At 49.2% G+C, this 144,179-nt stretch overlaps 2 protein-coding genes and 1 pseudogene across 5 annotated transcripts; 1 reads left to right on the forward strand and 2 right to left on the reverse strand.

Moving 5' to 3' along the window:
• Positions 1-866: 866 nt before the first annotated feature.
• LOC133358847 (galactosylgalactosylxylosylprotein 3-beta-glucuronosyltransferase 1-like) lies at positions 867-53,026 on the reverse strand. 4 transcript variants are annotated; one of them, XM_061577297.1, is made up of 8 exons: positions 52,917-53,026; positions 28,094-28,337; positions 26,372-26,564; positions 23,409-23,667; positions 12,449-12,646; positions 6,504-6,692; positions 4,799-4,903; positions 867-1,942 (listed from the first exon to the last, which is right to left on the reverse strand). In XM_061577297.1, the coding sequence occupies exons 2-8, from the start codon at positions 28,296-28,298 to the stop codon at positions 1,856-1,858; spliced, it is 1,236 nt and encodes a 411-aa protein (XP_061433281.1). In that variant the 5' UTR covers positions 28,299-28,337; positions 52,917-53,026; the 3' UTR covers positions 867-1,855. The 4 variants fall into 4 exon arrangements, with proteins under 4 accessions (XP_061433281.1, XP_061433282.1, XP_061433284.1 ...); XM_061577298.1 differs by lacking the exon at positions 52,917-53,026 and adding an exon at positions 44,000-44,107; XM_061577300.1 differs by lacking the exon at positions 26,372-26,564.
• A 49,171-nt stretch (positions 53,027-102,197) lies between these two features.
• Positions 102,198-112,759, forward strand: KCNJ1 (potassium inwardly rectifying channel subfamily J member 1). The gene is made up of 3 exons (XM_061577296.1): positions 102,198-104,018; positions 104,180-104,695; positions 106,815-112,759. The coding sequence occupies exons 1-3, from the start codon at positions 103,650-103,652 to the stop codon at positions 107,067-107,069; spliced, it is 1,140 nt and encodes a 379-aa protein (XP_061433280.1). The 5' UTR covers positions 102,198-103,649; the 3' UTR covers positions 107,070-112,759.
• Positions 112,760-122,711: 9,952 nt separating this feature from the next.
• LOC133358846 (aerolysin-like protein) lies at positions 122,712-125,849 on the reverse strand (annotated as a pseudogene).
• Between the last annotated feature and the right edge of the window lie 18,330 nt (positions 125,850-144,179).

The following is a 144,179-nucleotide window of genomic DNA, read 5'->3' on the forward strand; positions in this document are numbered from 1 at the left end:
ATTTATTGGCAATCGATTACATTGGCCAGCTATACTCGGGATCGAGTAGTCGTGTCACCCCATTCCCTTTATTTGATTGGATATTAGCCCTGAGGCACAATGACATGATTAACCCTCAAATTATGATTAGGTATTTTTGTTTCCTTAAAATATGATTATGTCCGTTTTCATTTTAAACGTCATTCAATGAAGTATGTAAAAATCGCATGTCAATACATGCACCGTTGTTTTGTCTGATCTGTGAACCGCAGAAAGTAATTTAAGATTTAAAAAAACTGCCATTTCAAAAAGGGCTGCCCGATCAACTTTCAGCTGGGTGCCAGATGGAATGAGCCGAATCGATACCAATGAAACCTCGATTCACGATGACTATACATAGGCAAGAACACGCCCCCCTTCGGCTGATGCCCCGCCCACTTCCATATATGGGGTCACATATTTGATCGGTGATTTCGTTGTCCTGCAATGCCACCCCGCCAAGTGCTCGAGGAGACGCGTGGTCAGGTTGCTGCTCGTTGCGCGGCGTGCTTCACACAACCCGTGCAGCCATGAGCCCCTTCTGCAACACGGTCATTAGGTTACACGATGCAGGTTGTGAAGTGACCCTCGATGCAACTTATTACGATCATTAGCGTCGTTGTGCAGAAAATGAGTGACAATAAACAGACAATATATTTCCCACATCTGGGACCCATCAACTCTCCGATAGGGTGCTTGGAGATACACATCTGCCAGTTCACCAGTATTGGTTGAAGCAAGCCGGACACGACTGATGAGCCACTGAATGGCAAAACCGGTCTAGAGTTTCCTTATTTGTAACCAATGCTGCTGAAAGATTGCACTCCCAGAAGGCCGTGAGACTGATGGGATGTGTAAACACACTTTATTGATGTGGAGGCGTACTTCATACTATGTGAACATTTGAACTTTGTATTTGGAGACTTAAAACATTCTATATGTGATCGGCAATTAGTTCACATCCCATACGCTTACACGGGAGGATACATTATGATCTCCGGCAGAGTCAATTTAGGTTCCTGTTTCTCTTCCAACGGAGACTTGTTAATTGCATTTAAATTAGGGTATCAATCATTTTAACAATTGAGTTCTACGTCATTTTAGTTTAGGAGATTTGGGCTCTGAAACCAGCACACATAAACAACGGTTGAATCGTACATTTGTGACAGTGGGGATCTGTTCTTTCATGCAAGCAGGTGCTATATATGTTTAAGTGCTCATCGCTACCATTTATGCATGTTACTGAGAATGAATATAAAAAATAACATTGCGAATCGAAACCATTAAACGGCTCAATGTAAACAACTCCCGATAGCAGTCACAGTGAGCACCGCACAGCAGGCGAGAAACACACATCGCATTATTGCATCTCGAGCAAAGGCAATTACTTTTCCCATGCAGAGTGCATATGTCATGTGCATGCGATGGAATGGACATTTGAGAAAGGGAGCTTAATAGCCCATGATAATCATCCGGGATGAAGAAAGATTTTGATTCTGAATGGAATTTATAAAAAATTTAACTAAACCACGCAATAATATGTATTAGTGCAGGGTAGGGAGAAACTCGACTGGAGAGTGAGCAACAAGGGGGCTGAGCAGCCACGTAATGAAGATGAGAATATAGCACTCTTAATAGCCTTTGTTTCAATCAGAGCACCCAAGTGTTATTGTAATAATAATTACTTGAAATGTTAAGGTGCATTTCATCTGTAGAATTCCATGTATGTGCAGGGATCATGACGCAAAGCAGTGCTCTACTTGTTTCGGCAACAGGACCATCACGTCGCAGTAAACCGTGCAAAAGCCGGCATCGTGCATGAAGCAGTCATCCGTCATTACACCTCCACATTGGGGTCAGAAAAACCTTTTCCTCGTTCACGCTGAAAGTTGGGTTTCGAGGTGCGTGTGTGCCACACCAGCACCTGAAGGACACACACACGCATGCACGTCTTTCCATTGTTGAAACTCACCACTGCTTCCATAACTCACCACTGCTTCCATAACTCACCACTGCTTCCATCACACCCCACTGAATTTTTGTTCTTCACCTGAGGACGGCTGCTTGCGTTGTGGCCGAAACGTCGTGAGAATTGTATTTTTATTATTTTATTATTTCCCTTATACGTGACTTTACCGAAAGAACCAAGAAGATGACACACCCCACTGCTTTCACAACTCACCTCTGCTTCCATCACACACCACTGATTCCACAACCCACCACTGCTTCCTGACTTACCACTGCTTCCATAACTCACCACTGCTTTCATAACCCACCACTGCTTCCTGACTTAAAACTGCTTCCATAACTCAAAAATGCTTCCATAACTCACAATTGCTTCCATAACTCACCACTGCTTCAATCATCCTCCTTTTCAAATCAGTTGCCACCATTTCCACTGACCACACCCGGGCATATATCTCAGACACCCTAGGTATATCAAAACTGTGCAGTCATATCATGTAATAACATTAAACACAATCCCAACAGAACCTGGAATGAATCAATTCCTTAAAATACGAAACACGGAGGTCCAGGCCACTCTTGCACAAGAGACAATGTTCCATTTTTTCTCAATGGGTTTATTTAATCTTCTGGTTAAATAGGAGATTGATCACGAACACAGATACCAATCTCTAGAACACCTAGCCTCTTCCCCTGGGTAGGGACAATGGGGAATAGGAGATGTGGATGTGGGTTGGGCAGTTGGGAGGAGAGTCATCTCACATCTTCTCTCGACTTGACCCAACGCTCAGGGCTCTGGGCTACTCACGCAATGGAGGATTGCTTGCATCAAACCAACTACAGTATGTGCAATATCAGTGGAACTCGACTAAACTGATGCCATACTCAAAGTCAACACCGGTCCACAGTTTCCTTGAGTTGAGTCAATGCTGCTGAAACGATTCACTGCTAGAAAGACGTGTGGCTGATGGGATGTGTAAACAAGTATAACCCGTAAAAACAAAGTTTTTCACTATAAATCCTTTATATGCGTGGCGGCTAGAGTCCTCTCGTCCTCTGGCTTGAGATGGCTGCCACCTATGGGTCAGATGAGTGCATGGCAGCATTAAGCAATTGGTAATTAAATATAATATTTTTGTCCTAAAAAGTGTAACATTTTGGAAATATTTTTTTCACGAACATTAATTGTCACGCACAACGAGTCTGTGTGGAAAATGTCAGCTCGATTGGATCACGGGAAGTGGGTTAAAAAACGACCGAAAGATTTGCACGGTCGTAAGCAAGCAAGCAAGCGCGCAAGTGAACTTAATATAAAGATTTAAAAATACTATGTTCTTTATAAAGATGAATATACAGTAAACCCTCTCTATCCGCGAGGGCTATACGTTCTTGAAAATGCTCGCGAATGCATAATTCTTGAGTGCAGAAACTGTGTTCCAATGGGAAAAAAATGGGGTTACTTTCCTGGTACGAGTGATTACTCGGACACTTGTGGACTAAGCGGGCAGCTGAGCGGTTATGCCTAATCTTAGCAGTTTCAAATGTGTAGTGGAATAGCGCTGGCTGCTGGCAGAAATGGGGATCTGCGACATACAGCAGTCCTAATGTCAGCAGGCCAGAATATACACGAGAGGGGAATTTAGGGGAAAGGTCACAGAAGGGGCCCACCAGGAACCCACTAGTAGGTTCCAGAAAGGGAGCGTGGCCTGGGCAGAGCAGGGCCACGCTGACAGTTTAAGAGGGGCCCCTGTGGGGGACCTCAGGCCTGTTGTTGGAGCGGGATCCCAGTCGTGCTGCTGAAGTCCATCGTCGCCATTCTTCTCGTCGTCATCTCCATTTCTACCATCTCGGGGAGCCACTAGCCAGGCAGTCTACCAACTGTCCTGGCTGAGGAGCGTCGCCGATAATAGATGGACTAAATATTAAGTGTGTTAATACTGATGGTGCTCATTAATATAGATGTGCTTCTAAGTCTTATTGTCTCCAAGTTAGTCACTACAAATGTAACAACATTCTGTATGCACCTCCCCGGTGTCGGTGGTCTGGCACTACGCACACTCGCAAATACTGGAGTCTGGCGGGTGTCGCGAATAGGGAATTAGTATACATTTAATTGTTCATGAATGTGAAACTCGCGAATCCAGAACTTGCGCATAGCGAGGGTTTACTGTATTCAGGAAAGAGGTGTATTTGGCTGCCAATGATGCCAATGGTTATCTGTTTTCAACACGTCTGTACAGTTTGTCAACTTTCGAGTGACAGTCTGTCTCCCCTCATTTTGTTGCTTTGTTTCCTGCTGTTGTGCTTGGTCTCTCATTGACATGCTAATTTATCTACCCCCCCCCCCTCTCTCTGCCCCCATCTCTCTCTATGTAAGGCGTTGTGTGCCTATGTGTTTGTCTCTCTCTGTGTGTCTCTGTGTCATCTCTCTCTCTGCTTATGTGTCTGTCTATGTGTCTCCGGTTCTGTGTTGTATCTCTCTCTTAAATTTAGCAATCTTTGGAAGAACGTAATCAAGCAGGTAGGGTGTTGACTGTTATGTTAGCCGACTATCTGTGTTGTATTGCATTATATTTCTAAGTTTACTAGGTTTGTTTTCTCGTTCATTTATACCTGATGATGATTGCTTGTGTTGCAATCGAAACGTATGCTATTAATTAATTAATTTATCTTTCTACGTGACTTTACCGAAAGAACCAAAGAGTAATTCCTGCAGTCACGAAAGCGCCAAATCAAGTTTAGTCAAGATTGTCTCTGTCATGCACTGCTTAAATTGACCTATCTGACCGGAATGATTGATCGGACAAGGGCTCACCTTGGTGCAGTTGTCAGCTTTTGGCTCCAGTTGGTCTCTGGTCACGAGTTGCTCGAGAAGGCTGGACTCCTGGTTCCCACTCCTCACGTGGAACTTGAAGTATGCCTGCAGATGCAATAGGCTACTTTCAGCAATAATATCGTGAAATTTCGAGAGTTTACATTTAAATGTGCAATCAGCATGTGCACAGGTAATTTTAATTAAAAGTGTTGGGAGTCTGGAACCGGCTGTCCAGACAACACGCCGTGGAACTGATTTACCAGGATTCTTCACAAAACTCCTCGATGAGATTCTAGAATGGATCTGCTACTCACAACCGATTTGAACTAGATGGAACCGAATGGCCTCCTCTCTTGTTTTAAATCTTTCTTATTTTATTATGTTTGTAGAAGGGATGTGAGTAGTCTGCTGGGGTAGAATGTGCAACGTGGATAAAACGGGTAGTGTAAACTTGTTGGAGGTAGCGATACGGTAGCCGAGGTTGAGAATGAATGGCAGAGACAACGATTGACATAGGTAGAGATCGCGCTGTCTATAGCTAAGCTATTCAGCTAAGTTATTTTTTTATTGTATCACTTAAGGCCCAGTGAGCTATGCAGCTCTTTTCAGAAGCGACCTGGCCACAAATGATAGCTCAATGAAGTTGCTAATTGTGTGGAAATTTACAGCAGTCAGATACTCAAAACACACGTCAAATCTAAATGTGTAGGGAAAAACCGGATGACCCGGAGAAAAATCTACGTGACCACGGACAGAGCACGCAAATTCCAAATACAAAGGAGGTGTCAGGGTCGGGATCGAACACACGACCTCCTGTATACCAGGCGAAGTAGGTGACATCTCGCCACCGTGGAACCCTATGGTCGTAATTATGAGGAATAATGGGACGAGACAGAATAATGAGAAACATTTATACGTTAGTTGTGGTTGGAGGGTGGTGGTATGACTGGGGTTGACTGGATAGAGTTGGTCAGTCTACAGGAATAAGGTTGGCTGGGAGCTGGGCACAAGACAGATGTGGGGCTCCCAGTATGACCTATATGGAAATTCTGACTTGTGGCATGGAGAGAGTGATAGAGAATAAAGGGTTAATACAGCGGCCGGGAAACAATCGTTAATTTGCGTGTTGAGAAACAAAACATCTAAGGAGACATCACGTTTCCTTCCCATATCTATCCCTCTCCACATACAACAAAAAATTGTATTTATTACCCTATTCCGTCACTGCCTGTGGAATGTGTGGCCAATGGGATGTTTAAAATGGACACTTTATTTCTCATTTGTAGGGACATTTGCGGACAGGAGATTAATTTTCTGCTTAGTTATTATGTTAATCATATTCTCCACAAAGGCATTGATATTTTTGCGTCACGTGTTATGACTCGCGTATAACCATGCAAAAGTTACGCTGGTTAGCACACTTTTTATGAAATACAATATTTGAGAATTTCCACAATTTGTCCATGTCAGCATTTAAACTAAAATGTAATGCTCTAAGTAGGCTACATCCCGAGACTAAAACATATTCATATCCGACACTTGTGATTGGTCGATCGCCTGAGCAGAGTTTACCTGCTCGAGAGGACCCTTGGCGCTCCGAGACTTTTTTTGGGAAAATATGTTTATTGGTGCACGCTGGGCATTCTCAAAGATCTGGCAGTAGCATCTTTACCATTAGCTCACAGCACCGGTGTTAGCCACCTACTTTAGGATTCTGCAGGAGTAGGTTCAGGTTGATGGCGAAACCGGCCATGTCGATGGCGAATGATCGCGTGGGGCCGTATGCAACCTTCCAGCCGGTGACCACGCCATTGGCCCCCACCACTACAGATTCGTAACGCAAGCCGCCCACAAACGCCACGGGCCACACGGACACATTTGTTGTGTGTCGCATCTGAAAGAGTGTGGGGGGTGTGGAGGGGGGTGTGCACAGGAGGCAGTGGGGGGAAGGGGGATATACGTTTATGTGAAGGATTACATTGCCCGTGAATCTATTTAATTAGAAACAGCGTCACCTTATGTACCTTCAGGAATTAAACATTCCACAGAATAATCGCCAACCATAGGCAGAATTTACTCTTTGGTTCTTTCGGTAAAGTCACGTAGAAAGAAAATAAATTAAATAATAACATGCAACGTTTCGATTGCAACACAAGCAATCATCAGGTACAAATGAAAGAGAAAACAAACCTATAGAGAGAGAGGGGGGCAGAGAGAGAGGGGGGATAGAGAAATGAGCATGTCAATGAGAGATTTGGAGCTTTCGTGACAGCAGGAAATAATAGAGCAACAACACGAGGACACAGAGAGAGAAACACACTTAATCAAACAAACTTAGCAACATTTACAAATGCTAAGTTCGTTTGATTAAGTGTGTTTTCTCTCTCTGTGTGTCCTCGTGTTGTATTTCCTGCAGTCACGGAAGCTCAAAATCTCACATTGACATGCTAATTTCTCTATCCCCCACCTCTCTCTGTCCTCCTCTCTATTTAAGGCCTCGACACAGAGGCATTGTTTCTCTGTGTGCCTATGTGTGTGTGTTTCTCTGTGTGTCTATGTGTTATCTCTCTCTGCTTATGTGTCTGTCTATGTGTCCGGCAAAAACAACCCCCTACCTCCTCGTGGTGCCGCACGGGCAACATTGTCGTGGACAGTGCTGTGGGGGGGAGGGCCAATTCCGATTGGCCTTTTCCCTCGGGGCGTTTGTAACCACCACAGCGGCTAAATGGGGGCTCTGGATGGGTGCGAGGGGCTGGTAACCCGTCCAGCTTCAATAAATTACCACAAAACCACGTAAAAAACATCTAATTAATAAGCGTGTGCCGGAGGCCCCGGGGGGACAGGCATCTATGACGTCTCCTGGCCAAACCCCATTTGGTGGAGCCAGGAGATTGAATCTTTCCCCTCGGAATGTTCAAACGCTCACTGCGGAGGAGTTGCTGCCACTCCTCTGTCGGGAGCTGGAACAGTACCGTCTGGATCGCTGTGGTAATCAGGAGGCCCGGTGGACCGGCTCTGGCTCCTGCAATCATGAGGGGTGGACAGTCCTCTACTCGGGGCAGGAGACTACCAAACAACAGGGAGTGGCTCTTCTTCTGAACAAAAATAATGAAGGGGGTGTGGGAGCGTGGCGGTGAGGTGTGGGAAGTTGTAAGCCCCAGGCTACTTTGGGCTCGCCTCCGTATCAACCAGAAGCGAGGAGTGGTGGTCGTGGTTACTTATGCCGCCACCTAAGACGAACATCCGTGGAGGGATGCAGGCAAGGCCGATGAGTCAGACGCCTTCTAGGACCTCCTGTCACAGGTGTTAGCTAAAGTGGCCCCTCGGGATAGAGTCATCTTGTTGGGTGACTTCAATGCCCGAGTTGGTCATGATGCTGGCACCTGGTCTGGAGTGATTGGAAGGCATGGGCCAGATCAGCTCAATAACAATAGTAGGAGGCTGCTAAATTGTTGTGCAACCCATGGGCTTGTAATTACCAACACGCTGTTCCGGCATCGGCGCATCCACACAACATCATGGATGCATGCCGGGTCCAAGCAAGAACATCTGCTGGACTACATAGTGACGGAGCAGCGGATACGCGTCCATGTCCTTGACACCAGGACCTACCGTGGAGCTGATCTGCCCTTTGACCATCGACTTGTCATCTGTATGATGCGCCTGCCATTCTTCCACTCCGGTGGTGGGTGTACACCCAGGACCCCATTCAAACCTAAGGTGGCCTGGTCTCAGCTAGCTGATGAAAGTTGCAAGCGAAAATTTCATCATCGCTTGTGGCTGGGGTTGGCATCGTCCTCCATTCCTCCAGTTGTCGAGGGTAAATGGGCGAGGTTTAGGACTGTGACTTAGGCAGCTGCAATGGCTGCTTTGGGAATGCAGTCCAGACCTCCCTTAGAGAGCCTTGAGGCGCTGCAAGGATGGGTGGTGGTCGTGGGTTGCTGAGGATATGGAGTCTGCCTCACTGGCCCGCGATTACAAATCCCTATTTAACTCCATAAAAAGTAACCTGCAGTGCCACACCTATTACCATAATTAGGGGAAAAAACGGTGATCCAATCTCTGACCCCCAGGAACAGGTTTGCAGATTTGCTGAACATTTCTGTGAAGTCCTGGGGGAGGAGAAATCACTCGACATGGAAAACATCTTTGGACAAAATGGGGATGCTGAGGCTGCGGTGCCTCAAATATTGGAGGAAGTAGTTACCCTCTATGAGTGACTGGCTGGGATGCCATCTATTGAGGAAGTACTAAAGGCGATCCAGAGTCTGAGACCAGGTAAGGCACGGGGCAGAGATGTTCTCCCAAGCGAAATGCTGAGGGAGGGTTGCGTTTGTGCACAGACTGCCCTACATGATATCATATCAACAGTTTGGAACACTGGACGGGTTCCACAGGATTGGAAGGTTTCCCTTGTGGTCCCCCTCTTTAAGAAGGGGGACCGCGCAGACTGTAACAACTACAGGAGCATCTCACTCCTCAGTGTGCAGGGAAAGGTCCTGTCTAGGATTATTCAATATCGCCTTGCCAGGCACGCTGAGGAGAGGCTTGCGGAGCACCAATGTGGTTTCAGGAATGGGCGGTCTTGCACAGACGCCATATTTTCTGTCCGTTTGCTACAGTAGAGGTGTAGGGGATTCGAAGAAGACCTACATATCTGCTTTATTGACCTGAAACTTGATTTAGCGCTTTCGTGACTGCAGGAATTACTCTTTGGTTATTTCGGTAAAGTCATGTAGAAAGAGAAAATATTAAATTAAATAATAGCATATGACGTTTCGATTGCAACACAAGCAATCATCATCAGGTACAAATGAAAGAAAAAACAAAACCTAGTAAACTTAGACATATAATGCAATACAACACAGATAGTCGGCTAACATAACAGTCAACACCCTACCTGGTTTATTACGTTTTTCCAAAGATTGGTAAATTTAAGAGAGAGATTAAACACAGAACCGGAGACACATAGACAGGCACGTAAGCAGAGAGAGATAACACAGACACACATAGAGAGACAAACACATAGGCACACAGGAAAACAATGCCTCTGTGTCGAGGCCTTAAATAGAGAGAGAGGGGGGCAGAGAGGGAGGGGGGAGTAGAGAAATTAGCATGTCAATGAGAGACCTGGCACAACATCAGGAAACAAAGCAACAAAACGAGCGGAGACAGAGAGAGAGAAACCACACTAAATTAAACAAACATTTAGAAATGTAATGCAATGCAACACAGAAAGTCGGTCAACACACAATTAACGCATGGCCTGGTAGATTACGTTCTTCCAAGGATTGCTAAATTAAAAGTTAAGTTTCTGTATCTTGTCTCTCTATCAATTTTCACACATGCTAATTTCTCTACCCCCCTCTCCCTCTCTGCCACCCTCTCTTTATTTAAGGCCTCGACACAGAGGCGTTGTTTCTCTGTGTCCCTATGTGTTTGTCTCTCTCTGTGTCTCTGTATTATCTCTCTCTGCTTACGTGTCTGTCTATGTCTCTCTGGTTCTGTATTTAATCTCTCTCTTAAATTTAGCAATCTTTGGAAGAACGTAATCAACTAGGTAGGGTGTTGACTGTTATGTTAGCCGACTATCTGTGTTGTATTGCATTATATTTCTAAGTTTACTAGATTTTGTTTTCTCTTTCATTTGTACCTGATGATTGCTTGTGTTGCAATCGAAACGTCGCATGCTATTATTTAATTTATTGACCTGGTCAAGGCCTATAATATCATCAGTAGGCCTGGGCTCTGAGTTGTTCTTCGTGCTTTCGGAGTTACTGCCCCTCTGCTCACGATCATTAAGGACCTTCATGATTTTGAGCGGGCCTGGTTAAAACTACATGGCCGGGAGTCGGAGCCATTCCCTGTTCACCTTGGGGTGCGACAGGGATGTCCTCTGGTTCCCACATTATTTAACATAATTTCATCCACGTAGTTCGTGAAGCCTTTGATGGCTGTACCAGAATAATTTCCATCTGGTACAGATACAATGGGAGGCTGACCGATGCCCGGGTGTCGTCAAGGGATGGCTCCCTATTGGTCAACCATGTTATGTATGCCAATGATTTGGTAATTGCCGCTCACTCAGAGGAGGAGTTGGAGGCGCTGCTGTTGAAACTGCGTGCCGCTAAGATTTGGGGCCTTTCCATCAGCCACACCAAAACTAAGCACCTGCCTGGGTATTTTGTACCATCAGGCACTCCACCTCCACAATTTCCAACCGGTGATGGGGCAGTTGTGGAGAGAATGGAGAGTTTCCCATACCTGGGCAGTGTGCTCATGACCGGCTCCGGTTTGAAATTAGAGGTCTCACTCAGAATCAATCGATTGGCATTGTTTTTTCATCGGTTGCATAACGCTGTGTGGAAGCTACCTGGTCTGTCATTCCGCACAAAACTTCAAGTCTTCTTGGCCACGGTCATTCCCTCCCTTCTCTATGCTTGCGGAACGTTGACCCCCCTAATGGAGCATCTTCACTGATTGGAAACATTTAGGCTGGCCTGCTTACGATCCATTCTGGGTTTAACCAGGCTGGATTTTGTGAGGAGCTCACAAATCCTTGAAAAATCTGGGTAAAGTCCCATCGGTGAGCTCCTCCGGCAGGCAAGGCTGCGTTGGCTGGGTCATGTAGCCCACATGCCCAGTCACCGCATGCCTAAACAGCTTTTGTCGGCCGGATAGAGTGGGCTAAACGGGCGCGGCATGGGCTAGAGAAGAGATGGAGTGATGTGGTACAGGAGGATGTGGAGCTGAGTGGACTTGCCGATGACTGGTACCAGCAGTGTCAAGATCGGCCTCTGTGGAGGAGGCTCGTGAAAGACGCTGCTTGGCAATTGGAGGCAGTCACCCTCCAACAACAAGGGAGGGCGGAGGAGTGACGCTCACAACAACGAGCGGAGCACCGGGTGGCTAAATCACAGCAAGTTGGCACAGTAGGGGGCACAGGTGGTGCATAAACCAGTTGTCTCAGTCGACCCGTGGCATCTGGGTCTGCCCCTTGACCTCCTGCCAGCGGGCGATCGACACTTCACGTGGCCTCAAGGTGCACATATCCTGGCACAGGCGTCGTTGTGACGTCACAGTCACTTCGTGGCGAATGGCGGTTGTTGTTGTGTTAGTGTCTTGTTTCTCTCTCAAATTTATCAATCTTTGTAAGAACGTAATCAACCAGGTAGGGTGTTGACTGTTATGTTAGCCGTCTCTATGTGTTATATTACATTATATTTCTAAGTTTGCTAGGTTTGTGTTCTCTTTCATTTGTACCTGATGGTGATTGATTTTGTTACAATCGAAACGTCGTATGCTATTATTTAATTTGTTTTCTTTCTACGTGACTTTACCGAAAGAACCAAAGAGTAATTCCTGCAGTCGCGAAAGCTCCAAATCAAGTTTGAACCATAGGCAGAGTTTGACTTCTATATTGGGGGGGGGGGGCAGGGGTTCGCTTTGTTCCTCACATTAGGAATCGTGGTGCATATGATGCATTTATTTTTTATATTAATTTTAAACTACTGAAAATGTATTAATAGGTGTCCAATTTGGAGGGGCGTTGCCACCCCCATGCCAAAACTCCGCATATGTCTTTGACCAGCAATTCATACAGTAAATGGTACAACCACCACACCTTACAGTATGCGAAACGGACCTCACCTCCTCAAATATGTCCATGCTGTAAGTGTTGTCGTCGTCTGCAAAATAGACGACCCCGTTCAGAGCCCGAGGATCCAAGCCAGACTCCCCGGTTGCATCGTGAGACCCATACCGGTTGCCATACGTCTCCCTGAGCCAGCGCAGAGCCTCGTTCCTCTGGAACGTGCCTCTTGGAAATGAGGAGCGGCTTCTGTTGGGCTGAGAGCAGGAATTTCTTTACGTTTAAAAAAATGTATTTCACCTTGATGCATGATACAGAACAGATGGTTTAGTGGCTGCGAGACTATGCAGTGGGAAGCACAGCTTTCGTTCTTTCACTCTTCTCGCCCCTCCTTCACTGGAACAAACTTCTCCACATGAAGCAGTCACCTTCGCTCAGTAGTTTCCGCTCTTCACTCACAACTCACTTATTGTTTCTTAGCTCACCCCACGACCCCCTTAATGCCCCCCTCGTAACACCATCGTTACTGTTCCCTCTTCATATTCTCATTGTATGGCCGTGATTAATTTCCCATTCATTCGATCCAATCATCATTTATTGTCATCAATTTTGCTTTCACCGAATTCACGCATCATCACAGATTCGTCCCCATTGCTTCCTCTCGTCTATTTTATTCACCTCATTTCCACCACTACATTCACACACGATATTGTACCATTCCTAATTATCGGCAAAGCGCATTGGTTAAGGCGCTATATAAATTACGCTAAGATAAGCGGTCGAGTTTTTGCTCCCCACCTTAAAATCAGACTGACCAGCGTGGGGAAGTATGGCAAGACAGCCCCTCCACGACCCGCGTGGCATAGAGGCCCTGATCTAGCAGTGTATTGACACAAAACGACGCACATGTAACCAATTAAGGCACAATACTGAGATGTACGAATATATTTTTTAGTCGTTTAACCAATCTCATTCGCGTTATTGTCGATGTTTCTGTTTGGTTTGTACAGCTTTGTTCTCTCTGTTAGTTTAAGTTTAACATGAGCACACAGTTTGCATGCGGTCTTCAGTACAGAAGAATCTTGATTATCTACGTGCGGTTTATCCAATATGCGTATTAACCGCGCACCTGAGATTTTGACATAAATTAATAACTCATGGATTTTCCCAAAGCCCAAATGAGTAATCTAAACAGTTTTACATTGTTATTTTTGGGAACGTTTATTACAAGTCACGTGCTTAAACTGGTCAAATATGTGCGAAATCCATGTGATTACCTCTACAGTACAGTAGTTGCATATCTTTACAACAGTGGGTGGAGTTTGATTGATGTTGATTGACGTGGCTCTGCTATCCACTTACTGGGTGGAATCTTCTGTGCCGTAGCAGGAAAGTGTTATCACTGAGCACGCGCATCGCTTGGTCGTTAGATCATTAGTATTCGTTCTAAATCTAAAACGTAACAAATTGAAATCGTTAGTGAGTGATTTATCCCATCATTTATTTTGTGAGTTTAAATTTACTAAACAGCATGATGGCAGATAAACGGAAACGTGCTGTTTAAACTTTGAATCAGAAACTCGATATTATACATTAATTGGAAAACATAATTTATGCCCATAATCGTGTTTTTTGGGATAGACAAATCACGATTTTTAATTATCCGCAGCCGTCGTCCCCATAGTTAGCACGGATACTCGAGAGTCTACTATAATTGAAAACGTCGCCCCCTTATGCAGAATACTTGATCCGTGTATTTGTGAGCTTGCTCAGCCCAGGGCAGTGAAACACGTGAGAGGAGTCTCTCATTAGCCTTTGCAATAATAACATATACTGACACGTATAATGCACATGCTGTCAGCTACACGAAAAATTATCACACAACTGCCATGCCGCTACTTGCTTCGATAGACATTTCACAAATTGTTATTGAGCATTTAAATAAAATATACATTAATTATATATGTACATCATGCAAATGTGCGTCTGCGGTCTGCCCGGCGAGCGTGTAACTTCCCTTTCTCTGACATCCATGGCGTGCATTAGGCAGGCAGACAGAAATTCAGGCAGGAAGCCACCCAGACCACTTTTTTGTAATATCGTATGAAGAGTATGATATACTCTTTTGATTCTTTCGGTAAAGCCCCGTAGGTAGAAAAAATTATAGATCACGATGTTTCGATCACAACACACGCAATCATCATCAGGTGAGACAAATACAGCAGGAGAACTGCTGAGGCAGGAGAAATATAGCGAAAGAGCTGCTGCAACAAGAGGTTATATCGGTTTGAGGTGGGCTCAACCCAAGGGTAAATGGGTGGAGCTAGAGATGCAATTTGCATGTAAATGTAAGATATTAACATGTCAATGTGAGACGGCTCCAGCCACAGCGGCTGTGTTATTGAGAAGATTAGCATGTCAATGTCAGAGAACCGGGCAACAAAAAAGCTATAAATCGAGGCCATCCCAAATATACAATATATAAAGTGACGGACGGGGGAAGGGGACAGAAGTACAGAACCGTAATAGGCAAAACGCAAAGGAAGAGAGAGAGAGAGAGAGAAGAGAGGATAAGGAGAGAAAAAAAACAATACGCGAAACCTCAGGACCCCCTCCAGCACAAGCATCTCCCACTCTCACCGTGTAACAACACCCGCAAGCACAATAAAGGCCAGGTTCAGCCAATGACCAATACGACATTCCGAGTCCGAAAACCAACTGATGGTGTGGGAGTGTGTGTGTATGGGGGTCGCGAAAACTGAGTAGTCTTTGATTGAGTCCTTGTGGCCGGGCCCCCAGGTGAAGTGGACGTACTCTCCCTGGGGGTCCTGGGGGGAATTTGAAAATGTCCCGTCGAACCCCGCTCCTCATGAAGAGCAGTCGGCTGGGTAGACAGGCCTTCCGTTCCCATAACTTGAGAAGACAGGTGGCGGCTTGGGGAACGTTAAACGCGCGTAACCTGAGGACAGGATCACATGACTCCCCTGAGGACCAACCTCAGTGGGTACACATCTCAGCTCGCCTGACACACCCGACACTCAGCCCCTGCATAGTGGAGATGAGATTAATTAACGTGGCACGATTAAAGGCTTGAGGCGAGAGGGACGTACAAACCAACTACGTCGACCCTAGTGAATTTGATCACGCTGGGGCCGAACGACCCGATTCGCATCAACCGGCCCCCTCCAGGGTTTAAACATTTTGGATGACATACCCAACGGTATTTGGGGACATTGCAGCCAGGCTCTGTCACCTGGAGCCCACTCATGTCCAGAAAGACGAAAACCCCTCAGCCGTTCATTCACCAATTGGTGTGAATTGGAATTTTCCCTGGAAGCCTCGCGTGCTTCCGAAAGCCTCTCAAGGATGAGGTGCTTGGCTCGGCTCATAAGTGGACATCAATGGGGGGGTCGTGTTCTCTCCCGTACATAATAAAAATGGTGGACGCGTGATGGGCCATTCTATAGGCAGCCAGGACCCCGGGAATATGCATGTCCCAGTCAGGCTAGACTCGCTGACCTGATGGCTCCGTCTGGGGGTGAAGAAAATGTTTTACCCTGATAGGGGCCCCCTTGTCAATCACATAGCTGTCGAGAAATGCCTCGGTGATGGCCGCTGCCAACTGCTTGGGAAGCGGCCAGGTAATCGGCCACCATGAAAAATATTCGACGCCCACCAGTAAATACTTATTCCCACGAGGGGTGGTAGGAAATAGACCAAGGATATCAAGACCGACCAACTCATGTATGCGGGAAACTCCGAATAGATTGCAACGGTGGATAACAGAATTTAGACAGGGGTTTCCGCCGTGCGCACTGCACACACCCTTTCAATACATTACTGACATCCTCCGCCATGCCGGGACAGAAGATGTCGAGCTTAAGTGTGGCTAGTGTCTTATGCACACCCATGTGCAGCAGTAGTTTGTGCACAATGCATGAGCAATCTTCCTCTGAGGATGGCAGAGGCTACACCCCGTCGATTCCCATCCCTGTCCGCCCCCTTGACATGACGTCGTAGCTTAAACAGGGAAGCATCCTCAACTTGGAGGCGTCCCCACTCCGCATGGTACAAGCCAATAACGGCGTAATGCACCTCTGGACCGTCGGCTTCATCAGAGGTGTCAACCTTGGCCGACGCCGCAAGGGGAGGGTGAGAGTCTTCAGCAGGCGTCTTACAGTGCCCCGAGCCCAAGAAACATGTGCACCCGTCGCTTGTTGGTAATCACGAGAGGGCATCCACGTTCGTGTGTTGGGTACCTTTGTGTTAGGAAAAATTAAAGGAATAGTCCTGCAGGACTTACAACCAACGTGAAAGTTGGCCGGATGGCTGTTCAATACGCAGCGCATACTATAGTGCTGCATGGTCAGAGCACACCTCAAAGCATCTGCCATGAAGATAGGGATGATACTGTTGCACAAACAAAAACAATAGCCAAAGTTCCTGGCGTGTGACACAGTACGTTGTTCGGCCGGAAACAGCACTCTGCTGCCATATGCTACAACACTCTCCGCACCATTAACTACTTGAGACAGAACAGTACCAATTCCGGTGTTGCTAGGATCTGTATCAAGGACAAACGGCAAGGAAAAGTCGGGGTATCGGAGGGGAGGGGCGTTCACCAAGCCATCACGGTGCAAAATAAATTAGGCCCACTCCTCTTCCCACCAATGTAACTTCTGACCCTTTGCCATTAGGGCGTGGAGAGGTTTGGCAATAGTGGCGAACCCGGCGACAAAACAGCGGTAATTGGAAGCAAAACCAATGAAACTCCGCTCCTCCCCCCACTGACGTGGGGGTCGGTCAAGAACGCACACAAGCGGTGCTGTCCTAGTCCGTCGCTATGCCTGATTTACTGACTATGTGGCCAAGGTACTGAACATATTTTTGGAGCAGGTGACACTTCTGAGGTTTAAATTTGAGGTTCGCCGCACGCATCTTAAGAAAAACAGCACTTAACTGTTCCAGATGCTATTTAAACATACCGCTAAAAACTATAAAATCGTCCAAATAAATCAGGCACGAGTCCCACTGGAGGTCAGCCAGAACCAGTTCCATCAATCGCTGGAACGTAGCCGGAGTGGAGTGAAGACCCATCGGAAGCGGATTTAATTCAAACCAGCCTTGTGGTGTACGAAAGGCTTTCTTAGGCTTAGAGAATTCATCTCGGGGCAACTGCCAAAATCCGGATAGGAGGTAAAGAGTTGAAAAATAATGGACTCCTGCTAGAGCATCCAGGGAATCGTCCATTCGAGGAAGGGGATACGCGTCAGCCACAGAGATCTTATTAAGCTTATGGAAGTCAACACAGAATCGCACGGGCTGGTAGATGGTGAGATAATATTGGCGGCTAACATTTCATCAACCACCAGCTGTACGTGTTATTTTTCCATTGGGATCAGCCAGTAGGGGTTCTGCTGGATGGGAGCAGCATCGCCCGTATCGATGTGGTGACTTAAAAGAGTAGGTCGGCCAATGTCAAATTTGCCCTTGCTATACACATTGGATAATTTGTGCAAAAGCGCTCTCAACTCCCTCCTTTGGAACTCGAACAATTCAGAATTCTCAGAACAAAGCATATCCATCCAATTTTCATCGGAAACCTGTTACGGCTTCATATTTGATGCGACCCCCACACCGCCAACGATGTTTCCCTGGCGAAGCGCGGGCGACGTTTGGGCTAGCACGGTGCCCTCCTGAATGACAGATGTGTCCAACCCTGCATTCATGACCTAAAATGAACAGTTCCTGGTCATTGAATACCAGAGTCTGGACTCTACCAACGTCAACCCTAGAATGGCTTTGTTTGAGGGTCCGAGGAGGATTCCTCCCGCAGTTGCCTCCTGGTCAAGCGGCTTCCGCAATCGTACAGGAACCAACATTTGTGTGCCTGGGGGAATCTTTACAGTCCTACTCGCAAGCACTTGTACAGTAGCGTTGGCCATGCACAATTGATGGGAGAAGGCAAAAAGGCCATGCAATGGCCTAATGGTAACTTGAGGCACCATTGGTCAATCAAAATTTTCAGGGGCATCTCCCCAAGGAAGTCAGTCCTGAGCAAGCAAGGAACAGCAAGGGACGTTGATACAAGAACCGGTCCCATCAATTTGATATCTCCAATACACACCTCCATTGTTATTTTCCCAATGATGCCCAATGTGCCGCCGTTTGCAGCAAAGCACGGAATCCCGACGGCACATAAGGTACAACATTTAGGGGGCAGAATGTGAAAAATCAACTCGGAAATTAAAGTTGCGGATGCACCAGTATCGACGAGCATTGATTTCAACCCCCTCTATCATTCCGATAACAGCGGATGAATTTGCGGCCACGGCACCCACCCTATGGGCCAACTCCAACCACTCACCCGGTCAGAGCGGCCAGTCAGCCCGAAAAAATCTGTACCCTCATGCCCTGACACACGACGGGAATGAAAACCATCCGATTGCGATGAGTGAGGTGGATTCAGGTGCCGAGTGTGTGATGTGTCGCAATTCACCTTTGGATATAGTGGAGTGGAGAATGGTCGGGCGGATTACAACGGTGGTCCAGGGAGGCGTCGTTGTGGCATGCGGCAACCCGACGAGATGTGTCCCGGCAGGCCGCAGTTGTAGCACACGACGATCCTGCTCCCAGGACGAGGAGAGGTCTTTTGCCGACAAAATTGTTAATCCCATCGCACCATGCCATCCCCCCACGAGCCTCCACTTTGGGCCGAATCACAGGCTTGGACGGGCTACACATTTTCGGGTGTATCACGCATCTCACGAGGCGGGTACATGCCGCCAACCCCTTGTGTCGTTGCAAAAGCAGGTGCGCCTGGATGCATCTTGCAACCTTGAGAGAAGACAAATCGTCTTTGTCGACAGCCGGCAGAACGATGTTGAGGTCCTTCGCCAGCATCAATAATCTTTCAAGGACCAGTGGGTCGACTCCGTCATGGTCCATCTTCAGAAAGGCAGCCTTCGCTAGCGCCAATAGTACACTGCGGAAGGCAGGGGGTGTCTCGACCTTCCCCCTCGTTCGGGCAGCGAACTTATCGTGAACATTGGACAGCGGTTTGTAGATTGCCACCATCTGCGCAAAGGCTTGTTGGAGCGTGGCCCTCTTCAACGGCGGGATGGTGCAAAATGCCGCCAAGGCGTCGTCGTCAAGCGCAGCAAGTAGCACTTTCAGCACCTCCACCTCTGTCCATCCAGCGAGGTCGCAGTTCATCTGGAACCGGCGATTGAAGGCCACAGAGTCGCCTCCCGCGGCAGAAAATTATTGAACAAAAGGTAGACGTCGCCTAAGGGATGGAATCTCAACAGGCGAACTTGACGCAGTTTCAGACTTGGCGGGCTCTTCGCCCCGATCCACAACCAAAATGGCGGCCGCGTCTGCCGGCTGCGCAACGGAGCTTTCCAGGTGGCGGGAAACAGCGATTGGATAGTCAACCCTGCGCAGCTCTGGTGCTTTCTCCTTCACCGCTGCCTCTTTGCGGTCGAGCTCCGCGACCATCGCAGCCACGGCCTAGAGGAGTTCCGCGAGGTGGGTGCGGAACGTGCGGTGCTCTTTCCTCGACGGCGGTGAGCTGTTGCTGAGGTGGTCGTCGCGATGCTCTGCCAGCGGCGCCTCACTCCCTTTCTCCAAGGTCGCCATCCCCGGGCTGTCTGAGGAATAACGCCTTCGTCGTTCTCATTGTCCGACAACGTCCTGGTAAGTAGTCTGCTTCGCATAAGCATAACCTTTTCAGCCAATCTTACTGACAAAATAACGTTTGGCCACTTGTGACACGAGTTGTAATGGGTTCAACTGAGTCGCAGACGTAGACTTGGAGGAAACACATTTATTAAGTTCCAACACACGGGGTAACTTTCCCTTAACAGAATAACAACCTGTGGTGGTGACCACCAGGCTAACTACACTAGTTACAACGTAACTGCTGCTAAGAACCGAGACCAACAGCTTCCTCCGCCCTTGGCCACGTCCACCTTCCAGAATCCTCGGGAAGGATCTGGGTCCCAATCACATGACCACCCCCAGCCCCCTCCTGGGGCCCCTTTGTAGACTTAACTGGTCACGTGTCCTCCCGGGTCAACCAGAGTGCCATGGCCTCGAGTAACCTCATCCTTCGGCTGGCACCCACACACCCTGTCCTGTAGGATCGGCGCTGCACGCAAAGCGTGGTGCCATCTAGCGCTATCATTTAGCACTCACCGGGCCCCTCTAGGGCCAGTACTACACCCACACCTTGTGGTATCCGCGATGCCACTACACCACACGCCGTGCCTCTCTAGGGCGGGCACTGCACGCAACATGTTGACATCCAGCGATGTCACTACATCTCTGGAAGAAAGTGGGCGTGGCATTGCCCATAGAGGCATGTCTTTCCGATATATAGTCTTGTGGAAAATTAATCGTGGTGTCTATTGCATCGATTCTGCTCAGAGTCTATCCGCCAGCCAAATTAGCGTATCGATTCATCATGGGTTAATCACTATATTGATTGGCGATCCACGGATCGAGTAATCCCATTGAATTGTACTATACAGATTCCCGCGGAACGTGTGTTTACGGTAGGCTGTGGTTAATCTTATGCAAGCTCCGAACGAATGCACTGCGGAGTAAATCAATTATTGTATGTTTTATGCCATTATGAAAAGTTATTATTTGTATTCATAAAATGCTGAAATAATTTATTTTGTATATGGAATCATACTGGTAGTAACCTCCTGGTTACTCCAGCCGACAGGGGATGATTTTGTCCATACCTCGTGCAGGGAGGAGCTGGGTGGGGAGGGAGGGGCTGGGTGCGGAGGGTGGGGCTTGGTGGGAAGGGGTGGGAGGGTGGGGAGGGGCTGAGTGGGGAGGGTGTGGAGGGGCTGAGTGGGGAGGGGCTGGACGGGGATGGTGGGGCTGGGTGGGGGGTGGGAGGGGTGGGGCTGGGTGGGAAAGGGCTACTCACCCCGTGGTGCCCTTAACACGTTCCTTTTTGAGTAGGCAGGTAGGAACTTGTTTGGACAGCGCGGCGTTCGGGGGGGGGGGGGGGCAGTTGGATGAGTGGGAATGTTTCCCCTTCCCCCCCACCCTCCCCGACATCGTCAACCAATCGCGGCATAGCTCGGTGTTCGGTGGGGAGGTGCATGGGTGGGCGGAATTCCGGATATGCACGACAGACAGACAAATAATCCCTGGTGGACAGTGTGGAAGCTGTTGTTCCTACCTGTATAAGTGGAGTGTATCGTGTCGTGTATAGTGTAGTCTGTAGGTTAAAATTTGAGTTTCATAAGGGCACCACGGGGTGACCAGCCCCTCCCCACCCTCCCCTCCCCACCCAGTCCCTCCACACCCAGTCCCTCCCTCCCCACCCAGCCCCTCCCCACCCTCCCCTCTCCACCAGCCCCACCCCTCCGACCCCAACTGAATCACCTTAAGGCTGGGAATGTTGAAAGAAACACGAGGGTAAAATACTGTATCTGCTTTTTTCTTTTCAAGACTTCCATTGTATGGAGCCACCCTCCCCCAGTTCCATTTTGTGAATGAAACATCACCCGTCTCCTCATTGGCCCGAGTCGCGGCGGTGCCCCCCCCCCCCACCACTAACCCACCTCTCTACCAACCCCAACCCACCGCTCCCATTGGTCGGCGCCCCTGAGCCAATGGGAGGGCTCTGGTGGGGCAGGGCCATGCACGACAGACAGACAAATAATCCCTGGTGGGCAGTGTGGAACTTGTTGTTCCTACCTGAATCAACGTTTAACCTACTCACGCCGGCTTGTGCCCGCCCTCACAGTCGGACATATTTGCAGAATACACCATGCCGCCATTGACCCTGGCCATTGACCGAGCAACCCAACGTTACTACCAGCTCCCTCCGCAGGAATGTGTTTATTAAAGCCGTTACTGATACCCTAATGAAGCCCTCATATCGCTCATAGGTAAAAGATAGCGGTCCAGAATGCATCTCCATTGGAGCGATGTAATAATGGTCTCCTACAGCGTTGTTTCATATAGCGCTCCGTTTGCGACCACCAATTAGCACGAATGGCTACGTACGGTGCGAAAGAGGTCCACACCTACCAAGAACGAAGCCTGAGGATTATAGGGGGGATGCCTGTAACTTACAATGCGCTGCGGGAATCTTCCATCATGGCTGATTTTGCACTATGTTGTGTATTACCTGATGTCTTATAATTATGTTTTTCTAAATCTTGCTCATAAGCGCAAGGCCCTTAGATAAAAAAAAACTCGAGGCTCTTGACCAAATAATGTCTGGCGCACAATAGCCACTGAACATGATCATGGTGATGAAGAAGACGTTTGTGTTGTATGATGATGATAGGTGTGTAATGACCAAAATTTTACCCCAAGCCAATGTGCAGCCTACAGACTATTCGAAGATAAACCAAGGTTTCAGATTGGTGGAAATAGGCCTCTAGAGGGATCGGGAGGCAAGCTTTTGAAGTGATTGGAGGAAAGGGTCTTAATGAGAATTGGTGGGAAACAAAGTGGAACCCCGAGGCGACGATTGATATCCATTAGAGGGGAGGGACAGGGATTGGCTAAGGGAAATACAGTGAGGGAACATTCGAGGAAGGAAAGTGGAACGATATAAAAGGGCAAAGCACAAGAGGAGGGGACGTTTGCAGGAAAGTACAGCTTCAAGATCAAGCACCAAGCCCGGACCACGATTGTGTTGCATTAAAAAATAGTCGCGCCTAGTACTTCGTCGTCCGACTCATTACAGGTGTACACTGAACAAGAAAGACACTGACTGCCCAGCCACATTGCACATAGGAAAATTACAGAGCATGACAGTTTTGCTCATGTTCATCAGTGTTCATGAGATGAAAATGTTATGTATAATAATGTTAGATAGAATAAGAATGCTGCTAAATATTGGTGTCACATGTTTGTATTTTATGTTTTGTGTCTATCACCTTGGAAGCATCTGTACAATCGTTTGACCAAGATGATGATCAAGCTGATGATGATGATCAAGCTTATAATGATTATGATCGAGCTGATGTTGGTCACCTTAAGGGGGTCCTGTTTAGGTGTTTCCATGTGCAGGTGGCTGTAGGATAGCGGCCAGGCGTTGCGGAGCACGGCGGAGACGAGAGCCGAGGGCGCGGGCGCATCCTCCACGACCAGCCAGTGCAAGTTGGGCACCAGGGCCATGGTGTGCGAGAGGCGCGTGAGATCCGCTTTCTGTGTGGCGCGAGCATACGTGGGGGTCACGGCGAAGATAACGGGAAGAGCGGGGTCCCAGCGAGAAGTGCAGAGCCTCCTCCACCTAATCACCATCACCACCACCATCAGCACAAACATAATCACCATCACCACAATCACCACCATCACAGCAATCGCCACCACATGACCACCAACCCCATCAACAACAATCACCGTTCCCCACTAAGTGGTGGTGATGTCACCACGGCGCTTTTGCCAGTCAATAAAGCGGAATTTTTTCCATATAATTTTCTCGAGTAATCATCAGAAACTATTTTTGATGGACATGTAAACGATGTGCACGGACTCACAGCCTCGTGTCTATAGTCCTGTATGCTATGTGGCTGCCATATTGCTGGGAGGAGCTGGCAGGATATTCCTCTGTCAGCTGCACCTACTGTCACATAACCAAGCCCACTTGATCACGAGCCCAGTCTACACGGAGGGGTCTTGCTTTTCCTGACGTCGGCCCGACCTACTGCTTCATAAGCCCTACCGACGTCTCTTTCAACTTGGGAAGCCCCTGGAGCTATGCACTATTAAATCGAGATGGAAAACTAATTTCTGAAAAACTGCGTTTTCTGTTTAGTTTGTTGTCCTTTCCCTGCACCTCCAAATAGCACGGTTGGTTGAGTACGGTGCAAAATAATTTCAACATACATACAGACATGCATACAACTTCACACACTTCTCGTGCAACACTACCCCTTGACCATCATCATTCAAGTTCAAGTTCATTTAATAGGTATAGCCCTATGACCCATTCGGCTCTTGAATCGGGTGCAACCGCAACAAACAAAAAGCAAAAACATGAACAAAAAAACATCTTAAAGTGAATATGTGACTGAGTGCAAACAGAAAATCCAAGAAAAGACAGCAAAATATTGCAGAAAAAACACCGTACACCAACGCTGTGTGCAAAAATACCAGTGGGATGCAAGTAAAACAACCAACAACAACCAAAAGACAACTTAGATTAAGGCCATCAGTCTAACTCTGTACTACAACAAACAAACATGGCTAAACCAATACACTTTTCGAATCACCAAAATAAAGCCATGAAAGCAATGAAACAGTGATCATAGGAACTGTGACGTTAATTTCACAATAAATGGCATAAAAACATGTACTACCAAAACCCTGCAGCCATAGCTGGCTGCATGAGTCACTCCACAACAGCAGGAGCATCAATCGGAGTATTATAATTTTTCAATGCACCTTTAAGATCAGCACACTAAATTAAAACACAGGTCATACTTTGTAGCGATCATCCGGAGCGAAACATTTTATTTTAGGCCACTGAATAGCACTGGCAGCTAGGGGTGTACAACTCCTCTAGAGCAGTTTTGAGTGAAGATCTCATAGGTAGTGACTCAAGTTTCAATTTATTGGCAACAGCATTCTAGACCTTGTGGGCATCAATAGCAAAGGCCCTTCCTCCAGTATATGTACGGCAATAGGGAATATGAAGCTGGTAAATGAGTGTAGACCTTAGGTCAAATTTGTTCTTTGAAACAGAGAGGAGATCCAGCAGATAATCTGCGGATTTTTTTGTAAGTACATCATGAATAAATAAGATCTGGTGCACAAGCCGTCGAACATTCAGATATGTTAAGTTTGACCCAATGTAGAGATCACAGTGGTGAGTCCTATATGGGCAGTTCAATGCAAATCTTAAGGCCGAGAGATACATTGAGTCAGGCTTTTTCAGTACAGTACTTGGGGCTGATTTATACACGATGTCACAGTAATCAAATAGAGGCAGTATGGTAGCTTTTATCAATTCCAAACGGAACATAGAGGGGAAGCAGTGCTTGTGTCGATATAGAAAACCAATTTTATTTTTTGTCTTTTTCCCAATATAGTCAATGTGATCTTCAAAATTCAGTTTTGAATCCAGGATGACCCCAAGATACTTAAAGATCTTGACTTGCTCTATTTGATCATTATTTAAGGAATGTAATTGGGGGACAATAACTTCCCGCTTTAGTCCTGGTGAGAAGCATAGCACCTTGGTTTTGGCAGGATTTAGGACTAGTTTAAGAGCAACTAGCTAATGTTGTAGTTTGTTGAAATCACTCTGGAGCTTAGCAATCACGTCATCCGGAGAGTGGCCAGCAGTAATCAGTACCGTGTCATCTGCAAACAGATTTACCCTGGAATAATCCAGTTCAGTGCCCAAGTCATTTACATAAAAAGAGATCATGAGTTCAGGCATGCCACCAGGTGATATTCAAAACTCGCACAAAAAATATCGGATTCTTTTTTAGATAGTTATTCTGGACACTGTGACAGCCATTCTGAAAAGGAGACTGCACTCGGCCAAAAAGCAAACTCTCTTTGCATACATTATGACAGCATGATAATTTGTCGAATGCATTGCCCCTTGACAACCCTGACCCTTCTCTTTTGACCATGCAACTAATTTAATGGTTAATATCTATGGAACCAGTGCCAGTATAAAAACTGATGAAAAAAATAGGAATAGTTTTGACCATTTTTGGCAATGAAACAGGTGTTAAGATGTTCAAACACCAAATCGATAATGCTTTGCAAAAGGTATATATTTTGGTGGTTGAACATCTTAGTACCTGAATGGTTAATGACAACCGTTTAAAAAAGAATAAGTCTAACTTTTTTTTCTGAGTACACCAAAATAAGTGAGTTTTTGCAGTGCACTAATTGGAGCCCTTTGCATCAATGACTCCCACATGTATTGACATGGGCTGTTATTTGATTCAGTGGAAACTGTGATACTGAAAATGTACCTTTTTCTGGAAGTGTCGATGCTATTCGTGTCGTCATCACCATGAAGGTCTGTGTCATTTAAACCATGTGGTGGGCTGCTTTTTATTCTCCGGGGAAACATATCCTGCCTCCCGGAAAAAACTTCATCACCAACTTCATACGTGCCGAGGTCATCGCGTAGCCGCGTATTACACTGGGGATTTTTTTCTTTACCTGTGAACGCATTTACAGAACGCGGAGCTCAACTTTCACAGCAGGTGGTTATTGTAGATTTTAGTTTTTTATCCCTCTGCTGTGTGCTCATTTTGACAAACAGGTCCCGCAGATATGTCAAGCCTCTAAAAGACAAATTGCCACGAGACTAGAGATGGCATCCAGCACCTCAGGCATGTTACAATGTGGTCATTATTTAGTCCCGGCAAGAGATCATCGTTGCAAGTCTACTACTCCACGACCTCGGTCTGTTATGATAACTTTGAAAGATATCTCGACACAAGCTAAAATTCAAAAGATACACTTTTCTGTAACATGATTTCAGGCAAACTGGCGCATTGGCGGTACACTGGTGCAGCATAACACACACCGGGCCTCATAAAACAGATCCAAAATCTAAATTTGAAACGACATTCGTGTTCCGACTGCTTCGACATCACGATAACTGATTTTGTTGACGCACCAACACCACCCCGCAAGATTTTCTGACCGGGGTTGCAAATCGCGGGAAAATAAATATAATTGCGATTATAATGGTATTTTTTTTTTAAATACCGCACACCACTGCTGTACCGCCAATACGTTCATGTGCAGTTATCCATGTTGAGTTGTTGTTCAAAAGTTGTAACAATGGAGACATTTAATTACATGTGAGTGTGCAGCACAATGTTGTCTAACATTGTGTTCATGTTCGACACTATCACGTTTTTTTAATTTCTAGACAAGGCCACAGTTTAAATCGAAATTTAAGGTCACAGTACTTGTTCATGTGCAGTGTAGTATGACGATGTGATGTCATGCATGCTGAGGCGCGATGACGTCATGTCACGGGAGCTACTATGTGACTTTACCGAAAGAACCAAGAAGATGAAAGCGGGGTCGTTGTGGGAGCCCAGGTTTTGTTTTCTCTCTCGTATTCCAATTGTGTTATTGGTTTTATGTTATGAAGAATTATTTCAGAAATCTCACGGAGTATAAATAAATTATAATTTACGTGTACTTTTCACTATCATGGAGGAGGGAAGGGAGTCTCATGATCTTTAAGATATTATGTCTGTCCCTGCTCCTTCTTTGTACTCTATGGCTGTGCAATTGCCATGTGCATTTTATATGCACCATGCCTTAACTGTGATTTAATATATGAACCGTGTTCAAACATGCCCACAAACTGAAGACGTACTTGTAGGATGACTACTTCAACATATCCTTCGTGGGGGAAAAAATGTAGAAATGGACACTTAAATCATCTAAACCTGGACAACTCGGTCAATTTCTGTAGGGAAAATAGAATTTATTCGTGGCCATCTTAAACAAATGGCTGTCAACTTGGATTTTCAAGGGGCTAACGATATCTTGTCTGAAAAGACCCGCCTTGTGGACACATCTTGCATGTTTCCTGCTTGCATCACAATATATAAACGAGTCCCGTGAAAATGTTTTACTTCTCTGCTTCCCTATAAAATATGTTAGTGAGTGAAAAAAACATGTCATTAGGCACAACAGAACTAACTCCTAAATAAGGGGCTCACATTTGCAGGTGTGATATATTGTGTAGTCTGTGTCCTTTGTCCAAAGAATAATTATCAGGAGCGTCCAGAGGATGATGAACAGCAGCGCGGCCAGGCCGATTTGAGCGTGTCTCAAGCCACACTGAGTCCACCATCGCATCAGCCTGGGTTTCTTGCTGCTTTCTGTGTCTCCCAGGAACCGTCTATGTTCACCAGAGGCCACCATTTAACGTGGTCCACTTCCAACAGTCGCCCGGGAAGAGATCTACAAGAGAGGAGCAAAAGAAGACAAATAGCAAGAGACAGGGGCTCCATAATTTTTCTTTAGTCAACATTTGCCCTTACATTATATAATTAAAGTGATGAATACATCTCAAGAAGTGTGGGAATAACCCTTCAATATTTAAAGCATTGTTTTCTCTCCCGTATTCCAATTGTGTTATTGGTTTTATGTTATGAAGAATTATTTCAGAAATCTCACGGAATATAAATAACGTAGGTGATCTTTGTATGATTTCCAGAGAAAAGGTCACAATTTATTCAGATCCATTGTTAAAACCGCAGACTTGAAATTTCAGCCAAATTAAGTAAAATTAAAATAAAACATAACAGTTTGCTCTCCTGTAATTGAGGATCAGGTTAAGTCCATGAACTGTTTGCATTTGAGGAAATGGTATCATAGGTGGTTACTTGGATTCAAACCCATGATCTCAACGATTCTGGCTGAGCACTCTGACCCCTGAGTGATGCGAGGTCTTCTAGGTCATTACTGTGCATTAAAACGTTTTAAACAGCATCTTCACAAATGTTGCTACAAGCTTAGTTATTGTTGTCGTGCAGCTTCCACACACAAGAGTTACGCAGCTGATGAAAATATCCTGCCTCTTGACTGATTCGGAGTGAAATCTCCAATGCCAAATCAGAATTAGTCAAAAAGCACATTTCCCATGTATGGAAACCTGTCCACTCTCTTGACAACAGCCCCATCACCCATGCGGAGTTGAAGTGGTGAGTTCTTTTATAAGCGATTACCAGGTGTTGTATATGTGTAATGCGGTTGTAAACGGCCCTTCTGAGGTGCCGTCAGGGGGGGAGGAGTTAGGTCACGTGGGGGGAGAGGGGTTGAGTATAGAAGGAGGGGAACCGGAAGAGCAGAGGGAGTGACGGGGAACCAGGAACAGAGGAAGGCCACGAAGGGCGAAGCGGGGTGTGGCGAGATCGCCACGAACACGGGGGGAGCGAGGATCGGCACCGTTGGCCAGCGGTGACCGACCCGAAGCAGCGAGGAGGCTGCAGTCAGCAGCGGGGCTGCACAGAGAGAGTGGGCAGCGGGTCTGCATACAGTGACAGCCAGAGGGTCTGCACATAGGGGTAGCAGCAAGTCTGCAGGGAGGAGGTTACAGTAGATGAAGCAGAGAGTCAGAGGGGTGAGGAAGCTATAATAGCAGTGAATAGCCGGGGGCTACAAATACAGGAGTTATAACAGAGTGCCGTGTGGGTAAAGACGTGAACCTGAATAAAGACACGAAGACAGAAAGAAGTGTTCGAGTCCTTTTATTACACTGGAGTCAGAAGTGAAACGGCATGGCGAAACAACTGAGGAAGAAGAATATCCCATCTCCGGCGTCGGCTTCATCATCGGACGACGACGATCTTCCTCCTGAGGTCGGCTTCACTTCGGCGGAGGGAGAGATCCGTGAGGGCCCGGGTGTGGAGGAGGTTGCCGCTGCGCCCGACCCATCTGTGTTGAAGGACGAAGATTTAAGATGGACCCGGATGGCGGAGCAACTGGCGACCCTAAAAACCGTCATCACGGAGTTGTGTGACCTTGTCACGCCAAGGGCGGCGTTGGAAGGTGATGGTGGTGATCGGCAGGAGCCCGGGTCGTCTTCGATGGCGCCGCCATCGACCACGCGGCGTGAAGACGCCATCTTGGGCGTGGCGCACCACGGAAGGCGGGAAGCCGCCATCTTGGGGCCGCCACGAAGATCGTCCGCCATCTTGGCGACACCGCGTTGCGACGCCTTGCTGAACTTGCCGCCGGAAGAGTCGGTGACGGACGGAAGCAGGCCAAGGAGCCGCAGTCGTCACCTTACAACTGTTAAGGAGTTCTCCATCGGGGGCGATTGGAGTGCGTTCGCTTGTCGATTTTTGGCGGCGGTACGAACGGCAAGGTGGACGGACGCCGAGGCGCTGGAGGTGCTTCCGACTCTCCTTGACGATGAGTCTGTTCGTTTTTTTCGCTCTATAAAAGCTGCGAAGAAGAAAACATTGCGTGGAGTGTTCGACGAAATGGCGGACGCGTACGAGCCACCGGATGACGCCCATCGCCGCTTCGTGCAGCGGCAACGCGCACCGGAGGAGTCGCCTGTAGCGTACAGGGGCGCCGTGCTGGAACTCGCGATGGCCGCTTACCCGGAGACGGAGCCTGACCTGCTGGAACCTCTCATCTTGGGGAAGATGTTGGAGTTATCCCGGGATCTGGGCATTCCTATGCCGGCTTGCGGTCACGAGAAACTCACGTCCCGGACCGCGGCTAAGTGTTTGGACGCCCAGTTCAATCTCCGCCGCTGGAAACAAGTCACGGCGTGGACGGGCGGTCCTGTCGTCGATGGGGGGGCCGTAGGGTGGGACCCTACAAAGGCCGTGTACGTGCCGGATGCGACCGGCCCAAAGGAGCTGTCGGCCGCCTCCACTCCGTGGCCGGCTCGAAGCGAGCCGGGGCCGCGGGCTCCGCCGCCGGCGCGGCCACGTCGGGACGGGGTGCCTGCTGCGCGCCGACCCGACGTCGACTGTTTCCGCTGCGGCCGTCGGGGCCACTATGCCAGGGACTGCTGGGCCCGGGTTCCGGGGCCGCCCCAGCAGGAGGCCTCGATCGCGGACGTCCCAAAGAAAGACCCTCCGGCACAGGCAAGTCGGTGCGCACCAGACACCCGGCAAGGCCTGACACCTCACTCATCGCCGTTGTTGTGCGACGCGGATGTTCTAAAATATGAGAGGCCAGTATCTGCGCCTTGTCGCTCGATAACGCAGTGGCGTAAGTTGGCTCGGCGGGTTGTCGCGGCCGCTACAGGTTCGTCCACTGTACCGGGGTCGATCCAAGGGGTGGACGTGCGTATTTTGGTGGATTCCGGGGCGTCCGCGACCATTATTTCGGATGTCATATTCCATCTTTTGAACATCCCACCGGGGGCCGTGAGGCCGGCTTACGCTTCCTGCATCGCTGCGAACGGGGGTAGTATGGGCATCGTGGGACAGGTGGACGCTAATATTTCTATCGGGGGGGTCTCGGCCTCGGGCGTTGTGTTAATTTCGAGGTCCCTGGCGGTTCCTTGCTTGTTGGGCACGGATTTTTTGGCTAAGATGCCCATTTTAATTAGAATCAATGAAAATTGCATTGAACTGCCAGGGGGCCGCAAATTGGCGTTTTTACAGTCCACCTGGGGGCGACCGGCTCCGGTTGCCCAGGTGCAGGCGTTATCGGAAGTTTCAGTTGATATTCCACCTGGCTCGCAGATGCTCATTCCCCTACGATACCGGAAGCCGGTTCCGGGTCGGCAGAGTGCTTGTGGAATTTTGCTGTCGCCGTCCGCCGCTGTTACGGGCGGATTGGCACTGGTGGGGGCGCAAACCATTGTCCGTCCGGATCAGCGCCCGTTTTTGCAGGTGTTAAATGCGACTTCTGAAAGCGTGTGTGTGCCGGCTGGTACCGTTGTGGCACACGCCACTACGGCGTTTACGGCTCAGAGTGACATTCCGGACGGGGGGCTGGTGGGTGGTGTTTCACACGACGGAGGGGTGGACGATCGTTGGATCGCCGAATTATGTGCGGAAAATTCGGCCCTTTCCGCTGAGCAGCGTTGTGCGATTCATAAATTATTAGCGAGCTATTCCGATGTGTTTAGCTCGGACGATTTGGACTTGGGACGCACCTCGCTGCTCTCTCATCACATCGAAACGGGGGACGCGGCCCCTATCCGCTTGAACTCGCGTCGGATGAGTCCGGCTGAGCGTGAGCACGTTCGAGGGGCAGTGGAAGACATGTTGAAAGCGGATATTATATCTCCGTCTAATAGCCCGTGGGGTGCGCCTGTCGTGTTGGTTAAAAAGAAAGATGGTAAATTACGATTTTGTGTGGATTTTCAGAAGTTAAATAAAGTGTCGGTGGCAGATGCGTATCCCCTGCCGCGTATGGACGATTCTCTCGACGCCTTGTCAGGGGCTAAGTTTTTTTCAACGCTAGATCTCTCTTCGGGCTTCTGGCAGCTTCCCCTTGACGAGCCCTCGCGGGAAAAGACAGCGTTCCGTACGCCGCAGGGGTTGTTCCAATTTAACTGTCTGCCGATGGGGTTGAATGCAGCCCCTGCCACCTTTCAGAGATTGATGGAGTTGGTATTGACGGGGTTGCAGTGGGAGACATGTCTCATTTATTTAGATGATATTATTGTCTTCAGCCGCACATTTGATGAGCATTTATTGCGGTTGGAGGCCGTTTTTGCCAGAATGCGTTCTGCTAATTTGAAATTCAAGCCTAAGAAATGTCATCTACTGCAACGTTCCGTTCGATACTTGGGACATATTGTTAGTGCGGACGGGGTGGCCACGGATCCAGAGAAAACTGCGTGTGTCCGGGATTGGGCAACCCCCGCCACGGTGGGTGATGTGCGTCGGTTTTTGGGGTTCGCCTCATATTACCGGAGGTTTGTTCCGAATTTCGCTACTATCGCCAGGCCTTTGCATCTCCTTACTGGGAAGGGGCACAAATTTGTGTGGGGACCGCCGGAGGAGGCGGCGTTTCGGAGCCTGCGCGACCTACTGGCTACTGCGCCGACGTTGTATTATCCGGATTTTGAACATCCCTTCATTCTGGATACTGATGCGAGTGACACCGGGATTGGGGCGGTGTTGTCCCAGTCAAAAGGTGGTGTTGAGCGTGTGGTGGCGTACGGGAGTCGGGTTTTGTCTCCCGCGGAAACTCGTTACTGCGTCACTCGCAGGGAACTTTTGGCTATTGTGTATTTTCTCCGCCAATTTCGACCGTATCTGTACGGTCGGTCGTTTATTGTCCGAACGGACCATGCGGCCTTGCAGTACGCTCTTAAGATGGACCAGCCATCCGGACAATTGGCGAGATGGCTGGACACGTTGCAAGAATTCTCCTTCCAAATTCACCATCGGAAGGGTGTGCGTCACGCTAACGCGGACGCACTGTCCAGGTTGCCGCAACAATCCCCTTGTGCGTGTGCGTCGGGGACGCATAGGTGTGGACCGGCTCAGCCCCCCCCTCAACCTGTCGCGCGGGCAGTGGATGTTCTCGAACCTCCGCTTACACCGGGACCGGTTGAAGGGGGACCGGCTGACGGGATTTTGCGTCTTCCAAGGTCTGTGTGGATTCGGGAGCAAATGTTGGACGATTCTTTGGTGTCGTTACGGAAACGAACGGAGAAGGCGGGTAAGGAAGTCGGTGCGGGTGGTAATTCGGAAACTGCTCTCCGAGATGGGTTACTGATGTGGAGGGAAGGGATACAGGAACACTGGCGTCTCGTTGTGCCTGCGTCATTGCGCTATGAGTTGATTCGATCTTTGCACTGTGACACACTTTTACACCTGGGGGTGCAGAAAACCCTATTGACGCTGCAACGAGACTATTATTGGCACGGCATGACGACGGATGTCGTCGGTCACGTTCGCGCGTGTCCCGATTGTGCCCGCCGTAAGCCGCCTAAACATCCATATGTTCCGCCGATACAATCGATTAAAGTATCTCGGGTTAATGAGTTGGTGGCGTTAGATATTTTGGGACCCTTTCCGCCATCAGCTAAAGGGAATAAGTATTTACTGGTGGGGGTGGAGTACCTCTCTCGCTGGCCGATGGCCTGGCCCTTGCCTGACCAGTCAGCGGCGTCTATCACGGACGCCTTTCTATTTGGGTATGTAATGGACAAAGGGGCTCCGGAGAGGCTCCTTACGGATCAGGGACGTAACTTTTCGTCTAAATTGTTGGGGGAGGTGTGTGCGGCTCTTGGAACTAAAAAGATACGGACGTCCCCCTACCACCCGCAAACGGATGGTATGGTGGAACGGTTGAATCGGACTCTGTCCGCCATGCTGTGCCATACAGTCGGGGAAAACCAATCTGATTGGGATTTGCATATCCCTGGGGTGCTTTCGGCGTATCGCATGACGCCGCACGCGGCTACTGGATACTCGCCGTTTTTCCTTATGTACGGCCGTGAGAACGTGCCGCCGATTCATGACCAGTTGGGAACCGGTGCGAGGGGGCCTGTTAAGCCTCTTCCTGAGTATATTAAGGACAACGTTCGGCGTGTCGCTGAGGCGAGGGAAAATGCCCGCATGGCTACTGCCAAGGCTCAGGCCAGGAATGAGCGGTGTGCCCGACGTTCAAAGGGGGAGTGTCCCTGGAAAAAGGGGGACCTGGCCTGGCTTCATTGCCCACAGGTGCGGCCAGGTACATCTCCTAAATTACATCGACCTTGGCAGGGTCCGGTCCGCCTCATTGAGGTTCCCAACCCACAGTCGGCGCGTGTTCAGGTTGGTGCACGGCGTTGGTTCGTGCACACGTCCCGGTTGAAGCCATACATTGCCCCACGGCCGGATGCGTCATCTCCCCAAGTTGCCTTGCCGGGGTCTGTTGCTGCCGACTCGCCCTTGCCTGTGTCTGCTGACCTTGCGAGAGCGCCTGTCGTACCCTTCACAGACAAGCCGGCCGTGACAGCGCAGGGAGGAGGACCTTCCGCTTGTGGGACGCCGACCGGAGCCGCAGAACCCACGGGACCTGCAGCTCTTCCTATCCCTCCGCGGACGCGAGTACGGGATGTTTCTGGACGCGAGCGGGACAGTGGCGGGCCTCCAATGGCGACGGAAGAACTTGCGCCCGTCGCCCCTAAAACCCTTCCACGTTCCCGCTCGGCGGGTGGGCCGCCGACCGTCCGGGACGGCCCGGCTACCCGTACTCGCTCGAAATCCCTCACGTTTCGTTAGATTGTGTTGTGTTGTGTTATTGTTATAATGTTCTTCAATGCTTCGTGTCTTTTTGCGTGTTGGCCCTTTACACCCGCATTGCTTTTCAGGTTGCAATTCAGCCGAGGTCGGCTGGATTTTCTTTAGGGGGGAGGGTGATGTAATGCGGTTGTAAACGGCCCTTCTGAGGTGCCGTCAGGGGGGGAGGAGTTAGGTCACGTGGGGGGAGAGGGGTTGAGTATAGAAGGAGGGGAACCGGAAGAGCAGAGGGAGTGACGGGGAACCAGGAACAGAGGAAGGCCACGAAGGGCGAAGCGGGGTGTGGCGAGATCGCCACGAACACGGGGGGAGCGAGGATCGGCACCGTTGGCCAGCGGTGACCGACCCGAAGCAGCGAGGAGGCTGCAGTCAGCAGCGGGGCTGCACAGAGAGAGTGGGCAGCGGGTCTGCATACAGTGACAGCCAGAGGGTCTGCACATAGGGGTAGCAGCAAGTCTGCAGGGAGGAGGTTACAGTAGATGAAGCAGAGAGTCAGAGGGGTGAGGAAGCTATAATAGCAGTGAATAGCCGGGGGCTACAAATACAGGAGTTATAACAGAGTGCCGTGTGGGTAAAGACGTGAACCTGAATAAAGACACGAAGACAGAAAGAAGTGTTCGAGTCCTTTTATTACATATGTAACGGGCGTATGTGACGCAGGAGAAGTTGATGGAGGCAACACGTATTTATTACAATTAAATTCAAATACAGCAGAGTAACGACTCTAACACTCGAAGAGGTATCGGCCTCTTCACCCAATCTATTAGAGGAAGTGTTCCCCAGCTAACGCTCCCCGTTAACTCCTTACTTCCCTCTATCCCAGACCTTCCCCAAATGTAGGCTAGCTAACCTGGCCCAGCTTCGGCGCAGGTTCCGACCCTCAGCCACACGAGTCTGGCCCTTACAAGGACATCAGACCTCGCTGCTCTGAGGTCGCACCACTGGCTTGCCCTGCTCGGCCCTTACAAGGACAGTGAGTCAGGGGAGTTCCAGGTCTAGCTAGCTGGCCTTCAGTCTTCACTGGTTCTTCATCTTGATCTGTACCCAACGACTGCCTCGAGCTCTCTCGCTCTCCACCTTATATACCAACATGCCCTCGAGGGGCGGGGCTATGTGGGATCCCAGCCTCCCCCCCACACAGCCCCCCAGGGTGGTAACCGTTTGTGGCCCGTTTCTCCCGGTTACGTAACACCTCTACATCACCCCCCCTGCATAGCTCGCAGCCGGCCCGGCTGCAACAACATTTTCCAATAAAGAATACAACAAAAACCAGAACCGTGTGTGCCTCATAACAACAACAATAACACAACAACGACAACAACAACCGAACGCCCCAATAAATAACCAAACCCACCAACATACTCAACACCATGAACATATATACAACATTGATGAAAAAAAACCGATATTACTCCCTCCACGTGACCCGTGCCCGCGACCCGACACGCCCGACGCGGGGAGAAGTGGGACATCTGGTGGATTCGGCCATTTGTTACGAAAAGTGGCGTGATTTAGCGCGAGTCCGCTTGGCCGGTCCATCGTACGGGACAGTGCATGGTTGTCCGATGGGCGGGGCTGGTAGCTCTTGAAGGCCCGAACCGGGTCCCTCAGTTCCGCGTGTGCCCTGGGGATCCGGCTGGCTGCTGACGTTCGGAGGCCGTCAATTCCGGGGCACCTGGAAGCGGAACAGTCAGTGGCATGTGAGGATCAGGCAGCGGCACCCCATTCCCCGAGTCAACGGACACATCACATGCTCGGCCATTTTGACATGTAGGGAAGGTATGTGGTGCAGTGAAAGGTTTCAGTCGGGAGGGGTGAACATACCAACAACGCTTCCCCCACTTAATCCGAACACATTGTGGGCGCGCAACCTGTATAACCTCGACCGGTCCTCGCCGTGGCCTCAGCAGTTTTGGGGACGTTGCCAATGGCGCCTGTGGGCTGTGCAACCAGGCCTTATCGCCCGGCTTCCACTCGTGCATGTGTATCCGATGTGCACGTAACCGCTCGTTCGCCTTCTGGCGACAGTTCGAGTTCTGTGCCGCCGCTTCCCGTGCCTCGGCCAATTTCGAAATGTTAAATTTGATGTGATCAGCCAATTTGGATTTAGCACGGGGTTTGGGAATCCCCAACTGGGCATCCACGAGCGGATCAACGTCCCGGCCATACATAAGAAAGAAGGGGAAAAAAACCCTGTTGTCGCATGGGGAGCCATTCGAGGACACCTGAATTTGTAAGTCCCAATCCACCTGAGCCTCGCACACCTGATGACACAACATAGAAGTAATTGTCCTGTGGGGCCGCTCCACTATTCCATCAGTCTGCGGGTGGTACGGGGAGGTACGCACCTTTTTAGTGCCTAAGAGGTCGCACACCTCCCGTAGCAAGGTGCTCGAGAAATTCTTCCCCTGATCGGTCAGCAACCGCTCCGGTGCACCCTTGTCCAGGACATAGCCCTGGACAATGGCCTCGGTAACGGCCGCTGCCGACTGGTTGGCAAGTGGCCAGGCCATGGGCCATCGAGTGAAATATTCCACGCCAACCAGCAGGTACTTGTTACCCCTAGGTATCGCTGGGAACGGCACCAGAATATCAAGCGTAACAAGTTCATTGATGCGCGAGACCTGAATGGATTGCAACGGCAGGTTAGCCGCATTAGAAGGCGGTTTCCATTGGGCGCACTGCACACACCCCTTGAGAATGATGGACACATCCCTTGCCATGCCCGGCCAATAGTAATCACGCTGGAGCATGGCAAGGGTTTTGTGAAACCCCAAATGTAACAGCCGTTCATGAGCGGCCAGAACAACCCTACCCCACACGGCAGACGACACAACGAGTCTATGGCGAAGGGACCTACCGTCCCAATTCATAAGGAGCCCCTGTTTCAATATTCATGAATCGACGCCAACCACGCCTTCTGCGGAACCATTGGCCTTGTGACACAGCGCGAGCAGGGACGCGTCTCCCATTTGGAGCCGGCCCCAGTCAACGAGGGACAATTGGAGCAATGAATCCCCACCCGTGGGAGAGAAGGGAATTTCGGGTTGCGGTGCATCAGCCACGGTGGTCAAGGCCGCAGGAGGGACGACAGCCTGGGGTTTGCAACGTCCCGATCCCAAAAAACATGCACATTTCGTGCCCGGTGACAACCGTGACAGGGTATCCGCGTTCGTATGGCAAACACCCTTACGGTATGTGGTTGTGAATTGGTAGTCCTGAAGGACCTCCAACACGGAGCGCATATTGAAGCGCCGCGGGGTCTGTACGGACAGTGAAGTGTCGGCCGTAGAGATACGGTCGATACTGTTGGATAAAAAAAAAGAATAGCCAGTAACTCGCGACGGGTTACGCAGTACCTCTGTTCCGCCGGCGACAAAACCCTGCTACCGTAAGCGACGACGCATTCGACACCCCCGATCACCTGTGAGAGTACTCCGCCAATACCAGTGTTACTGGCATCCGTGTCGAGCAAAAACGGCTCGGTGATATCAGGATAACACAAGGGCGGAGCACTCACCAAGGTGTCACAAAGGGAGCGAAAAGCAGCCTCGTCCTCCGGGCCCCAGCGAAATTTCACACCTTTTGCTGTCAAAGCGTGCAGGGGTTTGGCTATAGTGGCAAATTGTTCGACAAATCGCCAGTAATAGGAGGCAAATCCAAAAAAACTGCGGACCTCGCTGACCGAAGTGGGCGTAGGCCAAGAACTGACACAACGTGTCTTAGCGGGGTCAGTAGAGATACCCCAACGGCCCACGATGTGCCCCAAGTACCGCACCGATTCCCGGAGTAAATGGCACTTTTGTGGCTTAAACTTAAAATTGGCGGACCTCATCCTGAGGAACACCGCCCTCAAACGTTGGAGGTGCTCCTCGAACATTCTACTGAAGACGATGACGTCATCCAGGTAAATTAAACAGGTATCCCATTGAAGGCCGGACAAAACCAATTCCATTAGCCGCTGGAACGTTGCGGGAGCTGAGTGGAGTCCCATAGGCAACCGTTTGAACTGAAATAGGCCAACAGGTGTCCGAAACGCGGTTTTGGGTTTTGACTCCTCATCAAGGGGGAGTTGCAAAAATCCCGATAGCAGGTCTAACGTGGAAAAATACCGTGCCCCTGCTAAAGCATCCAAAGATTCGTCCATCCTGGGGAGCGGATATGCGTCAGCCACAGAGATCTTATTAAGGCGACGAAAATCAACGCAAAACCTCAGGGACCCATCGTGCTTTTTCACGAGCACGATGGGAGCCCCCCATGGACTGGTAGAGGGAGAAATTATGTCAGCAGACAACATGTCATTAACAGCCAATTTGACATGTTCTTCTCGGCTGGGCTCAGCCGGAAGGGATTTTGACGAATGGGGACAGCGTCACCCGTGTCAATATGGTGGCGTAACAGGTTAGTGCAACCAATATCATATTTGTGTTCGCTGAAAACGTCATAAAATTAGATCAACAGGGCACGTAATGCAGCAAGCTGTGAACTGGACAGGTCACTGGATTCAGAACATAGTGAATCCCAGCCACCCTTGATCACAGCCCGATTTTGGATGCGGAGGCGGACCAGCATTTACATGTGCTATCACCGGCTCCCCCACGGGTACCGGCGCTGCATGAGCGAGCACGGTACCCTGTAGAATCACAGCTGTCCGTGACCCCGCATTTAAAGACGAAGGGGTCTCTGTCCCCCCGCACCATCGTCTGAGCCACCGCCAAATCCAAACCCCTCACCGCTGCGTTAGACGGGCCCAACAGTACACCATGCTCCGTCGTACCCACACCGAGAGATTTACGCAAGAGTAGGGGCACTAACATCTGTGACCCCGGCGGTATGTGTACCGTCTGGGTAACCATCGCTTGCACCGTCGCACAGGCCGTGCGTAGATTGCTAGGGGAGGACAAAAACGCTATGCGGCGGCCCGAGGGAAGCTCGATGCAACCCTGATCAATGAGGATCGTGATCGGCATTTTAGCTAGAAAATCCGTTCCCAACAAAAATGGGACTGCAAGAGATGATGAGACCAAGACTGGTCCTGACAACTTAATATCCCCAATGCAAATACCCGCTCGGATTTGACCCACAATACCCAAAGATCCTCCGTTTGCCGCATAACATGGAACGTCTACTGGGAGTAAGGGTCGACATTGAACGGGAAGTATATTTTAAATAAGGTCGGAAATGATTATTTCCGACGCCCCCGTGTCGACCAAAACCCGAACATCGATACCCTCGATCGATCCTGTAACCACGGACGAGCCGGCCGACGCAGCCACCACCCTATAGGCCAGCTCAGACCATTGGCCTGGTCCGAGCGCCCATACAAACCCCCCTCCCCTCACTGAACCAGCACCCGAATCCCGTGGACCGTCAGTCGCGGTGACTCGTGTGAGTGGGCCGAGCATGTGTGGTGCCGCAACTTGCCGGGGACTGTTGGGATGACTTGGGACCTTGGGCGTCGTTCGGCCGAGGTCCTGTGGTGTGCTGACGCGGAGCCCGGCACCCAGAAGCAATGTGGCCCCGGAGGCCGCAGTTGTAACATGTAACGAGGGCCGTCGCTGGTTTCGGTTGCACCAGCTTGCGTGCCATGCGCTGGGGCGACCGACCTCCCGACCTCGAGTCCCCCGAACGCGCCGTGGTGAAGACCTCCTCTTGCGGTAGAGCGCCTTGGAGTTCACTGGGTGCTGAGGCTGAGGCGCAGGCAACGACGGGCCGTTTCCATTTAAGGACCTCTTGCGCATAAATGCTCGTAGCGACTCGCAAGGAGCATATATCAACCTCATCTGCCGCGTTGATGGGAACACCCAACTCCTCTTGCCAGCGCCAAAAGCTGCTCTGTGACCATTGCCTTCTTTGTCCATGCGAGGAAAAGCGGCGTCAGTGAGAGCCAGAAGTGCAGTGCGATAGGCAAAAGGAGTTTCCATCTCCCCCTTACAGCGACCGTAAAAGTGGTGTCGACTGGCAGATGGCGGTCCATAGACCCTGGCCATCAGCTGAAGCGCTGTATGCAGTGTAGAGTGGTCAGACCTCGGAGTCGCCATGAGGGTGGCCAGAGCGTCATCGTTCAGAGTTGCTGGGAGCGCGCGCAGTGCCTCGGCGTCGGTCCAACCCGACATCTCCTGGTGAGCGAGGAACCGCCATTGAAAAGCTCCCCAGTCGCCTCCTTCTGCTTGAAAGCCCATCAACACGGGCAGTCGCTGCTGGAACGTCTGCTCTGCTCCCAGCTCCCGATGTTCCCGCGCAGTGCCGCCGTACAGTGCAATGGCGGCCCCTTCTGCAGAGGCCACGGGTTGGTCGCGGCGACGTCTGTCGCGTAGAGATGACGTGGCAGGCGGTGATTGGAGACCCTCTCCTACGTGGTGCTCCTGGCCTCCACCACTCGAGGCACTGGTTGGTAAAATGGCGCCAAATTCAACCTGCATCGCGGTGCCCGTGGCGGGAGCCTGCGTTTGGCGCCAATTTCCAAGTTGCGGCGCGGTGCTGGGGGGAGCCGCCATTTGGCGCCAAATTCCTCCGCGTTCATCAGCTACCCCTCCTCCGGACTGGGTAATCTCCGCTAGTATGGAGGCAACGGTGAGCAGCAATTCAGCAAGGCGGGAGTGAGCGTCCTGGAGCCCACCCCCCAACTGCAGCGGGATGTCAGGCGGCCGCAATGGTTGTTGTAGCGTCGACATTGCCTCAGATTCCCCATCCGAGGCCTGCTGACTCGTCTCATGGTCGTCACTTTGGCCCGGGTCGTGGGCACGAACTATCTTCCTCCGGTTGTAACGGGCGTATGTGACACAGGAGAAGTTGATGGAGGCAACACGTATTTATTACAATTAAATTCAATATAGCAGAGTAACGACTCTAACACTCGAAAAAGTATCGGCCTCTTCACCCGGTCTATTAGAGGAAGTGTTCCCCAGCTAACGCTCCCCGTTAACTCCTTACTTCCCTCTATCCCAGACCTTCCCCAAATGTAGGCTAGCTAACCTGGCCCAGCTTCGGCGCAGGTCCGACCCTCAGCCACACGAGTCTGGCCCTTACAAGGACATCAGACCTCGCTGCTCTGAGGTCGCACCACTGGCTTGCCCTGCTCGGCCCTTACAAGGACGAGTCAGGGGAGTTCCAGTTCTAGCTAGCTGGCCTTCAGTCTTCACTGGTTCTTCATTTTGATCTGTACCCAACGACTGCCTCGAGCTCTCTCGCTCTCCGCCTTATATACATACATGCCCTCGAGGGGCGGGGCTGTGTGGATCCCAGCCTCCCCCCCACACTGCCCCCCAGGGTGGTAACCGTTTGCAGACGTGGATGTAGACACCCCAGTGTAACTGCCCGTTTCTCTCAGTTATGTAACACTTCTACATATATACTGTATGAGCATTTTCCAAAAATCATATCAAGAATAATTCGGCCAATTTTAAAAATAATAATAATGAAATCAAACATTTAACCCCGCTATTCCTCACAAGCACCCAGCATTCGGGGGTCGTAAAATTCCATTAAATAATAAACTCGGGGCAAAGGAAGGTTGGCGACTATCTGGAAATTTCCAGATGGACAAAGGGCATATGACCCTGACCCTCCCAAACGTTCTGGACAGTTCACCAACAAATGCAGAGCCAAAGAAAAACACACACGCACAGAGCAGAGACAAACATCATTACAACTCGCATCTTGTTTAACGATAAAAATTTGAAACTCAGCAAAAAAAAAACGTTATAGGCTGGCAGTCTATATCAGTGGTTTTATCATTGTTACTTATTTTATTTCACCCTTATTCAACTCATATATTATTTTCGTATGGTATCTCTCTATCTATGTAACTTCACCAAATGAACCAAAATACACGAGCCCCTGCCATCACGAAAACTTAAGTCCAAACTAAAGCCATTCCTCCAGCATCAAAATATAACTCAAAACAACACCAATCCCTGGAGACACAGACTTATAACAAAGCTTGGCAAAACCCTCAAAATAATTATCTAACGAGGAGCATTACGAATATTGATTAAACATGAACCGAATAATAACCACAATATATTAGACTGGGGGTAACTCATAAGAGATACAAAGAATAAATCCAACACACAAGACCAAATAATATGTATTCCATGGAACCAAAGCCTCCCCAGCCACCTTTGTCTTCCAACAATTCGACACAAACACATGGCAGCCATAAATACGTACGCAGGGTGTTTGGCCTCGAGATAACAAACACTAAGGAGGAGAGGGAGGGAATGCAAACAATCATAAACTTAACGGAAAACAGCCCGCTCGGGGTCACTAAAGGCAGAGGGGGGGGGGGCAATCCGGCGTGGCCGCGGGGAAAGAGCAGAACAGAGTAAGCATCTGTCTTTTTTTCTCCTCCTCGCAAGAGATGCAGAGAGGGGAGAGAATTCAGATATAACCAGAGACGCGGCCCATACATTTCAGAAGCTTGCCAACAGAAGAAGAATCCAGAGGAAGAAGACTCCAGCAACCAGGATGTCAAGGCTCGCCGAGTAGCGATGTGTGACCCATCACGAATTCGAGCGACGAGGTATCGCTCGAAAGCCACCCTGTCCTGAGTACCCGCTCCACCGAGCCGCTGCAGTGCGAGTGGAGCTGACGAGTATTCCAGCCATCGCCCTTGAGAAAGGGCGGGAAGCGCCAAACATCGACCGAGCCAGCATCACAGAGAACCAGCTCCATCAGACATTGGTGCCGATCACCAAAGAACGAGAGCATCGTGCATCGCCAGAGAGAGAACGGAGCAGTGAGTAGCGCCACCGAGCGCCACCGAGCAAAGAGTGTCAGCTGCCAGCGGACAAGTGGCGAGCGTCGTGTCGACCCGTCATCCAGCAAGGGAAAGAGCCTAACCGGCCGCCAGTGAGGAAGAGGAGAGCGCCATCGAATGCGCCGTGTGTTCGACCACACACCGACCTGCACCAGCTGGGAACCAAGACATCCAGCAGCGGACGAGCTGTGCGTGCGATCTGACGACTAAATCATCGCGCACCACCGACGGCGAGCATCGTGCCGATGCAGCTCATCTAGCAGCGGAGAGAGCCTGCAGCTAACAGCAAACCCGGCCGGGCGAGGGAGCAAGGGAGAGAAAGCCACTGTTTGTCTGCCCCTCCCCCACCCTCACAAGCTCACAACACAGCGCCCGGCCTCTGCTTAATACAAATAATTTATCAAGGGGACAATACACACACACACACATGAACCCATTAACTGGTCGTGATCGCATTGCTGCTCATCGAGTGATAAGAATACGGTCGTTTATAAGTACATTAGTCATTATATTATTATTTTATTTTTTATTTTAATCGTGTAATGATTGTGGTATCACTACTGTGTACACATGCACACGTGTGACGTCACTATGTCGGGAGCGTTACTACCACGTGGGTCTACACATTGTTCGGTTGCCCAGTGAAACAACGCAATCATTGATGGTTAAATGTACAGCTCAATGAGGGAAATTTCCCCGATGATTCCAAGCATGAGATTTCGCATATTAGAGTGTTACGTTTTTTTTTAGAATTAAAATTGTTTAACACAGAAGAGTCTGAGTGCTTCCTTCCTGAGTTCATGCGTAATAATCTTATTTATAACAACTGTATCCTGCGTTGAGATTTGAATTTGGAGACCTGACACAAACACACTAAGACAATCAGTAAATGTTAAAGCGTGAATAATTGCATGATCCCGATTGATAATACGACCCTAGACAACGAAGCTAAGCCTAATTATCATAACTGCCCACATTAGCAAAATCCCATACAATCGCACAAAGTAAAACGATCATCTCCACAATTAGCATAATGTATTCACATAATCACATACATTTGCATAATTTTTAATAATTACTCATTTCAAAAGTCTTCATTTAATTTTTATTATTTTTATCAATTTTTCAAAACCCGACATATACAACACAGGTCAGATCAGCAGTTTGCGTAATATGTTTGATCATATGGAGTCATCCTTTAATCTCATCCCGGGTATCGATTAGCCTCTCATTGCATCTGTACCAGATCGAAATTTCCCTGGCACAGCCATTGAAAGCTTCTAGAACTACACGGTCAAGCAATATGTTAAATTGTGTAAGGGCCAAAAGACATCCCTGTCACACCTCAAGGTGAACAGGAAATTGGTCTGACTACCTGGTACGCAGCTTAAACTGGACATGCTCACCATTATAAAGTTATTTAATGGTTGTGAACAGGGGGTATGGAACACTCTGTTTCTCTCTCTTTTCCTTATAGAATATGACCTTGCTTCATGTAAATTCAGGTTTATTCATACTAAGTACTCTATTACACTACTACATGATTCACTGACACCGGTTCGTGTTTTGATATCGATTTTGAAAATGTGCACGTGTGTTAAATTGTGATTTCTCCCCCACACTACGCTTCCTTATCACGCCTAAAATAATTAATCCATCCAGAACTCTCGGAGAGCAGTGCAACCTATAGAGTATGGTCCGCGGAAGCATAAACTACTTCTGAAAATCCCTTCAAAAGGACGTATGGTCCAAACAGTATGGGACATTACTATAGCACCCACCAGGCTACAAAGACTAACATGTTTTTTTTATCGCACAACAGCCAATCTCCAAAAAATCCATCCAGAACTCAGAGAGAGCAGCGCAACATACAGACACCATGGTTCGCAGCAGTAGTGAAATAACTACTTCTGAAAATCCCTTCAAACAACTTGTCCAAAATATTACTTTCGCTCACACCACGCTACAAAGAAGAATATTTATCGCACGACAGTCAATCCGACATTTTAGTTTTATACTCTTTGGTTCTTTCAGTAAAGTCACGTAGGTATAAAATAAAGTCAATTAAATTACGACGTTTCGGAAGCAACACAAGCGTCCGTCATCAGGTGGGAAAACCACAGCAAGAAACACTACTGCAATTTGTTTTTCGAAACGTAGTGATTTAATTTATTTTATTTTATACCTACGTGACTTTACCGAAAGAACCAAGGAGTATGGATCCCTGCAGTTATGAAAATTTCAGATCTAGATTTTAGTTTTACTTTCAGGTGCAATTTAAACAAATTAAGTGCAGAACCACGTGTTACGTGGTGGGGTTAATTGTGTAGAGTACTGTACTTGGTAAACGGACAAAAACCATCAGCACTCTACGTTTGAAAACCAACGTTAACCACAGGCAGCTGCTTTAATTCTAACCCACAATTCCAGCAGTGTCAGCTGAGGACTCTGAACTCTCGTCGTCTCCCTGAAGTGTCTTAAACATTATTGTTTTACAACAACTGAAACAGAGTGATAACGGTGAAATCACACACGGTAGACTGCAATTTGCCTTGTCTGGCCACACACAATTATTTTTCCACTTTTTTTCCGAAGCGGCACATCACGTTCTACGATCACGACACCGGCGTCACTGCTCAGTTGATTTCTCATTTTGCCCCCTTCTACCTCCCACACTCTCGAGGGTTTCTAACAAAAATATATTGCAGCGTTGTAGTTGCTCGTGGTTGTTAAGGTTATCATTTACTGGCGAAACGCCGTACTCCAACACACCGGTGTGCTATACTAGTAACTAATTGGCAAGTTTTGTTTACATGACAAACCTTACTAATTGTCTGTGTCGGGTGGTGGCAGGTTTAACAACTCATTTATATTTATGCGATCTAACCCAAAAACCTCTATTATGGAGTTGAAAGGACTTAACGGGGTATTTTTATTAATATATTGGCATACATTTTTTAACTGCTGTTAACTGCATTAATTTGTCTTTATATTACGTGTTCGCTTGGTGTTAGCCAGCACTACGTTCAAACATTTAAAGGGATACATATAATAAACGAAATATAAATGCATTCCTTTTGTATACTAATGTAGTGTCTTAAAAATTACTCACACCGACACATTGTAACAAGTCACCTGCTAAAACTTTATTCACCTATTTTTGCACGAGTTGTAAGCACTTCTCCCCACTCTTATCTACCTTTCACCTCACTTATCCTGCACTCAGCAGCTCTGCTCTCAGCTACTCCGCACACAAAGTCCTCACACACAGCTTCTCCACACACAGCGTCTTCGTACACAGGAACTCTAGATCTCCACTGCTGCCATCACCTATGCTCGCTCAGGCCCGCTCGCTCATCTGTCCTGGGCGGGGGGATCAGCCAACACCCACCCGGCGACGGCGTGAGGGTTGAGGTCCCGTTGACGGCTGGAGCGGCAGCGGCGAGATGTCTTCACTCTTCGTCCCCGGCAACAACTACCCCTCCGCTCACGCACACACCCTTATATCCCTCTGCTAATTTTCCGAGACCACTCGTACATCTCATTAAGCTCTCGCCAGGCCGGCGCCTGTTGGTCCATCACTCAACCCTTATCTCCCATCTCCTTGGCAACACGTCCGGTCTCAACATGCACAATCGGTCGACCCCGTTTGCACCTGCTTCGCCCCTTAACAACTGGCGGTTTGTCCATGCAAACCTCATGTTGCACATGCACGCCTGTTTGTCCTCAGTTGCCCTCGGTTAACTGTGCGCACCGCGTATTTCACTCCTCTCCACTAAAATGATCACCTATGCAACTTTCATAGCAAAATGTAGATGGGAATTTCTTTCACTATCATAAATACACAAAAATTTCCGAGAAAGGGGCATTTTGTCCGCACGCAGTAAATATTGGCACTGCAATATGTTCATTTAAAAAATATAATATTTTGAACACTAACAAGAAAAGTTACAAACATGATTCCAAAGAATGTGCACATGGATAGGGCAAGAAATATCATTCCTGTCACTTATACCTCACGTATGCCATCAACTCGCCATAAGCCTCACTGCTAATTACCAAAGGACACTTGAAAGTGGTGGAAAAGTCACAGGACCTCTAATACACTGTCTCTGCTAACATAATAACCTTGTGGAGAGAGGTAGGGAAGATATACATGTGACACGTTATATTGTAGGTAGAGCAGATTCCCTGAAACGTGATATTAACAATAAACCAATGCATAACACCTACCCAATTATGGGATGAACGCTTGAGAAAACTCTCTTAGAGATTGAGAAGGTGCTGGCCGTGAGGATTGATGGATGCATGGGTGGGAGAACAGTGGAGAGTCTTATAGACTAGAAATACAACTAAGCAACATGTCTCGGACCGTGTCCGTGAACATAAGACAGATTTGAAACATGGTAGGACCAATACTTCTCCCGTGGCTGATCATTATTTTAATACAGCTGGCTCACGCGAAATTGATTTCTCTAAGACGATCATTCTTTGCAAGCCTACTGGCTATCAACAAAGATTCATTCATGAAGCCATCCATATATACAGACACAGAGACACTTTCAACCGAGAGGAAGGTTATAGACTCAGCAATCATTGGAAATATGTCATCAACCACTTTGGGCCATGACTTGATTTGTGTTTTCTTGTCTACTTCCACTGTTAGCAGTATGGGTGCGTGAAGCGAGGTGCAATGCTCTGATTGGTGTAGACCTACTGCCTGTGTCGGATCTTTCTCCTACAATAACATTAGCTGCTCTACCTATCTCTAAACCTTTATAAACAGCTATTTGATTGGTGTAGACCTACTGTCGGTGTCGGAGCTTTCTCCTAAATTAATATTAGCTGCCCCGCCCATCTCTAACCTCCCTGTTCCTGATGACGACCGCTTGTGTTGTGATCGAAATGTCGTGATATTTTTATTCACTTTATTTTTATTATTTTATTATTATTTTTTCTATCTACGTGACTTTACCGAAATAACCATATAATATGAATTCCTGCAGTCACAAAAGTTTTAAGTCAAAAATAGAAATGCAAGTGTTAACCAGGACTGAACAACCTATTTTTCCTTGAAACATGCTGACGGATTACACAACCCACCCTCCCGAAAGAGGATGCATCACGCGCGGCATTCCAGCCGCGAGTGCCTTGGAAAATTTGTGTGGCGACTTCTTCCAAGTCTTCCAAGTGGTAACCCTGCAAAATAACCTCCGATGGGACGTCGGAGGCCCTGGGCCACGATATTGACACCGCTCGGGTGGAATGGACCCACTAGACCAGACGTTGGGCTTTTTATTCCGGACCGCCGAACTTGTCCAAATATTATTATTAAATTAAATTTTACCTTCCTCCTGTAATGCCCCCATTTCCTCATTAGATGGCACACTTTGACCGGGAGAGAGAGAGAATATTCGTATGAGCAATTCATGTTTCTATTGAAAGTAAGTTAACAGTAATATTTGGGTACAGTATTGTTTTTGGAAGCGTTCACTGTAATATCGTATGAACATTTACTTCACCGCATCATCGTATGAATGATGCGAGAAGAGATTAACGGGTTCTTATGTTAGCGATTTATGTACTCGGCGCTTTGGCTCTCTAAATTACGGCTTGAATGAGGGGGAGGGGTATGACTACATCACACAATTAATATCTTACTAGGAATTTTATATAACATAAGTTATATACATAACTGTTACGCTTTGTGTAATTCAACAAAACAAACAAAACTTAACTCCGAGTTATCTCCGATCACTGTTACAATTCAGTGGGCTCACATGACTTTGACTTCTCCAAGACAGAGGTTCTCTGCAAGCCATCTGGCTACCATGAGAGATTCGTTCATGAGGCGATCCACATATACAAACACAGAGACAATTTCAACCGAGAAGATGGATTCTGACTCAGCAATCATTGGAAGGACGTAATAAACCATTTCGTATCTTAACTGATTGTTGTTCACGTTTACGGTGACTTTCAGACCGCAGTACACTCACTGGCATTAACTGTGTATCTTGTATTCTCCACAGGGAATGCATTATTTGCTCCGCTGCGGGTCTCCTGCCACCGTTCTCCCATTCACATGTTTCATTGCTTCTACATACTATTAACATTCCCTCCCTTTGTTAATGCTACCCCTGCCCCTCCCTTTGGTGCTGCTGATCCTGCATAATGCATGGGCATAATATGACTTTGAAACCCCCCCGCCCACCTCCTACGCATTTACCATGAATATGCTAAATTCCTCTTGATATGCACATTCTTTTGTTAAGGCGCTCTTCTTCCACCTCCAACTCAGCTTATATATAAGCTCCTAGCTTGGCAGTGTCTCATTCTTCACCGGAAGACGGCTGCTTGCGTTGTAGCCGAAACGTCGTGAGAATTATTTTATTATGTTTTATTTTTATTATTTTATTACTTCCCTTCTACGTGACTTTACCGAAAAAACCAAGAATATGCTGCTTATTAGTTTAAATTCTGGTCAGTGCTGAGTTCATATGGAGAGATTGACTCGACGCAGTTCTGATGCCACTTGCCAATGGTATTAGCAACTCTGACCTGGAATCGAACTCATATAGATGGCTATGTAGGATTCTGTGCTAGCCGCTGCGCCACAGCTCCCTCAGTATACGCCCGTCTACACGTATACGTCCAGCAGAGCGATGTGTTGTGCTGTGCTAGATGGCTTGGATAATAATTGAAGCCTAACTCACACACACTCACACACATAAGCACACATGCGCACACAAAAAACAAGCATGTATTTTTTTACGCTGAGTTTAACATGTTTAAATGTAATTAGTATGCTTTGTTTAATTGATTGAACAATCAGTTTTTTATATATATTGTTCTTTTTAGTGTGGATTTCATATAGTCCTCTTGGGGTTTCCAACCTCACCTCATGACCTTGTTTTTTATTTGTACTTTTTGTCTTTATTCAACGGTTTTACTTAACTTGACTCCTATGTTTGTCGTGGTCAAATCTTATATACAAAAATTTAGTCTACTCCTGTTGTCCAATGAATTACAAATTTTGCACACGTACTCATATCCAGTGTAAACAGGGTTAATCGGCAAACATTGCAAAATGTAAATTTTTAACAGGCCCCATGGTGTAAAGTACATTCTCCTACAAACTTGATTTGGCGTTTTCGTGACTGCAGGAATTACTGTTTGGTTCTTTCGGTAAAGTCACGTAGAAAGATAAAGTAATAAATTAAATAATAGCATACGACGTTTCGATTGCAACACAAGCAATCATCATCAGGTACAAATGAAAGAGAAAACAAAACCTAGTAAACTTAGAATTATAATGCAATACAACACAGATAGTCGGCTAACATAACATTCAGCACCCTACCTGGTTGATTACGTTCTTCCAAAGATTGCTAAATTTAAGAAAGAGATTAAACACAGAACTGGAGACACATAGACAGACACGTAAGCAGAGAGAGATAACACAGAGACAGAGAGAGAGACAAACACATAGGTACACAGAAAAACAACACCTCTGTGTCGGGTCCTTAAATAGGGGGGGGGAGAGGGGGGTAGAGAAAGTAGCATGTCTCTCTTTCAAATTTTCCACTTAACTTCTAATTTAGCAATCTTTGAAAGAATGTAATCAACCAGTCCATGCATCAATTGTGTGTTGACCGTTGATACCTACGTGACTTTACCGAAATAACCAAATGTATGGATCCCTGCAGTCACGAAAACTTAAAATATAATATGACCTTATTGGCGGTACATCGGTGGTCCGTGGTATATAAAACATCTCGCGGGGTGGTGGTGCGTCAAAACCAGTTCAACGCATCATTCGGAAGACGAACGTTGCATGAATAAACCTTAAAATCGCGTCAAACTTGTCGACATGGTTAATTAAAGACTGATAAATGTGCTGATTCATTCATAAATGTGCTGATTCATTGATTCAGATGTGCTGATTAATTTTTTTTTTCAGACTGTTTTATGAGAACCGGTGTATCGTGCTGCACTTGTGTACCGCCAATATATCCATATATCCTTTTGAATACATCAGGTTTTTTTCACACCCTACCACTGATTGTCTGTGATGTACTAACGTACGCATTGTCTTATTGTAGAGTCCTCTCAGAATATTGCTCTTTCCTATTTTAATAATTGCTGTATTCATAGCAAACAAATCATTGATATTCATATTGATAAGTAATCGTCTTCTATTTACCACGAAATATATACCCATTGTAATGTAGATACATCCATTAAGCCCCCCTGCCCCTTCTCACGTGAAGGGCTCACAAGTGACTTCATCACATCTATCCATCCATTTAAGGAACGAAACAGGAGGATTTATCCAAAAATCGGGTTGTCCGCCTGATGGTGCTGGTTGTAATTACTAGTGAAACGTCGTACTCGGCTTGTAAAAGTTGTGGATTTGCTCTCCAACACACCGGTGTGCTGTATTCGTAACGAATTGGCATGTTCGGTTTACGTGACAAACCTTACTAATTGACTTTGTTGGGTAGTGGTGGGTTTAACGACACATTTATATTTACGTGATCGGACCGAAAAAAAACTTCTAATATAATCATCTTCTGTTCACTTGTCAGAGTTAAGATTGTTTTGTACACTCACTGCCAGGTTGTCTTTTTCCGTGTTGACATTGTTTTGTCTGTCGCAGTACTTCTAAGCGATTCTATTGCGAAAAGGCTCCGTGTGATAAAATTAATACATACATAAATCCCATCTGCCGATGCTGACGCAGTCGTGCCAAAATTACAAACAAAGCGAATATTCATCAAAACACAGACACTGCCCAACAGGAAATATATTACATTTGATTTATCATCAAGCATACTTGGTGTTAGCCTCCGACCCCTATTATTATTAGTATACACTATGTCTCTGGCCTCTGTATTCGTGATATAAAGGGGCTATTTCCCGAAAACGTGACCTTTTGAGTATATTTGTTTATTTTAAGGTCACAGCGCTATTGACAAAAGTGTTGATTTAGAATGTATGTAAAGGTTGATTCATCCCCGATATAAAACACAGACTAGTGAATGTGCGCGTTACACTTACACTCAAACGCACGTCACTTCAGCCGACTCCGCGTGCCCTGCAGTCTCAGGGGAAGTGCCACGTTCCTCCTCACCCTAATGCCCCTTTCGAACACGAACAAATATCCCCCGTGTAGCCTTAACAGACTTTTGGGGCAAGTGCTGTTAGCGAGCAGCAACTGTGGGGGCTGACGCCCACCTCCTTGCTCCCCGAGAGCGGGCGGGCGCGGCGCCCACCCCCTCCACTCCCCCCTCCTCCTCGTCGGCCGCCTCTCGCCAGGCCCCCGCCGATCGCCCCCCCCCCCCAGACCAGCGCCCTCTCTGAGGGACATGGCTCGCTGGCTGGCTCACCACCGCCCGGAGTTATCCCACACACTCCCACGTACACCATCACTCATGTGGAGGTGGCAGCGTGCATGCGCGAACACGTGCAGGCGCTCATTGCACACACACAAAGGCGAGCGATAAAAAATATTCGTATGAATATGCACACCTCCCCTCCGGTAAATCAGCCTTAATCCGCTGTGCAAACAGATGCTGATGCTACACAAACAAAGGAGATGAACTGCGGCAGGACGCTGGGTGCAGGTCTCGCCGTTAAGACTATTTTACACGCTTTTTTATTTAACTCACTCAGTCTGTTGTATCCTCAACTCTGTTGTGTCCTCAACTGTCTGTTGTCGTATCCTCAAATCTTGTAACTCAATTTCAACCCACTTCCCAATGTCGTATCGACTGCAAACTTGGTATACGTATGTCATACTGATGACAATACTATATTCTATCATTAAAAAAAACTAAATCTATATTTTTAAGCAATCTTTTTTATATCTTGTGTTTCGGCTTGGGTCTAATTGTCCACGCTTAACTCACCTTGGCTGTAAATCACCACAGTCCCTTACACTATGGCAAGCTTCGGGGCCACTTCCTGGAGTCGTGGAGTTCAGCCATTACTCGTACGGTACATTTCATTAAAGCGTGTTTAAAAAAAAGTATTTTTAAATATTACTTATTTTATCATTACACGCTTTTATTTAACTCAGTCTGTCTGTTGTTGTATTCTCAAATCTTGTAACTCAATTTTAACTCACTTCCCAATGTGCAAACTTGGTATACTTATGTCATACTGATGACAATACTATATTCTATCATAAAAAAGATGTAAAACATTATTTTTTATTTGTTATGTTTCGGCTTGGGTCTAATTGTACACGCTCAACTGTCGTTGGTTGTAAATCACAATGTCCCCTTGCATTATGGCAAGCTTCGGGGCCACTTCCTGGAGTCGTGGAGTTCTGCCATTACTAGTGTAATAAAGTACTCGGTCAGGTGATGTAGGTCTCCGTTCGTCCTTTATTTGGGTTCCTGTCTCGCACCCCGCTGGTCCTCGTCCGGACCCGCGCCGCCTCTGCCGTGCGCCCCGCGCACGCTCCTTGTGGCCCTCACCCACACCGTGGCCGCTCTGCTTCCTCCGTGTGCCCCTCCGCACACGCCGCCAGCCACACCGCTGCTCCGTGTGCCCCTGCACACTCTGCTAGCCACTCGCTAGCTACGTGTGCCCCGCACCCTCTGCTAGCCCCGGCTACCGCACGCACACCACTGGCCGACGGTGCGCGTAGGTCTCCGACCACGTGGCAAATGGTGCCACTTCTCCGCCACTGCCCAGCGTGGCTTTCTCCCTATTCTCACTCTCGTCCAACCTCTCGATCTCTTCCGGCTCACGTGATCCTGACTCCTCCTTCCCGTACTGCCCCCGTCTCCGCCCCCCGTTCACCCCGTCTCCCATTGGAGCCGAGGTGAGCAGTGGCTCCTCCCACACGCTCCGCCGACCAGGCTCCGCCCCCCAATACTCCGGGCCGTGTGAGTGGCGAGGAGGCCAGCAACCACCCTGTTCTTGCTCGCATTACATGGCGCCCCACCCCTGATGAAAAAGCCAGCCGTCCCCGGCTGCAATAGAACAACAATAATGCGAGCAACAACATGACAATCAGGAATAACAAGACAAACGGAGATTAGAACAACAACAATTAACAAAAGGGAAGGGACTTAGAACGAGTGCGGGTCGCCGGCCGGTCCCGCACGGGGGGCGGCCCCCACACGGACCGTGATCTTGACAGGGTTTTAGGAGCGGCGGGACCGGAACCACCCGCCGCTGTTGGAGGCCTGTCAATCCCAGCGTCCCGTTCCCCAGAGAGGCCCGTCGTCGGAGCCTCCTGCAACTGTGCCCGCGGCGGGGTTGGAGGGGCAGCGGGGCCAAGTGTCCCAGTCGCTGTGGTAGGCCCCTCGGAGCAGGAATCACCGTGTCCGGCAGGATCACAGCCAGTCCGTCTACAGGAGGCACGACAGGCGCGCTTGCAGGTTGAACAGGCAAAGTCAGTGGCACGTCGGTCGCGACAGACACTGGCAAGGCAACATTAGGAGATGACGCATCCATCCGCGGGGCAACGTATGGTTTCAATAGAGACGTATGAACATACCAGAGCCGCGATCCGAACCGAACACGCGCGGACTGCGGACTAGGAACCTCAATAAGCACAACCGGCCCCTGCCACGGTTTGTGCAACTTAGGGGAGGTCCCCACCGGTACCTGTGGGTAGTGCAACCAGGCCATGTCCCCCACCCGCCAGGGGGACTCACAATGCGAGCACCGTGCACAACGTTCGTTCCGGGCCTGGGTCTTGGCCGTAGCCAATCGGGCCCCCTCCCGCGCCTCTGCCACGTGATGAACGGTGTCCCTAATATAATCAGGGAGAGGCTTGACAGGACCCTTCGCCCCCGTGCTCAGTTGTACGTCCACTGGCAGCACATTTTCGCGGCCGTACATCAAAAAGAAAGGTGAGTACCCCGTCGACGCATGTGGCGTCATCCAGTATGCGGAAAGCACCCCAGGGATATGCAAATCCCAATCAGCCTGCTTTTCGCTAACCGTATGACAGAGCATGGTCGACAGGGTCCGATTGAGCCGTTCAACCATCCAATCCGTTTGCGGATGGTAGGAAGACGTCCGAACCTTCTTGGTCCCCAGTGCAGCGCATACCTCGCCCAACAGTTTGGAAGAAAAATTTCGCACTTGGTCCGTGAGCAACCTTTCCGGTGCCCCTTTGTCCATTACGTATCCGAACAGGAACGCCTCCGTGATAGACGCCGCTGACTGATCGGCTAAGGGCCAGGCCATCGGCCAGCGGGAAAGATATTCCACCCCAACCAACAAAAATGTATTCACCTGAGCGGACGGCGGAAAGGGTCCCAAAATATCCAACGCCACCAACTCATTAATCCGTGACACCTGTATAGACTGCACTGGTGGAACATATGGGTGTTTAGGCGGTTTCCGTCGGGCACAGTCGGAGCATGCCCGAATGTGCCCGACGACATCAGTCGTCATGCCATGCCAAAAATAATCCCGCTGTAACGTCAACAAGGTTTTCTGCACCCCGAGATGTAACAACTTCTCAGAGTGCAGAGTCCGAATCAACTCATATCGCAACGACGACGGTACAACAAGACGCCAGCGATCGTGCAACCCTTCCCTCCACATCAACAAGCCATCCTGGAGAGCAGCTCCTGGCATCCCATCGGACAGCGGTCCACCTCTCTCCTTCGCAGCCCGACCCCGCAAGGCCCCCAGCGACTCATCGAGCAATTGCTCGCGAACCCATACCGAACGCGGCAGATTCAAAACCCCATCAGCCGGTTCTGGACACGCGGGAGCCTCAGGCACCTCCACAGCGTACATAACAGGCCGAGGTGGCAGCGGAACCCACGTGCACCTATTCGTGCCCGAAGCGCAGGCGCAAGGGGACCCCTGCGGCAATCTGGAGAGTGCATCCGTGTTCGCGTGACGCGATCCTTTACGATACTGAATCTCAAGTGAAATTCCTGCAGGGTTTCCATCCATCATGCCAATTGGCCAGACGGTTGGTCAACCCTCAAGGAATATTGCAAAAGCCGCATGGTCCGTGCGCACAATAAACGTACGGCCGTATAGATACGGCCGATATTGGCGAAGAAAATGCACTATGGCCAAGAGTTCCCGACGAGTAACGCAGTAGCAGGTCTCCGCTGGAGACAACACGCGGCTACTGTAAGCCACCACGCGTTCGACGCCGCCCTTAGACTGGGACAGAACGGCCCCAATCCCGGTGTCACTAGCATCAGTTTCCAGAATAAAAGGGCGAGTAAAATCTGGATAGTCCAGCGTCGGCGCCAATGCCAAACGATCGCGTAGGTTCTGAAACGCCGCCTCCTCCGTCGGTCCCCAGCTGAACCTCCGGCCCTTCGCCGTTAGGAGGTGCAACGGGCTAGCGATCGTGGCAAAGTTTGGAACAAACCTGCGGTAATACGAAGCGAACCCAACGAACCGACGCACGTCCCCCACTATGGCCGGAGTCGGCCAGTTTCGGACGCATGCTGTCTTCTCCGGGTCTGTGGCCACCCCGTCCGAACTGACTATGTGGCCCAAATAGCGCACGGATCGCTGCAACAGGTGACACTTTTTGGGCTTAAATTTCAAATTGGCGGAACGCATCTTAGCAAACACCGCGTCCAATCTCCGCAGATGTTCTTCAAACGTGCGGCTGAAGATGATAACATCATCTAAATATATCAAACACGTGGCCCACTGCAGACCGGTCAACATGAGCTCCATCAGCCGTTGGAACGTCGCCGGGGCGGCGTTCAAGCCCATGGGAAGACAATTAAACTGAAACAAGCCCTGCGGCGTACGGAAAGCCGTCTTTTCCCTCGAGGACTCGTCCAGGGGAAGTTGCCAGAATCCCGACGAGAGATCTAGAGTAGAAAAAAAATTTGCCCCAGAAAAGGCATCGAGGGAATCATCCATACGCGGCAGGGGGTACGCGTCCACAACCGACACCTTATTTAACTTGAGAAAATCGACACAAAATCGCAATTTCCTATCCTTTTTCTTCACAAGGACCACCGGGGCGCTCCACGGACTGTTGGACGGGGAAATAATGTCAGCGGCCAGCATATCCTCCACCGCGCCGCGTACATGATCCCGCTCCGTCGGATTCAACCGATGCAGGTTCATCCGAATTGGAGCGGCATCCCCCGTATCAATATGGTGGGAGAGCAAGGAGGTGCGTCCCAAATCGAAATCGTCCAAACTAAAGACGTCGGAATACTTTCCCAACAGCGCGCGAAGCGCGGACCGTTGTTCCCCAGGCAAGGACGCATTTTCCCGGCACAACTCGGCAATCCAGCGATCATCCTGTGCCGTGGAGGCCGAGACCCCCCCTACGAGGCCCCGGCGGCCCCGATTGTCATGGGCCGTGAAAGCAGTCGTAGCATGAGCCAAAACCGTTCCGGCCGGCACAATAACATTATCCGCGCTCCCATTCAACACTTGTAAAAACGGAGGCTGACCCGGCCGAACAATCGTCTGTGCCCCGACCAGCGTCAAGCCACCCGTTATAGCATTGGACGGCAACATCACCACGCCTGCCGCACCCTCGATTCCCGGCACTGGTTTCCGATACCGCAGCGGAATAAGCATCTGCGAGCCAGGTGGAATATCAACCGATACCTTGGACAGCGCCTGCACCTGGCGGTCAGGAGCGGACTGGCCCCAGGGTGATGGCAAGAAAAAAATTTTGCGGCCCCCCGGTAATTTGATACAATTTTGATCCACCCTTATCTGAATGGGCATTTTCGCCAGGAAATCGGTCCCCAACAAGCAGGGCACCGCGAGGGACCTGGAAATCAACACCGTCCCTGAAGCGGAAACACCCCCAACCGATATGCTGGCGTCCACCTGACCCACAATGCCCATACTTCCCCCGTTCGCCGCTATGCAAGAGTCGTAAACCGGTCGTACCCGCCCCGGCGGAATGGACAGGAGATGGAATATCACGTCGGAGATAATGGTCGCGGACGCACCCGAGTCCACCAAAATGCGCACGTCGACCCCTTGGATCGAACCCGGCACAGTCGACGACCCAGTAGCAGCCGCAACCACCCTCCGTGCCAATTTCCGCCACTGCATCAGCGAGCGACGCGGATCTCTCAGCGCCCCCCCGTTAGTAATGTCATCCGGACCGCATAGCGATGGTGATGCATGAGATTACAGGCTTTGCCGGGTGTTTGATGCATACCGACTTGCCTGTCGTGGGTGATCTTGCCGTGTCCTTGGCAGAGGCCTCCTGCTGGAGCGGCGGCCGAGAGCGAGCCCAACACTCCCTGGTGAAGTGCCCCCGAAGGCCGCAGCGGAAGCACGACAAGTTGGCTCGTCGTCCGGCACCCCCTCTGTCTTGGCGATCCCGCAATGGTGGCCCCGAGCGCAACTCCGATCCCCCTCGAGTAGGCCACTGGGTCGATGCTGCTGCCAGCTCCTCAGGCCCCTTCTCGTCCCGTATGTAGATGGCTTTGGACGGATCCCACCCTGTGGCACCGCCTTCGATGTTGGGGCTCCCCGTCCAGGCTGTCACCTGCTTCCACCGGCGCAGGTTGAATTGCGCATCCAGGCACTTAGCCGCTATCCGGGAGGTCAGCTGTTCGTGGCCGCACACCGGCATGGGGATGCCCAAATCCCTGGACAACTCCAACATCTTGCCCAATATTAAAGGCTCCAGCAAGTCGGGCTCCGTGTCCAGATATGCGGTCATAGCCAGCTCCAACACAGCGCCCCGGAAAGCCACTGGCGATTCTTCTGGTGCCCGTTGCCGCAACACGAATCTGCGATGTGCGTCGTCCGGGGGCTCATAAGCCTCCGCCATTTCCTCGAACACTCCTTTTAGCGTTGTCTTCCTCGCGGCCTTGATGGAGCGGAAGAACCTCACAGACTCGTCATCCAGGAGCGTCGGTAGGACCTCCAAAGCTTCCGCATTCGTCCACTTGGCGGATCGGACCGCTGCTTCAAAACGGCAGGCAAATGCACTCCAATCCCCGCCGATCGAGAACTCCTTGATCGTCGTCAGACGATGGCTGCGGGTCCCCGAGTCGCCGTCTCCCGCTGAAGGTGTACCACTTGGTGGCGACAAGATGGCGTCTCCATGCGGCGGGGTCAAGATGGCGGCTTCCCGCGGTGGAGGCAACAAGATGGCGGCTTCCCGCGGTTCGTCCCCGACCACGCCCAAGATGGCGGCGTCCTGCCGCGTGTCAGAGAGGGCGGGAAGCGTCGCGCAGGCCCCAATGACGGACGGCTCGGCCCCACTCAAAGGTTCCCCGCTTGGGCGATCCGGCCTCGTCGCTGTCGTCACCAGGGTGCATAATTGCATCAAAACGGCCTGCAGCGAATCAAGTTGGGCCGTCACGTGTCGCCAGCCCTCCCCGGCGCCCGTCGATGCAGACGGCCCGGCCGCCCCGACGACATCTTGCACTCCTGGTGCGTCGCCTGTCCCCACTTCGCCTCCGCATTCCATCGTCGGGAGCGCCACCGCCGCTGGAAGATCGTCTTCGTCTTCAGAAGATGGTGCAGGTATGTTCTTTTTCTTGAGATGTTTAGACATCTCGTACCACTTCTGACACCAGTGTAATAAAGGACTCAGTCAGGTGATGTAGGTCTCCGTTCGTCCTTTATTTGGGTTCTTGTCTCGCACCCCGCTGGTCCTCGTCCGGATCCGCGCCGCCTCTGCCGTGCGCCCCGCGCACGCTCCGTGTGGCCCTCGCTCACACCGTGGCCGCTCTGCTTCCTCCGTGTGCCCGTCCGCACACGCCGCCAGCCACATAGCTGCTCCGTGTGCCCCCGCACACTCTGCTAGCCACTCGCTAGCTACGTGTGCCCCACACACTCTGCTAGCCCCGGCTACCCCACGCACACCGCTGGCCGACGGTGCGCGTAGGTCTCCGACCACGTGGCAAATGGCACCACTTCTCCGCCACTGCCCAGCGTGCCTTCCTCCTTATTCTCACTCTCTTCCAACCTCTCGATCTCTTCCGGCTCTCTCCTTATATCCTCCCCATCACGTGACCCTGACTCCTCCTTCCCGTACTGCCCCCGTCTCCGCCCCCCGTTCACCCCGTCTCCCATTGGAGCCGAGGTGAGCAGTGGCTCCTCCCACACGCTGCGCCGACCAGGCTCCGCCCCCCAATACTCCGGGCTGTGTGAGTGGCGCGGAGGCCAGAAACCACCCTGTTCTTGATCGCATTACACTAGTACAGTACATTTCATTACCGCTATGGCAAGCTTCGGGGCCACTTCCTGGAGTTGTGGAGTTCTGCAATTACTCGTACGGTACATTTCATTAAAGCATGTTTAAAAAAAAATATTTTTAAATATTACTTATTTTATTATTACACGATTTTATTTAACTCACTCTGTCTGTTGTTGTTGTATCCTCAAATCTTGGAACTCTATTTTAACCCATTGCCCAATGTGGTATCGACTGCAAACTTGGTTTACTTATGTCATACTGAAAATACAGACACCACGCCGAAGTTCACCCACACACACAGAAATCACACTACACTGATCTTCTGAACTGAAATGTATTAATGGCGCGTCTAAAGAAAATCCTGTGCAGCTCGGAGTAAATATTCTACGAGCAGCGCCTAGCATATCCTTATTCAATCCCTGGATGTACCCCCACTATACTTCTCACCTCGCAGACTCACTCACGGTGTCACACGGACGCTGTGGGAGACGAATGGACGATGATCTGAGAGGAGAACTGCTTAACGTTTTTCTGTTCCCTCCTTTAATGCCCTCGGAATCCAAAGATCCAGGGTCACGCGGTGTTATCCTGCGCGGCCAATTGGGCGCCTACCTTTCGATTTTAAACTGATGCATTGCTTCCCATTATGCCTCGATCCATTGTCGACGCCCCCGTCCTCCCCAGACTCAACCGGTTTGATTGGGGTGGCCGTCACGCAGGAATTTTCCTCCCACCTCCTCCTCTTATGCACTGCTCACAGAGTGTTTGCCCTCGAGATCCTATCTCCCTGTGCTGTGAGTGTCTCATTGCGGTTAGCCCGGTGAGCTTCGTTGTGCCCATACAATTTTAAGCCAATTCCCGGGGGCCGCAATGCAATTTGCCCTTGGGGGGTCAGCCAATCTCCTGGCACTGAGAAATCGTGGGACATCCCCGCTAGGGGCCCCTCTGGGAAAAACCCATGTTACCAGGTGACCCCCCCACGAGACCCTACGTGGGTGCGTGTGTGTGTTTAGTGGGGGTCTGCGTGCGTTCGTGTGGAGGGGTGCGAGGGGATGGCGGTGCTCGCGGAGTTGCTTCGTTGCTGTGGCACCACATAGCCCCCTGAGGTGTCCGTCCCTATCCCGGGTGGACTGGAGCACCTCACCTGGGCCGCTCCCACCAGGTAGCGCCGCGGAGTCTGGGGGAATCGCGGTGGCTCAGCTGCCCGAGGCTCCGGCGGTGGTCTCCGTCTCCATTCCAGAGGCCCCTCCTGCCCTCCCGCGTCCACTGGCTGGGGAACAAACTCAGGGTCAGAGGGGTTTAGGGGCCACCGCGCCTGTCATCTCCTTGTTGTTCCGGGGCCCACTGTGAACTGGGGCCTCGCGGGGCCCATATACATGGTCGAAGCCCTCGCGTATGAGGGGCGCGGTGATCTCGGGGTGTCAGGGTACCTGAAGGGCGGGGGTCTCTCTCGCCGGGGCCGCCCTCCATGGTTTAAATTGGCAGACGTTGACCACCATCTCTCGGCCCCTCAACCCGCCCTGGATCAGCACTGTCCAGGAGGAGATCTACCGCACCACGTCCAGGGTCCGCGTCAGTAGGTGGTCAGCTTCCCCACCTGTCCAGCCCCTACGAGCGGGGTATGCAGCCATACATTAGAGCCCGCCGAGTAGAAGGGGGGCTCCACACGGAGCCGGGCACCTTGCTCTTGCTGCTGTCATGCGGCCTCCCCCTGTTGGTAGGCCCGGCCACGGGCCCCTCGCAGGGTCTCCATCAGGTGCTCCATGGGCTGGCACCCTTCTTCCAGGTGCGGGGGGGGAACACCGAACAACCAGATCTGCTGGTAGGCGAGACTCATGACCAAACATCATTAGGAATGGGGTCTGTCCCATAGATGTGTGTACCATGGTGGTGTAGGCGAACAAGGCATAGCAGAGGTGTTCATCCCAATCCTGTTGATTGGCTTCCCGGCTAAGGTCTGGTTCATACGCTCCACCATACAATTCGGCTGGGGGTGGTATGCCGTAGTTCGGTCCTTCTGGATTCCGAACTCCCGGCACAGCGCCTGAAATAGCCCTGCCTTGAACTCACTACACTGCTCAGAAATGACTCGTTTGGGAATCCCATGTTTAAGCACGTAATGCTCCACAAATGCCCTGGTGACCACAAGGGCTGTTTTATCAGGGATGGCCACCGTCACTAGATAGCGCGTGAAATACTCCACCACCATGAGAATATACCAGTTGCATACCAGTCGCCTCGGCGGGATCGTGGGAATGGCCCCTGTATGTCGATCCCAACTAGCTGGTTCACCCGGCTGACATGGAATGGCCTCAGGGGCACCTGATACTACGCCAAATTCTGCCCACACTGTTGACAAGCGCGGCAGCCCTGTCCTCAGGTGGCTACGTCTTACGTCAGTTTGAGCCAGAGATACTGGCGATGCAGGGTCTCCCGAGTGCGCCATTCCCCATCATGGCCCCCGAGCGGGTGGTCATGCACCAGCCGTAGCAGCTGGGGCTGCACCTGGGTGAGAAGAGAGATGCAGCCCGGTTGCCCGGCTTCGGTTAGTTCACGCACCACCCCGTTCTTTACACACAACCGGGCATACAAACCACTCCAGGGTCCCTGCAGGGTGACCTTTTCCTCCCACAGGGCCGCCTCCACCGCCGCTAGGTCCGGGTCCTGCTGCTGGGCCTGTCTCAGCTGCTCGTCATCCAGGCCGGGGAACGCACAGCCGATGTCCTCTTGGATCCGACCAGGCCCCGGGGTGTGGGCCCCGTGCCCGCCGGACAGTCCACTGGGTCCCTGGCTCCTTCTGCAGGGACCTCTGTGTCACACACAGCACTTTTTCTCAGCAGTGGGGGGTGAGTCTCAGGGCGCTCCAGGGGGGCCATTGCCTGTCGGCAGCGTCCCCCCGTGAAGCATGGGCAGGCCTCCTCCGCCCTCGTCTCGGCGCACAACACAGGTCGCCTTGACAAGGCATCCGCGTTTGCGTACATCCGCCCAGCCCTGTACTCGATTTGCAGGTTATACTCCTGCAGCTGCATCAGCCATCGGGCCATCTACCCCCGCGGTTTCTTGAATGTGAGGTGGATCTGCAGAGCATAATGGTCAGTGGGCACGCAACATTTCCTGCCATACAGATACGGCCGGAACTGCTTACATGCGAAAATCACAGCATACAGTTCCTGACAAGTCAAGCAAAAATTCTACGCCAGCCGGACTTTGAGACTAGCGGTAAGTACCCGGCGTTGCTCGGATGACAAAGGCAGACACACACATGGACTTACACACTGACATTGACCCACACACATAGAAACACATTGACTTAGACGCACACACACACATATATGGTTAAACCCAGGATGGATCATTAGTAGGCCAGCCTAAATGCTTCTAACCGGCGAAGATGTTCCACGTTTTGCAAGCGTAGAGAAGGGAGGGAATTACCGTGGCCGAGAAGACCTGGAGCGTCATGCGAAGCGAGAGAGCAGGTAGCTTCCGCACAGCGTAATGCAGCTGATGAAAAGATGATGGCGCTCGACTGATTTGGAGTGAGACCTCTGATGTTAAATCGGAGCCGGTCATGAGCACACTGGCCAGGTATGGGAATCTCGGCAATCTGTCCACAACTGCCGCATCACCAATTGTGAGTTGTGGGGATGGATTGTTTGATGGTATAAAATACCCAGGCAGGTGCTTAGTTTTGGTGGGGCTGATGGTAAGGCCCCACCTCTTAGTGGCAAGCTCCAGGTTCAGCAGCAGTGAGCAGCAATCACCAGAGCATCGGCATACATAACATGGTTGAGCAATAGGGAGGCATCCCTTGACCGTACCCGGGCATCGATCAGCCTCCCATTGTATCTGTACCATATGGTAATTCCCCAGGTACAGCCATTGAAGGCTTCATGAACTACGTGGTCAAAAGATATGTTAAATAATGTGGAGCCAGAGGACATCCCTGTCACACCCAAGGTGTAGAGGGAATGGGTCTGACTGACGGCCACGTAGTTTGACGTGGGGCTGCTCACCATCATGAAGGTACTTAAGGATCGTGAGCAACGTTTGAGGGACTCCGAAAGCAGAAAGAACAACCCAGAGGCCAGGCCTACTGATGATATCATAGGCTTTGAGCAGGTCAATATAGCACATACATTCACTCACACGCACACATGGACCTACAGACACGCAAAGAAATGGACTTAAACTGACTGATATGGAGCCATGCACACAAAGCGATTAACACAGACGCCCATGGACTGACACACACATACATATCGACTCACACACACAAACACATGGACTTACACACACACATATGGACTCACGCATAGACATGCACTTTAGATACACACACATGGAGTTAGACACACATCTATCGACGTACACACATACAGCGACTCACACACATCGACTCACACACAGACATACGTGGACTCACACAAACATTGACGTAAACACACATTTACTTACACACACACATATCGACTAAGACACACACACATGGACTTACACACACATACATAGACTGACACACACATTGTCCTACACACACATAGACATATGGACTGTGACACACAGACATCTACTTAAGTTACACACACATGGATTAACACACACACATCGACTGACACACATAGACACACAAACGCACATTGACTTACACACTCAAATGGAGCCATGCATACACATCGACTCACACACACGCATTCACTTAGACACACACACATCGAGTGAAACACACACGTTTGGACTTACACACACATGTGGACTAACACACACAGCGACTGATACGCACACAAATGGACTGACACACACACACAAACACTTGTACGTACACACACACACATGGGGCGTTGTCCGTTTGAAAAAGACAGACACACACATGGACTTACACACAGACATGGACCCACACACATAGAAATCCATCGACTTACATGCACACAAACACATATGGACTCACACACAGACATCGACTTTAGGGACACACATGTAGTTTCTGCACACGAACATTATAATTGTAATATTAGGCAACTTATTAGTTTCATGATAGTAAACAATGAATCAGAGTTGTTATGTACACACAAACGTTATCATTGTAATATTTGTAAACTGATTTGTTTAATAATAGTAAACAATAAACCTCAGTTCTTAGCGAAAGATGCAATAAAATTGTACTTTACATTGGCGTGGTGACGCCTCGTCCCGTGCAGAGCCCGCGGCCTCACCTAGATTGGCAAGCCGGAGGAGGTGAGACATTTCCAGGCTGCGGGCTGGGCCGCTACCCCCCCCCCCACCATCCCCCTGCCCGAGGCAGAATAATACTATGTAAGCGCTTTAATAATATTAAATTCATATCTAAGGACTTTATAGCAGTAACTGCACGCATTGGGGTGGGGGGGGGAAGGACATCACACTGTGAAGAAAAATCGGCAGCGTGATGTGTATATTTATTCCATGTTAAACGCGTAAAATAAAATGTCCCCCGTGAGCTGGAGCAAACGCGCATCACTTGGCAGGGTCCGCCCCCCCACCCAGGCAATTGTCGTGAGTTGGTACGGTTGATGTCCCGCAATAAGTAAATAAATAAAATAAGAATGCCACTAATTCGTTAATTAAACAACTTTAAAATTTACGGACGTGAAAACAGAATAGCCTATTCCCAGCATGGGTGCTTAGGGCCTGCTGGCAAATTATTTCGGTCTTAAACCCCAACATCCGAGAGCCAAATCCCCCGCAAGCGCAAGCTTGGAGGATGGGTGAGCCTTTGAGAGCGGTTCCCATGCATTCTTGTTGGTGGGTGTGTTGTTGGTGACCGCGCCAGCGAATGTAGTCTTTGGATGGGACACCATCACACGTTGAAGATCCGAGGCGATCCAGTCAGCGTTGTGGCCCTGCTTTCCAGTGGACACTGACTCGAGAAACAACTTTGTGGACGGCGATGTGACCATGTAGTTCACAATCGGATCATTCTTGATATTTAACCACACATCAGATGTCAAGCAAATTGTCTTATTGTCCAGGACAGTGTCAACCTTCTTCTTCATGTCGATGTATGCCCTGTCGAGCAATGGTCCGGCCAGCCTCTTCCTGTTCGGCAGCACTGCATCTGGGCAAAGGACCTTCACAGCGATCACCAGGTTATCCTCCTCGACCCGCTGAAACGACGTGCCCGAGACAAGTAATGCATTGCTATGGCCTGCTAGAACTTCTCCTTCGATAATTGGTTCTTTACCCTTCTATCTGGCAACAAAACTGACACCTTTTTGCAAGGCGTCATGTTTGCATAGACCGCAATACCTGCAGTCATAATACAAACAAAAGAACATAACTCTGATAATGTGCACTGTCCTTGAAGTTGATTGGTCCACACCCGAGACAGCTTTCCTTCGAGCCTAGTCTCATATGGGTTGGACCAGATGACGCCAAAAGGCGCACTGTATTATGACTGCAGGTATTGCGGTCTATGCAAACATGACGCCTTGCAAAAAGGTGTCAGTTTTGTTGCCAGATAGAAGGGTAAAGAACCAATTATCATATTTTTACTGGCAAATGAGGTCCCCATAGTGTAAACTTCTCCTTCGTTCACTTATCGAGCTTGGGTATTAGGTGTTCTTTGATCGATCCTTGCTTCATTGACGAAGCATTCGATGTAGATGGAGTTGAGCTGCTGATTGCCTTCGATGGCTTCGCCCGCTTCTTGTTCGATGCATACCACTGGGGACAATCATCTATCTCAGTACCATTCATTGCCCTCCATAAAGTGGCGCATGCATTCAGGTGCCTCATCACCTGCTCACTTTTCTTGTGATGGTTGAATCTGGTACGACAATGTTTGCAGACGGCACTCTTCAACTTGTGCGGTTCTGGATCATTGGTGAAGTAGTGCCAAAACTGGCCCATCGATCATCCTCTGGCCTTCCCTACATTCGCCGACGCCTCGTCGGCCACTCCATCTTTCTCCGCGTCGGCCACTCCATTCTTCTCCATCACAATAACGACATCACTATCACATTCTTCAGAAATCGAGTAAATCCTCATCCAGGTCCTGATCCACGATCCTGTTCACGGTGTAAATTGGGTTCGTTTGATGACACTAGTAACTCAGGTAATACCAAGATTTATGATTTCCGGGCTCCGGCCTTCCGCAGTCCGTAACTCAGTCAGACTTCCTGCGAAAATCCAAGATGGCGTCTTTTCACAATTAACCTCAAAACCTCACCGTAATTGGCCCGTCGGGATATTGAGGTTTTTTTTATTTAAACATTATCAAACCTAATTGTTTTAAACCTCGCCTTACCACCCATGGGTAACGATAAATCTGGATGGGCGAGGGGTGGTGCCTCTCTCTGCCAGGAGCGTATGCAGCAGCTGTGAAGTCAACGTCCTCCTCAACTCCCCATGAAACGCTTTGGCTTTTACTCAGACGCGCGATGCATTGTCTTCACTACGATGGCAAACTAGTGTACAAGTCGCCTTACGGGAGCTATTTTCACAGGGTTAGCGGCGACGCCGAGCACACTGATGGCATGGCATTTAATGTCGCACAAATCAACAACCCAGGTGACAATTTGAGAGAAATTTTAACGATAATTGTAACAGTTCTGATAGCTGCAAAGCTTAGTTGCTGCTTGAAAGCGTATTATCAAGTGAGACACTTTTAACTGCATGCCTATACAGGTCACCATACCTCGAAGGTGAAAACTGAGCAGCAAATAACAGGTAAAATAAAAAAGGGAGCCTGTCCTGGCCCATCCCCCCCCCCTCAACCAGTATATATACGGGGTAGTATCTCTTGGAATCTCTCATTTACTTGATACAGCAAGCGTGCTGTGACGGTTCCACCTGAAGACGGAAGCTTGTGTTGCCTCCGAAATGTCGTGATTTTTATTTTATTTTGTTTTATGAATTTTAATTTTTTACCTACGTGACTTTACCGGACAAAACCTAAGAAAATAACGGGTATTGCGATTTTTGCAACCAAAGACGCAAAAAGTGCATACATATTCCATTGGAACCTCATTTGCCAGTAAAAATATGATAATTGGTTTTTTACCCTTCTATCTGGCAACAAAACTGACACCTTTTTACAAGGAGTCATGTTTGCATAGACCACAATACCCTGCAGTCAAAATGCAAACAAAAAACACAACTCTGATAATATGCACTGTCCAATCAACTTCAAGGACAGTGCACATTATCAGAGTTGTGTTGTTTGTTTGCATTTTTACTGGAGGTATTGTGGTCTATGCAAATGTAATAAACCTGCTTGAGACGGCTTCCGGAATCAGTCCTTTTTATTTTCAACTTCCACAGTTACACTTCACACACACTCTCCGTTGCTGACAGACAACGGAGAGAGGGCAGACTTCCCGCCAAGTCCCCACCGCGCACGTGGCACCCAGAGCCCCCGTACGCGCGTAACTCCTGCTCTTCTCGTTCCCAAGTCTGCTCTCGATTGCTCTCTCTCTCTTAATCCCTTTGTCACGTGGTACCCCCCAGCCAATCCTCCATAGACAGTGTTGACTGTTCCCGATGGTTCCCTGTCAATCCCGGGACCACGCCTCTGATCCGGCTCCCCATTAGCTGTGAAAAAAATCAGCTGTCTCGGCTGGGAAAAGGGTGATCAACCAATTCCATAAAACATCTTATTAGGGCACCAAGGTGCATTTAAAAATAAAGGGTGAAACGGCGTCCTCGCGCCGAACAACACTTAAAAACAGTCACCCGTGAAAAACCCGACATACATTAGTGCGCCCCTGCAGCGCGGTAACGACAGGGAGAACAGCTAGACGATCAAACGTTAACGAAACGGGAGAGATTTTGATCGCGTACGCGACACGGGACCCTTTCCGCTTCCAGCGCATGGTCGCTTTGCTTTCAGATCGACAGGAGGTGGTAGGCTTGAAGAAGAAGAAGGTTGTTGGTTCTTGGTCATGTCCAGGGCAGGCCCCGTTGGAGGGGGGGCAGCGGGGGCTTCCTCAGCCCTCAGAACCTGTTCATCTGTAGGAGGCACAACACAGTCCCCCTTGGGATCAACGGGCGGGCCAATCGGCGTAATCAGCCCGGCAGAACCCGGCAGGTCAGCTAGTGGGGATGAAGGATCGACACGCGCGTCAACAAAGTCGCGAGGAATGAACATACCACCGACGTTTTCAATACTGAACGCGGATACTTTGTGAGTTCCGAACATCTACCAGCGTCACGGGCCCCCGCCACGGCCTGTGCAGTTTAGGGGATGTGCCCGCCGGTACCTGGGGGCAGTGGAGCCACGCCAGGTCTCCCACTGACCAAGGCATGCGAGTACGTGATCGACGCGCATACCGTTCGTTCCTTGCCTGGGCACGGGCCGTCGCACACCTGGCAGCGTCTCGCGCCTCCGTAACTCGTTCAAGCGAGTCCCGCACGTGATCAGGCAAGGAGCGGGACGGTTGTTTACTCGGCTTACCCAGTTGCACATCGATGGGTGGAACATTCTCACGGCCATACATAAAAAAAAATGGTGAGTATCCCGTGGACGTGTGTGGAACCATGCGGTATGCCGCTAAGACGCCTGGTATGTGCAAGTCCCAATCGGTTTGCTTTTCACTGACCGTGTGGCAAAGCATAGCCGAGAGGGTACGGTTGAATCGTTCCACCATACCATCTGTTTGCGGATGGTATGGGGAAGTGCGAATTTTCTTTGTACCCAGCGCGTCACAAACCTCCTTAAGCAATTTAGAGGAGAAGTTCCGCCCTTGATCTATGAGCAGCCTCTCAGGTGCCCCCTTATCCATGACATACCCGTTCAAGAAAGCGTCGGTGATGGATGCAGCTGTTTGGTCGGGTAGAGGCCAGGCCATCGGCCATCGAGAAAAATATTCCACCCCGACCAGAAGGTATTTATTGCCCCTAGCCGACGGGGGAAACGGGCCCAGAATGTCCGGAGCAACTAATTCGTTGATGTGGGACACCTCAATGGAACGTAACGGCGGTACATAGTGGTTCCGAGGCGGTTTCCTCTTCGCACAATCATGGCATGAGCGGACAAAGTCATTGACGTCTGCCGTCATGCCGGCCCAGAAAAAATCCTTTTGCATCGCGGCCAAAGTCTTTGGACGCAGAGGTGCATCAACTTATCAGCGTGCAGAGCGCGAAGCAGGTCGTAGCGAAGCGAAGTATGCACGACCAAGTGTGGTCGGTCAGACAACCCGTCAGTGCACATTAACATTCCCGACTTGCCTCGGAATATCTGCCACTTCCATCCCGCCAATTGAGATTTTTGTTTCCCTATCAATTTCCGTAGCGGAGACAGCGAGGCATTAGCCTCCTGCTCACGTAACCAGACCGCGTGCAGCAGCCGTAAGGTATCATCGGTGTCCACCGACACCTTCTGGTCGTCCTCATTCGCTTTCGCCCCTGCGTCGTCCTCATTCGCTATCGCCCCCATAATCGGGCAGGGCGAGGTGGGCGGTGCCGCGCAGCGGTGCGTGCCCGTCAGGCAAGTGCACGGAGGAACGGGTGGCAGCCTTGAGAGCGCATCAGCGTTCGCGTGACGGGCCCCCTTACGATATGTAATATGGAAGGAAAATTCCTGTAACGATTCCAACCACCGAGCCAATTGGCCTGACGGCTGATCCAATTTCAAGGAGTATTGCAAAGCCGCATGATCAGTGCGAACCAGGAATTTTCTTCCATACAGTTACGGCCGGTACAATCGAACAAAATGCACAATTGCCAAAAGTTCCCGCCTTGTCACGCAATATCGCGTTTCCGCAGGGGACAGAACCCTGCTGCCGTACGCCACCACTCGCTCAACCCCGTCCTTACGTTGTGACAAAACGGCCCCAATGCCGATATCACTAGCATCCGTATCAAGGATGAACGGCTGTGAGAAGTCTGGGTAATCTAGCGTAGGCGTCGTGGCAAGGTGGTCCCGAAGTGCTCTAAAATAATTTTCTTCCTCCGCTCCCCATTTAAACCTTTGATTTTTGCCCGGTAGAACATGTAATGGTTTCGCCAACGTCGCAAAGTTCTTAACGAAGCGGCGGTAATAGGAAGTGAATCCAATTAACCGCCGAACATCACCCACGAAAGTGGGTGTGGGCCACTCACGAACACATTTGGTTTTCAGAGGGTCAGTGGACACGCTGTCCGAGCTGACAATATGATCCAAGTAATGGACGGAGTGTTGCAAAAGGTGGCATTTCTTAGGTTTAAACTTGAGGTCAGCCGCCCGCATTCTTTGAAAAACCGTCTCTAGGCATTGGAGGTGTTCCTGGAACGTGCGGCTGAAGACAATGATATCGTCTAGATATATGAGGCACGTTTCCCACTGTAGTCCAGCCAACACCAATTCCATGAGCCGTTGAAACGTCGCCGGAGCCGCATTCAAGCCCATAGGCAACTGATTGAATTCAAAGAGACATTGCGGCGTGCAGAATGCCGTTTTGGCTTTTGACTCGTCATCGAGGGGAAGCTGCCAGAAGCTCGAGGACAGATCAAGGGTGGAAAATAATTTAGCACCCGATAAAGCATCCAATGAGTCATCCATCCTCAGTAAGGGGTACGCGTCCGCCACCGAAATTTTGTTCAACAGGCAGAAATCAACGCAAAATCTTGTACCACCATCTTTTTTCTTAACCAGAACGACAGGCGCGCCCCAAGGGCTGTTGGACGGCGAAATAATATCCGCCGCCAGCAATTCATCTACTGCTCCGCGCACGTGTTCCTTTTCCGCTGGGCTCATGCGATGAGGGTGCATACAGATGGGAGGTGCCGCACCGGTGTCAATATGGTGCGACAAAAGCGACGTGCGGCCGAGGTCCAAATCATTTCTGCTGAAAACATCAGCGTACCGTAGCAATAGTGAACGCAGAGCATTCCTTTGTTCATTCAACAAAGAAGAATTTTCCCCGCATAAATCTGCGATCCAGCGTTCTTGTGAACGATCGTGTGGAGGCCCACCAGCGGGCATCCGGGCGCGCGGCATTTCGTCACAAGAGGCGAAATCGGTAGTGGCGTGAGCCAGCACCGATCCCTCCGGAACAACAACGCGGTCAGGTCCCCCATTCAACACCTGTATGAAAGGTGCCTGACCTGGTCGCACGATCGTTTGTGCCACCACCAAAGAAAAAGATTTAGATACCAAATTCGATGGGGATAATAGCACGCCCTTCGCATCCCTTCAAATTTTAAGGGGTTTTCGGTAACGCAGCGGAATGAGCATTTGCGCTCCCGACGGAACCTCCACCGTAGCAGCGACTACGGCAGTAACTGCGTTACCTGTAGGTGCACTGGCCAGCAGGGAAGGCAGGAACGACATCCTATGACCCCCCGGCATTTCCAAACAATCCTGGTCGACCCGTATTTTCAGCGGCATCCGGCGCAGGAAATCAGTACCAAGCAAGCATGGGACAGCTAGGGAGCGAGAGATCAACACAGGTCCTGCGGCGGTAATATTTCCGATAGCGATGCTCACATCTACCTGACCACAGATATCCATGCTTCCCCCATTTGCGGCAACACACGCATCATTAACCCTGCGTATCCGCGACGTAGGAATGGACAACAAATGAAAAATAACATCTGAAATGATGGTAGCCAGTGTCCACCAAGATACGGATGTCAACGCCGTCGATGGTACCCCGTACCGTCGACGAACCCGACGCCGCAGCCACAACCCTGCGAGCCAATTTCTTCCACTGTGTAGCAGAACGTGTAAATGGTGCAGGAGAAGTAAAACTATCCTTAGGAGTGTAAGAATGAGTGCGAGTGGATGAATGATGTGACACGACCTGCCGGGTGTCCGATTTGTGCCGACTCGCCCGAGATTGTTGCAGTTCCGCAACAGGTGGAGGAGATGGAGGTCCCCTTGGCGGAAGAGGCGACAGCAGAGGTCGGCAGCGGCAGTCACGGGCGAAATGGCCCCGTCTGCCACACTTGAAACACGCGGCCGTCGTCGGCCGGCGGTCGGATGACCCGGCTGGTCGCGCAGCCGCCATCCCGGAATCCTATGCGGAACAGCAGCAGCCAGCATGTCGTCGTCGCCAGAGTCGTCGGAGCAGTGAACAACCAGTCGTGGAGACCACCCCAAGGGCGGCCCGTCGATTTCGGGTTTCCCCGTCCACGCCGCCATCTGGTCCCAACGCTTGATATTAAACTTAGCATCCAGGCAGCGCGCCACCCATCACGATGTAAGCGGTTCGTGGCCTCACACTGGTAGAGAAATGTTGAGCTCCTGAGACAACTCCAGCATACGGGAAAGGATGAGAGGATCCAAATGATCGGCCGTCGCGTCGGGATAGGCAGCCATGGCCAGCGCCATCAACGCCCCCCGATAAGCCAAAGGCAACTCCTCCAATCCTCGGCGACACGACATACATTTTCTGGTGGCTGACGTTGGTGGGTCGTAAAATTCCACCATCTCTGCGAACGCATCTCGCAGTGTCTTCTTCTTAGACGCCGGGATGGAGCGGAAGACCCCCAGAGAAACATCATCAAGCAGTGTAGGTAGCGCTCCCAGCACCTCATCCTCCGTCCAGTTCATGGATCTAAAAGCTGACTCGAAGCGCCACGTAAAAGCACTCCAATCGCCCCCGGCGAGAAATTCTTTAATCTGTGAAAGGCGATGTCCACGGTGGCAAGCGCGCGCCGCGGGCGTCTCCGACTGCTGTTCCCGCGTTCCACCCGTCGCAGGCAAAATGGCGTTCGGCGGCCGCGTGGCGGCAGGCGCGCCCAAAATGGCGGCCGACGGCTCCAGCGCAGCCACCCCGCCCAAAACGACGGCTTCTTCCCGCGTGGCAGGAGCAATGGCAGACTCAGATTCTCTTGCAGGACCCCTTCCCGCGGCGTCCAGCTGATCCGCAATCTGGCGACCCACGGCTGGTGAGGACGCCACCGCGGTCACCAGACTTAGCAGAATGGCGCGTAATGACTCGATCTGCTCCGTCATCAGCCGCCATCCGTCTTTCGTTCCTGTGGTGGTCGCATCTTCTCCCAGTCGACGCTGAGAGGCGTCGAGGAGAGCAGTATCAGCAGGCGGCATAGGGGCTGTAGCCCCCAACAGCTCATCTTCATCCGTATCGACCTCTTCCTCCGATGGAGGCACGGGCAGGTTTTTTTTTCTGAGGTGCTTGGACATCTTAACGATCGTCCAAACGGTCGCAGAAGAACTTCTGACACCAATGTAATAAACCTTCTTGAGACGGCTTCCGGAATCAGTCCTTTTTATTTTCAACTTCCACAGTTACACTTCACACACACTCTCCGTTGCTGACAGACAACGGAGAGAGGGCAGACTTCCCGCCAAGTCCCCACCGCGCACGTGGCACCCAGAGTCCCCGTACGCGCGTGACTCCTGCTCTTCTCGTTCCCAAGTCTGCTCTCGACTGCCCCCTCTCTCTCTCTCTTAATCCCTTCGTCACGTGGTACCCCCCAGCCAATCCTCCATAGACAGCGTTGACCGTTCCCGATGGTTCCCTGTCAATCCCGGGACCACGCCTCTGATCCGGCTCCCCATTAGCTGAGGCCCCGATTGGCCAGGCCAATCACCCCTGCTAACATGCCGTGATCGCGCCGAGGCCATGCTCCCTGGCTCATCCCTTATTGGCTACAAAGCGGGACCGGCAAGCCAATCCCCACGTGAACCCTCTATGGCTGTTATTACACAAACATGACTCCTTGTAAAAAGGTGTCAGTTTTGTTGCCAGATAGAAGGGTAAAAAAACAATTATCATGCATACATATTGTACGTAAATCATGCGCGTGCATAATGTGCATGATGTGTAGATGTATGTTGATTAACTGTGAATAACGCAACCAATAATATACATCAATTGTAATTAATATGAATGCATTAGCCTCGCCCCACCCCCACCCCACCCCTCTCTCGTCGTCGCACCTGATTGGTGATGTCATCACTTTATGTTGTAATTTCCGGCGACACGCCACGGTACTCGAATTGTTAAATGTTGTAGTCTGTTTACTCTCCAATACACAACTGGTCAGTACTGAACTGGTAACGAATTGTCACGTTTTATTTACGTGACAAACCTTACTAATTGGCTGTCGGGTGGTGGCGGGTTTAATGACACATTTATATTTACGCGATCTAACCCCAAGCAAACCATCATAACGGATGATATTGGTTGCGAAAGCCTACGACTACCACGTGTTACCAATGGTTTGCGCATTTCCACTGCACATTGACCACAGCGCTGTAATGTGGCTGTATTGCACGGAACGTGAGCGAGCAGTAACCCCAGCGACGCAACGACCAATTTCAATGCGGCGTGGGGGTCTCCTCGATACGACCCTGGGCCCACTGAGCTATGTAGCTCTTTTTCAGAAGCGACCTCGCGACAGATGATAGTCCAACGAAGTGGCTTGGGGCCGTCCATAAATGACGTCACGCACCTGGGAAGGAGGGTCAGACATTTATGACGATGTGTTTGAGAAATGTGACGTCACATAAAAATGCGCAACTTTAAATAAATATAGACAGGTTCTACTTAATATAATAGACTTTTAAATAAATGTTTTCTCCTACAACATCAGAGTGCAGCGCCAGATTAAATACGCACTACAATGACAAAAGTTTAAAGCTATTTGAAGCATGTTTTATTTTGGGGGGGGGGCAGAGCTATGTGACGTCATATTTGAGGGGGGGTCTGACTTTTTGTAACGTCATGTGACGAGAGGGGGGGGGGGCAAAAATCGTCCAAAATCGCGTGACGTCATTTATGGACGGCCCCTTGTCACGTGGAAATGTCTAGTAGCCAAGTACTCTAAACGCTTGTTGATTCTAAATGTGGAGGGAAAAACCAGACAACCCGGAGAACATTCCACGGGATCACGGGGAGAGAGGGAGACATGCAAATTCCAAATATACAGCAGGCGTCAGGCTCAGGATCGAACCCACGACCTCCTGTATACCAGGCGTACATCCCCCATACACAGAGAGACACTGAAATACGGAGAGACGGAGACACACGATATACAAATCTCAATCAAACAATTTGTTGGGGTCGCTGGCCCCCGAGATCCCTCCCTCTGTACCACTAACGGCCGGGTTAACCTCATTATTAACCTCATTACTCGCCCCCTCGCTACTAGGCGAACCGCTGTTGGGTTCTTCACCCATGGGGTGAGAGCCGTCGCTCGAGGATTCCTCTCCCCCGCGGGTCCGCGTAATAGGCATGGTTAATTACGTACGCGCACACCCACACACAGCTCTGCGCGGCACTCACTCAATACAGACCACTCACGTTAGGATCGCGCACCTGTATTATACACGTAGTGAACGTGCGCGCACACACGCATACAGCTCCACACGCGATACCCACTCTTGCGCCGCTCTGCGCAGCGCTCGCCGCCTGCTGGCCGCTTACGGTATGATCGCGCACCTGGGGTACGCCGATTACGCACGCCGCGGGCTTACGCACACACAGTACCACACGCGTTCCCACACGCTCACACTGCACGACAAGATCACGCGAGACCACGCTTCGCTATTAATGATCTATTACCTGGTACTAATGTTGAATCAGTGAGTCGACGAGGCTGGCCTATTCCACTAAACCGGCACCTATTCCCTATTTATCGGCTATTATCCTACTTCACCTCCCCACTCACTGTTTGGCGCCCGCGGAGGTTCGCTGCTCCCTGCGCTAACAACGTACCTCGATGCGTCTCACGGACGTCCGGGTCGCTGGCTGGAGCTGCTGCTGGTCCGCTGGCCTGGAGAGAAAAGGGCGATTTCCCCTTTGCGCTCCCTATTTATCCTCCCTACCTCAAAGGGATCCGGCTCTGAACAATGGGCTCGCGATCCTCTGGCACGCGCACGGCGGTTCCGGGCGCTGTTGATATGCTAATCAGTGTGCGGCGTGCAAGGCGTAAATCCTAGTTAATCCCTTACCCTTCCTAACAATGGGGCCTGCGCGCTCAAGCGTAATTATCCCAACCCTCCATGACTATGCGCAACAGCTCCTGCGGTCCCGCTATTCATGCTGTCCCGTCCCTCCCCTGCTTGCCCCTGTCGACCCGTGGGGGTGTGTGTGGGGGGAAATGCGCCTCAACCGCGGTGGCCGAATGCCCCATGCCGCGACCACACCATATTAAGGCTGGTCGCAGCGCCGCGGTGCCACGTAGCACAGGGGAGGTCATCCAATTCCCTGATCGCCGGAAACCGTGAGAGTTAACCCCGATAAGGGTTTCTCGGATAAAAACCGGTCGGCCAGGTGATCTCCCCGTCCAGCTCTATGGGTGGGGGAAAATGCGTGCGGGTGTGTTGGTGTGAGGTGAGGTGAGGGGGACGCGGGTTTGGCTCCGTTGCTTGGTGGTGGCGAGGTCGGGGATTTGGGCGCCTGCCGAACGGCTTCGTGGCGGCGGCATCACAAATTCACTATGTATGCTATTTCATGTAATTTATAAGCAACATTGCCGGTTTAACGATGCTGTTAACCGTGGCGGTGCCGTCTCCCTGCTGCGAACGCATCGAGGCGGCTGCTGCGAGGTTTCCCTGGCAAGGGCGCGACTCACCTCCCTATTGCAACGGGGTGTGGGGGGGTAAGCAAGATCCGACTGTGGGCCCCCTTCCTTTCTCCCGACTCATTTTTACGGAAATAGCTACGGATGTTTTTAACGGTATGCAATAATACGTAGGCTATAACTCAATATATTATTTTAGTTGCATCGTGACAGTAATAATAAATAAATATTGAAAGGTACAATACTCACAATTAAGTTATCGTGCGTCTTGCTTTTAAACACCACCAGTAGCGCTACTAGATTTCACGCAAGGTTTATATGCGCCCCTGGACCCACCAACCCCCTGTGGCCTCCACAGTGCTGGATTAGAGGCCCCGTGCATAGCCACCACTGCTGAATTCATTGCAGTTGAAGAACTTTGAAACGATCTTTACTCGTGCTGCAAGTACAAAGCACAACAAAAATACGATCACAAAATATTTTTAAAATGCATGTTTTGCCACAGGTGTGTGTGGTTAATGCAAGCTTGATGCCATGCAAAATGTATCTATTTGGTGTTTGAACATCTTAACACTTCCTGTTTTATTACCAAAAAGGGTAAAACCTAGTTATTTTTCATCAGTTTTGATACTGGCAAAGGGTTCCATAGATAATACGTTCACAATGCGAACTACTATTATTGACTTCCTGGAAACTATTGACGAGATGATCGTCATATTGTGACATTTTGGTATCATATCGTGAACAGTGATATCTCAACAAAATTACTGGCGACACTAGATCCAACATTTACGAAGAATACTTCCCGAAGAGGAACATATCCACGCATTTAATAGGCGGCGTTTTCTGGTAATGGCCCTTCTAAACAGAAAAAAAATCCCAGTTGCCAATAATTTACTCCCCAGTCCCGCCACCAGGCGGTGCTCGTGTCTTTAGGCTGGTTTCGCGACTGGAGGAGAGGATCGTGATGATGGAGTGACTACTGCTGCAGTTGTTACCTTGGCTGTGGCACAGAATGTGCCTCCGATCGTCAAACCGACATCGTACTACCGGATCCATGGTCGAGAATCACAGAGCCGCGTGATCACAGCTGACGAATATGGCCATTGGTTGGGACTTTGTCATCAAATACAGGCGCCAGCTGGCATCCCATAATGCTCCTGGGCACAGGGGCCGTCCATAAATGACGTCACGCGATTTTGGACGATTTTTTACCCCCCCCCCCCCCCCCATCGTTACACGGCGTCACAAAAAGTCAGACCCCCCCTCAAATATGACTTCACAAAGCTCTGCCCCCCCCCCCCAAAAAAAACATGCTTCAAATCACTTTAAACTATTGTCATTGCAGTGTGTATTTAATGTGCCGCTGCACTCTGATGTTGTAGGAGAAAACATTTATTAAAAAGTATATTTAATTAAGTAGAATGTGTTGCACATTTTGATTTGACGTCACATTTCTCAAACCCCCGCCCCCCCCGTCACACATCGTCACAAATTACTGACCCCCTCCCCCCTAGGTGCGTGACGTCATTTATGGACGGCCCCTCAGCAATATGGCCAGGAGGTAGATGACAATGTCGAAGTCACCACGACGGCAGAGCTTGAGGAGAGAGAGAGTTCGTGTAGTTTTGCTGCTTCTCCTCAGCGGCTTGCCTTCTACGTATATCTATGAGTCTCTGTGTATCGCTATGTGGTCTTTTGGATTGTTAAATGCGCCATAGTATGGGTTGCCTGGCCACAATCGCACCACTCTGGCATGTGTCTTTCATTTTACATTCGTGAAGGAGAAGCGTGTCTGTCGATGTTCTGATGCGGTTTGATTGTTACAACGGTGTGTTCGAGAAGGAATGGCAAAGTCAGGAGGTGTCTCGAATTCCCTGTATATCCCGAACGTCCGTGTTGTTCCACTCTGTTCGCACACCAAGCGTTCTTCTGGATCCGGGTGAGAGCGCGTGGGGTAGACGCTATAGGCAAAGTGGAAGCTGCCGCGGGGCTGTGGTGGGAAATGCCCTGCGTAACTTAATTGTGAGTATTATATATATATAAATATGCATTTATTAATACTGTCACTGTGAGACAGTCTTCCTCGAAATACAATACACGGTGGAAATAAAATAATATTTATAGTTATAGCCTGCATATTATTGAATACGAGGTTAAAACCAACCATTGCTATTTTAGTAAAAATTAGTCGGGAGAAAATGGGGGGAGGGGGGGCACAGTCGGATCTTCCATTGCCCCCTTCTTCCCCCGTTCAAATAGGTAGCTGCGCCCTTGGCCAATATCACATTCACATATATAGAGGATTACAGAGCTTGGGTGGGATTTGGCACCTGTTCACCTCGTGGCTGCTGCTGCCCTTCCAGCCCGTCTGTGGATCCTCCACCTCCTGGAGTTTCTGAGTCGTCCTCTCTCGCTCTTTCTCTCCCTGAGAGTGAGCTGAGGCACGTTCGTTACAATTCGAGATCATTGCTCGTACTCGACGGATTACAATCTGTAACGCTCGTAACGCACGTGCTCTCAGTCACACGGACACATTAAAACAATGCACTTGACTATGAAAACAATGGCATTATACGATAGTCACCCATTGCTCCGATGAACATTTTCACGGGTCTGACGTAATGCATCATAGTCATTTTATGAACAACTCAGTTTGCTCAATTTGTTATCCCAGAATATTTTGTCACAACAAGAAAAAAATTAGCAACGAGAGCCACGATATAACGGTATTTTGAAAAAACAGTGTTGTTTGCGACTCAAACAATGTTGTTTAAGACTAGGCTATAAATAAAGTTGTCTCTGGTGTGGACCAATCAGATTAAAAGACAATGCACATACTGTCAGAGCATGTTTTTTTTGTTCGCATGTTCACCACAAGTTTACGTGGTTAATGCAGACATGATTTCTTGCAAAGGTTTCAGTTTGGTGTTTTAACATGTTAACACCTGTTTTATTGCCATAATAGGGAAAACTCCAGTATAATAATTTCATACTGGCAAAGGAGGTATCATGATGAAACGTACGATTCAATTATAGTCGCCCCTATGTTGTACACGATTGTGCAGTATCTCCAGCGTATGTGAAGTGTGGTGGAACAGCTTCGGTGGTGGACACGGCTTGGGAGCACGGGATTTCCAAAGCGCTAGGAATTATTTGGATCGTTAACGATCATGTAAAGGCCGTTCGTCAAAATTTTAAACTTACATTGTGAGATAATGTTTTTGCTGAATCGCACGTGGAGCTGGGGAGATCCCCGTTCTTCCACGTGGTGGCTACGAGCGTCACGATTTTGACCCGCACGATCTCGCCAGCATCTACTGTGCGCAAGACGCTGAAAAACTAAACTAAACATTTTTTTTTATTTTACCAGGTAAGACCCCACTGAGCAATGTAGCTCTTGTTCTAAAAGCGACCTGGCTATCACAAATGATAGTTCAATGAAGTGTGGCTGATCACGTGGAAGTTTATAGCAGCCAAATACTCTAAACGCGTGATGTTAATTATAAATGTGGAGGGGAAAACTGGAGGACCCGGAGTTAAATCCACACCTTCCACGGGGAGAACATGCAAACTCCAAATATTACACTGGCAGATGTTCGGATTGGGATTAAACCCACGACCTCCTGTATACCAGGCGACGTAGATATGTGAAAGAAATGTTTTTATTGCTTATATTTACGTATTTACGTGGCGTGGCGTCCAATAGCTAACGTAAACAGATGCCCCATACACGTCTGGCAATTCACCAGCATTGGTTCGAGCAAGCCTGACTCTGCTGATGAAACACTGAATGTCTAAACCGATCCAGAGTTTTCTTTCGAGTTGAACAAAATCTGCCAAATTACGCACTCACGAAAAGGCGGTGTGGCATAATTGGATGCGTACAAGATATTCTTACTTTACCGCGGAGGGACAGATGTAGAAAGGATACATCTCAATCTGCGTGGTTATTCTGTGACTAGGTGTTCATCCCAGCACAAAGAGAGCACTAAAGCGCTACAGCAGGGCACCATCAGGGTCAATGCCAGAGCATGTTACATCAATAGACTACTGTCCGGGATTATGGACCACATTTGAAATACTACCGCAAAGTTACTCATTTGCAGTTTATAAACAGAGGAATAATCGCGCCACTCCCCCCGACTGAGAAAGTTTGGCAAGACCCTAGTGGAGAAAAAAAATATCACGAGACTCAATGAGGCTATCCTGGTTAAACAAACAGAATAATCCATAATACATGGGGGGGGGTTAGATCGCGTAAATATATAAGCATTACTTATTGGCTGTGTCAGATGGTGGCGGGTTTCACGACACATTTATTTATTTACGTGATCTAACCCCCCCCAAAAAAACCTGTATTATGAATGATATTGGTCGCGAAACCCTACGTTGAGCAGAATAATAATCATCATTAGGCAGGAGCTTAACCCTCGTCACACAGTTACAGACAAATGCCAACAAAGTCGAGTTGACCAAAGAAGAAACAATGTTTGCACGTGCATCGTCTTCTTCTCGTCGTCGTCATGTTCTCCTGTCCAACCCCTACTGCATTTTCCCAACATTCTGCACAGGCCATTGCTTCTGGCGTTGATATTGCTAAATCTTGAGAAGTGCATTGTGGGTGCTGCACGGTATCTCAGGAGATGATCCATTGTCTGCTTCTCCCGACAAGCCCATTGGTCGGTTGTGTAGAAGCCCCTCGCCCTTGATTTCATGAGAGTTGCATCTTGCCGAAACCCACTCTCTTCAGTCTGTTTAGGCTCTGCCATGCAATCCATTTGGAATAAGAGCCAGACGCGAGCTCCTCACTCGGGGGGGGGGGGATTCCTAACCATCTCCATTCAGCAGCTTTGTCGCTTGGTTTTCCCCATTTTTTTTTGCCAGAGGAAAGTTCTGGCCGATTCCGGTGATGTGGGCAGTGATGCAGTGGAGCGCGCGTGCGTGCGTGCGAGAGAGTTGCAGAGTGGGAAGCGACAGTGTAGTGGTTAGCACACACCTCAAACGAAGCTGGTCGACATGAGATTGACTCCCACTCACTGACTTTGTCCTATGTTGACTCAGCCTTAACATGGGTAACCTTCAACCTAGAGGATGGGTATAAACTGAGCAATCATTGGAAGGACGTTATTAACCAGGTAAAGTCTTAACTGAATGCGATGTTTTCATCCTACCTGCCGATGTCAGCCGTTATTTCGACTCTCTGTGTGTCTCTCTCTATGCCTCTCTCATGCTCACATGTCCGTTGCTTTGCACTTTCTTGCCTTTGCATTGCACTCTCATGCTCACATGTCTTTTGGATTGCACTCTCATGCTCACAGGCCCTTTGGATCACACCCGTTGGGTTGCACTCCCTCGTCGAGGAGGCCGCTCTCCTCCTTCTTTTCTACAGTTACATGCTAATTTCGCACATTGACATCATGCTAATCTTTCACATTTACATAGCCACTTCAGTGCTCTCTAATTTCTGAAGTTAACATGCTAATCTCTCAAATTAACATAGCCACTTCCGTGCCCTCGTCTAGGAGGCCCCTTTCCTTCTTTTCTCCAGTTACATGCTAATTTTTCACATTAACATCACTAGCCCCGGTCACTTATTTATGACCCTGAGGCTACACTCATTTTAAATCTTTTAAAACAGTCTGCCTCAGCAGCAGACCATGCTTTCCCACCTGATGACGGACGCTTGTGTTGCGCCCGAAACGTCGTGATTTATTTTATTTGATACCTACGTGACTTTACCGAAAGAACCAAAGAGTATGGGTAACCTGAAGCTATGTGTGAACATCAGCACTGGGGAGACAAAGGCGGCAAGGCGTGGTGCTGGCCACACCACCCCATCGTGGGCCGTTGTCGGCCTTCACATAGGTGCTCGCTAACAACACATGCTGCAACAGTCTGTTGATGCGATACGAGTGTATCTTTGTGTTAAGCAAAAACATTTAATGCTTTTATTTCGATGAATCATATTACACAGACGATAGGGGTGTCGTAAAGGAAGCCTGAGAAATTCCGGCCAATAAAACAAAAACAAAACAAGCGAGGGTCGTTTTTAGGAGGCATAAACCCACGGAATATGTGTATACTGCGTGTGTCTGCAGCCGTGCGTGTTGCATTTGTATACGTGAGCATCAAGACGGTTGAACGTGTAGAGTTAAGTGTGTGCACGTTTCGGCCACCCTGTATTGCATTCATCACAATAGCATAGAGGATGGCAAGTATCCAAGACTGGGTTTGTCACACTCTGGTGTGATGTGCGTGCGTTTGCCTACAACCACATCACCTGGAACGCACCTGATCGTGCTGGAAGAAGCGACCGCCATGCATAACAAGTACTTTAGGTTACTGTGGGGGCGGTAACATCAATCGACCAGCACTGAGCACTGAGAGGCGGTAGTGAAATATGGCCAAGTGAGGCCCACAACCCTCAGGGGCGTGAGGAGGGAGTCCCGAAGTGCAGCAGCGTCTTTGATACGAAGGCTGCACGAGTACGCGGTTACATCGCTAACTATTTTACTATTTTGTATTTTACCAAGGCCCCAATGAGCTATGTAGATCGTTTTGTCAGAAGGTGCCCCGGTCATCACAAATTATTTGCCCAAACGAAGCGGCTTATCTGGTGCAAATGTATAGCAGCCAAATACTCTGAACGCGTGTTGTTGAGTTTAAATGTTCGAGGGAAAATAAACTCTGAGGACCAGGTGAAAAAATCCACACGACCACGGGGAGAACACATTGAGCGGGATTTGCTGAATTCAGTAGGGTATTAATGTCGTGTACTTTGATGTGGATATGTGTTTGCATAACACTACATCTGATGTCGATCACGAATATGTAGTGAGTTCCAGGGAGACTGACGACGGAGTCGAGGCACACTCTTTTATTAACTCAAGGACAGATACAATAGCTGAAGGGGTAACGGCCCCTTCACCCGTACTAGCTGGGAAACCACCCCTAGTACTAATTCCCCTGTCCTGTTCCCAGTCCTCCTCTAATAGGCTACGGGAGGCTGTCTGATCCGGCCCTGGTAAGCACGGATCCCGGCACCCAGCTAAGCCGGCCTTGCCCTTACAAGAGCAGAGGTCCGGAAGCTCTTGGGCCGCGCTGCTGGCTTACCCAGCTCGGCCCTGACAAGGGCAGCGAGACAGGGGAGTCCCAGGGCCTATTCTGCCGGTCTTCAGACTTCACTGGTAAGCTTCTTCTAAAACTGGCCACGAGCTCTCTGGCTCCCCGCCTTTTATAGGGATCCCCTCGGAGGGGCGGGGTTATGGGGGATCACAGAGCCCCCATGGCCCCCAGTGGTTAACGGATGCGGACCTGGGTGTAGACACCCGTGTGTGTGGGTGCAGACACCCTTGTGTTTCCCGTCCACCTTTTCTCCCCGTAATAACCCCTACATCACCCCCCCCCCCCCCCTTGTACAGCTCGCAGCCGTCCCGGTTGCAACAATCCCTCAAAACCCAACAATAAAGACTTAACACAGTCAACACGCGTGTGCCCCGTAACAATAACAAGAACAAGTGTAACAACAACCGACGGTCCCCTATAAATACCCACTGCCCCCAAATGTAACATATGTACAGAATGTGGTTCCCCATCCCCACCGACAAAAAAATAAAAGAAAGGTGAGCGAGCCCTCCAGCAGCGGAACACGCGCGGAAAGCAATTCCCAACAACCGGCGCGTCTTGGCGCGTGTCCGTGCAGCGGGCCCGTCACAAGGGCCCGACCCGGTAGGGTCGGCGGCAGGTGTTGAATTTGCAGGTGCACGGTCCCTCTGGCTTCCTGGACGAGCCAGCGCCGACCCCCTCGGGGGAGGCTGGCGGCCGATAGGGCGTCAATCCTTGGGCCCCTGAAGATGGAACAGTTAGCAGCGGATCAGAGGCTGGCGGCGACCCCGCCCTCCGGGAGTCAGTGGACCCCCCACATGTTCGGCCATAGTCATGAGAGGAAGCATGTGGCGCAAAGAACTGCTTCAACCGTGAAGGGTGCACGAACCACCGACGCTTCCCCCATTTAATGCGAACACATTGAGGCCGCATAACCTGCACAATTTCCACGGGGCCCCTCCACGGTCGCAACAACTTAGACGAGGTGGCCAATGGCACCTGGGGGCAGTGCAGCCATGCTCTGTCGCCTGGGTGCCATTCGTGCGTGTGCGACCGGTGCGATCGCAACCTTTAATTCTGCTTCTGGCGAGAGTCAGAGTTGTGCATGGCCGCCTCCCGTGCCTCAGCCAACTGGAGGATGTTAAATCTAACATGGTCCGCCAACTTGGATTTAGCGTGTGGTGCGGCAATTGTCAGCTGAGTCGCGACAGGCGGGTCAACTTCGCGGCCATACATTAAAAAAAACGGCGAGAATCCGGTCGCCGCGTGAGGAGCCATCCTGTACGCTGCCAGGACTCCCGGGATCTGAAGGTCCCAATCGGTTTGGGACTCAGACACCTGGTGGGACAGCATGGACGTAAGAGTCCTATGCAGGCGTTCTACCATCCCATCCGTTTGTGGGTGGTAAGGTGAAGTACGAATTTTCTTCGTACCCAGAAGCTCACACACCTCGTGTAAAAGGGCACTAGTGAAATTCTTTCCCTGATCAGTCAACAACCATTCCGGAGCGCCCTTGTCAAGGACATAGCCCTGGACAAAAGCCTCCGCAACGGCTGCTGCCGACTGGTTGGCGAGGGGCCAAGCCATAGGCCATCGCGTGAAATATTCCACGCCAACCAGCAGGTACTTATTGCCCCTCGGCGTGGAAGGAAACGGCCCCAAAATATCTAGAGCGACAAGCTCATTAACCCGGGTGACCGAAATAGACTGGAGCGGTGGGCTGGCTCCCCTCGCTGGCGGCTTCCGTTGAGCACACTGGGTACAAGACTGCAACAGATCGTCCACATCCCTTGCCATGCCCAGCCAAAATAAATTAAGCTGGAGCATGGCAAGGGTTTTGAGGGTGCCCAGGTGCAGGAGCCGCTCATGAGCAGCCCATACAGCCCTACCCCTCAACGCGAAGGCACCACCAGCCTGTGGCGGTGGATCGTTCCATCCCAATGCATGAAGAGGCCCTGGCACAACCCCCATGAGTCAACGCCCGACTTCCCTTGACCGGATCCTACCGCGCGACGCCGTAGCGCCAGGAGGGAAGTATCCTCCATTTGGAGGCGCCCCCACTCCGCACCTGATAAGCCCAGTAGGGAATCCTTCCCTCCCATATCGATAGGGCCAACGTCCGAAGGAGCCTCAATGGCGGCCGCAAGGACCCGATCCTGGTCGTCGCTCGCCGATTTGCAATGCCCCGAGCCCAAGAAACAAGTGCAATCAGAAGCGACCGGCAGGCGTGACAGGGCATCGGCATTGGTGTGGTGAATCCCCTTGCGATATGTTGTTTCAAAATCGAAATCCTGAATGATCTCCTGCCATCGGGACAACTGCCCCGATGGCTGGTGAATACGCAGGGCATACTGCAATGCCACATGATCTGTACGGACGGTGAAATGCCGGCCGTACAGATATGGCCGGTACTGTTGAATAAAGAAAACAATAGCCAACAGTTCACGGCGGGTGACGCAGTATCGCTGCTCGGCAGGAGACAATACTACCGTACGCCACAACGCTCTCCGCGCCACCCACAACTTGGGAAAGCACGCCCCCAATCCCCGTGTTGCTCGCGTCCGTGTCGAGCACGAAAGGTAGAGAAAAATCGGGGTAACTCAACGGCGGGGCCCCCACCAGGGCGTCACGAAGAGAGTTAAAGGTGGCCACCTCCTCTGGCCCCCAATGAAATTTTACCCCCTTTGCCGTTAAGTCATGTAACGGCTTAGCGATGGAAGCGAACTCCGCTACAAACCGGCGGTAAAATGAAGCAAAACCGATGAAGCTTCTAACCTCCCCCACCGAGGTGGGAGTCGACAAGGAGCTGACACAACGCGTTTTGGCGGGATCAGTTGAGATACCTGACCGGCCGACGATGTGACCCAAATATCTTACAGATTCGCGTAGCAAATGGTACTTTTGTGGTTTGAATTAAAATTAGCTGTGCGCATTTTGAGAAAGACGGCCCGAAGCCTATCAAGATGTTCCTCGAACGTCTTACTAAATACAATTACGTCGTCTAGGTAAATCAAACATACCTCCCATTGCAAGCCAGCGAGAACCAATTCCATCAGGCGCTGGAACGTTGCGGGAGCAGAGTGGAGCCCCATAGGCGACCGATTTATTTGGAAGAGGCCGTGCGGCATTCGAAAAGCCGTTTTGGGCTTTGATTCGTCGTCCAAGGGAAGTTGCCAAAACCCTGAGAGCAAATCCAAGGTGGAGAAGAATCGTGATCCTGCTAGGGCATCCAGAGATTCGTCCATTCGAGGAAGCGGGTAAGCATCGGCCACCGAGATCTTATTCAACCGCCGAAAATCAACGCAGAACCTTAGGGACCCATCCTGCTTTTTAACCAATACTATGGGTGCACCCCAACGGCTGGTCGATGGAGAAATAATGTCAGAAACCAACATGTCATCTACAGCCGATTTGACATGATCCTTTTTGGCGGGACTTAACCGAAAAGGATTTTTGCAGATAGGAGCGTTGTCACCGGTGTCAATATGGTGGCGCAGCAAATTTGTACATCCGATATCGTATTTGTGTTTACTAAACACGTCGGAAAATTCCCGCAAAAGGGTACGCAATTTAGCACGTTGTGAGTCGGACAGGTCAGGTGGCTCAGCACAAAGTGCCTCCAGCCAACTCTCGTCAATGTCTGAGTGCAGTCGCGGCTGAGAAGCAGTGGCCACCTGGCCAATGATCGGCGTTTCCGCAAGTACCAGAATCGCATGTGCGAACACGATTCCCTGTGAAACCACCGCCGTCCGTGTCCCGACATTGAGGACCGCGATGAACGGGTCCTCATCCCCTTTAACAATAGTCTTGGCCGTCACCAAATCTGGCCCATTCACCCTGTCCCTCGATGGCCCCAGCATAATGCCCCGGTCTGAGACCCCTTTAGCGAACGGTCGACGCAACCGCAGGGGCACAAGCATCTGTGCCCCCGGGGGTACGCGCATCGTTCGAACAACGAGCGCCTGTACCGTTGCACAGGCAGTACTCAAGGTAGGGGTGGAAGGCAGGAACATTATACGTCGGCCCGATGGAAGCTCGATGCATCCCTGGTCAATCAAAATTTTGACAGGCAATTTGGCCAAAAAGTCTGTCCCCAACAGGCACGGAATTGCCAGCGAGGAGGAGACCAACACCGGGCCAGACAATTTAATGTCCCCGATAGAAATTTGCGCTCGAATTTGGCCGATGATACCTAACGAGCCCCCGTTTGCAGCATAACACGGTATGTCGACAGGGAGCAACGGGCGACTCTGAACGGGCAGGATATTATAAATTAAATCGGAAATGATAGTCGCTGATGCTCCCGTGTCGATCAATACCTGTACCTCCACCCCATAAATATGCCCCGTGACAACGGACGACTCCGCCGATGCAGCCACAACACGGTGAGCCAACTCGGACCATTGGCCTGGTTGGAGCGCCCTCCCCATCACGCTGTGCCCCGACGCACCAGCACCCGAACCCCGAGAATCGTGTGTCGGGCCATGTGAGAGGGAAGTGGGTGTGCATGCAGGCCGAACATGTGGGGTGCCACGACTTTCCGGAGGATGTTGTGGAGGCTTTTGAAGAGGGCCGTCCTCAGCCGCAGTTCTTGCTCCGCGCTGTCGAGGAGCCCGGCATCCCGAAGCCACGTGGCCCCGGAGGCCACAGTTGTAGCACACGACGAGTGCTCCAGAAGACTTGGGCTGCTCTCGGTGGCTCGGTACGTCCCGAGCCGGTCGCCTGCCAGACCGCCATCCCGCAGAACGGCCCGCAGCGAAGCCCCCCTCAGATTCGGAGGTGGTTGCCGCCACGGTGTGTCCCGCAGCTGCCTTGTTAGCCTTCCTCCGCTGGGAAATCAGATTGGCATGAATGTGCCTTGCAGCCCGTAATGACGACATGTCCGCATCATCCTGTGCCAGGATAACGAAGTTCAAGTCGTCGGCCAATAGCAAAATTTTCTCGGCCACCATCGCATCGATCCCCTCCTCGTCCATGCGTGGGAAGGTCGCCTTCGCCAACGCCAGCATGGCCGTGCGGTACGCGAGTGGTGACTCCTTGTCGCCCTTCTGCCGCTCGTAGAATAGCTGGCGACAATCAGAAGGCGGCCCATAAACCGTGGCCAGCACCTGCAGCGCCGACTGAAGCGTGGAGCATGCCGACTTGGGTGCAGCGGTGAGGGTGCCAAGGGCATCGCCATCCAGCATCGCCGGCAGAGCACACAGAGCCTCGTTGTCCGTCCACCTAGCCATTTCTTGGTGGGCGAGGAAACGGCGCTGGAACCCACCCCAATCGCCGCCGCTCGATACGAACACCTGCAGGGCCGGCAGGCGTTGCTGAAATGTCGGCTCCGTCTCCGATGGTCTCCTAGCACTCGTACCGTGTCCATGGACAGTATGGGGAGCAATGGCGGACCCTAATGGAGGTCGCACCATCGGTGACGTGCTGGTTCCAGCTTGGTCGGAGCTGTCGTCCGCTGGTGATGACCTGGCGATCGCTGATAGGTAGCCACTGCAACCATATTTCCATTTTGAAAATAAAACATGCTTCAAATCGCTTTAAACTATTGTCATTGTAGTGCGTATTGAATGTGGCGCTGCACTCTGATGTTGTAGGAGAAAACATGTATTTAATTCAGTAGAACGTGTTGTCTATATTTATTCAAACTTACGTATTTTGACGTGATATTCACATTTCAAAAACCCTCCCCCCCTCGTCACACATCGTCACAAATGTCTGACCCCCCCCCCCCCCCAGGTGCGTGACGCCATTTATGGACGGCCCCTAAGGATGCCCCCCGGTAGACTCCCCCTGGAACTCTACCGGGCAGCAGCACGTCCCACTGGGCGATGACCCCGGGGCGGGTCTAGGACACGCTGCTGGCGGGATTAGGTCGCTCGCCTGCCCTGGGATCGCCTGGGAATTTACCAGCAAGAGCTAGAGTCTGTGTATAGTAGTATAGTATATGGTGTAGTGTCTAGTTGTATAGTTTATACTGGTAGGAACGAAGTGAACCAGCCTACAATAGATTATATCGTCCATCTGTCCGTCCGATGTCCAATTAGGTGTAGCAGCATCGCCCCCTACTGAAAACACTTGGCAGGACCCTACAAAAACCTTTAGACTCAGTGAGGCTTTCCTGGCTAAACAAGTGTAACATTCCCTTATAATTCCCTGAGATAGTTTTTAATTAAAACATTTAAATTAAAAATTAACTCACGGCGACCTAAAGCCTACAGCTAGGCCTAAAGCCTAGAACTAGGCCTCAAACTTTCCCTTCGTATCGTACCCCCGCCATTTCATTTTATTATAGCCATTCATTTGTTCATTCCTACCAGCTCACCCTGCAGGGACCTGTTAGTGTAGTAGTGTATAGTAGTATATCGTGTAGAAGTGTATAGTAATGTAGTGTATAGTGTAGTAATGTATAGCAGTATAGTGCTGGAGTCTGTCGTCAGGGAAAGGGAGGTCTGGACCGCCACTACTCAACATGCTGCCGCCCGCGACCCTCACCAAGACAAGCGGATTGAGAGACGAACAAACGCGAAGTCAACCTAATCTTAAACCCTGCTGCTACGCCCTGGTCTATGCGAGCTGACTGGGAACGTACGACCGGCTTTCCGTGAGTGAGGTATTTTTTGTGTGACCCCCGCGTTTCCATCGAAGTGTCGCACGGCGATGAGGAAAATCTCAGACAAAACGCGGCGTGGAGTTGTTTGATTTGCAGCGCTTGCGACATCTTCTCCGGCGATGCTGTAAAACCGCACGAATAACATCGAAACTCAACACATTTGTCAACATCACTGTGGGCTTGAATATATATAGCACAGCCTCTATATTTGTGCTATGAAAAAGGGCCATTCCTCAAAACGTCGCCTAGTGTTATTTTTTAAGGCCGGAGTGTTCTTGACTAACGTGCTGAGTGTTGTTGCAATTTGTAATGATCCATCGCTGCAGACGTCAGTTTGACGGATCACTAAAATGTAATACGTTATATTTAAAATCATCATCGTCATAGTCATCATCGAGGATTGTTGATGTCTTTAAAATTCTGTATTTCCACAACAAAACTCGTGGTGTGTGGTGTAAATGTTTGTTATTCCGCGTTTGAATCTAAACTAAATCTTTTTTTTTTACCAGGCAAGGCCCATTGAGCTGTATAGGTTTTTTTCAAAAACGACCTGGCCACAAATAATAGCTCAACGAAGTGGCTTATCGTGGAGATATTTTTCGCAGTCAAATACTCTAAAAGCATGTTTCTAAACATGGAAGAATGAAGGCGGAGGGCCCGGAGAAAACTCCACGCGATCACGGGGAGAGACACGCAAACTCCAAATATACCGGCGTCAGGATGGGGGATCGAACCCACAAACCTTCTTCATACCAGGCGAGGTAGTTGATATCTCATAGCCATTGAAAGCTTGGAGTGGCAGCCACACACAGGCGAGCTCCTGGGTGCACGACAGCAGTTGCGAGACGGGGTCAAAAACACTGGGTCAAAAGTTCAACTTTTTAAATATATAATACATACCTATTACACATTCTTTGAGTCTTTCGGTAAAGTCACGTAGATTGGTTCAAAGAAAATTTCAAAAAATAACAAAAAACTACGACGAACGTCCTGATGACGAAGACCCAAATAATATTAATTGCTGCAGTCACGAAAACTTTAAGTCAAGAAATAATTGATTACAATTAATAACCTGACTGCTCATGGAAAAAAAAAATCACGCGCATTTCCACAGTAAATATTTAGCGGAGTGAAGACAAGTGAAACTATTTTTCACCAACATACACACCGTAATGCATTTAATATATGTGTAATGCGAGCGTAAATGGGGTTGTTGCTGGGCTCTGGCCCAATCACACGGCCCGGGTATTGGGGGACGGAGCCTGGTCTGCGGGGCGTGTGGGAGGGGCCACCGTTCACCTTGGCTCCAATGGGAGGCGAGGTGAATGGGGACGGAGCCAGCAGGGCAGTATGGGAAGGCCGGATCTGACGATCTGGAAGGGGAGGAGTCAAGGCCACGTGGGGGGAGAGCATATAAGTGGGAGCCCAGAAGAGATCGGGGGAGTTGGGGAAGTTAAGAGGCTGAGCCACGTTGGGTGGTGAGAGGAGATCCGCGCCATCGGCCACGTGGCCGAAGGACCTCAGCACGCCGTCGGCCAGCGGTGTGCGGAGTGCGGGAGTGGAGGAGCTAATGGAGGAGCGTGCGCGGCACGCGAGAGGAGACGCTGGTCCCTCTCAGGACCAGCGGGGTGTGAGGAAGAGTGGAGGAGCTGACGAGGGAGCGCGTGCGGGGCGCGCGCGAGACGACGCTGGTCTGCGGAGAAGACCAGCGGGGTGCAGAGAAAGAACCTAAATAAAAGACCAACGGAGACCAGCAGTGCCTGACGGAGTCTTTTATTACATATGAGCACACTCACATACAGATGTAGTGGCATAGGGCTGGCTGCTGGCAGAAAAGGGGATCTGCGGCGTACGGCAGTCCTGACGTCAGCAGGCCAGGATATACACGAGAGGGGAATCTAGAAGAAAGGTCACAGAAGGGGCCCACCAAGAACCCGCTAGTAGGTTCCAGAAAGGGGGCGTGGCCGGGGGCGGAGCAAGGCCACGCTGACAGTGTAAGGGGGCCCCTGTGGGGGACCTCGGGGCTGTTGTTGGAGTAGGATCCCCGTCGTGCTGCTGAAGTCCATTGTCGCCGTTCTTCTCGTCGTCTTCACCATTCTTCTCGTCGTCTTCACCATTCTTCTCGTTGTGTTCACCATTCTTCTCACCATCTTCACCATTCTTCTCATCGTCTTCACCATTCTTCTCGTCGTGTTCACCATTCTTCTCATCGTCTTCACCATTCTTCTCATCGTGTTCACCATTCTTCTCGTCGTCATCATCATTCTTCTCGTCGTGTTCACCATTCTTCTCGTCGTCTTCACCATTCTTCTCATCGTGTTCACCATTCTTCTCGTCGTCTTCACCATTCTTCTCGTCATCGTCTTCACCATTCTTCTCGTCATCGTCTCCATTTCTACCATCTCGGGGCGCCAATAGTCAGGCAGCCTACAAACTGTCCCAGCTGAGTAGCGTCGCCGATAATAGAAAGTCTAAATATTAAGTGTGTTAATGCCGATGGTGCTCATTAATAAAGTGCCTGCAAGTCTTATCATCTCTGAGTTAGTCACTACACATGCAATAATGCGTATAATACATACGCAGTCACACACATACCGAATGTATTAATGCATCTACAAAAAAACCCTCTATTGCCTTAACAGACTATTGGGCCAAGTGCTGTTAGCGAGGGCCTATAAAGGTCAGCACGTAACATGAGAGGGTGGGTGGTCAACACCACGCACGACCACTTTTATCTTACTAGTGGCGATGTTCACACACCGCACCAAATACTAATTTGAGTCTGAGTGGACCTAGGGGAGGCCCAGGACCCTTTCAGATCATCGTCACTGGTGTTGACCGTGAGCGGAAATCAAACTCGGGTCACTGGGTTCGTAGCGCAGCGTGCTAACCGCTACACTACCCTTCTCACTCAGACCAGCGTATTGTATCGTATTTATACATGCGCATCATCACACATACATAAACACATACCGTAATGCATGTAAACCATGCGCACTGTACATTATCTCACCTAACTCTGGACACGTTTGTGCCAGGATAGGTGCACTTTAAAGCCATGAGTGTATTAAGGCTCGTAGGCGGCCGGTTAGTTTAACTGATCGTGTCGGCTGGCTGACAAGTTACACCACCTGCACATCCCACAGCGCTAATTCACACGAAACAAAAACAAACATCCCCGTGAAGCCTTAACAGACTTTTGGGGAAAGTGCTGCGAGCGAGCATCTATGAAGGCCGGAACGGTAGACGAGGGGGTGAGTGACCAGCACCACGCCCGAACGCCTTTGTCTCTCTCGTGGCGATGTTTAATACATACCGCACCAGGTACTCATTTGAGGCTGAGTCAACCTTGGGGAGGCCCGGTACCGGTTCTAATAATCGTCACTGGTGTTGGACGTGAGCGGTAATCAAACTCTGGTCGCCGGGTTCATAACGCAGCGTGGTAACCGCTACACTACCGCTCCCCGCACTCAACTACCCTCTCGTCCCAAGGGCGGCAACCTGCGGTTCGAGTAGCTCTTTGGACTTCCCCCTTTGTGACTTTTTTGGCTGCCCCCTTTGCGGGCAGCTATTTAAAACATTTTTTAAAACATAATTCAACGTCAAAATTATTGATTAAATATTGCAGGGAATTGGTCACTATGGATTGTCTTGGTGATGGCAAAATGTACAACAGTCGAACTGCACTATTGAAGAAGAACTAAGGAGGGGACATCTAAATAGACACGGTTTATTCCATCACTTATTTTGTTAAAGTGAGAATGTGTTGTCATCTGCTGTATACCCGCTGCTGTTTGTGTACAGGTATATCTCGTATCTCTCTTACACACGCTCAAATGTATTTTAATAATAATTCCACTTATATAGAGCTTGTCATCAAGGATCTCAACGCGCTGTACAGGATACAGTGACATCAGACATTCAGCATAAAAAACTATTATATTGTAAATACATTTTAAAAATCAATTTACGAAATTAACTGAAAGTTTAGTAATCGGAAGCGTCAAAATATACAATTTTAAAATGTTCACAGACTCAGAGATCCCTGATATCTCGCGGAAGATCGTTCCATAGCCCGGAGATACACGGGAACAATCTCCGGTCAGCCATAGACGAAAGCCTCGAACTGAGAATGCAGAAAGAAGAGATGCATCCCCAGATCTTAGGGACCTCGAGGGGAACATATGGGTGCAGCATGTCAATGATGTAGGCTGGGGCAAGATGGTTTACCGCTTTTTTAAGTGAACAATAGGATTATAAACTGTATCCTATGTTATTTCCAGCACCTACCCCACACGGAAACACACAGATCCACCGTTTCGTCTTTAACAGGCAATGTGGGGCAAGGGCTGTACGCGAGCATTTATTGAGGCCAGAACGGCAGCATACTATTGGGGTGAGTGGCCAAACCCAAGCCCGGCCGCCTTTGTCTCCCCAATGCTGATGTTTTGCGCACGTGACCAGATACTCATTTCGGACTGAGAAAACTTAGGAGAAGCCCGGGTCCGATTCTGATTTCATTCACCACTGATGTTGGCTGTGGACAAGAACCGAGCTCGGATGTCCAGATCCGTATCGCAGTGCGCTAACCACCACGCCATCGCCCACCACTTTCTCTTTACCGAACGCAAAGACAAAGATCCCCCATATAGCCTTAACAGACTGTTGGGGCCAGTGCTGTTAACGAGCGCCTATTAAGGCCGGCACGGCACGCGAGAGGGTGGGTGGCCAACACCACGCCCGGCCGCCTTTGTCTCCCCAGTGGCAATGTTTACACATTGCACCAGGTACTCATTTGAGGCTGAGTCGACCTAGGGGAGGCCCAGGACCGATTCAAATAATCGTCACTGGCGTTGGCCTTGAGCGTCAATCGAACTCGGGTCGCCGGATCCACAGCGCAGCGTAGCGCTAACCGTTGCACTGCCGTTCCACACACACACGCGCGCACACACACACACACGCGCGCGCACACACACACACACGCGCGCACACACACACGCGGCGCGCGTTCACACGGAGTTCGCGTTCTTGCACACACACACCTCACCTGTTCTCCGCGTTCCTCGTATAATTGGGAGGCAATTAAGCGCGACTAACGGCTGAGGCTAAAGCCATTATGGGCCCGCATATTGAATCTTAAGCGCGCGAATTAGCCGCTGTTAAAGGGCGCTCTGGGGCTAATTAATAATCGCTAGAATTGGCCTAAGCCGGCCCCATTCTCAATGAGCCTCATTGAGCGCGAGAGTTCCGTGGAGCTCGGAACGGGGATCAAGGCGGGGGATAATTCTCGCTCTCACGGCCTGAGGGGGTGAGGGGGAGGATCAGTCGTGCCCCCCCTCAAAACGGGGGGAGATGGGGGGGGGCCTTCACGGGGACTGCGAGAGGCGCCAAAAGTCGCCCTCCCCTGCGTCTCGCTTCACAGTTTTCACTGGCGCCGAAGTGGCGCAGCAAGAGCGGTGGGTTCGTGCGTGGCTGGAACCGTCGCCCCGCTCCCCACCCCCGAATGTGCACAATGAGAAGAAGAGAAACAAAAAAAGGACTTGCAGGTTATTACTGGATTGGAATTGACAAAATGAAACAAATATCGCCCCCCCGCCGCCGTACAAGGCACGCAATATTCCTACCACGAGACCCACTGCAGTTTTCACCCCGTACCGCACAGGGATAGCTGCCGTGAGCGGGTTCCCGAGGCTAAAACAAAGACTGCGCTCTGAGACGTTTTATTACTCCCGTATATTTATGTTCTGATTGTTTTAATCCAAAGTTGTTTTTGATACTGCAATGGCAGTGGTGCGACACACAAATAACAAAAACCATTAACACATTCGTGAATGACACTAACCTGTGTACAACATGAAAGGGCGCCACGGTGGCTCGGAGATGTTAACTACCTCGCCTGGTATGCAGGAGGTCGTCGGTTCAATCCCGACCATGACGCCTGCTGTTGTATATTTGGAGTTTGCGCATCTCTCTCCCCGTGGTTGCATGGATTTTTCTCCGGGTCTTCCGGTTTTTCCCTCCACATTTATAAACAACATCACGTGTTTAGAGTATTTGACTGCCCCTATAAATGTCCACGTGGTAAGCCACTTCGTTGAGCTATTATTTGTGGCCAGGTCGCTTCTGAAATAGAGCTCTACAGCTCAGTGGGCATTACATGGTAAAATAAAAAATAGTTTAGTTTGTATCTCCAAACAGGCAGAATCATCCACATTTGTGCTCTTTCGACACCCCATTATGGCTACGTTCAGCGAGTGTAAGAAGTGCACCCATCTCTACGTGAACCACCAACGCTCGCTATCAAATCTCCAAATTGCAGACCGATAAATTGCAGTGTTTTCTTCTTTCCATCTCAGTGTAAGTCCACGCGTCTCCACGTGCAATTCCATGTTTCCTTTCATTTCAAATGCTATAGTACGAGAACACATGCGGTGATGTGGCCCGTCAGTGAGGATTCTGGTGGTTGAGATCATGTGGGTGAATAATGTGTGCAGGATGGAGCCGAAGGAGGGCACGTGACCAAGAAATATATCAAATTAAGCTTGACAAGTCATCGGATTCCTCCAGTATAAATATTTTGATTCTAAAGACGGGCATGGGAGTGGCACCCCAGAGGTCGGCGACTAAGGCGAAGACCTCAAGCCACGTGGTACTGGTGGTGCTGCTGGTGGTGGTTCTGGTGTTGCTGTGGTAGTGCAGGTGGTGCTGGTGGTGCAGGTGCGGTTGTGTTGGTAGTGTTGGTGGTTCTGGTGGTGCTGGGAGTGCCCGCTGTGTTAGTGGTGGTAGTGCTGGTGGTGCTTATAGTAGTGGTAGTGCTGGTAGTTCTGGCAGTGCTGGTGGTGCTGCTGATAGTGCTGGATGTGCTGGTACTGCTGTAATGTGAGGATATATCCGGCTCAATGACGTATCACAACTCGTCATGATGATTGGCTCTGCCGGTCCTGGTTTATAGCCAATGGGGGGAAGCCTAAGGGCGTGGCCCTGACGTAATGGAAAGGTGACAGCTGTAAGTAGGGGATTGGTTCTAATGGCTTTGGCCACAGCCAATGGGAACGTGAGTCAGGGGCGTGGTCCCGGCAGCTTACGAAGGGGCCTGGAATATTCCATGGAGGCTAACCAGGATTGGGGGAAACGTACCACGTGACCCGGGTATTAAATAGGGGTGGAGACGAACGACAGGTGGTCAGAACGGAAACGAACAGAGGAAGGGGGCCACGCGGGAGCGGGGCTCCGGGTTGCCACGTGGCAGTGTCTCTCTATCTGTCCCTCTCACGCTGCTGACAGGCAGCGTGAAGGAAAAGCTGTATACAAGTTGAATAAAAGACGGATTCCAGAAGTCGCCTCAACGAGCTTTATTACACTGCTAGTGGTGCTGGTAGTGCTGTTGGTACTGGTGGTGGTGATAGTAGTGGTAGTGCTGGTGGTGCTGGCTATGACGGTGGTTCCGAGACTACTGGGGCGGGTTGTCATTGCGTCGCTTATCACGACGAGCTCGCGTCGCCATCAAGGAGACTCTGCTCGTGGACGAACCGCTCACCCATGACCCCAATTTGACTCTGCCACGGGAAAAAAAGAAAAATCTAGAGCGGTGTTGCGGGCACCTCTAGCTGTGTGATTGCGCAAAAACAAAGATCGACAAACCTCACCCTTTCACCGCCCCCCTCCCTCCGCGCTCCAGTACGAGACCAAACAAGTTAATAAGTAAAATCAACGCGGTGGGGTTTTTTGGCATCGTTACCAGACGCCCTGCCAACACGTGGCGCTGGCACGCAAGCGAGAACGACGCAGCAGCAACTCCGTAGCTGCTTCTGTGCATCTCACCTCTGTCCACCCCCACAGCCTCCTTTGTCTCTCCTCTCTCCGCACTCCGCAATCGCTTTGCATGCCCGCACGCACGCGTGCAGGCACAAACGCTGGTTCTTCAGGAGGGGTATTGCATCTATCCAAGTGGGGAGCTGAAGTTTGTATTGGTTTAACGCGCTGCGCTGACAAACCCGGGGACCCGAGTTTAATTTCCGTTCACGGCCAACACCGGTGATGATTAGCTGTACCGGTCCTGGGCCTTCCCCTAGGGTCGACTCTACGAGTACCTGGTGCGGTGTGTAAATCACGCCGCTGGGGGAGTAAAGGCGGCCGGGCGTGGTGCTGGCCACCCTCCCCCTCGTGTGCCGTTCCGGCCTTCATAGGTGTATATTGAAGGCTATACGGGGGATATTTGACTTTGTATTTATCTCAGCACTTCGGCTTCTCGGCCACGGCATACATCAGTGGCGAGAGATGTGGGAAACAGTCATGCACACACTCACCCAGTCCGTCGCCCTGCCACTTCAACAAACCGTGGTGAAGTATGGTTAAACCCCAACAGAAGAACGATTCCTGATTGTGTCAAAATATTATTATCATCATTATATAACGCACATATGCAGGTAGAGTGGAACCTTTCTACGTATATTTTTACAACTGGGACAAAGATAATGGACAAAGTTCCATAGTGAATTGAACGATAATAGTTACATTGAAGGTGATGAACTAGTAAACTCCAGAAACTAGTGCAGTCCACGATTACCCTCGAACGGTATTGGACCCCCGACCGCAGCAAACATGTAAGTGCGAGTAACAGCATAACTCCTGCTGCCAATCTGTAATGACCAATGTTTGTGTAGTATGATCAAACAACTCTGGTGACTAACCCGGTGCGGGGAAGGCCTTTATCGAGCAGTGGATTTAGCGACTAATGGGGATGATCATTGTTATTGTTTTAACGTCTCCCGTTTCGAACTCGTCCAGCTCCTGACTCAGATCTCTCAACGCCTCGCTCTCCCTCTCTCGCTCTCCAAAGAGCAAATCGCGCGGAATGCGCCGGATTTCGTTAGCTGCTGAGTGCAAAGCCGGATCGAGCACGGGGTAGTGCTTCCAATAGGCGACCACCAGGCACAAGCAGGTTGGCATAGATTACAGTTAGTGGCGCAACTCTGGTTGAGGGTATGTGGCAGCGTCATGCGACGCATCGGGGACCAGTCGGCCAAAAGGGAGCCCCGAATCAACAGATAAACGAGTGGAAAAATGTTAATAAAAAATATTCATAAAAAAACATTACCTGCAGTCTATCATGGACCAAGCCCGACTAACGCATTTGGCCATTGCATCAACAGAGCAGCAGAAAGTTGCGCGATCCACCCCTTTTGGGGAAATCCTAGAGCGTTTGGGCCGGTATGAAAGCAAGACGCACGATAACTTAATTGTGAGTATAGTACTCTGAAATATTGTTATTAATACTGTCACTGTGAGACGGTCTTCCTCTAAACCCAATACACGGTGCAACTAAAGTAATATATATATAGTTATAGCCTACATAATATTGTATACGGGTTAAAATGCATCCGTAGCTATTTCAGTTAAAGTTCGCCCGGAGGAAGGAGGGGGTCCACAGTCGGATCTTGCATAGGCCCCCCGTTCTAATAGGAAGCTGCGCCCCTGAGTGCAGTATAGCTACGTTATTGCGTCTAGAAGGCATTCATTTACTGTGCTTCAATGTCGCCAACTTTACGTTTCCCGGCCTTCACCTGCCCACCCTGACCAGCGTGGTGAAGTACGGTCTTTAATCCCCATGCCTGACACGGTGCGCGGAGGTCTTCATCCGGTAGTGAATTGTATAACTCAACATTTTATCTCAACGTTATTCCTCTACAACATTTCATGCCTATAGACCGGTGGTCCTTAACCTGTTGCCCACGCACCCCCAGGGGGTGCATCAAACCTATGTAACATTACATATGAAAAAAAATACAATTGAGAACTAAAGGGGTGCAAGACTGCAGTAAAGGTTAAGAACCACTGCTCTAAACTATCTTCCAATTTCAGATAATATCCACGGTATCTCCCTCACACCTCTCTCCCTCACTCCCTCCCTCCCGCTCACCTTTCCTACTCGATTGCCTACACCCTCCCCTCACACCCTTGAGCAGCCGATTAAAGGTGCTGAAACTTCACAAATTAGCGTCACTAACAATGCCGCTCGCTTTCCGTCAAGTGGCGAGAGGGAGAGCGGAATCGAGTTAAGCGCGAAGGGGAGGAGGTCGTGGAGTGGATCCGCCATACGGTGAATGAGCGGAGCCTTGATTTAAACCTGTGGGTTTCGGTAAGCCAATAATCCGACAGGCGAACAGGTGCGATCGGGCGAATGCACGACTAAGCGAGTGAGTTCACTCACAAGGTTGGTGGGTTGCAGAGTTAGTTTCCGCCTGTGCCAGTTTGCTGGTGATTGAATCGCTGTATGAGTTCGCTGAATGCGCATTAGCTCTGAACTGTTATTTCATCACCCAGAGAAAGTCTCGAGGGAGTGTCAAGACTTTTTGTTCAGGAAGATCGTGCATTCAGATGTTTGGCAGGCAATTTTGTGTACGTAGCTTTGGTAAACTAATACGATACATTTCTCGAGTAAATGCTTGCATTTCTGAAGAAATTAGTGACGAGTTGTAGCACCAAACGCCGTTAGTGAACGAGTCACTTGTGAATTGGTTGTTATTTTGTATAAAAATACGGGCTCATAGCCCTTGAGTGATTATCTGTGAGCGTGTTTTTTGAATGTAGTGAATTGGTGTGTGGTAAAGTAAGCCGTGAGTGGATTGGTAGTTAGTGAATTAGTTAAGATTGTGAGTGGAGTGCGTGTGGTGGGACTTCGGTCGAGAATTCATGCACGAGTGAAATAGTGAACCGTGGCTGATGTTTACGTTTAGGAAGTTATTGAGATCGCGAATTAAAGTGTTCATGTACGAGTGAGCCGCGTGGCTTTAAGGGTTAATGGGGGGAAACCATCGATTGAGTTGGCGTGCGAATTAGCGAGTGAATAGCCGAGGTTATCCACAGTCGTTTAATGATTTAGCAGAGAGTGTGTCGATAAACTGCTATAAACCACTTGGACCGGGGTTAATGGTTATTAAGCCTGTTTAGTGAGTTAGTGTATTAGTGTCAGTGAACAGGCGAGTTAATGAGTAAAAAGAGAACACACTAAAATGCGAGTGTAAGCTGGTGAGTGGGTTGGTTAAGCTTTAATTTTGGCAATATTAATTCGCCAATTTGATGTTTCATCAAACAGTAAGCTACGCATTTTCTACAATTGAGAAAGTTTGAGTTGTAGTCCTTGTAAGTTGACATTAGCAATGCCGTGAGTGTTTGGCGTGATGCTGAATGAGTGTTTGCCATACTTATTTCATTTGTGTTTGACTGACTGCATTGTCAAGTGAAGTTCACAAATAGCAACTTTCAATACACAAAATATATACTGCTCCTTCTCCAACAACAATAATAATTTAAAACATCACAATATTAACGGTACAACTAGACGCAAAGCAGTTTAAAATTGTACTTTAGAAAAATAATCTCAACTTGTTCACGATTTTAAATCGTTGAAATCGTAAAAAAATAAATCTGTTGTAGTGACACGGGTAGAGAAACGGCGAGAAGGCCCTTGGCCAAGATGCTCAAATGGTGCAGACTGAAGCTGCGGGGCGAATCCGGCCCCGGGGCCAGGCGCAGAGGAGACCGCCTTGTCTGCAAGGACGGACACTGCAACATGGAGCTGGGGAACCTCGCGGCCGGCGGCCGGCCCCGCTTTGCCCTCCTCGTGGACTATTGGACCACCATGGTGGAGCTGCGGTGGCGCTATAAGACCGCGGCATTCCTGCTCGCCTTCCTCGGCAGCTGGTTCCTCTTCGGGCTCATCTGGTTCGCCATCTGTCGCCTGCACGGGGACCTGCCCGGGTCGCAGCCGCCTCAAGACCATGTCCCCTGCGTGGTGAACGTCCACGGGCTCACCACCGCCTTCCTCTTCTCGCTCGAGACGCAGGTGATGGCTAAACGCGCAGGCCACACTGCAGATGACCACTCCATGATGCACAGGTCATGGTAATAATAATAATGCTACTACAATAATGCAATTGATCCAGGAACGTGTTTATGACCATTCGTCGCTTGACCCCCCCGCCTCTTGCATCTATCACGAACCAGGTCACCATCGGCTACGGCTACCGCTACGTGACCGAGCGGTGCCCCGAGGCAGTCGCGCTTCTCGTCCTGCAGTCCCTCTCGGGCGTCGTCATCAACGCGTTCATGTGCGGTGCCGTCATGGCCAAGATCGCCGCCCCCAAGCGCCGCGGCAAGACGGTGGCGTTCAGCGACCGCGCCGTGGTGTGCGTGCGGAGCGAGCGCCTCTGCCTCGTCATCCGGGTGGCGAACGTACGCAGGAGCCTGCTCATCGGCTCGCACGTCTACGGCAAGCTGCTGCGGACCACGCCGACCCAGGCTGGCGAGACGCTCATCATGGAGCAGAGGAACGTGAGCTTCTCCGTGGACGCGGGCGCAGGCGACGCGCTTTTCTTCATTGCGCCGCTCGCCATCTACCACGTGATGGACGAGTCCAGCCCGCTCTTCGGGCTGTCCCGATCGGATCTGAGTGGAGGGGACACCTTCGAGCTCGTCGTGTTTCTAGACGGGACCGTGGAGGCGACGGGCGGCTCGTGCCAGGTCCGGTTCCATCCTCCCCCCTGCACCCCCGGCTCTCCTCTCTTCACTCAACATGACAGTCTAATGGATGGGGATGGTGCAGTGGGGGGAGTTGCCGAGGGGGGGGGGGGTGGTGGAGACTGTGGCATGAGTAGCGTAGGCAAGAACATTTTCGAATGTGTGACGAGATACCAGGGATGCAAGCAACTATGGGGGGAGGGGGGGCGGAAGCGTTATGCGACGTGGAGATTGCCCAGTCGGCCATGAAGTGGGCGCCAAATCGACAGATAAACAAGTAAATCAACATGAAGAAAATGTACACGTAAAAAAAATAAAATTGCAAAAAATTTACGATAAATGCCTAAAAAACATTTTTACGAATGAAAATTTATTTCAGAAGAATACCTCGCGTAAAATCGAGTAGCGCTATTGATGGTGTTTGTTTTCTGAACACCAGGACTCTATCCTAACTACATGCGCATGAAAGCAAGATGCACGACAACGTAATTGCGTGTTGTACCTTTACATCTTTATTATTAATACTCTCACTGTGAGACTGTCTACCTATCAACCCACTAAACGGTGCAACTAAAATAATATATATCTTGATTTGAAGCTTTCGTGACTGCAGGAATCCATACTCTTTGGTTCTTTCGGTAAAGTCACGTAGTTGTTTTATTTCTAACTACGTGACTTTACCGAAAGAACCAAAGAATATAATATATATAGTTATAGCCTACATATTATTGTATACGGGTGAAACACCATCCGTAGCTATATCAGTAAAAAGTGAGTCGGGAGAAAGGATGGGAGCCCGCAGTCGGATCTTGCATAGTCGCCACGTTGTAATAGGAAGCGGCGCCCCTTATGGGGAACATCAGCACAAGCATGAATGCACAATGTGAAGCAAATGCCTTCCTCACACCGCGTTGGCTCGAGGCGCGAACACGTCGCCTCTCTCTCTGTATCGTGGCCTGAATCACCTGGAAAGGACAGGGACCAGTGGCCTTGATGTGTGTGTGTATGTTGAACTTCTTTTGCAACGTACGTAGCCAACCGTGCTAATCAGAGGTGCGCGAGGGCTGCCGTACTCACAACAAAACGGTTAGAACCACTGGGTCAGCCGACCATCTAAGTCGGAGCAATATTTGAATTGGTCCCAAGGCATCAACCCTTAACCACACCGGCATTGACCAGCGTGGTGAAGTATGGTCAAACCCCCCCCCCCCCCGACGACCACTCGCACGGCGTTGGGGGGAGGAGGTCGTTGCGCAGTGTGCGGATTGACCCCAGGGTCGTGCGCGCAGACGCGGGCGTGCGGGCACGGGCGCCACGCGGTGCGTCTTGACTCATCGTGGTGCACTTGTGATGTTACCGCCAACCGCGCGGTAGTCTCGCCATCCACGCACTCGCCATCGCTACCAGAAAAGCTCCACGGTCGTGTGGGGGGGGGGGGGGAGCTCAGCCCCGGGGAAAACTGCCTGAGGAGTTGCGAGGCTTTGTAGGAAAAGAGCCGCCGCTGCTTCTCTGCTCGTGTCGCGTATGGCTCTGAAGGAGCGAGCGTCGCATCTGCTGCTATAATAATTTACATTTGTCAGACAAATTTCATCCAAGGATCCCAATGCACCTCGTGCATGGAAAGCAGTAAATAAAAGAGAGCCAGCAGCGTAAACAACCAAAACTATGGGGGAAAGGTCATTTTAAAGAGCTGAGTTTTCAAGGAAGATTTAAATAACTCGAAAGATTCTGATCGTATTATCATATTATCAGAGACAACGCGTTCCATAGTCTTGAAGCTGCACTGGCAAAATTTCGATCACCCCAGGAATTGAGCCTTGACCTCGAAATACTAAGACAAAAGAGATCAGAAGATCTAAAGGACCTCATTGGTGGTGTATATAAATGTGACCAGTTCCTGTCAGTAATGTGGGGCTAACCCATTGACAGCTTTGTAGGTCAATAGCAGGGACCTTATAATCAATTCGATATTTGATTGGTAGCCAATGCAAGGACAAGAGAACGAGTGTGATGTGCTCACGAAATGGGGTTTGCGTAAGCGTTATATAGCCGCTGCCTGCTGGGTATTCCCCGGTCACGCACGACTCATCCGCTCTGTGTGTGTGGGCCCGCTCTCTCCCAGGTGCGCACCTCCTACCTGCCAGACGAGATCCTCTGGGGCCACCGCTTCCTGCCGATCGTATCGACCTCCAAAGACGGCAAGCACAGGGTCGACTTTGGCAACTTCAACAAGTCGGTGGAGGTGGACACGCCGCACTGTGCGACGTGCATGCAAGGAGACCAGAGCGACGACAAGGTGGACGTTGAAAATGTGGGAGAGGGACTGGATAACCCAGCGTTTGATGTGACTTCCGTGGTCGACGAGACGAAGATGTGAAGGATCATCTTCATCAGCAGCAGCAGCAGCAGCAAATGCAACATTTTCAGCAGCAACAAAATAATCATCAACAACAGTAACAAAAAAATATAAATCAACAGTACCACAAGCGTCATCATCATTAGATGTAGCAGTAATAGCTGCAGCAGCAATGTATGGATAATCATCATCAACAGCAACAGAATCACCATCAACATCAACAGTGACAAAACAATACTAATCAGCAGTAACATAAACATGATAATTAGATGTAGCACTCATAGCTGCAGCATTAGCAAAAGCATCATCGTCAGTATGTTTGTGTTATCATTCAGGTCGTGGACTCTCCCTGCTTAAATGCGATTTTAAGAGGTTGCTCATCAATAGTAGCCCTAAACCAGTGGTGGGTATTCCACATTCCTATGGCAGGGATCATTATCGACTTAATGTGCACCATTGATACTTCTCCATAGAGCCGTGCTTCTCATTTTATGGTCCTGGGAGGAGCGATGGGTTACGTTGACTCCTACCAGGGGATTCAACTCGCAAGCTTCCGACTCCCAAGCAGATCATAGTGAGCACAGAGACACGCCATGGGTGTCTCATCCTTATCGTGATCTCCATCAGAACCACAATGTGTCTATCTGAATAAGGGCGCCACGGTGGCGAAAAAGGCGCCATGGTGACTAGGAGATGTTAACTACCTCACCTGATATACGGGATGCGTGGGTTCGATCCCGACCCTGGCACCTGTATATGTGGAGCTGTGCATCTTCTCCCCGTGGTCGCGTGGAATTCTCTCCCCCGCCCTCTGGTCTTTCCCTCCACATTTAGAATCAATGTGCGTTTAGAGTATTTGGCTACTGCTATACCATTCCACGTGAAAAGACACTTAATTGACCTATGCTTTGTGATAGCTAGTTCGCTTCTGAAAAAAAGAGCTACATCGCTCAGTGAGCCTTACCTAGTGTGTGAATCCACTGCTTTATTAGGGCTCTCCTTTAGCGTCGTGTCGGTTTTGGTATTTGTTTTGACCTTACTTCGCCACGCTGGGGAGTGCGGGTTTTGAAGAGTCGGGCGCATGACATACTCAGGTATCACTTGCCACTGACGTTCGCCAATGGGTTCGTAGTGCAGTGTTTCGCACACACTGCCGTACCACATCCATCCAGTGTTAGGGATCACGATACCAGGTCACGGTAGTCACAGTACGCATAGGTTAGAATATTATACAATCCACGTGTGGGAGTGCGTGTGCCACACGAGATTAAAGCTTCATTCAATGAGAACAATGTGAATGTATATACGGACACTCAGGAGAGCGATGTCGCGGCTCAGTGACGTCACTATGAAGTTAATTTTTCGTCACGTATTCTATGGTTCCTCTAGTCTTGCTTCGAAATAGGAACCACGTCTAACGGAGAGGGCCCTTGCCTATTGATATTTAACAGTTCACTCACATTGGTTCAAGCAAGACCAATTCTGCTCATGAGATACTGCATGTCTAAATCAGTCCAGAGCTTGCGTAAAATCAATGCTACTGAAATGATGGCCTCCCAAAAGCCAGTGTGACTGATGGGATGTGGAAACACTTTTTTCTCACGTGGATGGACAGGCGTGCGAAGGAGGTGTGTCATCTGCTTGTTAATTCTGTGACTACGGTTTAATGTCGGCACAGAAACGGCGCGAAAGTGTTACAGCAGCACCCTTTACAAACTATTTAAAGTAGTTTTTTTTACATAAATAACAAGACTTCACATATTAATAAGGTGCAGCGTGTACAGCATTATTTGGCATGTGTCGTGACGAGTACTGCAAGATCCGACCATGTCCGCCCAGTACTCGCTAAGCTGCTTTTGCTGCCCGGTTGCTGAACGAATACATTATAAGGTTGCACTCATTATACACAACGTGCTTGCCACAAATTAAGCACAATACCTTCCTGATCTCGGTAAGGAGTGTAAACCATTATGTGAGTTGTGGTCATTCTCGCAGTGGCTTTTGGCTCGCCATTGAACAATGACGGTCACCGCATCACGCGTTTTCAGATGTGCTTTTGCGGCCGCCTTGAACACTCTTCCTTCCGATTTTAGGAAGCCACTGGAACTATGCACCTTTAAATCTATATTGAAAACGAATTTCTTTATAACTGTTTTGGTGTTAAGTTTAATACTCTCCCCCACACCTCCGATTAGCACGGTTGGCTACGTGCAGAGCGAAATAAGTTCAACCTACATGCATGTGTAGTGAGTCATTCAGAGACACTCTTTAGGAGGCAACAACATTTATTTATACTTAGGCAACACCGTTACACACGGGACTAAATACACCTATCTCTCACTCTTGTTACACACGGGGATAGAATACACCTATCTTTCTCGCATACGGGATAACTATAATCGAGTCATAGCAGCCAACGCGCTGTCTGACCCACAATGTCGAAGACAGAGACAGAGGCGAAGACATAGCACTTGAGTTCCACTTCACCTGCAGACAGCCCCGATATTCGATCGGAGCTTCCCTTTCATCCTCATCGGTGCGGCCTGGCTCTACCCTCGACCGCGCCTACCTGTAGAATGTTCCCAAAGGTTCCAAGCCACCTTACACCTGTTCCCTCTCTGGCTCCGCCCTTAACCCTTGCCCCCTTTGGGAACTCTCGAGACGTTTTCCCACCACTCTTCCCGTGTCCCCTCGTTCACCTTTGGCCCACATCCCTCGCCCCGGCCCATCACGTGCTTAACTCGGTGCCGGGGTGACTCGTCCTCACATACCCCTACTGCCAGCCGCTCCCAGCACACTCTCCAAGCGACCGGCTCTGCGCAACCACCTGCGGCACTAGCGGAGGCTGCTATCCCCTACTCTGTCGGTAGGACTCATCTAAAATCCTTCTGCTCGCACCCAGTACCATGCCCCTAGTGGCCTACTTTGTGGTACTGCATGGTGTGTTATCCTCTGTGCCCGTTTCTACGGCACTTGGCGCTAGACCGTAGTGATCCATTTAACATCACTACACATACATATTAATAGCGCATTCGTGTATCTATAAGAGTCGTTTGTCGTTTGAATCGCGTTTTGATTTGTTCCACGGGATATGCCCAACAATGTCACTGCAGTGCACACATTATTATGATGATGCATGTGCCTTTGGAGCCATTCATGCGCTAAGTTGCATGGTGTAGGCCTATCAAATCCTGTCTCCTCCCACATATGCAGTTACTCACTAATAGATTGGGCCAAGCATCCCAATATAGGACAACAAAGCTTGGACAATTGTTTATCAGCGGTTCTGGCTTCCTCCCCAGCTTGTTTTTGATATCCCGCATCTCCGTGACAAAAACACCACCCAGCGATACAAAACTCCTACAGCAGAAATTTGAGACGCGATTTGCACGGACGATGCAGTAGTGAAGATATATATCTGGGACCTTTTGGCCAGTATCCAAAATGATGAAAAATGATGAAAAATAAGAGTAGGTTTTACCCTTTCTGGCAAAAAACAGGAGGTATTAAGATGTTAAAACACCAAATAGATATCTTTATTTGAATCTTTCGTGACTGCAGGAATCCATACTCTTTGGTTCTTTCGGTAAAGTCACGTAGGTAGAAAAATATAATGAAAAATAATCTCGCTCATTAACACAACTGACGTGCTTGCGTGCGGGGATGGAATTCCTTTCCAGCTCAGACCCCGCTTGCTTGCCCTTCGCCACATATATAACGTCTTGTTGTAACATCTCTCTCACTTTGTTTCTTTCTGGTTCAGTAGTGCCACTGCTGGATTATTTTTTCTGCCTGAGGACGACCGCTTGTGTTGCGATCGAAACGTCGTGATATATTATTATTATAATTCTTTCTACCTACGTGACTTTACCGAAAGAACCAAAGAGTACAAAATAGATACATGTTTCAAGACATCACGTCTGCATTAACCACACGTACTTGTGTCAATACATGCAAACAAACATACTCTGATAATATATGCATTGTCTTTGAAACTGATTGGCCTACACCAGAGGTAGCCTTCTTTATTGCTTATTTGGCAAAACCCTATTATTATTTATCATCAGTAAAGATGCAATTATCACGAACTATATTTTCGATATGAAATCTGTTTCTATATAGCAGAAAAAGCGATTGCGATGTCGTCGGCAATACCTGATGCACGTGGTGAGCATGACGTAACCCCGTTAGGCCACGTGTCGCCGGGAAGTGATATTTAACGGTGTGGGAGTGGCGACACCTCAGTGATGTCACAGGAGCGCTTTAGAGACGAGGCATCGCAGCCGTGTAGCATCCCGCCCAGCCACCCAGCCCCAATAGTCATGTCCAGGCGATGCGAGCCGTTGAGATTTTGCACCATCTTCTTCCCGTGTTCTGTTAAAAAACAATAACAGGTACGGCTATTTTAGTACACACAATACGACAGAAAGGTACAAGAACAATTGGCTTGCATAATGTGCATGCAGAATGTATGTTGATTCCCATATAAATAACCCCACCGGCAATGGATACCCATTGTCATTTATATGCATTCAGTAATCCCCCCCCACACACACATCGCTCAAGAAGTGCTCACAAGTGATGCCATCACATCTACCCCTCTATTTAAGGAACAAAACAGGAGGATTTCTCTACAAATATGGCTGTCGCCTGATGAAGCTAGATGTAATTACTGGTGAAACATTGTACTCAGATTATAAATGTTGTAGCTTTGCTCTCCAGAACACAGGTGGGCTGTACTAGTAACGAATTGGCATGTTCTGTTTATGTGACACACCTTACTAATTGGCTGTGTCAGGTGGTGGCGGGTTTCACGGCACATTTGTATATCTACCTAATCTAACCCAAAAAACCTGGAGCCAATTCTTACTCAATGAAAGTTAGCACTGAATGCATTGGCAGAGACGCTAATTGTATTTAGCACGCAGGCTTTCGCGATCAATATTATTCATTTAAAAAGTTATTTTGGGTTAGATATTTATTTTTGCACACGTATTTCACTGCAGCTACACGTTAATGAATGCACAATACTCTCCTGTACTTTCCATTAAATAAATTGATATCTTATCTGAAAATGAAAACGAATGTCTCATTTGTATCAACTTTCAAATCACTGTTGTGTATGCACAATATTAAACACAGACTAAACAATATGATCCACCTATAGCTTCATATATATGTAGAATATGACTTCTGGACACCCCGGTTGTTATAGAATCACACGGAGACTAGATTCTTATTCAGGGCTACTCGCCGTTTATTCACTCCTCTTCCTCCATTCCACTCGCACTCCTTCTCTCTCTCCACACCTCCACCCGTGGCGGGCACTCGCTATCCCCCGTCCCTTTCTCCTTCCTCACTCCATCTCTCCCGAGACTCACCCTCACGTCTCCCGAGGCTCCCCCTCACGTCTCCCGAGGCTACCCCTCACGTCTCCCCCTTTTCCCCACTACCCTGGACGTCTACACTCCAACTCCCCTCTCTCTGACTCCCCCTGCCCTTCTGGCCCCCCTTTCCTATCCTTTCTCTGGGGCTCCTCCCTTTCTGCCCCTCTTCCCGTGCTCGCCTATCGTAGGAGCAGACAATGCGGGGGAGGAAGGGGGCAGGGACAGGTGGAGAGAGAGAGGGGTGGGGGTCCAAAGTGAGTGGGCGGGAGACGAGAGCTGCGCAAGCAAAACGAGCAGTGCAAACAACACGCTAATGCAGAAGCAAAACAATGGGGGAGTTGGGAGGAGGTGTCCTTGTGCAGCGCAAACAGCATGGGCGGGGCAGCCAGTCAACCAACCATAATGTAGGAGCAGACAATGGGGGGAGGAGGGGGCAGAGACAGGAGGAGAGAGGGGGGCAGAGATAGGGGGGGGAGAAGGGGGGCATTGCACCTCGCTACACACATTCACACTGCTGACGGTAGAGGTTTACAAGAAAACAGAAATCAAGTCATGACCCACAGTGGTTGATGACATATTTCCAATGATTGCTGAGTTTAAAACCGTCGTCTCGGTTGAAATTGTGTCTGTGTCTATATATATGGATGGCTTAGTTTCCCCAATGTAACTGCTGCCGCAAATACAGCTTAGTTTGTCGATGCCGGGATATTGCATGTCAGGAATCTTGTCCTTCACAGATGGGATCAGGTCATGAATTTCATATACTGTGTTAAATCGGACCTGGATCTTGTGTTTGTTCAAGATTTTGGAAATCTTTTTAGTTATCCCTGTTATGTAAGGCAAGGTTATGTTTTTTTTTATTGGATCTTCAGATGGCTCCTTCCTCACGGTTGGGAGGATGGCTTTGCGGATTGTGTAGTCAGAATATAAATTCGCCTTGAGAGCCTGGTGTACGTGTTTGAGTTCACTGATCAGGTGTTCATGGTTGGATATACATTGAGCTCTATGGTGTAGCGTCTTGATGAGGGAATTCTTCTGGGATGGATGGTGGTGGGAATCAGATTTTAGGTAGGCGTCAGTATGGGTTACTTTCCTGTTGGCACAGTGGATCATTGAGCCATCTGGTCTCTTTTTGATTAAGACATCAAACAAGGGTAGCATGCCATCCTTTTCTACCTCCATGGTGCATTTGATTGCTGGGTGTATGGAATTGATGTGGTTGAGGAATTGTTTCAGAGCCAGTCGGCCATGTGGCCAGATGACAAACGTGTCATACACATACCTCTTCCACAAGGACGGGCGTAGAGTGGATGCCTGGATGGCGTCTGTCTCAAATTTTTACGTGAAAATATTGGCCACAACCGAAGATAAGGGATAACCCATTGGAGTGCCTTCAGTTTGTTTGTAGAATGTTCCATTCCAAGTGAAGTATGTATTGATGAGGTAGTGTCTCACCAGGGCTGGTACATCAGCATTCAGTCCTTGTTGAACCAAATTTTCAATTTTTGCAATAGCATCGCGTACAGGAACTTTGATGAACAAAGAAACTACATCGAAACTAACGAGCAAATAATTTGGGGACAGTGAGATGTTTTTAATTGACCAAACCAGGTGAGCTGAGTTAAGAACAGAAGATATGGTCTTACCAGTGAATGGCTGCAAGGTCTCCGACAGATATCGGGCCAGTTTGTAGATGGGTGAGCCAATGGTGGACGATAGTACAAAGGGGTTTACCTTCTTCATGGATTTTTGGTAAGCCATATAGTCTGGGTGGTCTAGCAGCAGAAGGTTTTAAGGAAAACTGTTTGGTCTGTTCAATTAATGAAGCTGAATCAGTGATGATACTGTTCGCTTTTGTAATGAGGCAGTTGGTGGGATCTCTTTTAATTTTTGTGTAGCTACCATCATTAAGTAGGGCCTGAATGTTGTTATTTTACACGAGTTTGTCCATGATGACCGTGGCATTGCCCTTGTTGGGAGAGAGGATGACGATATCTTCCCTCTTTTTAAATTGAAATGACTCAAAGCGCTCCTCCTTATTGATGTTGCTGACTGGTATCTTAGCGCTTTTGAGGGTTGCAGCGATTTCAGATCTTGTCACGTCTGCAGCGATGTATCCCAAACCTTTAAGAGCTACATCGACCTGATCAATAATATCATCTACTGGTATGTGTTTGGGGGTGACTGCGAAGTTAAATCATTTATCCAAAACCGACTTTAGACCATCGTAAAGTAGGCTATTACTCAGATTGATAACAACTTTGGCAAGGTCTAACTTTTTATTGCATGGATCTGGTTTCTTCTTGAAAAGGAGGCTGAATTTGGAAATCAGATTATCTTCATATTTAGCTAACATTGTAGCGGCTGAAAAAGCGGTCATGTTATTTATATGTCTTAAATCAGATGTAGACATTTTTTTCTGGCAATGTTAAGTGTGATTTAAAGAGTGTCTTGTCTAAATTATCAAGTTCAAATCGGAGCAATCCTATTCTCTCTGAAATTAGTGATAGGCTGGCTTTAAACACGATTCATTTAGCGTTAGGAGAAGTGACAGCAGCAAATGTGAGTTCAGTGCAGAGCAGTCTAATTCTCTCAGAGATCAGGGCCAAGCTAGCTCTAAACAAAATTCGTTTGGCATTGAAGGACTACCTTAGAGTCGCGGCATCTCTTCAGAAAGGTGAGTGACTCGATCAGATGAGCTTTCTTGTCTCGGAGTTTGTTAAAAGATCTTATGGTTATGTGGAAACCCTCCCCGTAGAGGTTGTAAAATTTTGACTTAAAAACTTTCGTAACTGCAGGAATTCATATTCTTGGTTCTTTCGGTAAAGTCACGTCGATAGGAAACAAAAAATAAAAATAAAAATAATGAAAAAAAATAAAGCAAATAAACAATTGAAAATAATGAAAATATAATCTGCGTGGTCTAGCAACCGAAGTTTTTAGGGAGCTCTGCTTGGACTGATCGATTAGAGAAGTCGATTTAGTGATGATATTGTTGGTTTTTGTAGCTAGGCGGTTATACAGTGAGGGAAAAAAGTATTTGATCCCCTACTGATTTTGTATGTTTGCCCACTGACAAAGAAATTATCAGTCTTTAATTTTAATGGTAGGTTAATTTGAACAGTGAGAGACAGAATAACAACAAAAGAATCCAGAAAAACGCATGTCAGAAATTTTATAAATTGATTTGCATTTTAACGAGGGAAATAAGTATTTGACCCCCTCTCAATCAGAAAGATTTCTGGCTCCCAAGTGTCTTTAATACAGGTAACAAGCTGAGATTAGGAGCACACTCTTAAAGGGAGTGCTCCTAATCTCAGTTTGTTACCTGTATAAAAGACATCTGTTCACAGAAGCAATCAATCAATCAGATTCCAAACTATTCGACCATGGCCAAGACCAAAGAGCTCTCCAAGGATGTCAGGGACAAGATTGTAGACCTACACAAGGCTGGAATGGGCTACAAGACCATCGCCAAGCAGCTTGGTGAGAAGGTGACAACAGTTGGTGCGATTATTCGCAAATAGAAGAAACACAAAAGAACTGTCAATCTCCCTCGGCCTGGGGCTCCATGCAAGATCTCACCTCGTGGAGTTGCAATGATCATGCGAACGGTGAGGAATCAGCCCAGAACTACACGGAAGGATCTAACACACTATGTCGTGAAGGACTGAAATCCTGCAGCGCCCGCAAGGTCCCCCTGCTCAAGAAAGCACATATACATGCCGGTCTGAAGTTTGCAAATGAACATCTGAATGATTCAGAGGACAACTGGGTGAAAGTGTTGTGGTCAGATGAGACCAAAATGTAGCTCTTTGGCATCAACTCAACTCGCCGTGTTTGGAGGAGGAGGAATGCTGCCTATGACCCCAAGAACACCATCCCCACCGTCAAACATGGAGGTGGAAACATTATGCTTTGGGGGTCTTTTTCTGCTAAGGGGACAGGACAACTTCACCGCATAAAAGGGACGATGGACAGGGCCATGTACCATCAAATCTTGGGTGAGAACCTCCTTCCCTCAGCCAGGGCATTGAAAATGGGTCGTGGATGGGTATTCCAACATGACAATGACCCAAAACACACGGCCAAGGCAACAAAGGAGTGGCTCAAGATGAAGCACATTAAGGACCTGGAGTGGCCTAGCCAGTCTCCAGACCTTAATCCCATAGAAAATCTGTGGAGGGAGCTGAAGATTCGAGTTGCCAAATGTCAGCCTCGAAACCTTTATGACTTGGAGAAGATCTGCAAAGAGGAGTGGGACAAAATCCCTCCTGAGATGTGTGCAAACCTGGTGGCCAACTACAAGAAACGTCTGACCTCTGTGAATGCCAACAAGGGTTTTGCCACCAAGTACTAAGTCATGTTTTGCAGAGGGGTCAAATACTTATTTCCCTAATTAAAATGCAAATAAATTTATAACATTTTTGACATGCGTTTTTCTGGATTTTGTTGTTGTTATTCTATCTCTCACTGTTCAAATAAACCTATACCATTAAAATTATAGACTGATCATTTCTTTGTCAGTGGGCAAACGTACAAAATCAGCAGGGGATCAAATACTTTTTTCCCTCACTGTACTCTGTACAACATTTTCGACGATACTTATATAGCAGAAAATCCGTTGTCAGGACAGATCACGATGCCCTGCAGTTTTGCCTGCGCATAGACCAACCTGTGGAACAGGTCACTCGATGAAAAGTGATATTGCATAAATATCAATACGAAATCGTTTACCGCAAGGGTTCCAAGCACACACATGCTGATGTCTAGGCGGTCCCAATATTCACAATGTACTTACACGTCGGGCTAGTTGCAATGCAAAAACACTGAGAATAGCCGAAGCGATAATTACAGCTAGCCCGCAGGAGGGCAACACGCAAGGAGACATTTTAAGCGACTATGTACTGCAATTGACGACAGGGACATGGAAACAGTTGCAGATCCAAGATCGTACACTAACGGCCCTACGGGAGAAAAGTGTACCGATAACAGGAGAGGGCGGGAAATCCAACAGCGCAGAATTTGAACTCTATAATGACTCTTTATGAAATGGGACACGGCGACCCAGCACCGTCGATTGGTTATGCCAACATCACTGCGGGAGACACTCGTTAACAGGGTTCATACAGACAAATTGCTCCACCTAGGGGTTAACAAAACAGTGGTTAACATAAAAGTTCACTACTTTTGGCCAGAGATGATGCATCCAAAAAAAATCTATGAGTGCGAATAAAGGAAGCCCCCGCCAGAGAAGGTCATTCCGCCACTGGAGTCGGGTACACATTCCTGCGGAGGGAACTGGTAGGATCGTTGGGTTACTCGATCAATGGCCAGGGTCAACGGCGGCGTGGTGTATTCCGCAAATATGGCCGACTGTGAGGGCGGGCACTAGCCGGCGTGAGTAGGTTAAACGTTGAGTTTATAAGGGCACCACGGGGTGACCAGCCCTCCCCACCCAGCCCCTCCCCACCCTCCCCTCTCCACCCAGCCCCACCCCTCCCATTTTTGGATGCACGACGGACGGACGGACACAATAATCCCCTATGGGCTGGTGGCAGAACCGGCCCTCGACCTTTGGGGGCCCTAAGCAAAATTTGGTTGGAGGCCCCTTTGATGTATGATTTTTTTCACCCACGAGCTAGCAGTGACTCTAGGGGGCCCTCTGCTGGCCACGGGACCCTTTGCAATTGCAAGGGTCGCTTAGTGGCTGGGCCGGCTCTGGCTGGTGGAAACAGGTGGTACCTATCAGTACGAGATGATAGCGTTGGACATTCTCCCTCCAACGCCTAGGAGACATCGCCATCTGCTGGTGGTAGTTGAATACTACATCAGCTGTGCAATGCCCTGGCCATACCGGACCACTGAGGGCAATTGCAGACACATTCTTAAATGGCTACATCATAGATAAAGGAGTGCCAGACAAACTTCTGACGGATCAGGGACAAAATGTATCGTTCCAACTCATAAAAGACATTTGTGACTTGCTAGGCACAAAGAAAATCCGTACCTCACCTTACCACCCACAGTCGTGTCGAGAGACTGCACCGTACTATCATCGTTATGTTGGAACTTACATGCGACTGCCGTCCTGTCGGCATACCGCTTTGCACTACACGCAGCTACGGGACACTCTCCATTTTTCTTGAAGACCAATTACTTAACACCCCTATTAGAAGTGAAAACTGGCCAGTCTCACTGAAACATTCCATGAACTATTGGCGGGACTATTGGCGGGAGGCAAAGGAAGCTGCGTTGGCCACCTCGGAGAAAACACAAATGGTTAATGAGCGCATTCATTCCCAGAAGGTCACTGACATGAACACTGCAGAGGGAGGTTCCGCGTATCTCCACTGTCCACAAGTGCGGGTGGGTACATCCCCCAAATTCCACAGACAATGGCAGGGTCCCGTCAGGGGTAGTAAAATCCTGCGCCCACAATGGGTGCAGACACCGTTGGGACACAAGAGGCGGTTTGTTCACCCCTGTAGGCTGAAACCCTCTCCGAATTAACAAACCTGCCATGTATTATTTGGTTCTTTCGGTAAAGTCACGTATAAAGATAAAATAATAAATTAAATTATAGCATACGACGTTTCGATTGCAACACAAGCAATCATCATCAGGTTTAATGAAATAGCGACATAAAATCTAACTAGAAAACTATAGACAGACATATAAGCAGACAGATATCACCAAGATACATAGAGCGAGCAACACAGGTACAGAGAGGGGTGATCGTCTCTGTGGGGTGGCCTTAAATAGACAGAGGGGGGCGGAGGCAGCGAGAGGGAGGGGTTAGAGACAACATTTACATGTCAATGAGTACGACGAGACGCGTAGAGAAGTACGCAGGCTTAGAGGGAGAAATAAACACACTAAAATTAAATAACCTAGCAAAGTATCGAAATGTTATGTAAAACGACACAGAGAGTCGGTCAACACACAATTAACGCATAGCCTGGTCGATTACGTATTTCAAAGATTGCTAAGTTAGAATTTAAGTGTGAAAATTCCAAAGAAAGACAAAACATAAAAACAAGAGGAACGGAGACACACAGACAGAGCAGAACCTAAGAACGACAAAAAACGAGTGTAGACAGAAAAAATTACACTAAATATACAGGCAGAGAGAGAGAGAATAAAAAACCCAGAGAGATAGAAAAAAGGTAAACTTGGAACTTCCCCGTAGAAGTGGTTCAATATTAATTTTGGAGCTTTCGTGACTGCAGGAATTATTCATTGGTTCTTTCGGTAAAGTCACGTATAAAGATAAAACCTGCCAGGCACACAAAACTCACCACAACCACCAGAGGGCACCAACGTCCCAGTGGGCTCCGATCTCTTTGTACTGCTGCCGCCTGTGCGCGCGTCTTTGCCTCAACCCGGACGTTTCACTCTCCAGGGACAACGATAGCGCCTGAATTCCAAGAACTGCGGAGTAAAATTCATTACGAAGGAAGGATCACCCGTGCACATCAGGGACAAACAAAAACAGACGCGTAAACATAAGATAGAGTGACTGTATAGGTGATTGTTTATTACAGGCAACATTCACATATGCCTCCACACAGGGGTCGTTGCGGTTGAAGGAATAGCAAAATACACCAGTTCTCAGAAAACCACGAGACCATGGGCTTACATCACACGTGCTATACACAGACAAAACACGCGATTGTCCACGTCTGATTACCAATACCCGGCATTCGCCACTAAGTGACGGTGGCGTCACCACGGCGCCTGTACCAGGGCAGGTGCACTTCAAAGTTATCACGTGAAGTGTCGAAGGCTCGTTGACAGGAAGCATCGGGACAGACCCAAATACAATAAATTGTCTGACGTCTCATTACACACGCACCTCATCATACACAGAACATTCACACCGCACTCAATCAAAACCAACCACGCCTACGCTCATCTTAGGAGCCGTCTATAAATGACTTCACGCGATTTTGGACGATTTTTGACCCCCCCCCCCCCTATTGTCACACGGCGTCACAAAAAGTCAGACCCCCCTAAAATGACGTCACAAAGCTCTGCCCCCCCCCCCCTAAAAAATAAAACATGCTTCAAATCGCTATAAACTATTGTCATTGTAGTGCGTATTTAATGTGGCGCTGCACTCCGATGTTGTAGGAGAAAACATTTATTAAAACGTCTAGTTAATTAAGTAGAACGTGTTGTCTATATTTATTTAAAGTTGCGCATTTGGATGTGACGTCACATTTCTCACCCCCCCCCCCTCGTCACAAATGTCTGACCCCCCCCCCCCCCCCAGGTGCGTTACGTCATTATGGACGGCCCCTTATACAGGTCACTGCGTTGATGCATCTCACCACCGCCAGGTCTCACCTGTGTTGTAAAGTTAGACAAACGACACCTGTTAGCTCAGTGCATCCATTCAATTCGCAAAGTACATTATAATTCTTCTTGGTTCTTTCGGTAAAGTCACGTAGAATGGAAATAATAAAATAATAAAATAAAACAAAAAAATTCTCACGACGTTTCGGCCACAACGCAAGCAGCCGTCCTCAGGTGAAGACAAGGTCTGTCGGGGAGACAGCGTCTGAATGAAACAACACCACGCTTGGAGCGTGTATTTAAGCTGGGTTGGAAGGGGGGGGAAGGGCGCCTTGACAAAATAATTTGCATATCAAGAGGAATTTAGCATATTTATAAGAAATGCAGGTATGTGATTAGTACTACTTATGCCCGTGCATTATGCAGGATTAGCAGCATCAAAGGGAAGGGATATGGGAAATGCAGGTATGTGATTAGTACTACTTATGCCCGTGCATGTTGCAGGATTAGCAGCATCAAAGGGAGGGGATGGGGGTAGCATTAATAAAGGGAAGGAGTGTTAATAGTATGTAGCTGCAGTAACTAAAACCACCACATAAACAACTAAAGTATAAATTAAATAGTATCATCAGTATACTAAATATACTCTACAATAAGCTGAGTTACTAACAGTAAGTAATACATTACAATTCTACGTCGCAAAAAAAAGATGAATCCCTGCAATCACGAAAGCTTTAAATCAAAATTTTACATTATAATTGTTGATACCTAGAATATACATGATATATGTTCGTTCCTAAATTAGGCTGTTATTACTGTTCTGCATTACAGTCGTTACGAATCGAAATTCCTTGGCTATAAACGGGATTGTTAGTAGTTGTGCCGAGCCGGGGACGGTTCAGTTTCTTTCCCCGGGAGAGGATGATGGTAAGGATATTATACAGGTAGCAACAGTTCACACTGCCCACCAGGGATTATTTGTCTGTCTGTCGTGCACAGCCACGCCCTCGATTTGTATTTCATAGAGCACTTCGGGCAGGCTCGGCACCACGTGATGCACCACCCCACGCAGCTTGCGCCGCGTGACACGGATCGCACGAATGCGCTGTCCAACCAAGTTCCTACCTCCCTTTTCCTCCAACGATCAAGGCACGGGTCACATTATCCTGGTTAGGAAATGTGGTCACTTTACCTTTGCGAGCATTTACAATTCCTAACACTGGGTAAGATTTTGAATCCAGATTGACGTGCACCTTGTCACATGACCATGTTGAATAGAGGCAACCGTTGTACAATGCAATCGCCATAATTAAGAAATGTAAGCGTCAATCCAGCCGAGCCAAAACACCAGAAAACAGAGCAACTAATGTAGTTACGGTGAAGTTTAGCACCGTGTGACAAGGGAGAGTTACTATGCATGACATGAGACCTATAATGATCATAAGGCCAAGCTGCACATTGTTAAAGAGCAAGTGTTGGTCATTCTTTGAAACCGCTTCCCAGCATTGTTATTAGCGAAACATCCATTGCTGCCTGGGAGCAAGAACAATGAAGTATGCCTTGTGACAAGTATTTGGTAATGTTTGGACAGGACATTTCCATCCAATTGTGTTAGCAACCAGTAAGGCATGATGGCACAAAGCCGTTTAGGAATGTATTGCAGTCGCCAAATATAATCCAATCTTAAGTTGTGAATAACTTGGTCATTTGACAATGCTAAAATCTAATGGGAAAATACGATGCCACTGAACCACAGATTCAATGGCCATGTAATGGGGAATAAACTATATGAAGCTCAGTGGAACAATACGTTCTGCCAACAGCAAATGGTAAAAAACCCACATCTGTAAAACATTAAAAGGCTAATTTCTTACATGCAACCACAGAGAAAATTGCATTGCAGAAGGCTTTTATTGCATAGTCAGCCATAAATTATTATTAGAACATTTGATCAAACAGGGTACAAAATGCTGCTCTATTTCTCAGAAGCACGGGCGGTCATTTTGGTGTAGGTCAGCCCCTTGTAAATGCCACTCAGGGGAACGTCAAAGACAGCACCGTTCATGCAGGTGATGCGCAGCAGGGCCGTGTACGGGAGGTCGATGTTTGCACGCCCGATTTTGGCGACAACAGTGACAGTCTTGTGCAGAGGAACCGAGACAGGGAACGTGAGAGTTTCCGTCTGCTCCTCCGAGTTATCCAATGAGTGCGTGGTCTCAGAGCTCAAGGTGAAGCTGAACCCGGTCTCCACCTCCATAATTAAGGGAATGCCTGCAGACACCTTCAGGCTGAAGGTGGACTCGATTTTGTGGGTCGTAGACCACGACGACTTTTTGGTAATCGTCTTGGAGCTCTCGAAGGTGTGAGACTGCACGACGCTGGTGTCGTTTATGTACTCCATTTCTTTAATCTCCTCCATCTGCACGTTAGGCAGAACCTGGTGCATAGTTGGGTACTTCATGTTCTGGATCACCGACGACTTTACAGCATTGACTAGCATAAGTTCCCGGCGTTGCCCGGGTGAAAAATATATTTCTTAATAACCTTACATATATACACAGATGGGCTGCTACCCCTGCCCCCCCCCCCCCCCCCCCCAGCCACGATCTCCTCGGCCGCTGTGCAGTAATATGTACGGCCTATAGTGTGTTGGGGTGTCGAGGCCTAGTACCGTGCAGAGCCTCCGGCCTCGCCTAGATTGCCCACCCGGCTGAGGCTGGGTACTGGGTCCGGTACCCCCCCCCCCCCGCGCTACAATAATACTGTCTAATCGCTATAATTTTATTATCTACCGACCCTATAATAGTAATTGCACACATTGGGGTGGGGGGGGGGGGAGTGAAGAGGACGTGAAACTTTGATGAATTTACCTCAGAGTCGCGTGTTAATGCGTGCGCATATTTTTTACGGGAATTAAAAATGGCGTCCACCCCGCAGCGAATGCGTCGCTACCCGTTGCCAGGGGCAACCGCCGTCCAATGAAACTGCGTATGGTCCGGCCACACAGACACACACACAGACAGACCGACAGACAGACAGACAGACTTGCGATTTTATATATATAGATGAAAAGGAAGCCCATGGAGTCGATGTCAGCCCCCGCTCGGCCCTGAACGCCCAAGCAGATGCCAGAGCCCACGTCGATCTTGTACTCGGGTCTTGAGCCCCCAGTCCGTCATCTTGGCAAAGAACTCGCGATTGCGGCTCGTTCTGAACCTGATGGCACCCAGACGCGTGCCGGCCCCATTGCCCCACAGGGAGAGCTGCGACATGAACTCGCCCGACTGGAATTCAAACTGCTGAGCAGAGGAGTCCACAGTGCCGAATTTCTGCATTCGCCCGTCAGTCAGCCACACCTCCACACCCCTCACTTGCCAGCCTCCAACACTCACGGAGAGTTTCTGCAGCGTGGCCGCATTGCTCCTTCCATCAAACGAGAAGGCATTTCCACCTTGGCCTCCAATGATGTGCAGCGTAAGTGGGTACGACATTATGTCTACCTGGAAGAGACAGAAGCAAGGGAGAGCATGGCAAGCAAGTTTAAATGGAAGGCACCTTATAGAAGCAAATCGTGATAAATGTGGTTTTACACTTTAAGTATGCAAAATAAACGCCATGCCAAGCTTGTACAAATCAAAGGCTTTTTAGGATTTGTAAATATATTAAGAGCAATATTTGAGAAAAAAGTGCACACGTCACAACCCACCACTGAACTAGAAATTAAGCTTTAGGCACAAGTGCACAAATGCTCTTGGAACTGCGAGGCAGAGGAGCAGCAAAACAGCTTCATCTTTTGCTTTCGCTCCCCATTTGAAAGGCCGCAACAATCAAGTGGGATATGAAGTATGGTGCACAACCCACACGACCACAGTAGGTCATCATTCAGTAGCGGCAGAACGAGTGCCACACGCTACATTTGTAACAAGCAGGACAAATACCTTTTTTCTTCGAAAAAGCAAAGCTCCGACAGGCAATCCCAGGCACTTGGCTGCAGTCGACCTACATGGATCATAGGAACAGAATCAGACGGATGAAGGTGATGTGGGGAAAACTAAATTAAACCCTACAATCCAAGAAAACTAAGTTTGCAGATTTCTATGCAAGAACCACCCTGGTGAAAAATGCCTCAGAAGTCTGTTAAGAGCTAGCACAATCCAGATGATCACCAGGCGTTGAATCGTATTAGGCTTGGGGCAATATATGATAGAACTGTTTGCAAAAACGTGTCAAATTAGACAAGTCTTACATTTTACACAATTTTAAGTGGATTTCAGACAATTGCCATGAAATGGCAATCAAACTTTGAAGCGTAGTCAGCTTCCTGCATACACCCCTCAAATTTCAGGTCAATAAAAAGTAGTTTCCCCATTTCTTTACACACTATGCTAAGAACCAAAATACAACATTCTTAAAAAGGTGGTAATTAGCCGGAGCAAGTGAGAATATGGAACGGTCGAGCTGGGACGGTTTAAGATAAATGTGGGAGACCAAACCAGCAAAAACTTTAATGGCTTTACTGCAAACCAATATACAACGGCAGAAGCACAAACTTAAAGCAGGTTACGAAAAAACGCAACTAAAACGTGCCCAACTACATACAACAGGGTCTGAAGAGCACAAGTGCACAATCCAGATAGTCATTATGGTGTTGAATCTTATTAGGCTTGTGGCAAGTGTCAAATTTGATTCGTCTAACATTTTAAAATAAAGGTGGACACCACGATTCAAAACGGAATGCAGCGAACTCCCATGAACTGTGAATCGGAGCTGGTGCTACAGGACTTTTTAGCTTCAGGCATACAACCCTCCGATTTTAGGTCAGTAAATAAATTAGTTACCCAGTAGATTGGTACGATGCTCTGAACAAAATAGATTCCTAATTACGATAATATGCGTGGAGGGTGAGAATTACAAGTGGTACCGAGAAAGAATGTTTGAGAAATTACAGCGAGATAAGGCGCTAGTGAGTTTTTTGTGAACGCTTACAACATGGATGGAAATGCCACGGCACCTCATATTACACTAAGGTCCGCGGTTACCTCTCAGCCAACTCCGTGAGGAGCAGAGAGTCTATGATGGTTCTGCCCTCCTTTATATACAAGGGAGCGCACATCACGTGGTACAATCACTTTGGCGTGCCTTCCCATCCTTGGCCAATCATGGGGGTGGAAGGGATAAGGCAATCATCACGAGCCAATCAGCGCGAGGATTCACTAATTGGATGGGTGGCGCTTCCTGCACGCGCGCCCATTTTGTGTGGGCAGCCATTATTAAGTCGAGCCACGCGGGCTGGCGCCTCATGAATGCAATCACGGTTCAAATATGAGTCTGGTGAGAGTCCATTGAGGGAGCTTACGTCACGAGGCATAATTACCCGCGCGTGTCTCCGCCCATCTTCCGCTCCAGGCCAATCACCACGAGCCAATCACCGCGAGGATTCACTCCTTGCATGGTGGCAGTTTCACGCATGCCCTCCCATTGTGTGATCCGGCGTGTATAAGACAAACTCCTGCCACGCGCCTCGTTAATGCAATCATGGTCCCGATACGGGTTCGTGAGAGTCAATGGAGTTGTTGATTCAAGTGATTTTAGACTTTTTGTTTAAACTTTTTAACATGGCCCCCACGTCCAAGGTCAAATTGGCCTCGCTGCCATCGCTGTCTTGACATTCATAGTGTTGATGAGTGTCTTATTAAGTATATATGTTTAAACTATACGTGCCTCATGACACTGTCTTTCATAACTAATATGTTCTAATTTTAAATCCTTTGATGTTGTCTGCCCAGTCTCATCTCAATAGGAAATAGCTTCTTAGCTCAGTGTTTTACTTAAACATCCGATTCTGATAGAATGTGTTTTCTGACATCAAATACCTTTAAATTGAATGATATCATCCAAAATCACGAAATGAGGACGTGTGAAAGGTATTGCAGCTGTTTAATGGACTTAAACGATTCAACATACGTTCATGTCCAGTCTCATTTCCTCATGATAATGGTACTTTATAATGTCACTGTAGTATGGCAACACCATTAGCATGCTTAATAATCGTGTCCAGTCTTAGCGGGGTGGAGCAAACACTCTTCACACCAACACGCAGAGACAGGTAAGCTTTGAAATCAATTTATCCACCATCACACGCAGCTCCCTCCTTCATGTAAAGTTATCTCTTCATCTAAAGCTCTCTGCTTTCTTGTCTTTTGCCGACGTCCCAACGTATTACAGGTAGGAACAACAGTTCCACATTGCCCACCAGGGATTATTTGTCTGTCTGTCGTGCATGGCCCCGCCCCACCAGAGCCCTCCCATTGGCTCGGGGGCGCCGACCGACCAATGGGAGCGGTGGGTTGGGGTTGGTAGAGGGGGGGGGGGTTAGTGGTGGGGAGAGGCACCGCCGCGACTCGGGCCAATGAGGAGACGGGCGATATTTCATTCACAAAATGGAACTTGGGGGAGGGTGGCTCCATTCATAAAATGGAAGCCTTGAAAAGAAAAAAGTGGATCTTTTTGCCTCGTGTTTTTTTCAACTTTCCCAGCCTTAAGGTAATTCAGTTTGGGGTGGGAGGGGCTGGGTGGAGAGGGGCAGGCCCAAGCCAGGGAGGTGCCAGAGGAAATACTGAGCTAGGATTGGTGAGCTTAGTTCAAATACTGAATTAGGATTGGTGAGCTTGGTTCAGAAGCAAAAGAGTGGGAAAGTGGAATAGGGGGAGGAGACGGTGGCGAGTCTGTTGGGATGTAGAGAGATGGGATTGGTGCAGGAATACGAGAGGGAGGGGGACAGGGATAAAAGGAGAGGGTCGGAGGGGGAGACGGCTGGGAGGAGTGGTGGCTGGAGGCTTGTCAGTGTGCTAAAATAAAGGTCCTCGTATCTGACGTTGGTGTCATGAGTACTTCTACAATAGTAAAAGGCGGGCAAAAGCCTGAAGATAAAATTAAGTGAACACCTTTTTAAATAGCAATGTTTTAAGTCAAGACTCAAAATATGTCAAATGAAGCCAAAATCCCTGATGTCTTTTTGGCAAAGTGTTCCAGAGTCGAGAGGCTGTGCAGGCAATAACCTGGTCCCTCATTGAGTGGAGCATTGAACTCGAAGTGTAAATAAGGTTGACCAGAGCTTTAAGTGTTCTGATACTTGCATTGTCTTTATACTGTTCGCATTTTGGCATTCTCCGGCCTAACACTGGTGAGACAAGGCCATAAAGAAGTATGTCTGGTGTAGGCCAATCAGTATCAAAGACAATGCATATATTATCAGAAGAAGTTTATTTGCATGTTTTGCCACAAGTATGTGTGGTTAATGCAGACTTGATGCCTTGCGAAAGGTATCTATGTGGCGTTTGAACATCTTAACACCTCTTCTTGTTTCTTTCGGTAAAGTCACGTAGAAGGGAAGTAATAAAATAATAAAAATAAAACATAATAAAACAATTCTCACGACGTTTCGGCTACAACGCAAGCAGCCGTCTTCAGGTGAAGAATGAGACACTACCAAACTAGGAGCTTATATATAAGCTGCATTGGGGGTTGAAGAGCGCCTTAACAAAAAGAATGTGCATGTGAAGAGGGATTTAGCATATTCATGGAAAATGCGTAGGCGTTGGGCGGGGGGGTGTCAAAGTCATATTATGCCCATGCATTATGCAGGATCAGCAGCAACCAAGGGGGGTGCAGGGATTAGCAGTAACAAAGGAAAGGAATGTTAATGATATGTAGCTGCAGTTACTCAACAACACGTAGAAAACTAAAGTATAAACTACATAAAAAACTAAAGTATAAACTGCATCGCACCATCAGTATACTTACTATACTCTATAATAAGCTGAGTTACTAACAGCAAGTAATACATTACAATTTTACCTCGTAAAAATTCTATAATATGCTTCCATCTAAACCTTATTCTCTTACATCACACGAGCATATACCGTACTATATACTGCCATAGATAAACCCAACATTAAATTATATACTGTATTGCTGTAAACCAACCTATATCTTATACATTTAATATCACACTATGTATTATTCTACACACCCTAATGTGTATCGAAATGGTTTATTACGTCCTTCCAATGATTGCTGAGCCAGAATCCATCTTCTCGGTTAAAGTTGTCTCTGTGTTTGTATATGTGGATCGCCTCATGAACGAATCTCTCATGATAGCCAGATGGCTTGCAGAGAACCTCTGTCTTGGAGAAGTCAATATCATGTGAGCCCACTGAGTTGTAACAGTGATCTGCCACGGCTGAGGTGTTAGTCCTACCGTGTTTCAGGTCAGCTTTATGTTCACGGATGCGGTCCGAGACATGTCGTTTGGTTTCCCCAATGTAACTGCTACCACAGAGGCAACTTAGTTTGTAGACGCCAGGGTACTGTATGTCTGGAACCACATCTTTTACAGACGGTACCAGATCACGGATTTTATGTACTGTGTTGAATCGGACCTGGATCTTGTGTTTAATCAGGATTTTGGAGATCTTTTTTGTGACCCCAGCAATGTAGGGTAAGGTGATGGTCTTGAAAGGCTCCTCAACAGGATCCTTCTTGATGGTTGGAGTGATGGCTTTGCGGATTGTATAGTCGGAGTAACCATTTGCCTTAAGAGCTTGGCGTACGTGTTTGAGTTCACTGGAAATGTGTTCATGGTCGGAGATGCATTGGGCTCTATGATATAGAGTCTTGATGAGGGAATTCTTCTGAGATGGATGGTGGTGGGAATCCGGTTTTAGATAAGCATCCGTGTGGGTGGCTTTCCTGTAGACAGAGTGGCTCATTGAACCATCAGGTCTCCTTTTGATTAGGACATCCAAAAAGGGTAGCTTGCCATCATTTTCGACTTCCATGGTGAATCTGATGGCTGGGTGTATGGAATTGATGTGGTCGAGAAATTGGTCTAGAGCAGGCCGGCCATGTGGCCAGCTCTAGACCAATTTCTCGACCACATCAATTCCATACACCCAGCCATCAGATTCACCATGGAAGTCGAAAATGATGGCAAGCTACCCTTTTTGGATGTCCTAATCAAAAGGAGACCTGATGGTTCAATGAGCCACTCTGTCTACAGGAAAGCCACCCACACGGATGCTTATCTAAAACCGGATTCCCACCACCATCCATCTCAGAAGAATTCCCTCATCAAGACTCTATATCATAGAGCCCAATGCATCTCCGACCATGAACACATTTCCAGTGAACTCAAACACGTACGCCAAGCTCTTAAGGCAAATGGTTACTCCGACTATACAATCCGCAAAGCCATCACTCCAACCATCAAGAAGGATCCTGTTGAGGAGCCTTTCAAGACCATCACCTTACCCTACATTGCTGGGGTCACAAAAAAGATCTCCAAAATCCTGATTAAACACAAGATCCAGGTCCGATTCAACACAGTACATAAAATCCGTGATCTGGTACCGTCTGTAAAAGATGTGGTTCCAGACATACAGTACCCTGGCGTCTACAAACTAAGTTGCCTCTGTGGTAGCAGTTACATTGGGGAAACCAAACGACATGTCTCGGACCGCATCCGTGAACATAAAGCTGACCTGAAACACGGTAGGACTAACACCTCAGCCGTGGCAGATCACTGTTACAACTCAGTGGGCTCACATGATATTGACTTCTCCAAGACAGAGGTTCTCTGCAAGCCATCTGGCTATCATGAGAGATTCGTTCATGAGGCGATCCACATATACAAACACAGAGACAACTTTAACCGAGAAGATGGATTCTGGCTCAGCAATCATTGGAAGGACGTAATAAACCATTTCGATACACATTAGGGTGTGTAGAATAATACATAGTGTGATATTAAATGTATAAGATATAGGTTGGTTTACAGCAATACAGTATATAATTTAATGTTGGGTTTATCTATGGCAGTATATAGTACGGTATATGCTCGTGTGATGTAAGAGAATAAGGTTTAGATGGAAGCATATTATAGAATTTTTACGAGGTAAAATTGTAATGTATTACTTGCTGTTAGTAACTCAGCTTATTATAGAGTATAGTAAGTATACTGATGGTGCGATGCAGTTTATACTTTAGTTTTTTATGTAGTTTATACTTTAGTTTTCTACGTGTTGTTGAGTAACTGCAGCTACATATCATTAACATTCCTTTCCTTTGTTACTGCTAATCCCTGCACCCCCCTTGGTTGCTGCTGATCCTGCATAATGCATGGGCATAATATGACTTTGACACCCCCCCGCCCAACGCCTACGCATTTTCCATGAATATGCTAAATCCCTCTTCACATGCACATTCTTTTTGTTAAGGCGCTCTTCAACCCCCAATGCAGCTTATATATAAGCTCCTAGTTTGGTAGTGTCTCATTCTTCACCTGAAGACGGCTGCTTGCGTTGTAGCCGAAACGTCGTGAGAATTGTTTTATTATGTTTTATTTTTATTATTTTATTACTTCCCTTCTACGTGACTTTGCCGAAAGAAACAAGAAGATGAATCCCTGCAGTCACGAAAGCTTTAAATCGAAATCTTAACACCTGTTTTTTTTGCCAGAAAGGGTAAAAGCTATTCTTATATTTTTCATAATTTTTGATACTGGCATTAAGGGTCCCATAGATATAAAGGAGGTTCAGGTCCGCACACCTTTAGAGACCTCGATGGAGCATTTGGGGGGAAATCATTTAGTGAAGATAGTGCGGTGCTGAATCACGTGTGTCCTTAAAAGTGAGATGCATTTTAAACTCCACCCTTATAATTCACAGAAAGCCATTGGAAAGGCAAATAAAACGAGTGATATGATCGCTGAAATGGATGCGTTTAAGAATTCTGTCCCCGCAGCATTCTGAACATTGCAGCCTGCATAGCAATTTGGCTGCAACTCCTGATAGCAAGGCATTGAAGGAATCATCTGTGAGGACATGAGCACGCATACATTTCTCGGCATTAGACACTGAAATAATTCGACTAAGGCAATAATTTTTTTCAAGGTGAAAGTATGAAATCTTAACAGTTGTTGATATGGGCTTTAAATTATGAAGTCCATAATCACACCCAGATTGTTTTTACTTTCTATGTTGAACATACATTTTGACCGTCAATCGTTAAACCAAAGGGACCAATTTTTGTCAGCTGATGCGAGCATGACTTCTCTCTTATCCTCGTTGTGCATCCAAGTCTTAACCACGGAGAGTGGAGACATGAGGGCAGAGGCAGACGAGGCAATCTATAAAGTGAGCTCACACGTTGGCACAATAGCACCACACATTCCCATCCGAAAGAGGCGAGAGATATCATGTTTAGTGTACAAACATAATTCAGGGCATCAATTACCCACAGCAGCCACAGTGAGTATCAAGGGAGTCTAAAACTGTTCAAGACTTCGAAAGGCAACATTTCCATGGTGCTGCGGTGAAACGGAATGAATGCATGGAATATGGAGTTATTATGCATGCATAAGAGCGTGGGATTGAGCATGGATTACAACTTAAGATTAATCACGGGGTTGGTGTGTTATAGGTTGGAACATGGGATCTACCATAGAGTCTAGCATGGCATCGAAATCGCTATAATGTATATATTTTTTATTTTTCCATAACTCCTCATATGGACAAGTAGATGTCAAGACTCACTTTATTTTGTCATGGACACACCTAGTATACATTTACATATTTCATCCCAACATATTTGATTGACTAAATTATATCGCTTTACAGTACCTGGAAACACTTGGGAGTTTGGATGGTGGGCGCCGTGGGAGATTTAAGGGCATGAGCTCATGAGCTGCTCAATAGCACCATTCCTGCCATGCGAAATAAGCGAGAGATTAAATTGTTGGTGTATAAACAAGGCTGTTCGTTTAAGGTAGAGGGGTTGGAGGCACAGCACAAATCCGGAGTCCTTTGAATATGTGACAAGGTTGAGAACTCGTGGTGTCGCTCAACTCTCCAAGTGGGAGAGACTCCAGACGATTATAAGCCAGCCCCAGAGTTCCCAGCTCGGAGAGATGATCGAACACCCCCGGCGAGAGGCTCTGCAACTGGTTTTGGTCTAGGGCTAGAAACGTCAGGTCTGTGTTAATGATCAACAATGTCAAGTGTCATTGTTATTAAATACCGTGATGTTAGTGTTCAAATAATGTATGTATGTGTGTGTAACTTATTTCGCACCATACATATCCAACCGTGGTAATCGGAGGTGCGGGAGTAAAACTTTAATGAATGACTTAGGAAATCGTCCACGTAAAATAGCAAGAGCACTTAGGCAGGACCCTGGTGACTAAGTGCAGTTTTCCGTGGAATTAATGGGTACCGCGGTGGTGAGATGTTATCTCCCTCGCCAAGTATATAGGAGGGCGTGGGTTCGATCCCGCAACTGACACCTGTATATTTGGAATTTGCATGTTCTCCCCGTGGTGGCGTGGACTTTTCTCCGAGTCCTCTGATTTTTCCTTCCACATTTAGAAACACGCGTTTGGAGTATTTGCCTGCTATAAATTTGCACACGTCAATCCACTTCGTTGAGCTATCATTTGTGGCCAGGTAACTTCTGAAAAATATTACGATATAGCTCAGTAGGCCTTACATGGTAAAATAAAAAATAGTTCATAGTGTAGTTTAAGTGGTGATATTTTTTTTTCACAACGGCGCAAACAAATTTGAATATCAAAAATGGTAAATTCCTTACGCAATTGCCCATTTGAACAGCTGTATGCTGTTATGCGATTCCCTTCATTGAAAGATAAAGTATCAAGCAGGGCAGTAAGGTTGTACCAATGAAAGCACAATCTTGACCTAAACGATACATGTGCAGTTTCCTCCTCGGTGTGTCTGTGGGTGTGTGGCACACACACTCAGTAAGAGACGAGGTAGTTGCAGGAGACACCGTCTGTCTCTCTTCTCTCTCTCTTTATTCCCGTTACTCCAACTCTGGCCTTCTCTCTCTTGACCATACTGCCGTACAGCCTGGCCTAGACACAACCCTGACCGCGTTGCACCGACCGCGTCGACCGAGACAGCCAACTACTGTCCCACCACGCAATTATTAGGCGAAGGCGGTAGCGATAAAGGTGGCAAAGACGAAAGCGACGACGAGACGAGCTCTCGCTCTCCGCTGCTTTGATTCTACTCGGCGCGGCCTGGCTCTGCCAGCACACCCATGTATATGCTCGACGGCGTGTGCGTTAACTGTCCACCGCAGTTGCCGCTGCTGAACATGAAAAAAAAAATGTTTTTTTTTTACAATCCCGATACAACTCAAGGTGCCCCTCGTGAACCAACAGCACACTCACACAACGCGGCGTCACCCCCCCTCCCTGCAAATCGACAACACCTTCAACTACGCGTCGCCCACCTCACACACAGCGGCGCCCCCCCTCCCACTGCGAATCGGCAACACCTTCAACCAACCCCTTACCCAGGCCCTGAACCCCAACCTCCTCTCCCCCAGATCCCCCCGTGCAAGGAAGAGTCCCCCAATACCGGGACGTAGCTCACGCGATCTGGTCCGTAGCACCGGTTTCCCCCGTCTCAACAGGGTCTTGGAACTCCGAGGGATGGGAAGAGATGATGGAGGAAAAAAGAGCCCGCGGCTTAAACGGTGTGGCCCCTCTCTGCTCTGCCGCACCTGTCCGGATCCAGTCCATGAGACCTCGCACATGGCGGTCTCGGAAGGCATCAGAGACCTGGGTTCGGTGGGGCTTGGGTTCGAAGGGCGTCAGTGACACTGCCTACGGCCCGCTGTCCCCCCGACACTCCACAGCGATGTTGCCTGACCTGCCATACATGTGTAATGTGAGGATATATCCGGGTTGCTGATGGATCACACCTCGTTATGATGATTGGCTCTACCGGTCCTGGCCCATAGCCAATGGGGGAAGTCTAGGGGCGTGGCCCTGACGTAATGGGAAGGTGAAATCTGTAAGTAGAAGATTGGATCTGCTGGCTTTAGCCACAGCCAATGGGGGGACGAGTCAGGAGCGCGGTCCTGGGAACGTACAATGGAGTCTAGAAGATTCCATGGAGGTTAACCAGGATTGGTGGAAAGGTACCACGTGACCCGGGTATTAAAAGGGGTGGAGACGGATAACACGTGGTCAGATCTGGAACGAACGGAGGGTGAGGCCACGCTGGAGCAGGGTCCAGGCTGCCACGTGGCCGCGCGTGTCTCTCTCGCTCTCTCTCCCTCTCACGCTGTCTGTCAGCAGCGTGAAGGAGTAAGATAGGAGTGTTGTAAACGAAAGACAAATAAAGACCGGATTCCAGAAGTCGCTTCCACGACCATTATTACACATGAAACACCTGGGCATGGGTTCTTATGGTGGAGGAAACTGCCCCCGCCATGGGTCCCCCCATGGGGATCCTATTGCGTGCGTCCCCTGGCTGCCCAACACCACCATCATGTCTTTCATCAGCCGTGCCGCAACCTCCCTCCTTGCCCATTGCTGATATTCCTCGAAGGTTTGTACCATCCGGGCAACCATTAAGGTTGAAATCTCTGCAATGGTAGCAGAGGGCAGGGCGACCCTCGACTCCCTCGCCAGCTCCCGCAGCCTTTCAAGCTACTCGGAAGTTGAGCGCCCCATCAACCAAGTGCAGGTATGCCTCTATTTCAGCGCTTTCTGTTTACCACACTCTCAATCAGCCTGTGTCTATTCTCCTAACCCCCGCTAACTCACTATCATCACCAATCCCAATCTCACACTCTGCATGTCTTTATCTATTTCTTGGTCTATCCTGGCCTCTGTCTCCTTGTCCCGTTTTAGTGAGTCCAACTGAGTCACAGACGTTAACTTGGGAACAACACTATTTATTCACAACTAACATGCAACATAACACAACCTACACTCGAATGCACATCTAAACACTACGGTAGAACTAGACATGGTTTGCTATCCCGGTCCGGACCACAAGCTGGGTCCCGGACCGCGTGGCTATAGACTTCTCCCCGACGTGGATCTTCGAACACCAACACATGAAGAACCCTGAGCTCCTCACGGAGCTCTCATTCCTGGGCTGGAGCTGGCTCCGCCCCTAGCCCCGCCCACCTTCCAGGCTTCTCGAGCTCCTTCTCGAATCTTCTCGAGAGCTCTTCGGGACCATGTGACCACCACTCAGCCCCCGTCCACTGGTGGCCCCCCTCCAGTATCGTCCGGTCACGTGACAACAGGTCAGCCAGAGTGTCATGCCCCAGAGTAACCCTGGCTGACTGACTCTCGCTCTCTCACTGGGAGCCGGCAACCGCACACTGCTCGGGGTGCCACCGTACTCACCAGCGCTCATGCAACCATCGCTAGTTTGGGTACTGCAGCCCGCAACCTGGACTGCGCGTAATGACCACATTACCAGCCGTGACTTCGCAAGCCCGGCACCATACAGTGACGAGAACAGTCACCATATCTGTGTCCTTGTCTCGTTATTTATTTTATTATTGTATCCTTATCCTTGTCGGTCTCTCTAATTTTCTCTGCCTGCTTCTCTGTATTTCTACCTCTCATTGTCTGCCTTCTTGGCTACGTATCTATGTTCCTGGAAAATGCAGTGTTGAACAAAACCGCGTTCAAAAAATAATAAACCTTATGAAAACAAATGGGTTGGTCATAAATTATCTATATAATTTCTGCTCTTGTTATTATTCTCAAGGATGTTGAGTCGCTCTCAATTTCTGGTGTGTGTGTACAATCTTTATGTTTCAATTTAATCTCAACGCAAAACCCCTGTCACCATTTACTCTTCCCGTACCGCGACACTCAAGCCCAATGATCTCCCCTAACAGCCACTTTGAATTTGAGTGGGCTGCTAGATGCATGAGTAAATGTGTGTTGGCACAGGAGGAAGTACAGGTGGTGGCATCGGCCAAGTCATCTCAGTCGACCCATGGCACCTGGGTCTGCCCCATGACCTCCTGCCAGCGGACATTCAACACTTCACGTGGCCTTAACGTGCACATAGCCTGGCAAAAGCGCCGTGGTGACGTCACCGCAACTTAGTGGCGAATGGCGGTGATTGTGAAATCTTCCATAATGACTTCCATGATCCTGTTGATGATTCACTATCTAGGCGTCCGTTTAACGTCCTCATTGAATGGACGAATAGAAGCATGTGGCAATGTGAACATTTGCGAGTGCCCGTGTGCGTGTTGAGTTTGTGTTACATTATGACATAAAACACCAAAAAAAATACATAAACATATTGTGGAAAAAAAATCGTTCTCAGTCGATGCATTCACCTCTTCCATCGGATGCAGCACTCTCAAGGCACTACTTTTCGACGCGGAGAAGATAATCTTGGCAGTGTTACAGCAAACAGACCTCATTAAGTTAAGCGTGTATAGGTATCGCCAAAACATGCGTTTGATAAAGTCGTGCTGGGCAATGTTTTATTGCACAGTAATGTATGTATGTTGAACTTTTTTTGCACCATACATAGCCAGCCTTGCTAAACGGAAGTGCAGGGAGAAGGACAACCAACTAAACACAAAATGCAGTTCTAAAGACATGAGATTTAAATTGAAAAGTGCATAGTTCCAGTGGCTTTCAAACATCAGAAGGAGGAGCCTTCCAGATGACCGCAGAATTGCATCCGAATGTGCGCGATGCAGTGACCAACTTTGTTCAAGGGTTAGCCAAAAGCTGCTGCTACCATCACGCGTGTGAATATTGCCAATAATATGAAATTAAGTTTGTTTAATGCAACATTTTATTTCTTATGGCGCGACCTCCTGATCAATACACCGCCGTGTACCCATTTACACTGCCGGATGGACGGGGGGCAGGAATATTCTTGTTCAAATGTCCATTTGTTTCAAATTCCGCACCGATATATCGAACCGTCTGCCTCTAGATTGCGAGTCCGATGTGCTAACCATTGCCCCACGGCAGCATGCCTCTGTAAATATCTCAAATGTTAAAACCGACACATTTCCATACAGTGAATTAAAACATCGTTTAATTTATCTGCCTTGCTGTCTACTATATTCGATGACGTGGTACGTTTTAATCACAGTTCAATCGATAGTTATACACGTATAAGCTATATCTGGCCCAGAACCAGCTAACGTCTCTCCCACCTGGTGTGTTTGACAGACTGACTAAACTCACACTGCTGAACCTGCAACTGAATCAGCTGCAGAACAGCCTTGATTGGTTTTGTTAGTTGCCAGCTAGGCATGTGCAGCGTGAATCCAGTTCTGAAATGAACACGCCGTTTATTTACACTTATAGAAAATTTGCATTATCGACAGTGTAATTGCTGGCGTCCAACCTTGGATGCATCAGCAGCCATTGTCTAGCCACTGCTGGATGAGGGCCATCCCAGGTTATCGCAATTTCTCAAGGTCCTGTGAGACCAAGACACATTTCACTCATGCAAACGAGCTGATATAATCGCTCCATGTCCACAGTGGACATCCTCTCATTGAGAACATTCTCACCCTTTAGCCGCCGTTCTCTCACTAGTCTCGACCAATGGCCATCATTCCTTCTCGTACAACAGTCCCTCGGTTGACGGTTTTTCGGTTAACGTTTCGCCTCCCATAGGGACCCCACGGTTTCGACGAACGTTGACATTGTGATGAACGGTATGTTGACGTGTATGCGGGTGCCAATTTCGGACAATCCGAGCGCTCTTCAGTGGGGCTAAGACACGCCCTCAGCCAATCAGCGACGTCTATTTATGAGCCGTTTAGACCTCGACTGGCTTTGTTTAACGTTATACGTTTTACGTTTTGGCAGTGGAAACAGCTCTCTTCCGCTTACAGACTCGGTGATTTTAATATTTTTTTCGACTTATACGTGAATTCGATCGACAATTATTTCAGTCAACATTAGTTTTCGTGGAATGGATTAAAAACATTAACCGGGGGACTCCTGTAATGTTGTGTCGTGCTCAAGAGATTTGCAAAAATTAGGATGGGGGCAAGCCAGGTTTGTATACTGTACGAAGTTACATTGGCGAACAGGCAGACCTCACTTCGCGTGATCCTATCGAATGCCAATTCGTTATTTGTGCTCTTTGTCCTGGAGCAAAATAATAAAATAATAAAATCGCTTTATGAGTGAGAACATGAAGCACTGATGAAACGCACCCAACGCCATTTATAAGTATTAAAAAAGGTAAATGTTTAACAGCGAATTAACACAGCAGTCTTATCGACTAGAGGAACAAATTCGTGGAATTTTTTACGTAAAAATCATACATCAATACCGTTTTTTTGTATGATCTGTGAACCGAAAAATGTAATCTTCTATCTTCTTCTATCTATCTTCTATGTATATAAAAGTAAAAAATTATGGGTTTGTGTGGTCGCTCGCTTGGCTCTGCAACGGTGGGGTTTATGTTAATAAAAAAAAATAGCCAGGCACCAAGCCATGAGCCCCGCGGTCAGCAAGCGCTATTTTTTCACACCCGTCAACTTTCAATTAGTTTAATTAGCGATTTAGTGCGATTTTTGTGCTATTTTATTTATTTATGACGCCTGCACGACCTACCAACTCACGCGCCTTTGGTGGGGGGAACGGCCCATGCCAAGTCGCACGCCTTCGGTGGAAGTGACGGGGACATTTCCTTTCGCGTTAAAAAATTCTATAAAAAATACACTAAACGCACATGTAAATTGTTCACTGTGTGATGTCCCCCCCGATCCCGATGCGTGCAGCTACTCATATTTACAGTCGCTAGATGCTAGCACTATCGGCTGTAGATATTTTATTTATTTATCACGTGCACACGACCATACCAACTCATGTGCCTTTGGTGGGGGGGCAGCCCATGCCAAGTCGCACGCCTTCGGTGGGAGTGAGGGGGACATTTTTTTTCGCGTTAAAAATGCTATAAAAATACACTAAATGCTCAGGTAAATTCTTCACTGTGTGATGTTCCCCCCACCCCGATGCGTGTAGTTATTACTACTATACAGACGCTAGATGCTACCACTATAGGCCATAGATAGTACTGCAGAGCGGCCGGGGAGATCATGGCTGCAAGGGGGGGGCAGGGGTAGCAGCCCAGCCCCAGCCTGCCAAGGTGCCACCTCGGCCGGCTGGACAATCTAGGCGAGGCCAGAGGCTCTGCACGGGACTACGCCTCACCACGCCACTCTGTCAGGTGAGTACTTTGTGCTATACAGTCGATAATACTGATATAGAGTCAGCATGTACTACTGTCGTGATAACAGATACCACCACAGTCGGTATGCACTGCTGTAATTATAGCAGGTACCACCACAGTCAGTATGCACTGCTGTAATCATAGCAGGTACCACCACAGTCGGTATGCACTGCTGTAATCATAGCAGCTACCAACAGTATGCATTGCTGCAGTGAAAGCGGGTACCACCACAGTATGCACTGCCGTAATCATAGCAGGTACCACCACAGTTTTCATTGCTGCAGTGAAAGCAGGTACCACCACAGTATGCACTGCTGTAATCATAGCAGGTACCTCCACAGTATGCACTGCTGTAATCATAGCAGGTAGCACCTCACGGAACTAGGCCTCACCACGCCATTCTGTCAGGTGAGTACTTTGTGCTATAGAGTCGATAAATACTGCTATAGAGTCAGCATGATATCCTGTAGTGATAGCAGGTACCACCACAGTCGGTATGCACTGCTGTAATCATAGCAGGTACCACCACAGTCGGTATGCACTGCTGTAATCATAGCAGCTACCAACAGAGTATGCACTGCTGCAGTGAAAGCGGGTACCACCACAGTATGCACTGTTGTAATCATAGCAGGTGTAATGCGGGCGTAAATGGGCGGGGCGGATATGACGATCCGAGAGGGAGGAGTCAGGGTGACGTGGGGGAGAAGTTATAGCGGGGAGACAGGAAGCTATCTGGGTCAGTCGGGGGAGTGAAGGGTGGTGAACACGTTGGGTGGTCGCCGTGCCTCAGCCTGGTGGCTGAGGGGCTCATGACGGCGCCAGCCAGCGGGGTGGAAGAGAGAGTGGAGGATTGAGGTTGGAGATGGCGAGATAGCCACAGAGGCCACGAAGGGCTGAGGTAGGAAGTGGCGAGATAGCCACAGAGGCCACGAAGGGCTGAGGTAGGAAATGGCGAGATAGCCATAGAGGCCACGAAGGGCTGACGTTGGGAGGTGGCGAGATCGCCACGCACGGAGGAACAGGGAGCAGCGATGGAGCTGCTGTGGGGGCAGCCGGAGGGCTGCACCAAGAGCCTGCAGCGGAGCTGCAGGAGCGTGGAAGGCTACGGGAGCGAAGGCAGATGTGGGGCTGCCAGGGAGAGAGTCTCAGGAGGAGTGCCGTGTGGGAAGGAGAACGCGAACCCCAAATAAAGGACACGGAGTCAGCGAGAAGTGTCTGAGTCCTTTTATTACACTGGAGTCAGAAGTGAAACGGCATCTCAAAACAACTGAGAGAAAGAAGAAAAAAAAGAAAAAAGAATATTCCTGCTACATCATCCGACGACGACGACCTTCCTCAGACGGTGGACCTGCCTGCGATGGAAGAGAAGATCCGTTCTGGAACGAGTACGGGTCCGGGTGAGCAAGGTGTCGCCGCGTCGGTGGACCTGTCTGTGCCGGAGGACGCCAACTTACGATGGAGACAGATGGCGATGCAGATGGGGACCTTGAAAATCGTGCTGGCGCAACTGTGTGAGTTCACCACGCCGAGGACGACGTCGGGGAGGCCCGGTGGTGATCCGCAGGCCTCTGCCTTTCCTGCGCTGCCAGCGCCATTGCCACGTGGCACGAAGACGCCATCTTGGGCGTGGCAGGGGAGAAACGGCGGGAAGCCGCCATCTTGTCTTCACCGCGGCGGGAGGACGCCGCCATCTTCAACATCGCGGCGGAGGGGCAGCCTTGCGCTGCCATCTGGAAGTGCCGCGGGGTGAGCAGCCTGCTGTGAGCTGCTGGTTTTCGAGGGGGTGCTGCGAGGAGAAGACGCCGATGCTGCAGCTGCTGGGGCGGGAGCTTCCCGTCCTGGCTCGGGTGCGTGACAACGGAGCCGTCAAGTCGCCGAACGAGTTCTGCGAGGCGTCTCAAGTTGCCACCCTGCCGTCCTCTTCTTGCTGCAGCCCCGGGCGAGTCATAACGATACGCACCCGGCCTTAACACACACCTCACTCATCTTTCGAGGGCCGGGGGGCTATTTTGGTTTTCTCTTATGACTCGATTGTGCGGAGCGCGGTTCGGACTGTGTGTATGTGTGTGTAATAATGATGAACGCGCTATCTGCTTGTTGCTTGGTGTCAATATAAGTGTGTGCGTGTGTTGAGAATGGACGGAGAGTCTGCTGTATGTGCTGAGTGTCAAATTGTGTGTGTGCGCTGCTGCGTGGAGTTCTTATCTTGATGGTGAAGTTAATTATTAACTTGGGAGCGTCGGGTATCTTGAGCTGTATTATTTGTGGGTTACCTTGTGCGATGGGCTTAATTGGAAAAAAAAATATATCTTTTTTTTGGTGTATTGTGCTGCGAGGTGCTGTGTGCGATGCGATTGTTGCAAGAGAGAGAATAATTGTGTTGTTGCTGCAAAGTTACGACAGGATTAATGGTGTGTTGGTTGCCTGCAGATCTGATTGCTATTGTGCTTAAATGTACGTGTGTGATCGCAATATGCTGATTGTATGTGCTGTTATACCGTTCTGTATGGTTATGGGGTGCGATGCAGTGGTTGATTATTGGAATTGGGATTGTTATTATATTGTGCGTACCTGTTGGAAATTGGTAACATATTCGAGGGGGACCCAAATATTTGGTTGTATGGTTGTTGTGCACACGAGATTGCGTGTATATTATAGAGGGGGACCTAAACATTGGTTGTATGGGTGTTGTGCACACGAGATTTCGTGTATATTATGGGTAATTGCGCTTTTTGAGAGAGAGCGCGCTTTGAGGGTGCGTGATGACGCCGTTGTGGGTGTCTCAAAGGTTAATGCTAATGGGACCGTAAATTGGCGCCAAGTGGCGTCGCGTATTCGGTTGATCGCATGCAGCCACGAGTTGCTTGGCGAGTTGGGTTGTGTAACCAATGTGGTTGGTAAAATATTGGTTAAAAATTCCACGATATGACAGCTGTGCGCAGCAAGCTGGGGCTGTGCGTCTATCGTTGGTGGGGTTGTTATAACGTGACGGGGGATGCGTCTTGTGACCCCCAGCTAAGGGAAGCTGGGGTGCACGAATGGAGAAAACTGGCCACGTGTTCGCACGCTGGGCCGCCATTTTGCGCGCACGCGGGGTATGGCGACGATGCGCTTTGCGGAAAGGGCCGCCATTTTGAGTGCGCGCGAGATATTGCGCGAACGCGCTGGGCGAAGGGGGACGCCATTTTGAGCGCGCGGGAAAAACCGCGGTGGGGCAAGTATTCCATCTGTTATGCCTGCCATTGTTGATTGTGTGATGCACAGGTTGTGGTCACATCGGCCTATGGCTGATGGCTGACCTGACAGCCCGGAGGCGAAACCTCCGTGGTATGTCTTAACCTAATGGGCCATGTGCTCATATGGCTCGGGGAGTCATGGTTCAGTTGTGCGGTGGCAGACTGAACCTGGTGTGCCGGGGGCTCACGGGATCTGGGTTAGGGTGTTATTGTCTCTATAAGAGAACATTGCCCCGTGGGGGGAGTACATGGGGTCTGGCATTGCTGGGGGATGAACCTTCCCTGGGCTATAAAGCATCGGACTATACGAGGCTGGTGTGTGTCCATCTCTGATGGGATAGTAAGGGAGGAGCGTGGCCGAGTTGCTGCTCATCCCCGAAATTGCACTAGCTGAGAGTATGGTCAGTGGATGTTGCTGTGGGTTGACGACCACGGTGGGGGTTAGGGCGAGTTAAACGTTACCGCTGGGGAGCGTGGCTCTCTCCACGCGAGGGTGTGTGATTAGGTGTTTTGTTGGGTTGCTGAGAGTGACCGTGGGTACATGCTGTGTACGTGCGATGTCTGTGCTGGTCCTCAAGGGAGGACTGCTAGTGGGCAAGAGCAGGAAATTTTGTTGTTGTTGTTGTCACGTGTAAATAATATTGTTGTTAAAATGTAAATACTGGGGCATCCATTGCGTTATTTTGGGTATTTATGGGGAGTTTTTTTAAGCGGGCTGGATTAACATCATCTCCACTACCCTGAGGCCGGGTGGCTGTCGTGTACGACATGCGGATGTGCGTTGTTGTGCTGTGCCTCAGGGGATTGGATTCTCCTTCTCGTCACAGATTCTTCAGCTCCCGTCGCACTGGGTGTTACCTGGTGTGCTAGCTGGATGAGGACTTGAAGGAGCAATTGAGCGCCGTTCGTCATTCTGCTCTACCACTTGCTCTTTGACGTTGGACTTGAGCCGAGCGGATGGAACTGCAACATGGACACGCACTAAAACATCACATTCTGGGTTGTGCGCGTTGGCCGTTCTTGCGTGTCAGTTGCCGTTGTTGTTCATTGTGCCATTCTTATTCTTGTTGATGTTGCGCGGAGGACAGGCCGGTGTTCTGTTCCAGTTCCTGATACCTCCCCTTTCGTTGATTGTGTTGT

This window comes from Lethenteron reissneri, chromosome 63 (genome assembly GCF_015708825.2).
Source record: "Lethenteron reissneri isolate LAM-NWPU_2019-01 chromosome 63, ASM1570882v1, whole genome shotgun sequence".
Taxonomy (NCBI): Eukaryota; Metazoa; Chordata; class Hyperoartia; order Petromyzontiformes; family Petromyzontidae; genus Lethenteron; species Lethenteron reissneri.

What these genes read in the sequence shown, in the direction of transcription:
- LOC133358847 (XM_061577297.1), bottom strand. Translation starts at nt 28,298, where the DNA reads ATGGTGGCCTCTGGTGAACATAGACGGTTCCTGGGAGACACAGAAAGC. An exon ending in CTAAACAGGACCCCCTTAAG is followed by an intron (nt 12,647 to 23,408) that starts GTGACCAACATC and finishes TCCTGCTCTCAG; the next exon opens with CCCAACAGAAGCCGCTCCTC. An exon ending in GCATGGACATATTTGAGGAG is followed by an intron (nt 6,693 to 12,448) that starts GTGAGGTCCGTT and finishes ACACTCTTTCAG; the next exon opens with ATGCGACACACAACAAATGT.
- KCNJ1 (XM_061577296.1), top strand. Translation starts at nt 103,650, where the DNA reads ATGCTCAAATGGTGCAGACTGAAGCTGCGGGGCGAATCCGGCCCCGGG. An exon ending in TCTTCTCGCTCGAGACGCAG is followed by an intron (nt 104,019 to 104,179) that starts GTGATGGCTAAA and finishes ATCACGAACCAG; the next exon opens with GTCACCATCGGCTACGGCTA. An exon ending in CGACGGGCGGCTCGTGCCAG is followed by an intron (nt 104,696 to 106,814) that starts GTCCGGTTCCAT and finishes GCTCTCTCCCAG; the next exon opens with GTGCGCACCTCCTACCTGCC.